This window comes from Oryx dammah, unplaced genomic scaffold (genome assembly GCF_014754425.2).
Source record: "Oryx dammah isolate SB20612 unplaced genomic scaffold, SCBI_Odam_1.1 HiC_scaffold_29, whole genome shotgun sequence".
In the NCBI taxonomy this organism is placed as follows: domain Eukaryota; kingdom Metazoa; phylum Chordata; class Mammalia; order Artiodactyla; family Bovidae; genus Oryx; species Oryx dammah.
The window spans coordinates 10,416,625-10,552,987 of NW_024070213.1; the positions used below are offsets into that span (position 1 = coordinate 10,416,625).

The following is a 136,363-nucleotide window of genomic DNA, read 5'->3' on the forward strand; positions in this document are numbered from 1 at the left end:
TGCCCCAGGAAAAAACTTAGCAGTCAGCCATGTTCTGGCCCCTCACGTTACTCAGTGGCCAAATCCTTTACATTCTCCTATTCAGTTAGTTTTGAAATGTGTCCATTTGTCTCCATCCCCAGATCTCCGCCATCTCTGATGAGAGTAATCGCACCTTTTCCTCTTTGGTCACCTGGCTCACTCACACTCTGCTGTCCATTCGTTGTCCTGCAGTCAGAGTGACTTTTGAAAATGCAAATCTGATCACATGGCTCCCGGGTTTAAAATCTTTAGTGGTTCCCCATGCCTCTCAGGGAAAAGTCTAACATCCCCACAAGGCTGGTGAGACCAGCTCTCCACCCCACTCTCCATCCTTGGCTTCTCTCCCTTCTCAAGTGTGCCTCCTACTTTCTGCCTCAGGGCCTTTGCACACACTGTTTCCCTCCTCTTCCCCCAGCTTCACTGGCCATGCCCTCATAGTCCTCACCAGGCAGCTAAAATATCATTCACTTGGAGTAACATTCCCCAATACCCTACCTTTTATCTTCATGCCACTTGCTGTTCCTTTACAACATTTATCTCAACCATCATGAACTATTTGCCTGATTACTTTGTCTCCATTTCTCTTGCTTGACTACAAACCTCATGAACCAGAAACTCTGTCTGTTCTATTTAGCACTGTTTCCCCAAATCTAGCATAATGCCTGACAAATTTTAAGCACCTCTTCAGGACTTCCCTGGCAGTACAGTGGTTAAGACTCCATGCTTTCACTGCAGGAGGCAAGGGTTTGATTCCTGGTCAGGGAACTAAGATCCCACATGCCATGTGGTACATCCATAAAATTTAAAAAGTAAAAGAAGAAAAAAAGCACCTCTTCAATACATGTGAACACACGGGATGGCCCAAGGTCTCATCTGGGAAGGGGTAGGACTGAGACTAGCAGTCAGATGTGTCTGAACCCAGGTTCCTGCTCCTGCTCCAAGTTTGCCATCCCCCCACCCACTGGGAGAAGGTCATCTGCAGGGGAGACGGACTCAGAGGGCTTTCAAGCATCTGCTTCCTGAACTTGAGGCTGAGGGCTGGGGAGCTATTTTTGGCAGTATCAGGACAGGTAGAAAAGAATCTCCCAGGTTTATTTTTCTGGTTGGGAAGATGGAAGAAAGGAAACTAGTGTGTACTGAATTAGCCACATGTGACTTGGGCTACGCAGGGCTGGATGCCCTGAGGGAAAGGATTTGTTGCCCCACTTTACCCATCAGGAGAGTGAAACCAGAGAGTGAATCCAATGACTCATGGTCACACAGCAGGTGAATGGCAAACTAGGACTGGAACTCTGGTCTGCCGGCTCCAAAGCTGAATAGCAACTCCCTTATAATGACCACTTCTCAGAGCCTAATGCTTGCATGGAGACGGCCACCAGGCTCGAGGGGCACTGGGAATAGCAGAGTCATTAGGAGGTCAGCATCAAGCACTCTTGAAGAGTCATGGCCCCATGCTTCTTATAACCCCAGGTTTACACAGACCAGGGCTGAGCCTAAAACTTCATCCATCACAGAGTGAGAAAATGCCTCCCCTTTCACTCCTCCAGTACCTTCAAGGAGAAAGCCCTCAGTGGATATGGGGTATCTATAATGCCTAACACCTACCAATCTCCCTTTTAACAGACAGACAGCAGGACCCAGGCTCAGAACCCCTTTTTTAAAAAAATTTTGGTCACCCTACTTGGCATGTGGGATCTTAGTTCCCTGACCAGAGATCAAACCAGCACCCTCTGCAGTGGAAGCACAGAGTCTTAACCACAAGACTGCTGGGGAAGTCCCAAGCTCAGAGCCTTTAGCCTATAACAATACTTCCTGGTTAGAATTTAATGGCATTTCTGACTTTCTTTTTCCTTTTCCTTTCTTTCCTTTTAACCTTCTATGTGAAGGACATGATCTTAGTTTTCTGTCTGTGGTGGTGATGTAAACTTTTGTTTTAGTACAAGTTTAAAAAAGGGCATGGATTTAAAGAATAATACAGCAAGTAATGGGCTTCCCAGGTAGCGTTAGTGGTAAAGAACACGCCTGCCGCAGGAGACATAAAAGACGCAGACTCGATTCCTGGGTCAGGAAGATCCCCTAGAGGAGAGCATGGCAACCCATTCCAGTATTCTTGCCTGGAAAATCCCCATGGACAGAAGAGCCTGGAGAGCTACAGTCCACAGAGTCGCAGAGTCAGACACAACTGAAGTGACAATACAGCAAGAAATAGCTTATCTGAGGCTTGGCAAAAAATGATAAGAGCAGGAGGAGAATGACTGGCATTCGGGAAACATGACCATGGTTCTACCGCCTCACTGTACAGACTGGGAAAACTGAGGTTCTGACCACAAGGAAGGTCAGTGTCTGGGTTCAGCTGCAAGTTAGTGGCCCGGCCAAGCACCCACATCATAGACTCCCTTGTCCCAAACCACCCCAACCACTCCGGGAAGCCTACCCACCTGGTGCCTTGCTCTCTGGGCCTCCTCAGGGTGGCAGCAGTCCTGACAGCAGCTCTGGGCCAGCACAGCAGCTTCAAAGTGTTCGTAGGGGGCATTTCCAGCCACCCCCTCCATATCAATTGAGTCAGGCCAAGGCAGCTCCTTCAGCCCGATGGTGCGGCCTGGGAAGAATGGCAGGGGGAGGCAAAGACCAGCTGACCTGAACTCCAGCCCTGGTTTAATCCCAGACAGCCAAGGACCAAGGAAATGAGGTTATCCATCAATTCTTTCATCTGTTCGCTTATTCACTCAACAAACACTCATTAAGCACCTCCTAAGCACCAGGCACTCTGCCAAGCATTTGACATGTGATTTCTACTCATTACTGCAGTGTTGCTCGAAGTGTATTTTGAGGACCCTGCGTTAGACTCAGCTGAGCTGCTTATAAAATGCATATTCCCAGTTCCTTCCCTGATCCACCCATTCAGAATCTCTGGAGATAAGACACACAAGGCATTTACACAATGCAATTTATACAAGTCTCCTAGGTGATTCCAATGCACCCCAAAGTTTCAGTGCCCTTGACTTACAGTTAACATGCATTGTAGATAAAATGAATGCCAATTTCAGATGAGGCAGCTAAGTCTCACAGAGATTCCATAACTCACTTGAAGTCCCAGTGGCTGAACTGGATTCAAACGCAGGCTGTGTGTCTCCCTGCACTCTCAGAGGTGGGCATGAGGGACACTGGATCACACTGTCCACTCACACAGATCCCCTGGGAGACCCTGGGAAGAGAGGCAAGTGGCCAGCCAGGTATTTTCAGAGTTGAGGACAAAATCAGGGATGAAAGTGAACAACATAAGGTCACACAGCAAGTCTGGAAGAGCTCAGCCAAAGAGAAACCCTGGAGTTGTGAGGAGCACCAGGCTTTCCCCGTTGGGCTCCACTGAGGGCTCCAACCCCATGCCCTGGCAGGGAGGCAGGGGAGCCCCACTAGAAGAGTGTGACTTGAAGATGCTCTTCTCACCCCCATCAAGGGGGGTGGAGTGAGAGTAATCCATATCCCCAAGCACACATGCACCTTACCGTGCCCTCAGGTCAGCAGCTCATACCTGTCAAGTTTCCACCAAAGTGTCCCAGGGGATCTGGCCTTAGTTGCCAATCTCAGCGGAGACCTGGGGGATTTCACATCCTCCCCTGGGGCAACCAGGGAGAAGATTCCTGGCTCCTTGACCATCAGACCTGGGGAAGTAGATGGGCACTGAGGGGGCTAGGGAGCACCCACTAGCCCTTGGTTAGCCCCGGGGTCTCTAATCCACCCAGGGCCGTTATCTCTCCTTGTCCTTCCCTGCTCCCAGTGGTGGAGGTGGGGAGTGGGGTGGGGGACGCATCGGTGTTGCCCAGTCTGGGCGGTTCCTTCCTGATCCCGCCACATAAAGGAGCCTCAGACGAGAACGCTGCATATTTCCCTGCGGGCGAGTGTGGGGTGCTCAACCACACGTGCCCTTCACCGATCCTGCGTCCTCCTCCCACCCCCAACCAATTAAGAACCCTTCTCTAAAATGCACTTTAGGTGTGGATACAATGAGAAACCTTCAGCGGACATGCATGCCCCACCCGGAGAATGGATCCCTGGACCTCTCTCCATCCAGCTAGTCAGACAGTCCCTCCCCGTGTCCCTCACTCCTCTACCTTTCCTCACTAGCCTCCCCTTCCTTCTCACCTTTCCGCTCGCGGTACTAACCTCGGCTCGGGTTTCCACACACAGTGGGTGCCGGGGTGGGGTGCCAAGGGTCACAGCCTCTCTATTTTAACAATGAATCAGAACGTTGCCCGGGAGGTGGGCGAAGACCACGCCTCTGCCGCTCTCGCATAGGTTCTCCCTAGGTGCTTCATTTACATGAAGAGTGTGGGATTGGACAACCCGAGGGCAAGGGGCGGGGCGGGGGCGGGGCGGAGGCGGGCGGAGCCCAGATGTCTCCGAGTGCGGGACCCGCCGCACGTTTAGCCTGAGCAGCCGCGTCAGGGTTCCCAGGGGGCTCTCGGGGCGGCTGGCACTGGCGAGCCTGGATCTTTCTAATCTCTTTCCCTTCGGTTCATTCCCGCCGCAGTTCCCTAGTCTGGCTTTAGCCCATACCTTGGGCTAGAGACTTAATCTCTCTGTGCCTCAGTTTTCTAATCTATAAAATGGAAGTAGTAACTGTTGAGGACGAAATGAAAAGCCCAGGAGTTTTCAACTATTTGCACATTCATTTGCACACTTCCGTTGATGTGGAGCTCACTCATAAAATGCCCAGCTCCTCCTTTTAAGAAAATATGCCTTCTTTTTAAAGCTGACACTCTGCACTGTGTGTCGGCTCCTATTCCAAAATCTTTACATCTGTGAGGATGTAGTAACCTGAAGGATTCAGTACCAAGGTCCTCATTTCACAGCAACTAGGATCAGAGAAATTAACTAACTCATCAGCGTAACCCAGCTAGTAAGTGGCAGAACCAAGACTAAAATCCTGGTGTGTCTGGACTCTGCTGGTTGCTACAGAGCATCTTCAGTCACTGATTTTTTCAGACACTTACAGGTACCTTGTACATGCCACGCCTGTGCTGGGCACCAGGGAAATGGTAACGTGAACAAAGTTTGGCTCCTTCTGAAAGGGCACACCCACTGACTAGTGAGAGAGACGGACATCTGAACAGGTCATCCTGGCTTGGGATGGAGTGAATGAAACCACATCTCATAACAAGGATAATGATCTTTCTGCTCAGCCCCAATCACTGTAAGCAAAACAGGGAGCAGTCGGCCTTTAGCACTTCTTGGCTGTGTGACCTTGAGACAGTTACTTGATCTCTCTGAGCTGGGGGTGAGGTGGGTGCTTGGTTTGAGTTTGAAGCTCAGATATGGCCCTCTACCCACCATCAAGCAGTAAAACCAGGAGCCAGCTCAGGGTGGCACTACTGACAGTTCAATTCATTCAATACTTACGGAGCCCCTGCGTTGTCAGTTGTATATGCTGAGGACTCATCAGTGCACAAAAGAGCTAATCTCCTGTTTTCAGGGCACTTACATTCTAGTGGAGACAAACAGACCTCAGACAAGATAAATAAGCAATATATGGAGTGTACTGGCTGGTGGTAGTGCTAAGGAGAAAAATGAAGCTGGGGTGGGGGTGGGGTTGGAAGTGGCTGGTGTGGGGAGGGAGTCACTTCTTTTTGGGGGGAAGGACTTTTATTTTTATCCTTTTTTTTTAACTGGAGGATAATTGCTTTATAGTGTTGTACTGGTTTCTGCCATACATCATGTCAGAGAAGGCAACGGCACCCCACTCCAGTACTCTTGCCTGGAGAATCCCATGGTCGGAGGAGCCTGGTGGGCTGCAGATCATGGGGCAGCGAAGAGTTGGAAACGACTGAGCAACTTCACTTTCACTTTTCATTTTCATGCATTGGAGAAGGAAATGGCAACCCACTCCAGTGTTCTTGCCTGGAGAATCCCAGGGATGGGGCAGCCTGGTGGGCTGCCATCCATGGGGTCTCACAGAGTTGGACACGACTGAAGCGACTTAGCAGCAGCAGCAATACATCATGAATCAGCCATAGATATACACATCTCCTTGCTCTTGAACTTCCCTCCCGCACAGGGCATCACTTCTTAGATAAGGTGGTCGTGGAAGGCCTCTCTGAGACGGTGACCTTTTACCTAAGACCTGGAGAAGACAAGCCCAAGTGAGCCTGCAGGTCCCAGGAAGAGTGTTTCAGGCTGAGGGGACAGAAGCAGTGAGCCTGGAGTGGAAAGAATAAGAGGGTGAGGGGGAGAATCAGTGGGCAGGGTTGGTGGGCTGTTCTGTATCTCTGGAGCCTGCCTGGTTGTACTTCTCCAAGGCAGGGGAAACCATGGGGGGTTGGGCAGCAGTCAGGGTCCTGAAGGAGGCAGGAGGAGGAGGCTGGGAAGCCAAGGGTGTGTTGGGAGGAGCGAAGGAGGCTGTTTGAGGAAGCCCCCTCCTGTAGGGGACAGTGGTAGTTTCAGCCCTGATATGGGAAGGCCAGCTACAGCCCCATTATATAGACAGGAAACTCAGACTCGGTTCCTCGATGACAGTGCCTGGTCTAAAAACATACTCTGAGTTCTGTGGGGTGGCTCAGGGCATGATGGTGGCAGCCAGGCAGCATCACCTCTTGTCACCATTTCGCCCAGTCTCCCATTCCTCTTTCAGATCCCTAAAGAGTCTGTGCCTGCTCGCCTCCACCCCTCTGTTCACACCATTCCCCTGGGCCCAGATAACCTCTTCAGAGATCTGGGGAAGCAGAACAATAAGTGACAGTTCTAACACCCTCTATCCTTCTGAGCCTCAGTTTCCTCACTATTCAAGCAGGAATGATCATCTCAGGCCTCCTGGTTCACCAGCCTGTTGGAGAATCATGTGGTCTCGGCAGGCAAGATAGTGATGAACGGGGCTGTGACCCAACTGAGCATGGGTAGGAAGGCATGAATCTCTGAAGGGGTCATCAGGGCAGGCTCCAACCCAAGACTACCCTGTGAAGTAGGTGGTGATTCAAAGCCACCAGGCTTGTTTTTACTGGAGAAGCTGAAAATCTGAACATTTAGATGAAACCTCAAATTTTTAAAATATGGCTAAGTCAAATTGCTTTTAAACACTGTGTGAGTAACCAAATGAATCCTCAGGACTTTTTCATGCAGTGTCTCTGGAATGGTAAATCACAGATTGTCATCCAATAGCAATGACTTGGGACTTCCCTGGTGTCTCAGCAGTAAAGATCCCCTGAACAGGTCATCCTGGCTCAGGATGGAGTGGGCAATGCGGGAGACGTGGGTTCAATTCCTGGGTTGGGAAGATCCCCTGGAGAAAGAAATGGCAACCCACTCCAATATTCTTGCCTGGGAAATCTCATGGACAGAGGAGCCTGGTGGGTTACAGTCCATGGGGTCTCAAACGAGTCGGACACGACCTAACAACTAAACAACAAGAAGTGATGATTTAAACGCCACCCCCTCCAGGACGCCCTCCCTGGTTACTGCATACCTGAGGGAGGGCTCCCTCTGCCAGGATCTTGGGCATGACGCCCGTTGTGCCTAGGATGTCTTTCACATTGTCGACCTCGTGAGTGGCGCCCCCTGGAGGCAAGATCCTGGATCTCCACTTTCCATTTCTCAGGCCTTCTTCAGCCAGTCTGGCAGTGTTAGTGTATGTATCTAGAGCATGACGTATGTGAGGAAGGACCCACGACTTGGGCATACTTATGTTCTGGGTCTTTCCCTGGAGATGTACATGTGCCCAGCCAGAGACCACCTACAGCTTAAATCCCAGCTCAAACAGAGAGACAGTGAATAGTTAGAATTCAGCTAAAGTCACGTCCTGGCACACATCAGGGTGGGGTGGGGGTCACCCCTGCCTCACCTGCAAAATGGGCTCAATGGAATTGCCTACCCTGTGGGGTTACCATGAGAACTCGGTGAGTTAAACCAGGTAAAGAGGGGCTGGTAAACAGTGAGTAGCTCAACGAATGTTTTCTCTCTCTTCAAGTCTCCTCCTCTCCATCCCCATAGAGACAGTTCAGGGAATGTAAGTCCCTGGAGGGCAGGGACCACCCTGTTCTGCTCAGTGCTGAGTGTGCAATAGTACTTTACTAAGCACTTCCTTAATGGTGCTCAGTAAATACTTGGTTCCAGTCTTCCTCACACCCTCCAGTGTTCCCTGACCATGCCATCAGGGAGATTTCTCTCAAATGAATCACTGACTTTGACTCTCCTCAGGCTAAACCCCCTCCCCAACTCAGGGACTCCTGCTGGGCACCAGATAAGGGTCCAGATCCTTAGCTCAGCATCTGAGACCCTTAAGGTTCTGGTCCCTTCAGGCCTCTGAAGATTTCTCCTCTCCTCTGACCACCCCTCTCCAACCTCTGCTACCCAAGGGCTCTCTGCCTGCCTGCCCATCCCCTCTCCCATCCACCTGGCCAAGCCATCTTTAAAGACTCATGTCAACGTCACCTCTTCACTGTTCTGTGCCCCACCCCCGGGCCTATACATCAAACCCTGACCTCCAGGGTGAACTCCATGTGTCTGTCTCTCCCATGAGATGTGAGGGTCATGTCTTATTAGTTCTAACAGGGTAATCTGAGACTCAGTCTTCTCATCTGTCAAATGGAGCTAGTACCATGTCACAATACTGTTGTGAGTTGATAATGTCACTAGCACATTGGAGGCGCTTGATAAATTTGTTTCCTATCCTCCTTCATCTGATTATTTGCCAGTCATGGTGACTAAGAGAAAGGGAGAGAGCAAAGTTCACTGGACAGGGAAGGTTTCAGCAAAGGCCTGAGGGAGATGATTGTGGTGAGGAGCAAAAACTAGATTTAGAAACTTGCAGACAGGCAAGCATGGCACTAGGGCCGAGAAAATTCTCAAAAAGATTATTTCAAGCATTATATGAGAACACTGGTGGGGAGGGGGACTGAGTTCAGTGTAATCCAGCCAGAACTGGATGAAAACCTAGGGGCTCCAGTCCTGTGCGGGGGTAGACACACAGAAATGACCAACACAAACTTCCCACTCTGCTCAGGGAACCCAGTTAGAACATGATCGGTGTTTAAAAGGAAGAAACACAAAGTATACCTGGAGCCCAGATGAAGAAATGACTAATTCCCAGGGGTCGGGGAAGGCTTCCCAGAGGAGGCAACTGAGAGCCAAGGAGAGCGGGACAGGCTGAGGGCAGCCTGTGAACACCTAAAGAAAGGGCTTCTATAGTGTCTGAAGGAGGCAGATGCTTGTTCAGAACAGGACTTTGCTAAGATGGATCTGCTCATGAGAGTAGGGAGTGAGCACCCTACACCAGGGTGAATTGGGAACCTCTCCCCAGAACCATCCACATAGCCAAAGGGAGGGCAACAGCTCAAGTCTAGGGAACATCAAGGTCAAGGGAATTTTTTTTTTTTCCATATTTATTTAGTTGGCTGCACAGGATTTTGGTTGCAGCATGCAGGATCTAGTTCCCTGACAAGGGATTGATTGGGGTCATGGAGCCTTAGCCACTGGACCGCCAGACAAGTCCCAGGATCCAGAGGATTTTGGAACAGGAAGCTAAGGCTTCCCTGACATCCAGTCCCTCTCCTCCTCAGTTCCAGACCCACAAGGCGGCTCCACCTGGCCTCCTCACCCTAAGCTCCCAGGGAGAATCAGGCCACCCCAAAACCAGAGCCTACTGCTGAGCTGAGGCCTGGCTCCTGGTAACTACGGCCATGGCTTTACTAGCACAGGCCTGACACATCAGGAAACTCCAGTGTAGCAACAGGAATGGATAAGCCTCTGCTATGGCTTTAGTTCCATGGTTGGATCCCCTCCAGACAGCCCTTTACATTTCTGGCTCCTGTAGGAGACTGCTGCTTGCACCCCAATACCAACCCCCTTTCAGCAACACAGTCCCCAATTCTTAGGTGGGTACATGGCCCTCCAGAACAAGCCACGCTCCTCAGCATTCCTGGCAGCTAGAAGTTCCTTCTTCCTTCTGTCCTAAAGCCTTTGCTGCCTGCCTAATAGCACAAGCACCATGTGTTTCTAAAAGGAGGGACCTGACTTTCATTCCTTCTTCCTTTCTGTAGCTGAGGCAGATATGATGGCTGAAGCTCAGGCAGCCATCTCAGACCACGAGGTAGAACCCGTGTGTTGAAAACGGCACAAAACCAAAAGCTAAAAGCCTGCCCTCTCAGCTTCAGGCTCACTGCCTTCCATTTCTGTTAACCTGAGAACTCTAGTTTTATATAAGCCAGTTATTTTTAAATCTTGTTTCACATTATATGTAGCTAAATCTAGTCTTTCCTGATTAAACTCCTAAAGGCCTCAAACCATAGGGCCTGACAGATCGACAGTGACAGGAAGATTTCAGGTAGAACATGCAAAGTTCTCCAGAGGGTTGTCACTCCACTTTCGATCTTAGGATTGACAAAGATCACAATGATTCAACTTCCTTGGTCTGCTGGATGAAAAACGGGCACAGGTGGGAGAGATGGATGAGAATTTAATACAGGTCAACGTTACAAATGTAGATTGTAAGCTGTGAAAAGACCCTATGGCACTAGGGACAGAGAGCAGGGTCAGGTGTCAGAAGCAGCTGTGCACACGGAAGGTGCACCCAGGAAGGTCAGGAGCCATAGAAGTGGTTCACGCACATGGTCTCACTTCAGCCTCTGGGCAGGCCTGCGAGATAGATGTCTTGTGACACTTTACATGTGGGCTAACAGTTCCAGGGAGGTCAGCAGCAGGGAGCTGACATAGTGGGCCAGCAATAGCACTAGGACTCAAACCCCAGCCCAGCTGTGTGCAAAGCCCCCGGGCTCGTCTCTGCTCCTGCTCATGAGGGCGTCAGGAGACTCACTGCCCTGGGTCAAGTACCAGAACCATCTAGATGGCCCAGTAACAGACCCTGCCCTCTGCCCTGGACAGAGGCAGCCGAGTGAGGAGGCAGCCAAGTGAGGCCAGTGGCCCCACCCTAAGTCACATGGGGAAGACAACAGGAAGGCAGCAGGGAAATCAGGTGGAAGGAGCCAGAGAAGCCAGGTCACAGGGCCTCCCAGCCATATGTTCCCACAGCCAGGTGTGGCCTTTGAACATGCACACCCAGCACCAGATGGTGTGTTTTTTTTGTCTTCACTGCTGAGCGGGCTTTTCAATTGCAGCAAGCAGGCTCTAGAGCAGGGGCTCAGTAGTTGTGGCACACAGGCTTAGCTGCTTTGTGGCATGTGTGATCTTCCCGGACCAGGAATCAAACATATGTCCCCAGCACTGCCAAGTGGATTCTTTACCCCTGAGCCACCAGGGAAGCCCGATGGTGGGTTTTGATGGTGATGGGAGAGTGCCTGCCCAATGCAGGGCCAAGACTGTGTCCAGCAGGCCCTCCGTGGTGAGTGAAGGGGAAGGCCTGCCCTACAGACCCCAGATCCCTGCCCCCTTTCCTCCAGGAGCCCCGAGTGCAGGGGCGGAACTTGCATTCCCTTCACACACACTCAATAGCTCACCAGCTTCACAGGGGCCGAGAGCTCACCCTTCAGCCCTCTGCAGTCCTGGTGTCAGGGCTGGGCACGGCTCCCTGAATCAGGGCAGCACCCAAAATTCCTGGGCGCTGGTCCAAAACCACAGGAACCAGTCAGCGCAGGCAGGGTCTGAATCTCCAGAACAGGTGCTCCGGCTGCCCACCCTCACACCACACCCACATGCAGCAGGCGGACCTACACCCTGCCACCAGCCCAGCTCCGTCACTAGAGCGGGGAGTGTGACACAGGTCACTCAACTGCTGCAACAAGGCTGGTTTCCATTGGCTCTGAAGCCACACCTGGAAGAAGTGTGAAGAATTGGCAGCCCTCACCGAGCACCCGCCAGCCACGCTTTCAGTGAGGAGAGAGAGATTTTCCTTACAAATGACTAATCACTCTTTTTTTGTTGGGCTGTCTGGGAGCTGCTGGAAACCTACGGAAGCTGTCCAAGTTTGGGGGTGAGAATATTCTAGGACTCCCCATCTCCACTCCTTTGATGTCAGCTGAGGAGACCAGCGAGGCCAAGGGGAGAGACAGGCCCAACGTCCCAGCTAGGAAAAGGCAGAGGCCATCCCTGCTCACCCACCAGCCGGAGTTCCAGGGCTGCAGGCAGACTCTGCATCTGCCAGGGGTGGCGCTGGGCTTCACCCCATCAGGGGGCCCAGGCCTAGCACCACTTTTGCACACCTATAGGGAGAACTGTTGGACAGCGAGGGTGATCCACGTCTAGTTTCCACCCCTCCAAACGCCTGCCCTTGGTGTGTGGCATCAGAGTCAGGGACAAACCAACTACACATGTGCTTAGTTTCACAAATCTGATGAAGGTCCAGGGAGGTTCACATTTGGGCAGATGCCCCAAACTTGGTCCCCGGAGGCTCCTCCTGGGGGAGGCCAGCTCTTAGCTGCCCACACCTTCTGGAGTCCAAACCCCAGGCTGGAGAGGTGCTGGCCTCCCAAGCTTGGGCTGTAGTCATTGCCTGGGTGCAGGCTGGGTTATGAGATAGCCCAGCTGAAACAGGACAGGTCCTTCCTGACAAGCCTGGTGCCTGGCCGGGGTCTCAGAGCTCACTCCCTGCTGTGCCGGGCTTTGCCTGTCAGCCGGCGGCGCTGTGTCTTGCTGGTACGAGTGGCGCTTGGGGGCTTCTTGGTGGTGTCCTGGGCCCGGCGAAGATGTTTCTTCTTGACCTTCTTGCGACTGTGTGCATGCAGTGAGGCCATGAGAGAGGAGATCCTATGGGAGGAAGGTTGGTGAGGCCTGGGCCTCGGTTTACCCTGGGGAATAAGGTATAGGCGGAAGGTTGGGTTGGGGGGTGCCTGACAGCCTAGCTCGTGCAGGGGAAGTCAGGACAGGCCCCAAATCCCATTCTAAAGGCAGCATGCTCTGTCCCAGAGGGCCTGCCAGCTCCTCAGCTCACAGCTACAAAGGTCCTTTACCCCAGGCACCTGCCCCACACCACCCACCATGGGCCAGCGGGAGGTGACTGTCACAATGCCAGCCATAGGAGCAGGCTCACAGGGGAGGACAGGCCAGGGCTCACCGCTGGGACAGCAGAGGGTCTCTGGACTTCCTGGGTAAGGCTCTGGTCGGCTTCTCCACGGATGACACCTCCTCCTCAGGCCCAGAGCCAGCCCCTTGCTAAAGAAGCACAGAACAGGAGTGACGGATCACAGGCCTGCACCTACCTCCTGAACAGTCACCACTGTGCTGCCTCCCACGCCTGCTCGGGGCTCAGAAGGCGGCTCTAGGTGGGGAAAGGCCACATGTGCCCTGAAGCAGGAATGACATGGGGCAGAGCTGGGTTCTGAAGTCCACCGCCATGGCCCACAGTGGGCACGCTCCAACACTCGCAAACGAAAGAATTCTAAAATGGAGACAAGACTGGTCTTTGCATCAGACCAGACAGAAGAAAGGGCTTCCCTGGTGGCTCAGACAGTAAAGAATCTGCCTGCAATGCGGGAGACCTGGGTTCAATTCCTGGGCGGGGAAGATCCCCTGGAGAAGGGAATGGCTACCCACTCCAATATTTTTGCCTAGAGAATCTCATGGACAGAGGAGCCTGGCAGGCTATAGTCCATGAGGTCTCAAAGAGTCAGACATAACTGAGCAACTTTCACACACAGGTAACAAACGGAAAAATAAGCATCAAACACAAACTAAGTGTGAGCTCAGAAAGGATATAATTAAAGCAGTGGCTCTAGAACTTAAAGACACTATAACCCACACAAGGGGATGTGGTTTACCTGGTAACTAACTATACATATGTGTGTGTGTTAGTCACTCAGTCATGTCCGACTCTCTTTGACTCCATGGGGTGTAGCCCGCCAGGCTCCTCCATCCACGTGATTTTCCAGGCAAGAATACTGGAGTGGGTTGCCATTTCCTTCTCCAAACTATACACATTCTTGCGCATAAATCCCTATACAACCCAGACACAAGCTTAACTGAAACATACTTTCATAAGACAACACCTGCTGGGATGCTTCCTGATACTTTTGATACTGTTTCCATTTTTTTTTTTTTAATGCTGGTTGGAACTTGCTATGACTCACACCCCACAGGTCAGAGCAGAGAGACGTGTCTTGCAGGGGTAGCAAGCACAATCAGCTGCTCTTGAGGGCTTCTAGTGGACTGACCACCCTTATCCTCACAGTGACCAGGCAAGGCAGCTGCTATCATCAGTGACCCCCAATGTACTGGTCAAAGGAAGAAGCAGGCGAGACAGAGAAACTTGCCCAAGCTCCCACAGCTGCTCATGGCAGAGCTGACCTCTGAAGCCCCAGGGTTCAGGGCTTTGGTCCAGGCCCTGGAGGGTTACCCAGAGGAAAGAGCCCCTTGTACTGGAATCCTTGACATGGACCAGCTCCTTGCCATGGACCAGCGCTTACTGACTCGCTTGATAAGCCAGGCTGACCCTGTGTCCCTTCTTCCCCCAGGCTAGGAGGGAGCCCTACCTCAGGCGTGGGCAGGCCGAGCAGCCGGGCCCCTGAGAGGTCCAGGTCGCTGATGGTGGTCACGGTGACTGTGTGGTTGGGGTGGTCGTACTGCACCGACTCCGTCTTTGCCGTCACCAGCCGGTCTAGCTCATCAGCCTCATCTGTGCAGGGTGGGTACAGGACCAGGCCTCAGCCCCAGGACACAAGCAAGCAGGCTCCAGCACACACCCCACCCCTGACTCCAGCCCTGGAATGTAACAGCCCCCTCTACTCTATAGAGTGGCACCCAGAAGTCACTGGCTCCAGAGCCTGGCCTGCAGACAAGTGCTGGAAATGACCCAACTCCTCCCTTCATGCTCCAGAGATACCCCAGACCACCTGGTCTCCACCTGGACCCCAGGAGCTGCTGCCACCCCCAGTCCCTCCAGGCCTCAGAAACTGGGCTTTCTGCTCAGGATCCGTTTGCGAAGAGGTCTGGGTCTCCTCCTGGTCTCTGATCCACTGACATTTAGAGGTACCTGAGGACACCCCTGGCTCCTAGGGCACCACCAAGATCCCTGAAGCTAGGGACGTCAGCTTCTCTGCAGTCCTTGTACCCCTTCCTTTCCACCCACCAAGGGATAAACTCAACCGACTGGCTATTCTCCAGGTCAGGTCAAGGACTGGACTTACCCAGAGCCTCTTCTCTCTCTGCCAGCATCTTCAAGTATTCCTGGTGGCGCTGAAACCGAAGGGAAGGCAATATGATGAGTATGGCCTCTCAACCCAGACACTGCTCCCCTCCAGGATGAGTAAGACCATGGCTTGGAGGGAAAGATCAAGGGATCTTACCCTGAACCTTCCCCACACCTGGACCATGGCATCTCTATCTGCATAAACTGTACCCCAGGCCTGCTCGTCCCCTCCCCTCAGCCCTGCAGGGGCCCCTATTCGGGCCATTGAGGCTGCAGGTCCCCTGGGAGTCAGAGACACTTTCCTGCCCTCTCCCTCTGCACCTCTTCCCGGAGCTTCTTCTGCTCCTCCTTCAGCCGCTGCTTGATCTCCTCAATGGCTGCCTTCTTCCGCTCCACCTTCCTCTTGTGGAAGCCTGTCAGGTACTCCCTATAGCAAAGAGGCAAGAGAGACAATCAGGACACAAGGAAAGAAGGGCTCACTCCAGGAAGGGTGGGGCGGGGGAGCTAATACGGCACTCACCATGTGCTAAGCACCATTCGAAAAATGTAAACGTATTAACTCATGTAATCTTAACAGCATGCATACTGGGTGGTTATTGTTGTTCAGTTGCTCAGTCACGTCTGACTCTTTGTGACCCCATGGACTGCAGCATGCCCTGTCCTTCACTATCTCCTGGAGTTTGCTCACGCTCAGCTCCATTGAGTCGACGATGTCATCCAACCATTTCATCCTGTCACCCCCTTTTCCTCCTGTCCTCAATCAGATACCCATTCCCAATTTACAGATGGGAGACACTGAGGCAGAGAAAGGTAAGATGACTTGTCCACGGGGGTCAGAGAGTGTAAGGTTAGGGAAAGAGAGGGAGGTGCTGCCTCTCTCCCCACTCGCTACCCTCCTGGGCTCTTAGTTGCCAGCAACAGGGCCAGGTGGTGGGCATAGGCTGAGAGCCTTTGAACCTAGAGCAGGTGAGGGTCCCTTCTTCACTGGCAAACTCTATTCCTCAGTGAATTAGGCCGCTTGAAGTGGGGCTTTCAAGGCCACCCTCACCCAGACCTCCACAAACTGTCCATTGGACCAACACCCATTTCCCCAGGACTCCGCCCCTCGACTCGTCTGTAGGTCTTGTTGATGCCTCCCTGAGTTTCCTGACGATGCCCCAGCACTTCCTTCCCCACGCTCCATCTTACCTCAGCCCCTCTCATCTTACTAGATCCGGCCGCACCATTCCTATCTGTTCTGGGGCCCAACACCAGGCTTTTCGCTGACCCACTACCATAGGTCCAGGTGGCACTCTGAGTGGGGCTAGACCAGACGCTAAGGCTTAGAGGATCGACTCAAAGGTGCGGAGGCCTTTGTTTCATTCGCTAATTATTCATCCAAAACAGCTGAGTCTACTGTGAGTCTATGGGATCGCAGAGTGTCCGACAGGACTGAGAGACTGAACACCACCAACTGCGAGCGAGACCGCCAGGCTGGGGAGGGTGAAGCCCGCCCTCGGGCCGCGGACACAGCATCACAAGGCAGCCTGGGGAGCAGAACAGCGACGCGAGGGCGGGGCGGGCGATTCCAGCCCTCCGGGCTGGGGGGGCCCAGAGCAGCGGCTTCCACCCGCCAGGGCCCCGCACCACGCCGAGAGGGCGGGACCGGAAGGGCCCTCCGCGTGAGCGTTGCGGACAGACCCAGCCTCGGCCTTGCCCGGCGGCCCGAACGGGATCCGCTCAGCCTTGGCACTCACCGCCGCTTCTCCTCGTCGAAGCTCAGGATGAGCCGCTGCCGCCTGTCATCGCCATCTCGCTTCTTCTTCTTGTTGCGGCCCATAGCAGGTACACTTCGGCGGCGCGGATTCCGCGAACCAAAGGCACTTCCGGTTGTAGGACGGCCAGCCTCCCGGAAGTGCTCCGCAGCGACGCTCGGCGGTTCCGCTCGCCGGACCCCGCCTTTTAAAGGGGCCGCCCTGCGTTCCTCCCGTCCCTCTCTTCTTGTATAACAGGCGGGATCTCTGCCCCCGCCCCTACGCTCCCCGCTCCCCGCAGCTGAACAACAGGGTGATGAACAACTGTCTCTCCGGCCCTGCACTGCCACTAGTGGCCGTGCCGCTTGCCATCCTTGGCACCCTACTGGGTAGAAGCATTGCCTTGGCTGCAGTGGTGCGCCCCGCCTTACCCCCAGCAAGATGCCCGGCGAGAGGCCTTCCTTGGAGACTCAGAGAGGGGAAATAACTTAAAGTCAGCTCGTTCTCAAGTGGTGTGCAGCGTCACCCCCGATTGCTGCCCTGTGTATGGAGTGCTTCTGCCCTCCTAGAACGTCCGGTCAGGTGCAGAGACTGGAACCGAGTAAGAAGACAGCTGCTCTGTGGTTTGTGCAGTCGGCCCTCGCAGCCCACCCAGCTGGAGCTGCCAGCCCACGAGGGGCTCAGGGAGGCCACATCTGCGAAAGTTCCCAGCGCAGAGTGAAGCACGCCACCTCGGGCAGGTGCTGTTGTTCCAAACTCTTCCCTGGGAGTTCCAGGTCCCCTTTACTCCAGGGAAATAGATGTGGGACTGGCAACCCCACCCAGACTCCAAAAGCTTGAGAGCCCTTTGCTGCAGTTAGCTCACAGTCTAACACACTTCCCTTTTGTATCACTTTCTCCTTGTAATTATTTTTATGTTCATTGAGCATATTTTTATGTTCAGGCACAGCAAGAGATGGCACATTTTCTTAATAGAAATGATGATGAAGGTGGTAAGCCAAAGAATTAACAGCAGCTGCCATTTAGTTCTTTGCACAATTATCTTTTTTTTTTGGTGTGGCTGTGCCACATAGCATGTGGGATCTTTAGCCCTCCAACCCGAGATGGAATCCATGTCCCCTAGAGTGAAAGTGTGGAGTCTTAACCACTGGACCGCCATGGTCCCTAAATGATTATCTTTTTTGAGATATGAGTACCATTATAATGAGGCTCAGTGAGGTGTGGTCACTTACCCAAGGTCACACAGACAAGAAGAGCAGGTGCTGAGGGTAGAGCCCTGTCATCTAAAGACAGAACTCTGCTTATTGTTTCTCTGGACCCAGTTTCATAGGCCCTTGGGACACACGGAGTCTGAAAAGAGGTGAAGGGAACCAATGTTTACAGAGCCCCTACTTTGTGCTAGGCACAATGCAGTTCTCCACATTATCTCAGCTAATCCTTGCAACAGTCACACAAGGTGGATACTAGTATTAATGCAATTTGATAGGGGAGGAACCAGGTTCAGAGAGGTTATGTAACTGGTCCAAGGGCACATAGTGATGGAACTGGGGTTTGAACACAGGTCTATTTGACTCCAAGCCCAGTTTCTTTCCTTCACAGTCAGTGATCTCTCTCCTAATCTGCCCCAGGAGCTTTCCTCTGCCTGATTGTAGTCCCAGTCCTGGTATATTGTGCGTTCAGCCAGTGTGGGGAGAGTAAAGTAAGGCGAGAAGGAGGCAGTCAAGGAGACACTTTCTCCAGTGTCCAGCAGAGGGCGCCCCACCCACAGCCAGACTTCCAAAGCTGTCTCTCTCTGGGTGGCCACTTGGGTGCCCCAGGAGAGCCTGGAGATTGGGTGTGGCTCAAGGCAGCTCCCAGCCTGTGTGCTCCATCCTCCGAGGTCCACATAGAAATGTGTCCTGCAGCAGACCCACTGAGATGGGAGTGATCCACCCAAAGGGGCCAGTTGAAAATAATAGCCTGCATTTTACAGGTGAGAAAACTAAGGCTGGGGGAAACAGACCTATCCAGTGTTTCACAGGTGATGCTAGCTGTTCTGGAGACTGAAATTAGCCAAGCTCCCACCCCACACACACCTCAGGAGGCTGTCCTGGGGTTTGGGGGTTGCCTGCTGAGGTTCTGATTCTAAGCCTTTTGGGAACACTGGCTCAGTCCCCAGGGGCTGTTTCCCAGGGAGGTAGGGGCCCTACAGGAGGGAGCAGAAAGGAAAGGGGGCAGAGGAGTGGTCAGTGTGCAGGGTTGCCCAGCAATCAGCTCATGTCCCATCCCTTGAGACAAATGAGCATGACGGAGCTGGGTGAAGCCTTGCCCTCCAGAGTAACACAGCATGGCTGGCCTTGGAAAGCACATCCTCTGGAAACGGGCAGAAGGGCTCATGGAGGCCTCATCACAAGCTGTGTGAGTCCCCTGCACTCCTCTGCTCTGCAGGGAAGAGGCTGTGTGTAGCAGGAGGCCTACCTGCCTCTATTTCTAGGCTCTCTGCAGGGGCTAGCATTCCTCTGCCCCCATTCCTCCTATCAGAAATGGGGCAGCAGGTGGTGCCAGGGCCATCGCCCAAGCCCATCTTCCCATTGTTGGGCTAAGGGTCCTGAGTTTCCAGACTGGCACCCTGGTTGCCCTTACACTCCAGCATTCAAGGGTGTGGCCAGGCACCACAAAGCTGGGGTGCTTGGGGAGCCTCAGAAGGCTCAGCTGGGCCTGGTACAGACCATGGAGTCACCACCCAGAGCCTGTTTCCTCCCCTTCAGATTCAGGGGATAAGATCTCAAGCGATAGTGGGGCAGGGACGGGTGTACTATCCACTGCGTGCTTGTCATGTGCCAGCCCTACGCTTGTCCTCCTTCACACTTCATATCATCCTCACAGCAATCCTGGGAGAGGCTCCGTGCTATCCTCCCCGTTATATACATGAATTAAACAGGCTCAGTGAGGTCAATTAAGGCCCAGAAGGGCACACAGCTGGTTTCCCCGCACTGTATTTCAGACGGCTTCTTAGTTCATGAAAACAAATGAGGGGGCCCCAGGTATTCTTCCCTCTACCTCCCTCTGTGCTGCTTCAGATACCATGGCATGAATCAGCCTGTTCTTGCCTCTCTCCCTGTTTTCATTTATTCAACACCTTTTGAGCATCTACTGTGTGCTGGGGTCCGCTGAGTTGGGAACTGTTTAAGGGTAATGACTGGGGCTTATTTAGTACTGAGCTCACTACTGGGTACTGAGCTTTCTGTTCAGCCCAGGGGACCCAGGGGAAGAAAATGTCTGTAGTCTGCCAGGTTCCTCTGTCCACGGGATTTTCCGCGCAAGAATACTGGAGTGGGTTGGAAGCCTACTTAAGAGGTATAACATCACGGGAGTTCCCTGGCAGGTCCAACGGTTAGATGCTTTCACTGCCATGGGCCTGGGTTCCATCCCTAGTCAGGGAACTGAAGATTCCATGAGCCACATAGCAGCGCAGCCCCACCTCCCCCAAAAAGGTATGCATCAAGGTAGTGAATGAAAGTGAAGGAAAGGGCAGAGACAGGGCTTGGGGGAGTTGGTGGAACCCTCCTCTTCCACATCCACACACACAGGAGGCTGGATCGGGGGAGCACAGGCAGCTGCCTTTATTGGGGGCCATGGGCTGGCTGGCCCATATGTCACTCAAAGGCCACACACTTGATCTTGAAGTCACCACCTGCAGCCAGGTAGTTGATGGCCTCCAGGTTGAGGCGGTTGGGGAACTTGAATTCGTATCCATCAGGCAGCTTGATGGTTAGGTCTGTGTGGTTGAAGGAGACGCATACCTAGGGGTGCAGAAGGGCAGTGAGCATGTGGACCCCACAGAGACCCTTGACTCCACGGCCACAGCTGCAGCATGCAGGTCCTAGGCCCTCCCAGGGCCCTTTCCTCACTCGGCCCTGACAACAGCCCTGCGTCATGGGTGAGGCCCTGAGGTTGGGAGAAGGGGATATTGCTCACTGAGGATCACACAACTGGTGAGGGAAGGGCAGGGAGCTGGGAAGGGAGAGGAAGGGGGACCGGGGTTGGAGGGTTGGGACCTAGGTCTCTAGCCACTCAACCCAGCTCTGCCCCAGCCCATCCAGTGCCCTGATCCCCCGCCGCCCCCAGGCCCCAGCCCACCTCCGCGACACTTCCAGGCTGGAAGGGGAAGGCAGATTCCCTCTGCTCGGCCCCCCAGGCCCCAGCGTCCTTGCTGTTACACACGATGGTGTTGATGTCCCCATGCGCTTCGAAACGAGGGTTGAAGTGCAGGCACAGATTGTTGTCATCTTTGCCCAGGTTCAGCGAGAAGCTAGGGGGTAACAGGTGGGCTTGAGGCCACCCCCACCGGCTACAGCCCCCTCAGACCCTCTCGTCTGTGCTACCCAGTCCGTGTGAATGCACCTCGCTGGGGAAACTCACTGAGCTGAGAAGCAGGAAACCTGGATTCTAGCTGTCTCCCTGCCTCCTCCTTGCTATGTGCCCCCGAGCAAGTCCCTGCCCCTCTCTGGATCTCAGTATCCATATCTACACAGCGGAGGCTGCACAAAGAGGATCTCTTAAGGGTCTCGCTATGCTGACAGCCAGGACTCTTGCAGACATGAATGTGTGTCCCAGCCCCTTTGATCAAGGTCAGAGACTCCCTCCAGATGGCGTCTTCTGGGAGAGCAACTGTCCTGTCCGTCTCGTCTATCTGTAGCCCTGGTGCCCAACACGATGCGTGACACACAGCAGGTAGGTGCTTAATAACTGCGGGGCTCATGAACATTTGCTGAGTGGAGCTAACAGCAACGCCTATCTCTGAGGGTTTGGAAAGAATGGCACAAGTGGTGCGCGTGAAACCTGCGGCTCTTTTATACGGTCAGCTGGTCATCATCGTCACCGAGAGATCCAGCATTGCACCTTCACACAGCAACCTCCCCCCTCCATGAACTAATTAACAAATAAGGCTCAAGGCGGTGGGTTGACTGATCCAAGGTCACAAGACTCCGGAGAAACTAGGCCAGCTGGCCGAATGAATGATGAGTTCAGGAAGAAGTGAAAGAAAAAAAAACGGATCTCGGAAGGCGGGCAGCAAGGGTGACGCCCTTTCATCCCTTCTCCCCGCCTCCCCAGGTCCCGCCCACAGCAAGGGGCGGGAGGAAGGCCAGCCGAGGTAGATGACGAGGCCGCAGCTGGTTCAGTTTAAGGGTGAGACAATGGTGGGGGCGTCCAGACCCCGCGGAGAAAGTGACTCATCCAGAAGACACTGCCTCAGCGGCCGCGGACCTGAAACCTGCCCCCGCCGGAGGGAGGGGCGGGCCCAGCCAGCCACGCCCCTGACCGGGCCCGGCTCCTCCCCCGAGCTGAGCCCCCGCCCCTGCCGCCCGCCGCCCCAGCCCTCGTCCCCCTCACCTCTTGGCGTCGGCGGCCACCTCGCCCCGCACTCTGAGGCACTCCCCAGGTTTGAGATTCAGGTTGCTGGCGACCAGACCCTGCTAGACGAGACCCCGCCCAGCCGGGTTAGAGGATGCAAAGGCGGGGGCGGGGGGTGTCTAGAGGGGTGGGTGGGGATGAAGGGGTGGGGTCGTCCCCTGTTTAGGGTGCTCTGACCAGGCCGACCTGAAGCCTGAGGAACCCGGCTGCAAGTTCTAGGCTCTCCTTCTTTGTGTGGTCCTGGGCAAGTCCCTACTCCCAGCTGGGTCAGTTTCTTGTCTGTAACATGACTGAGATTCTAAGAAGACAGGATCTAGAAGTTTCTGCCATTTAGCCTGGGTATCTTAGATGCAATGTCTAGCCTAGGAGGTGGAGTGCTGTCTGCTCCATTGTCTGCCTCGCTGAATAGATGGAGAGAGTCAGCCTCCACATGGTCTCTGCGAGTTAGGGGCAAAGGAAGGCAAGTGAGGCTCTCTGTACATCTGCTGGACAGGAAGAGGCCTGGAGCTGGGCGGTGTCCACCATCCCCTTCAAGCCCCTCTGTGCAGAGAGGGACAGGGGCTGGAGAGGAGTCCCCTAAGGCCTCTAAGAAGGGAGAATGGGCCCCGGGGTAGGAGCCTGCACCCTGGCTGGTTCAGGGTTAACAAATGCAAATGCAAAGCTTAACTGGTGTGAGTGGTTCCTCCTGCCAAAAACTTGAGTCCTGTCCCTCGGGGCCTGCAAAATATTCTAGCTTGCTCCTTGATATCCCTTATCACACCGACACACCCCTGCTAGCCTGGAGGAAAGGGTCGTAGGGCACTCTCCCCCAACCTTCGTCTGACCATCTGGACAGAATCACCCACTGCTGCGGGCTAACCTATGCAGGCTCCCCCCAGGGAGTGTGGCTCAGATCCTGGCCACTTTTCAGAGCTCTCTGGAGCACAGGGTGACTCTGCCCTGGCCCAGGGACTGGGGACAGCTGCAGGGGGGAAGGGAGAGGAGTTTCTATGCGGTGGAGGAGGGGGAAGGGAGAGTGTCCTGGGCACTAAGAGAATGCTCCCCCCGCTCTCATGTCCAGTCGGCCACACCCTTTCCACTCCCACTTCTCAAAAGAGCTGCAGAAAGTCAGACCTTGGCAGAAATAATTGTGCTATCAGACTCTGGAGGAATCCAGAAATTTCTTAAGCCAGAGAAGGCCTTGGGGGACTTTGGCCCTACCCTCATTTTACAGACACGGCCACTGAAGCCCAGAAAAGACTTGTTCAAGGCCGCACCACGGGAACTAGAACCCAGATCCTGATCTACCCTCGCTCTCCCCGGCTGAGCCCCCAGACCATCTCTGGGCCTTAGGGTGGGGGGGTCCCCATACTCACACAAGCCATGATTGCAGAAAGAAGGATGTTCCTGGAGCTTCGTCACCAGCTGTCTGAAGACTGCAGGAGAAATGGGCTTTGGGCCGCTCCCACCCGTTTAAGTGGACCAGACCCCGGTGAGTCCCGCCCCCTGGATGCTGAGCCAATTGTAAGGGGGGCCACAGGAGGCGGAGTTAATGGAATTTTGAAGCCAGTTCTGGAGCAGAGATGACCAATCAGAGTGGAGACCCCCCTCCCCCGCCATTCCTTCTTAGCCACTCCCACAAGGTCCAGGGTCCACCTCCCAATTCTCCTACCCCTTCCCAAAATTGTGCTGTGGCAAGGATTGGGGGAAGCCAGTGGAAAATAGTTTGAGGATGAATTAGGTCCAAGAGTTAGCGAGAAGAGGGCCAGGGCTAGCTGGCTGAGCTGGGGGGATACCCAGAGAAAACAGCTGAAGGGGTGCAGGGACCCTCGAGAATTAGATCTGGGGTTCAAGAGGCTCTTCCTTGGCAGGGGCCAGGGCGTGGCCCGCTCTGGGCGCCTCTGCAGAGGGCCTAGGACCCATTAACCACAAAGCCCTGCCTCCTCCGGAAACAGGGATTGCGGCTGCTGCTCTGCTCTTCACTAGCGTTAAAGAAAGGCTGGGCCGGTGCCAGGCTTGAGGCTGCCGCCCAGACTCGGGACTCAGGCCGCAGGCTTTGGCCCTCCCGAGGGCCCTGCTGCGGATCCTCCAGGAGCCTCTGCCTAACAGCTTCTGGCCTGTCCAAGAGGGTCAGGCCTGGAAGGAGGCCCAGGGTGAGCCAGGCCATAAAAAGTTGGGGTCCCGGGTCTGTGCCCCCGCCTCCATTCTTTCTCCCTCTGACGCCAGGCACAACTTCTTTTCCCCATCCGTTTAGCAGGTATTTTACCGAGCACCTATTATGTGCCTGGCCCTGAGCTGGCCTCAGAGGATTCAAAGATGAAGCCCTCAGTCCCTGCTCTCAAGTAGCTCTCTGTCGGGGGCAGAATTTGACTGTGAACCTAATTAGGAAGTAGCACGATGCTGGCTCTGGAAGAAGTCATGAGCAAGCACTGTGGTGGGGTGGTCCAGAATGGGAAGAATGTGGGTCTTTCCTTTTTTTGGCCACCCCACGTGGCATGCACGATCTTAGTTCCCTGACCAAGGATTGAACCCGTGCCAACTGCAGTGGAAGGGCAGAGTCTTAACCACTGGACTGCCAGGGAAGTCCCAGAAGGTCCGTCTTCAAGGATGGGTGAAGAAGCAGGGACTGGCATTCCAGCATGGGCACAGAAATGAGACAGCACACGTCTGGGGAACTGTGAGCATCTGGGCAACTGTGAGCATCTGGGCGTGGCTGGAGTTCAGAGGGTGCTAGGGAAAGATGGGGTTATGAGGCTGGGCGGCCAATGGTACTGGATCATGAAGGGCCTCACGGAGGGGTTTGGGTATTGTTTGATCTGAGGGTGCTGGGGAAGCCACAGAAAGTTATATGAAGATTGAGTAATGAGGCCAGATTTAGACTGCAGGGGAAATCACTGTAGTAACAGACTTGAAGGTGGGTTCAAGGGGCGCTCACCTCACGTTCAGAAACCAAGTAGAGAGAGGAGCATGGGGGGCCCTAGGTGGGTGGAGTGGGGGCTTGCTAAAAGAGGCGCCAACAGGACCTCCTTCACACCACTGTCCCCCTTCGGAAATCACCAGCACTCAAGAGCTCAGAGGATGTGGACCAGGGCTGACTCACATCTAGAGGCCCTGCCCCAAGCTCGCTGCCTCCCCAGCCCCCATCCTCCTCCAGAGACTGAGGCCCACATTGGCACAGGAGGAGAGGGGAGGGCAGCGGGCTGAGAGGCAGGCCCAGAGAGTGAGCCTCTCACTCCTCCTCCTAGACCAAGCCAACTGCCTCAGAAACCAACCAGCAAAAGTGCTTCCCTTTTTCCTCCAGGGCCTCCCTCCAAACCTCCGCATTAGGGAGGGGTGGGTGGTGCCCAGCTCCACTGCCTTTCCTCTGTGCTTCCCCTCTGAGGCCCACAGCCACCCTCTCTGCCTGGACAAGGAATGAGGGTATTTCAGAAGGAGCCCTGGACCAAAGCCAGAGAAGCTTCAGATGCAGTCCCTGCCGTGACAGCCATCAGGTGGACCTGGCTGGCTACTCCCCAGTGGTGGGGCTCTTAGGGCCTCAGGAGCTGCTCCTTCATTTTCTCCCCCATCCTGGAAGATGGGGTTCGGCATCAGGAAGTGTATGTTGTTGGATAAGGGCTGCTTTACTCTTCTGTGGCATTTGGCCTGCCGAGGACTGGTAGGGAGACGAAATGGGATGGTGACATGGGGTGGAGGGCCCCAGAAGGCCCCTCTGGGAGTCTGGAGACTCAGGTTCTGGTGCTAGCCCTGTCATGCCCTCCCAGGGCATCCCAGCAAGTTGCTTCTCCCTGCTTGCCTCGGTCTGCCTGTCTGTGAATTGGGCATGAGCAGCCCTGCTCTCTTGCACAAGGTTAGCGCAAGGTAGAGTTCAGGTCTGTTGTATATCCTTAATAAATGATTCTTTTGTTCATAGAGTCTCAGAAGGTTTTTGCCTTCTTCTTTTATCTTCTTCCAGACTGAGTTCACCTTCCTGGGTCAACATTTCTGGGAGGCCGCCCTCTCACCCCCATGTCATCCCTAGGTAGTCCCCCTATCCCCAGGCTCTGGTGGGGCGTCTCTACAGAGTCCAATGTCCCCTATAAAGAAGAGGGACTGTGTTTTTCTGGGGGTGGGGGGCAGGGACAAGCTGCTTTATACCCCCCCACCCACCCACAGTCTTCAGGCCTTCTGCTGGTGGCCTCCACTTACCTGTTAGACCCTGTGCCAGGTGCCTAGCTTTCATACATTATCTCATTTCATCTTTACCTCCGTCCTGAAGCAGCCACCTGGGTCGAACTGCTGCACAGGGAAGCTGCTCTGGGGCCCTGAAGCGAAGCTGACATCAGAATCAGAGAGGAGGGGCAAGTCCTGATTTGGGGGCTACCGGGCTGTAACTCCAGCCAAGGTCCTTGTCCTCCCTGAACCTGTATCCGGGCCTGGAAAGTGGGGATGTTACCCATCTGCCTGGAGGGTTATAGGAGTGATGTGAGGGGGGCTGAAAGTCAGCTCTCTCTCCTGCACTCTCCAAGGCCAAGCCCCTCCCCATGCAGAGACTCTCCTGTGCCTCACTGCAGTAGAGGCAGCCAGCTGTCTGGAATTCCTCCATCCTGCAGCCTGGCCCTACAGGCTGGACCTTGGCTGCTGCTGTGAGAGATGAGTGGAGCTTGTCCAGACAGGAGATCCAGGCAAGCATGGCTCTTCCCAGGCTGCCAGCTCCCACCCAGCCCCCAGGAAGGCTGTGGCTCCTCCAGCTGGCAGTGGTGGGGAGGGCTACCAGACCCCCTGAGATACCCTCTGCACCCCCAGGCAGCCTGGCCGGCCCAGCTGGGGAGGGTGGGCGTGGCCAGAGCCAGCTCCAGAGCTCCTTCATTTAATGATGTGGAGACCACCCAGAGAGGGTGGCCATTTGGCCAGGGTCACATGGGGAGCTTGGGCTGCAGTGCTTTCATCTGCTGAGCCAAGGGAAGAACAGTGTGATGCTGGGATTCTTGGACCTCAAAAGTGATCTTTTCCCCTTGTTCCATGAAGGGTCGGAAGGACTAGTTGGGGGATGCCCCCAACTTCAGATACTTTCCCAAGCAGATTGTGCTGAAGCCCACCTCCTCACTTGCCTGGTCATCCTTTCTCACCTCCCTGCCTTTGCTTGCGCTGCTCCACGTGCTCAGCCAGCCATCTCCCCAAACACAAGGGGCTCTGTCACTTTGCCTTCCCGCCTAGTGTTTGTCCCTCTCTGAACACAGGCCCCAGCTTGCCTTTGGAGAATCACCTCTCCTCTCATATGAGGTCTAGGTGAGGTCCAGACCCTGTCCTTCATTATCCTCCAGGGCTCAGGCATGAGTCTTTATTTTTTTTTAATGGTTCTTTGGTATGTGTGTGTGTATGTGGGCAGGGGGTGGGTGACATAATTATAGACTCAGAGGAAGCTAAGAGCTTTTTAAGAGCTTAGAAAATATTTGAGACTTGAAGGAAAAAAAAATGTGTTGGCCCCCAAATACTAAGACTGCAGAGCTGAAGCTAATAATGTTTACTTTGGTCAAACCTAACCCTTGCTAGTCATAAAAACTGTATTACCTTTGAAAACAATTTTGTGGGTGGAATTTTCTTCTTCAAAAGCATGTCCAAGCCTTCCTAGAGATTGGTCACTCTTACATTAGATCCCCATAGCCAAATAATGTCTAAAATGAAAGTATAAAAATCATTGGAGATATGTATAGTTCAGTTCAGTTCAGTTCAGTCGCTCAGTTGTATCCGACTCTTTGCAACCCCATGAATCGCAGCACGCCAGGCTTCCCTGTCCATCACCAACTCCCGGAGTTCACTCAGATTCACGTCCATCGAGTCCGTGATGCCATCCAGCCATCTCATCCTCTGTCGTCCCCTTCTCCTCCTGCCCCCAATCCCTCCCAGCATCAGAGTCTTTTCCAATGAGTCAACTCTTCGCATGAGGTGGCCAAAGTACTGGAGCTTTAGCTTTAGCATCATTCCTTCCAAAGAAATCCCAGGGTTGATCTCCTTCAGAATGGACTGGTTGGATCTCCTTGCAGTCCAAGGGACTCTCAAGAGTCTTCTCCAACACCACAGTTCAAAAGCATCAATTCTTCGGCACTCAGCCTTCTTCACAGTCCAACTCTCACATCCATACATGACCACAGGAAAAACCATAGCCTTGACTAGACGGACCTTAGTCGGCAAAGTAATGTCTCTGCTTTTGAATATACTATCTAGGTTGGTCATAACTTTTCTTCCAAGGAGTAAGCGTCTTTTAATTTCATGGCTGCAGTCACCATCTGCAGTGATTTTGGAGCCCCCCAAAATAAAGTCTGACACCGTTTCCACTGTTTCCCCATCTACTTCCCATGAAGTGATGGGACCGGATGCCATGATCTTAGTTTTCTGAATGTTGAACTTTAGGCCAACTTTTTCGCTCTCCTCTCACTTTCATCAAGAGGCTTTTTAGCTCCTCTTCACTTTCTGCCATAAGGGTGGTGTCATCTGCATATCTGAGGTTATTGACATTTCTCCCGGCAATCTTGATTCCAGCTTGTGTTTCTTCCAGTCCAGCGTTTCTCATGATGTACTCTGCATATAAGTTAAATAAGCAGGGTGACAATATACAGCCTTGACGTACTCCTTTCCTATTTGGATAAGTATAGTAACCCCCCCCATAAACATATTTAATGGGGGCTGTGGATGCATTTTAATGTTTTCTATAATATGCTTGGGACCTATGTATCAGGAGAGTTTGGGGCTGCAAGTAACAGAAAACTCAAGAAAAACTGCTTTAAAATTAAGAAAAATTCACATACCAAGCAGTCTGGAGCTAGGAGGTTTCCATAGCAGATTAATTCAGTGGCTCAATGAAATCATACAAGATCTGGGTTCCTGTATGATCATGGACTATGGCCATATAGAGAATCCTCACTCTTCTGCACAACCACAATCCACAGTTAGCCCCTGCTTTTAGGACTGCTGCTGCTGCTAAGTCGCTTCAGTCGTGTCCAACTCTGTGCGACCCCATAGACGGCAGCCCCCCAGGTTCCCCCGTCCCTGGGATTCTCCAGGCAAGAACACTGGAGTGGGTTGCCATTTCCTTCTCCAATCCATGAAAGTGAAAAGTGAAAGTGAAGTTGCTTAGTCGTGTCCGACTTAGTGACCCCACGGACTGCATCCTACCAGACTCCTCCGTCCATGGGATTTTCCAGGCAAGAGTACTGGAGTGGGGTGCCATTGCCTTCTCCGTGCTTTTAGGACAGACAATGTAAAAGATTTAAGATGAACTGTCTTCACACCTGTAACATACTCTCGAACAAGCCCGTTTAAAAATGTCAATATACATACAGAGCAACTAAGCAAATTGGACAAATAGAAAACAACTGGGAATGTAGATGAAGGGCATGAGTGTTCATTGTGCCATTCTTACACCTTTTCTAGGAGAGGGCAATGGCAACCCACTTCAATACTCTCGCCTGGAAAATCCCATGGACCGAGGAGCCTGGTAGGCTGCAGTCCATGGGGTCGTGAAGAGTTGGACACGACTGAGCGACTTCACTTTCACTTACACCTTTTCTATTGGTTTGAAACTTTTATAAATTAGGAACTTTCCTGGTGGTCCAGTGGCTAAGACTCTGCGCTCCCAATGCCGGCAGCCTGGGTTCTATCCCTGGTTGGGGAACTAGATCCCACATGCCACAACTAAGAGTTCACATGCTGCACTTAAGATCCTGCATGCCACAGGTAAGAGCTGGTGCAGTCAATAAATAAAATAATAAACAACTGAGGGAGTATGACATAGTAAGAAACTTGTATTTGGTTTATGACCCTGGTTCCTGACCTAGAGCTCCTAAATCCTGTGGAATTTCCTGGGTGATAGGAGCATTTTTTGTTCTAATGAGGTGACTCTTGGTGGGCACTTGGATGGCTTCAAGGTGGGGGCTGGTCACCAGAAAGATCAAGCAGTGTTCAGAAGCTTAGAACTTTCGGCTCTGCCACCCGTGTTCCAAGAAGGGGAGAAGAGCTAGAGACTAATGATCTATCATGCCAATGTGATAAACCCCCTCCATAGGAATCCCCAAGCTACACAGTTTGGAGATCATCCAGGTTGGTGGACACGCCCACATGTTGGCAAGGTGGCACACCCTAACCCCACTGGGACAGCAACTTTTCTCTTAGTACCCTCCAGGACTTCACCCTGTGTATGTCTTCATCTCGCTGTTCACTGGTATGCTTTGTCATATCCTTTATTATAGAATAAACCCATAATCATAGTTTCCCTGAGTTTTGTGAGCCATTGTAACAAATGATCAAACCTGAGAAGGGGGTTGTGGGAACCTCTGATTTATAGCCAGTTGATCAGAGTACAGGTAACAACCTGGCATTTGGGCCTGGCAATGAAGTAGGGGAAAGTCTAGGGGGGCTGAGCCCTTAACCTGTGGGGTCTACACTGACTCCAGGTCGTGTTGAAATTGAATTAGGTTGTAGGACACCCAGGTGGTATTCGCAGAAAACTGGAGAATTGCTTGATGTAGAAACCTCGCACATTTTGCTGTCAGAAGTACTGTATCCTGTGGGTAAACAGATTTCCCTTTCAGTTGGTGTCAGAGAAGTGGGATTTGCTACAAAGGCTCTGGCTCATAGAAATGTGTGTGGGTTGAAAAGAGAAAGTATGAAAGGGCAGGGGTGAGGAACCTTTGATTCCTAGGTGGTCACATGATCATCCATGCTCCAAGCAGCAGTGCAGCCTTGCCTCTAAAGTAAACCTAGGAGAATTCTCTGGCACTGCAGTGGTTAGGACTGGCAATTTCACGGCCCAGGGCCTAGATTCAGTCCCTGACTGGGTAACTAAGGTCCTGTAAGCCACGCAGCTTGGCAAAAAGCAAAAAAATTATGTGCCTTCTTAAAAATTTTTAACTAAATAAATAAAGGTAACTGTTACCAGTGGAATTTAGACATGGCTCCAAGTCCTGGGGAGTCAGCTAAATGGATGCATAAGGAATTGCGAAAAAAGTAAAATTTACAGACCTGTAGTTATGATTAACTTTAATAGATAAAATGAAATCAAAAGGGAGTGCTGTGTGGGACTCTGATGCTAGACTAAGCTCAGATTTATTTCAGCGAGTCTGAACTTTGGCCCCTAACTCAAAGCCACTCCCAAAGGGAAAAATTATGGCAGGAACAACAGAAGGTACCTCTCAGGCTTCTGTTCACCAAGAAAGTAGTCAACAGGCAGGGGTGGGGGTGGGGTGAGGCAAAACTGGGAAACTATTGAAACCAGGGGGTATAATGTGAAGGAGTTGTTTCAATTGGTGTCATTGGTTTCCTGAAATATTAGCTAGAAATCTAGTGAAGACCATATGGTATTCATTGTGCTGTTCTTAGACTTTTTCTGATGGTTTGCAACTTTTAGAGGTCTAGGGAAAATACCCCCAAGTGCTTCCCATTTTTCTGAAGCAGAGTCACAGAGCAGAGAAATATACCGGGCCATGCCTTGTGATCACATAATGGCTGCAACCGCTTCCACATCCAAAGCCCGTAAGAGTGAGAGGATGAGGGGATGCACCTGCAGGGTGTTGGACCACTTCACGGGGCAGCCAATAAACTCCTTTATGCCTTAACCAAAAGTCACCAGAAAAGCACATTGCTCCTGCCTCCTGATGCAGCCAGACTCAGTCCAGCACTCCATCTTCCCAAGAGGAACCACACTGAAGAGAATTTTCGAGACCTCGAAGTCCCATCCTTCACTTTACAGATGAGGAAACAGGCTGAGCAGGCAAGGGGCTTGTGCAAGCTCAAGTGACAAGTGTGTCAGTGACAGTCAGGCCTGCCCATCAACCAGCTTCTGGCTGGGCACCTGCTCTGCAGGAGGCCCTGGGGAAGCTCGAGGCCAGCAGGGCAGACAGTCACAGCAGCAGCCCCGGTGTGAAGGATGCCTGAATACCCGTGGAGGGGTGTGCACTGCATCTCCCCTGAGCTCCTGGAGGAGGGCGAGGACCTGTCTCCCCCTTCAGTCTCTACAGAGCGGGGCTGCAGCCTCTCAGAGTCAACACAAGTTTCGGCCCCACTCAGGTGGTCACACTTTCTAGGTGTGTGCTAACATCACCTTTTTGATCCTCGTTCCCCAAGGAGTAAAGTGGAATGAGTAATGCAGGCTTGCTGGATTTTCTGAAGGACTGAAACATATTGTTATATAAAGACTTAGTGAGGAGGACGCTCCCTGGTGGTCCAGTGGTTAAGACTCTGCACTTCCAGTGCAGGGGGCGGAGGTTCAACCCCTGGTCGGGGAACTAGATTCCACATGCCATGTGGCATGGCCAAAAATTTTTTTAAAGAATAAAAAGACTCAGTGAGGCATAAAGTGCTATTAAGCTAAGGTACCACTCTACACAGAGAACATGCTGGAACTGGGGTGGATCATTTCACAGAGGGAATGGGCCAGTTTTGGGGAGAACAGGCTCAGGCAGGGGCTCCTCCCCCCATCCCACCCTGGACACAGACTTGAACCCACACAGACACTCCCACTCGCACTTTATTAAGTACGGGAGGACTAGTTACAACAGGGGTGGAGGTGGCGGGGGAAGGCTCAGCCCCCACCCCCACCATCAGTGGCACACGATAATAAATAACTGGGGTGGGCACGGGAGAGAGGTGGCACAGCAAACACTGATAGCAAGGCGGGGGCACAAAAGCCCCACTCCCAAGCTGTGGCCACCATCAGCACTGGTCTGATACCATGAGCAGGGAGGGGTGGGGCCCTCACTACAGAAGCCTCCAGAGTCACTAAGGGCCCCCTTTGTGGAGGAGAGGTGTCTTCAGCACTTGGACCCTTCTTTATGAACAGAAATCTAGACCCCTGGCTGGTCCAGTCAGGCCCAGATAGTCGAGAGGCTACTGTCTCTCAGACTTCTAGATTGTTCTATTTAGGATCCAAGAGACGAATGGCTCATTACTACCTGGGGTCCTGATTGGTCTACCCAGGACCTAGGACCTGAGAGGGTCACTGTCACTTAGGCTTCCAACTGGTCCACTCAAGACCCAACAGCAGTGCATCACTATCACTTAGCCTTCTGATTGGTCCATTCAGGGCTCAGGGCAATAATGATTCCTGGTTACCTAGACCTCTGATTGGTCAACAGGCACCCCAGGCCAGGACCCAGGAAGAGCTCTAGAGGCCCCAAGGTGGAAGTGGGGAATTAGGTGCTCAGGGTTGGGGAGATCTTCACAAGGCAGCAGGGCCCAGACTGAAACAAGGGGAGGTCACAGGGCAGGATATAAGGCCACCTGGCTGGGTCAGGCCGGGGTGAACCAGTAAGAGGGGAGGGGGCAGCTTCTGGGATAGCAAAGAGTGCCCAGCCACTGCTGGGAGTGGGTGTGGGGACCTTGACTCCTTCCCTGGGTTCCAGTCCCACCCGGGTAGAAACTGGGGTGCAGGAGCCGGTAGCCCTTAGTGCAGCTCTTGGCCCATCACCTCCACCTACGGGAACAGGGTAAGGGAGGGTTGTGGCTGTGCTTGCGTCAGTGGGCTCAGTCCTCCAGCCCCTCCATCAAGTCCGCGATGCTCTCCACGTAGTAATGGGGCACGAGGTCGTGCTGGCCGGCCGCCAGGTAGGCCTGGGCCTCCTCCAGGCGGGAGACGCCCGTGAGCGTGAGCACGGTGGTCATGCCACAGCGGTGGCCGAAGAGGATGTCAGTCTCCAGGCGGTCGCCCACCATCAGCGTGCGGCTGGGGTCCACATTGAAGTGCTCTGTGATGCACTCGAACATGTAGGGGCTGGGCTTGCCCACCACCAGGGCCTGGCGGCCCGAGGCTGTCTCCACGGCGGCAGCCAAACTCCCGGTGCCTGCAGGGACACGGACACTTGGTCAGTGTGGGAGGCAGCGGGGAAGGCATCCATCCAGGCCTGGGAACTGGAATCCTCAGAGGCAGCTTGGCACGGGGGTTAAATCAGGCTGAAATGAATGGAAAGGCCGCCTGCTTCCCAGTCTTAGTGTGGGGGTTAAGGGCATAGATTCTGCAACCAGCTGCCTGCATTCACATCCCATCTCCACTTTTCTTGGGCAAGCTATTAACCTCCCTGTGCCTCAGTTTTCCCATCTCGAATATGGAGCCACTGAACATAACCAGGCCTGGCTCAGTCAGTCCTGCCTGTGGTTCGCTATTTCACCCTGGCAGCCATACATCTCTGGGCAAGCCAACCTCTCTGAGTTTCCTTGGACTCACTGGAAAGAGGGATCCAAGTGATGCCTGCCTTCAAAGAGGTGCTGTGGGCACCACAGGGGCAGGTGCTTTGGAAATGGAAAAGCATTTAACCAACAGCAGTTGTGGTTATTGCTACAAGAATGTGTTCTGGCATCAGAAATTGGCACCAGCTCTTTTGGAACACTGCAGGACACAGAAATGTTTGCACCTCTGACCCAATCTGCCTCCGCTGGGAGTGATCACAAGGCGAGAATTCAGACTGGAGACAAAAGCTACATGCTTGAAGATGTCCGTGGCTGCAGTAACTATAATAAGCAGAATTGTGGAACACACCCAAGTATTGAACAATAGGAGGGCTGTTGAGAAAAGGACGGTTCTGATTCTCAGCCCAGTACCATCCTCCCCCATACAATGAGTCCACTGTGCCCATCCCAGCAGTACGTCTTTGTGCCAGAATGTTCTACCTTTACACTAATGTCCTTGAACAAATGATGATGATAATCACGATTTACTAAGCACATTCTAAAGTGCCAGGGGCTGTGTGGGAGCTCGTGAATACCCATTTTACAGATGAGAAAGCTGATGTTCAGTGTTGTTAAGTAACTTGTCCAGGGTTCCACAGTTTAGTAAGTGGCAGATAAAGGATATGCATTCAGGTAAGTCTGACTCAGACAGATGAGGGCCGGCCTGTACTGGCTCCGGAATGCTGAATGTTTCCTTTTCAGGAGTTCTGTGAGCTGGTAGTTAAACAAAGCCACTGTTTAAAGTCAACTCATATGAACTTAAATAAAATAAAATGTTTAAAACAAAGGTAATAAATTCTCAAAACTCATCGCTGCCTAATTATTTTACCATTATCTATGCTCTTGAGGTTATTTACATCCGTAATGATGAAAATATTACAGAATATTGTGTACTTACTTTCCTTCCCAAGCCCATGATGGGAAGTGACCTCATGTTGGTAGGCTGAAATCGGCCACCGGGGGGAGTACAAACACCACAGAAACTGGCAAAAGTGTAAATAAAGGCTCTTCCGGTTCTTAAAGATTTATTAGTATACCACCGGTCTGACCCCAAACACTCTGGACCTCCTGTCTCCCTTCTCACAATGAATGACATTCAACGTGATTAAGCCAAAGGCACAGAAGGTGCACAAACAGCAAGTGTGATGAGGAGGAGGAACTTCCCCGGGCTCAAGGCAGCGGTGGCCCAGAGTGACCCTGTGGGGCAGGTCTCCTTGACTTCTGACCTAGAACTTGCCCACTCGGTTTCCTAAGAACTGAGTCAGAAGGAAAAGCCATTTGCCCTCTGGTTAGAAATTCCTTCCAGAATGGGAAGGGCTAAAGGGATTTTCTTGGCTCCAGGACCATTGCTCTGTTAGCGTCTTCCTTTCCTACCAGGTCTGAGCCTATCACTCAGCCCCTCGTGTCCCACCTCACTCAGCCAGTATTACTGAGGCCCAACTATGTGCCAGGCGCCAGGGACAGAGCAGTGAAGGAAACAGAAATCCGTATTCTGGGGCAGCAAACATCCCAGCAGGGGCGTCTGAACGCAACTCTGCCCTCAGACCATCACATCCCAGTCTTCTCCACATCCTGTCAGCCAAGAGTCCTGCATATTCTGCTGGTGATGTATTCCTAAGACAGCAGGACTTTCTATTTGCCGCCTCAAGTGGCTCAAATGGCTGCCACGTGGTAACAAGATAAACACACAATTAAGCAGACACATGGGGATGGGAGGGGGAACTGGGGTGAAATTCACATTATTTCATATTTTATGCATACTGGGGTCTTTATTTAAAATGTTATCCACTTACAAAGCTGCACGATTCAGTCGTGCTGAAACAGGACAGCAGTGGTGTATTTCCTGAGCTCTGTCTCCCCCTCTTGGCTGTGGGAATGACCAGCAGAGCTGGTGGGCACAGCCAAGTGGCTGCTGAGATTCAAGGGGCACACGTGGGCAGGGCCTGGTCTCTCCCCAGCACCATCCCTCCTGAGCCCTTGGGCGAGCTTCTGAACCCACAGCCTTCACCGGAGCTTTGAGGCCTTTGGAGAAACTCACTTTTCACAGCATGGCCTCAGGCAGGCAGGAGCCACTGGCAGCTGGGAGCCCTGAGCAGTGCTCTCCCCTTGGATTTATGGGGACACTGAAGTGGTCATGCAGCAAGTAGGTCTGCGGCAAAGCCAAGATAGGCCTAGAACTATTAAGATTCCCAGCTTGGAACTGATTCTGCCATGGCCCAAGCCCTGTTCCATTCCTGAGAGCTCTGTCCTGCAAGATGCCTCCTCCAGGAAGCCTTCCCAGGTCTCCTCAGCCCTAGGCCCTCCCTGCCACCCATCATAATACTCTATCTACTCCATCAATTTCACCCTGCCCTCCTAGGATCTGGAATCAATACAGTCAGTGGCCAGCAGGGAGAAAGGTTGTCCCTGCTGTCAGTTAGCCTTTGCTACCCTCTGCTCTTGTCTACTGTGAACCCTCCAAGATGTAGGAGCCTCCTTTGCTCCCGCCTCCTCTGCAGATGGGAAATTCCCAGAGGATAGCAGCGAAGAGTGCCCTGGATGCGGGGGTGTGGTCTAGAGGCTGGGGATAAGGTGGTCTCAATCGCCAAGTTCAGGTCTTCTTAATTTTGGGTAGCTCACGCCCCTTCTCTTAGCCTCAGTTGCTTTAACTTGGAACAATAACTTCCACCTCCAGAATAATTCTGAAACTAAATAACACACCAAGGTGCTTCATAAAGCTCTGTAACAGGAGAGGGCTCAGATACAATTTACATCATCTGAGCACCTATTACAGAGCAAGCGCTTGCCCTGATCACTCTCGCCTCAGCGAAACTAAAACTGACATGGTTAGGATTCCCATTTTACCCCCAGAGAGGAGATGCTCCACGGTTATGTAATTTAACAAGATTACAGAGCCCTGCAGCTGAGAACTCAGGTCAAACTCCATCCACCGCCCGTTCTCTCCGCACACCTGCCTTCAATCTGCCGCCAGAAACGCCTGTTCCAACCCTGGAGGGAGGGGGCAGGGGGGAGGGGGGCGGGGGGCGGGGAAGGGCAGGCTTTGTCCCCAACTCTCCCACCTCCGATGGCGGGTAGAGAAAATGACAGGAGTCATGGAGGCTGGTTCAGGAAGGCTAGGGTTGGGAATCGGGGTCCTGGATTGCACCTGTGACTCCCCGAGCCACAGTGTCCTCATCTGTCCAACCGGACCCCACTTCTGCCCCTCACAGGGTGGCAGCTGCAAGAAAGCTGCAATAAATACCAGATGTGGCCATGAAGACATGCTGGGCTGTTGCTGGGTGGGAACCGCCCGCACATCCCTCCAGTCCCCCTCCTATCGCCTGGAGACGCCCCTTCCCCAGCCCTCACCCCCAGGCATGGAGCTGAAAGCGCCGCGCCCCGCCCAGCTGTTTCCCCGCGCTCACCGGGGGTCCGGCTGCCGTCGCTGAGCGGGTGCCACGGGTCGCGGTCGGTGGCCACCAGCAGGCAGTCGGGGTCGCGCAAGTGCGCGCAGGCCTCGCTCAGCTTGGCGAAGGAGAAGTGCTCGTCGTAGCCCACAAGCACGGCGCGCACGCGCGGGGCCGCGCCCGGGTCCTCGCTGGGGTCCCCCGCCAGGCGCAGCCCGGCGGCGCGCAGCTCGGCCCGCAGCCCTTCACCGCCCAGCACGAACACCGCGCCCTGAGTGTCCGGAGGTCCGAGCAGGCGCTGGCGCAGCAAGCGCGCGGCGCACAGCGCGGAGCTGAAGAGCTGCTCGGAGCGCAGCCCCCCGAAGCCGAGACGTGCGAAGCGGAGGGCCAGCTCGGGCCGCGCGCGCCGGCTGTTGTTGCTCACGAAGAGCGCCGCCTTGCCAGCCTGAGCCAGTCTCTCCAGCAGCTCGGGGGCGCCCGGCACTGCGCACTCGCCGTTCCACAGCACCCCGTCGCAGTCGAACAGGACCCCCTGCGCCCGGCCCACCACGTCGCGCAGGGCCGCGCCGCGCAGCCGCTCGCAGCGCGCCATGCAGCCGGCTGGCTGCCCGCACACCGGAGCCGCGCCGCTCTCTTCCCGCGGGCACAGCGCGCTCGCCCGCAGAAGGCTTGTCGCGGGCACCCGCCAATCGGCGCGCCGGAAGGGCCAGGGGACGGGGCCACGACCTGACCTGCAGCCAATGGGAGGGAGAGTCTCGGAGAGAAGCGGCGGGGGGGCTGGGAGCTACAGGAGCCTGGCGAAAAGGGCGGAATCTCGAGCTCCACCAAGGGAAGGGGGACCAATGAAGACCTAGCCTGGTCCTTCGTCCCGCCTCTTAGCTCCTCTGGACCAGTAGCCGCAGAGCTTCAGTCCCGACTCTCCGCCTGCCCGGAGAGGGATTGACCTTTTTGACCAATAAGGAGTTACGAATGGGAAGATAAGGCCCGTTCCTCGTTCCCCAGCCAATCACAAGCTTAAGACAGATGGTTGCTAGGAGGAAAACAAATACTAAAGGAGATGTTATCTTTGGGTCAAATCTCACTGCCTTCCTAACCCTAGACGCTCCAGTTCCGAGCGAAGCCCTGGGAAGAAGTCCTAGGATGCAGTGTGGTTGTGACTGGGGAGAGGCACATGGTGTCCCCTCAGACGCTGGTGTCCTTGGCCTGGATCTTTGGTTTTCCACCCTGTCTGCTCAGTAGAGTTCCCAAGGAAACGTATTTTTTTTTAACATATAATTTACATACAATAAGATGTGTGGATCTTAAGTGTATAGTTCGATGCCTTTTGATAAACGTTTTATAAAACGTGTGATAGGACCCCAGAAATTCTGATTTTAATTCCTTTGGGTGAGCCCTGGCTTTTTTTGGTTTGTTTTTTAATCGCCCAGGGATTCTACTGTGAGGCCAGAATGCAGAGACACTGGGCTAGAGGCACCTTGGTCCCTACTTGGTGAGGAATGTGTCACAATTCTAAGGTTGTCTGCCAAACTCTGAGAAGACTCTGAAGACTGGTCTGATCCCCAGGAGCAACTGGAGCTTCAAAGACCCGAGAAAAGGCACACCGTCAGCCTCTGGGGCTTATATTTTGTTTCTCATTGCCCTGGCTTTTGCTCCTGACCTTTGCATAGGTGGTCTCCTTCACTTGGAATGTTCTTCCTTCTTCCTCTACCTGGCCAGCTTTGGAAAGACTGGCCCCTCCAATACTACCCCCTCCAGGAAGTGGGTTAAACGGCTTGCTCCTAAGTGGGCTCTCATGGGTTCCTGGTGCCATGACACTTAATTTTTTTTTTTTTTTTCCCTGTCACACAGCTTACAGGATCTTAGTTCCCCAATCAGGGATTGAACCTGCATCCTTGGCAGTGAAATCGGAGTCCTAATCACTGGACCAGGAAACTCCCATGATACATGATTCTAATCGTCAGTTCTCCTTCCCTTCCCCAGGAGCTCCCTGGGCATTGGGCTGAGTTGGGACCTCGCCTAGAGTCTGGCACAGAGCATGGTCAGGGAATGTTTGAGGACAGGTTCATCCTTGCTCCCTGGGAACAGAGACCACAGGTGGGGGAAAACAACGATGGCAGCCATCACTTGCAGGGCACTTCTGTGTGCAAGGGCAGTACTTCGGGCTTTACAAGTGTCTCATTTAATCCTCACAACATCTCCGTGGTGGAAGCTGTTAAAGTGATTTCACATTTGAAGAAAAGGAAACTCCAATTGCTCAGGATGTGAGGGACAGGCTCTGGAATCAAGCAGACCTGGGCCAGGTCCATGCCTCACTCGCCATGTGACCTTGGTCACTTTCTGAGTTTCAGTCTCCTCACCTGTTAAGAGGTAATGGGATTTACTTCCCCAAAAGAGGATTAAATGAACTCATGCGTAGAAAAGTACAATGTGTAGCAAAGAGTAAGCACTAAAAATGTTGGCTGTTACTATTTCAGACAAGAAAAAAGAAAGGAAGCAAAGAATAAGTAATTTTTTCCCCATTTATTAAAGTGGATTCTTTATTTCAAGGACAGAAAATAAAACTATCATTTGGGTAGCTGCTCCAGTTTTGTCCAAAATAATTTATTTGCCAGCCTTACAAAAAAAAAATGTTGGCAAGAGAAAAAAAAAAAAGTCCTGTGGGAGCAGGCAAGCCTCTGCTTCCTTCCGGCGGCTCCCCTGGGATCCTGCCAGAGAGCAGGGAGGTGGCTGAGGGGCCCCTGAGGCCCAGGGTGATCCAAGGAAAAGGTCTGGAAGTGGAGGACTGTCCTGAGTCCTTCTTGCCCTGGGGGCCGACCCAGCGGGCACCAAGGCACTTTAGGCAAAGGCTGGAGGCTCCCACCCCCTTGGGAGGGGTGAGGGCTGTGTCCTGGGAGGACGAGGTGGGAGGGAAGGGGTGCTGAGGGGTGTCGGGGAGGAGCTGTGGGCTCAGTTGGTCTCTGAGGCGAGGCTCCTGGGCCGGGCCTGAGGGGGGATGACTGGGGCAGTGGGGGCCCTGCCTGCAGCCTCAGGGCCCTCTCCTTCCTCAGTGGCCGCCCCCAGGTCCACATGTGCAGGTGAGCTCAGAGTGACTGGGCTGAGAGAGGCCGGACCTGGGGAGGCCGGGCTGGGGGACGCTGGTGAGTGCCGGCTCTGACGCCGGGCAGGCTGGGGGGCAACGGGGGGCAACGGGGGTGGCACCGTGGGGGCCCGGAGGCTGCTGCCAACCAGACGGCGGGGCAGAGCCCGAGGGGTCACAGGGCTGCCAGAGCCAGGGGGTGGCAGTGGTGCTGGAGGGGAGCTGCGAGTGCCGGAGACCTGGGGGGGCGGCATGGTAGGCCTGGCGGGTGCTGGGCGCTTGGCTGTGGAGGAAGGAAAGGGGTGGTTAGGTGTCTGTACTGCCTGGGGCAAACCCCCAAGCTTGATGCCACCACAAGAACTTTTATCTGCTGTCCCTTCTGCAGGGAACAGGGTCCACACTGGCTGCTCATCATTCAGGCCTCTGTCCACATCTGTCCTCAGCTCGAAGGCCCCTCCCTGACCCGGCCCCAGTTACTGTCATATCTTCCAGTCATAATTTCTTCATGGGGGACTTTGTCCTCTGGAATGATCTTGTCAGTTTTAATTTTGCTCTCTTACTTCTTGTCTCCCTGACTAGAACGCAAACTAAGTGAGGCCATCTTCTGTCCAGCTGGCTGGCACAGCACATGGGTGGCACAGAGTAGGCGCTCAGTACACATTTGTTGAATAAAGAAACGCCGCCTGTCCCACCAGCCAGCTGGGTCCTCCTCACCCCCCGCTTAGAAGCCCACAAGGGCTGCCCCACCTCAGAGTTGTCTGCACGGTCCAGCCTCGCAAGGCAGCCAAGGGGCTGGGTGGGGCCAGGACAGCTGGGCTCTGCTCCAAGCTCTGCCTCCACCCACTGGGGGACTTGCCCCCTGGAGCCTCAGCTGCTTCACCACTGAGATGGGGTGACGGCTTTGACTTCCCAGGGCTGCCGTGAGGATGAGCCCAGGTGACAGTCCTTTATCTTGTCCTCTGGTAAGCTAACATCCCATCTGTCCCCACCCCTTCTGGGAAAAGTGGCTAGATGGCCCCTCCTGTAAGAAGGTCCCTGTGCGACCTGCCAGCTCCAGCTGGTCCAGAGCTTTCTGCTCCATCCACTGCCATCCAGGTGGAAAACTCTAGCGCCTCCTGGGCTGGGCCTTTCAAGTGTCCTAGTCACCCTGGCAGATTCTCCACTTGAACCCCTGACCTTCTCACCTGCCTGACTTTAGGCCACTTCAACATGTAATTGTACCAGAGGCACAGAAGGAGACCACCTAACCACCACCACTGCCACCCCTTCATTCACTGTGCTTTGAAGACCCCACCTCCCTCTGTACTCTGTGATCCTGGGACTTCTTGAGGGACTGGACTCCACTGCCCTCAACACTCACAGTCACTGACTTTTATGGAGCATTTACTAGGTGCTGAGTATGGGCCAGGCAGCCCCATTTAATTCTCTAAACAGCTTCAAGGTAGGTGCGGTTATTGTCTCATTACACAGAGGAAGAAGCTGAGGCACAGACAGGTGAAGTCACCTGTCCAAGGTCACAGAGCTGGAATCTGATCCCAGAGTGTCAGGCAGCAAACCCAGGCCCTTAGCCCCTTGGATTCCATGCCTCCCCTGACTGTCTGAAAACATGGGGCAGTATGGGATTGTTGATCCCTCTCCCTGCCCACCCTCTGCCCCTTCTCCTCCCATGGTCAACTCACTCCTCCGAGCCATCTCCTCTGCTGGGGTGGCCGCCTCCGGGGGGCTCCGACTGACCTTGGGGGAGGTTGGTCTGTGGGATGCCTCGGACTCTGCCCTGCAAGGGAAGGAGAGGGTCAAGGTCAGCCATGGCATCTCCCAGAGGTCTCCAGGCATCCGGGGAGACTCCCAGCCAACAGGCTGAGTCTGGGTCCTCCTGGAGCTGTTCCCCACCACCTTGTGGCCGGGCCTGGGGTCTGACAAGATCCTCTAGCATTGGCCAGAGTTTGCGTCCACTGAGCCCTGGCTGCTGTGTGTTACTGTGACAGTGTCCATGGTCCCCCATGTGGCCAGGATGGGGGGCAGAAAGTCTCAGCTCTCAGCCTCCATGCGACCTGCTTTTAAAAGTAATTGATTTGGCTGGGTCGGATCTTAGCTGTGGCACTCGAGATCTTTCGTTGTGGTGCACGGACTCTCGAGTTGTGGCTCGCAGGCTCAGTCAACTCTGTGGCATGTGGGATCTTAGTTCCCCGACCAGGGATTGAACCCATGTCCCCTGCATTGCAAGGTAGATTCTTAACCACAGGACTACTAGGGAAGTCCCAGCCTCCATGTGATCTTTATGGGCTGTTTCGACCACTGGAAGCCACAGAGCGGATGAGAAGCAGAGGAGGAGGCCATGGCGGGCTCTGCTTTATTGGCTACTCCTTGGGGAGGCCCTTCCTGACCCCCACTTTCTTGATCCCTGTTCCCTACTCGACCATCCAGCCCTGTTCTACTGTTCTTCATAGCACACATCACTGGCTGACATTATATTGGTGTTCTGGTTGATTCTGTCTCCCACCCCGTGGAATGCAAGCCCTAAGGGCAGCACGTGTCTGTCTTCTTCATCTAAGGAAATTCATGTTCTAGGCCCCAGCAGTCTGATAACTGAACAATACCCACTGGCTAAGGAGACAGTACGGCACCACGTAGCCCTTCTTCCGGTTTAAAGGATCAAAGAGAAGACTGGAAAGTACGGTATTTACAAATTCCAAAATGCTCAGTTCCCTAAATCTCCAGGGCCTGAATCAGTGCCTGGCACAGAGTAGGTGCTCAGTAAAGAGCTATAGAACACAGCAGGGAACATATCAGAGGCTGAGAATAATATGCTTGAGTCCCACCCACTCCAAACTGAGAAACCTGGTATTTGGGAGGAAAATATAATAATGGTATTTCCTAAAATGCTCTTGGATGCCCTGAGAGATAGTGCCTCTGGCTGGGCATCTTGGGGCCAGGACGGGGCCCTTCATACCCATCAGTGCTTACCTTTCCTTGGTAGCCACTGAGGCCAGGGTAGGGGCCAGACCGAGAGCCGGCACAGTGGCTGGGGTAGGTGTGGGAATCGATGGAAGCTCCTCAGAAGCTGACCTGTCGCTCACCTTGTCCTGGGGGGCAGGCGCTGAGAACAGGCCCGACACGTTGAAGTTGATATCTGCAGACAGAGGGAGCAGGTATGAACTTTCAGAGCTTCCACCGGCCTCCCCACCTTGGCAGGTGTCAGGACCATTTTCCCTTTCTCCTGATGTTATCTAGACTTTGTTTCACCTTCCCACTCCCAGGTGGGCCTCACGGCAATCCCACAAAGCAGGCACAATCATCCCCGTTTTACAGATGAGAAACTGAGGCTAGAGGGGAGAAGCCACTTCCTCCAGGCCTCCTGGTGAGTTTGCGGGGCTGCCGGGGACTGAAACTGAGTCTGGAGGGCGCCAAGTTGGGTGGATCGTTCATAAAGACAGGAGTTTTACCTCCAGGAAAGAGGGTGTCAGTGTTCTGTATCAGAGCCTCGACCACGCCTACCACCTGGATGGATGAGACCGAGGCTGCATCCAACTGGGCCAGGTCCCTGGGACAAAAAGAGAGCCAAAGTGAGTTATCATTTAGCAAAGTCTAGTGATCCCAACTCTCTGGGCCTGTGCTGGGTGCTGGGGACACAAGGATTAATCCTTTTGTCGTCCGTGGCCAGGTGAGTTACAACCCCTCACGCATCACCGCATTTTACAGTTTATAACACATTTCTATTTATTATCTCATCAAATTCCCAAAGCAAAAATTCTCAATGTTTGTCTAGTTTCTCTCCAACTTACAAATAAAGAAATGAAGGTCCAGAGTGACTTTATAAGGTTCATCCCTGGAAGGTTGGAGGGGTGAGGCTGGAACCAGATCTCTGGCTCCTGCAACAGGCCACCAAGCACCCCATTAAAGGCATTACCCAGAATGTCTATCTCTGAAGCCCTGTGGGGTCCATGATCCCATGATCCTCACAGCAGCCTTGACAATAGAAGCTGCTCAACCCACTCCAAGGATGGAGAAACTGGCGCCCAGGGGGAAAATAAGCAGATGTTGAAATGGGGGGCAAGACTGCCACCTTCCCCCAACCCACAGCCCCTCACCCTTCTTTCTCAGGGGGCCACAGCAGGTTGGGCCCCAGGACAATGGCAATGTTGCTGGGTGTCATCTTGTTCACTTCCTGCTCCTCGGCCAGCTGCGCTAGGAACTTCATCAGATACCTGGGCGGGTGGGAAGGAGGCTTGAACCAGCGGCCGGATATCTTAGGCCTTGAATACCCATGGATGCCCCCAAGGCCTGAGACCTTCCCAGCCCAGGGTTTCCAAAGAGCAGCAAAGACACCATATGGGACATTTAAACATTTTTTTCACTAGTTACACTAGCTGACCTACTGAACACCACCTCCATGGCAGGCACTAAGCTGCGAACCCCCCAGCCGCCCTACAGAACTGGGACTGTCGTGTTCCATGTCTTCCACGTGAGGGCGCCAAGGCACAGAGTTAAATTGCTAGCCTGGGATAACAGTGGCAGAGGAGTGATCCAAAGCCACTGGGTGGGATGGCTTCAGGGTTCAAGCTATATATCCAGTTCAACGTCTAGTATTAAAAACACATGGCTAATACATCAAAGAGGTATTTTCAGAAATATTGCCTAGTACAAGGCGGGAGGACCTCAGCCCAGGGCCCTGAAGGGCCAGCTAGGCTTTGGCTGGGGAGGCCAGGGCAAAGGGGGTGGTGGGGGTGGCGGGGTGGGGGATAGGCTGGGTACTTACCTGAGGTTGCTGAGGTTCTCGTGGGGCAGACGGCTGCACACTTCCTGGAGGGCCTCCAGTCGGGCTCCTGGCTCCTTCAGGCTGGGGAGGAGGAAAGACCGGGTGAGCTGTCCTGGATGGCCTATCTGCAGCCTAGTCCTCCCCAACACATGCCCCTCATCCTCACCTGGCTGCCCTCATCCAATCGTCATAGAGGTCAAATGTCATCAGGGGCTCTGGCAGCTCCCGCAGGTAGGACTTAAGGGCACCTAGAGTGGTGGCAGGGACTTAGATTCAGCCCCCAAAGCCCCCACCTTTACCCCCCAGTGCCTGGCTCTCTCCATGTTAGGAACCTGTAGCTCTTGTTCATACTAACATGTCTAGGTCTAACCCTGATGCTGAAGCTGAAACTCCAATACTTTGGCCACCTGATGTGGAGAACTGACTCATTTGAAAAGACCCTGATGCTGGGAAAGATTGAAGGCAGGAGGAGAAGGGGACAACAGAGGATAGATGGCTGGATGGCATCACCGACTCAATGGACATGAGTTTGAGTAAATTCCGGGAGTTGGCAATGGATAGGGAGGCCTGGAGAAGGCAATGACAACCCACTCCAGTACTCTTGCCTGGAAAATTCCATGGGTGGAGGAGCCTGGTAGGCTGCAGTCCATGGGGTCATGAAGAGCTGGACACCACTGAGCAACTTCACTTTCAATTTTCACTTTCACACATTGGTGAAGGAAATGGCAACCCACTCCAGTGTTCTTGCCTGGAGAATCCCAGGGACGGGGGAGCCTGGTGGGCTGCTGTCTATAGGGTCGCACAGAGTCAGACACGACTGAAGCGACTTAGCAGCACCAGGGAGGCCTGGCATGCTGCAGGCTATGGGGTCGCAGGAATCAAACATGACTGAGTGACTGAACTGAACTGAACTGAACTGAATCGTTTCTTTGGGTCACAAGCTCTCAAGAAAACGATGAAGACTAGTGATCTTGTCCCCAGAAAAACGTACATGTGTTTCAGGGGGCTGACGATGGACTCCACGTTAAGGACCCCTATGCCTCCTCAGGTGTCTTCTTGGCAGAGTATCAGGCCTTAAGCTAAACTATTGTGGGTCCGTTTCAGGCAGCTTCACGGGAGGGCCCTGGGGGAAGGCTCTCCACCCAGGGCTCCTCGGTGCAGGTACCTGCCACAGCGTGGGGGTCAGAGCAGAACTCCTGCAGGCTGCGGGGGTCTGAGGCCATGGTCTGCTTGAGGCGCTTCAGCACCGACGCTCCAGCGGCCAGACGGAAGAGGCCCTGAGGGGCGAGAGGGGGCGAGTGGGGGTCAGAGAGGGGTCAGGGTGGGGGCAGGACCCCCTGCCTAGGAGACCCTGGCCCACTCACAGCCCAGGGGAAGGGGCCCTCGGGGGCCCCATGGGCTACTGGGCAGAGCGAACACTACGGTGTTCGTGGCTCCTCTCAACTCTCAAGGTCTAGGGTTCTGAGCAAAACGAGAAGCCTGGGGGGAGCTGGGAAAATCATGAGAAGACTGGAGTCTCGACAGGAGTGGAGGAGAGACAAGAGGCCCCACAGCACTGTCCTGAAGCCTAGGTCTGTCTCTGAAGCATGATCCACCTCCTGAAGGCCTGTCCTCAGGAAAGCAGCTGATGTGCTAGCAGGACCGAGGTGCACAGGATGGATGAGGGCAGCATGGGGCCGTGACTCACGTGGCTTCCCCGGCTTCTCCACCAACCTTCTCACCTGCCACTGGGCACGCCTACCCACTGGCCTCTGTCTACCTCTTGCAAAATGGAGCCAATTTTGCAAGAGGTAAGGCTTGCAAAAATGGAAGGCTTCCTGCAAGGTTTACTGAGGTAATGGAATGGAGCAAGGAGTGCAAAGGGTTGATAGCACAGGGCCTTGTCCATGTGAGCATCACTAAGGGGGAGGTGGCGTCAGTTCAACTGCAGGAGGCCACGCCTTCTCTTGGCACCTGGGCGCTAATGGTGGGATTACACCCCAGCACAGGCATGGGTGGGAGGGGTGGGACCGGATGAGGGGCCCGTGCTCCTTCCCCACCTGCCCCAGCGAGCCCCACCTCTTCCTTCATGCCCTCAGAGAGCAGCATCATGACGCAGGCCTCGATGGGCAGGGCAATGTCCCGGCCCAGCTCTCGCAGGTGGATTCCCAGAGGCACCCCATACACCCTGGAGAAGGGGGCGGCCGTCATCGAAGGGGAGGGGTCTGCAGGGACGAGACAGATCAGCGGCCCAGGGTCCTCCCACCTCTGAGCAGCCAGGTCAGGGGGCTTCCACCTCCCTCCTGACCACCCACAGGACACATCCTGAAACCATCCCACACATCTCTCCAAACCACCCACCTCCACTGCCTCCACCCCAGCCTGGGCCTCCGTTACTTCCTTTCTGCCTCTTAACAGGTCTCCATCCTGTCCCTTAATTCTATTCTGCATGCAGCCGCCAGAGCAATCTCTCCATCACAAATCTCATTGAGCCCTCCCATGGATAGAACTCATTCCGGGCTCCCCAGTGCCTTTTGGGATGGAGTGCAAGCTTCTTAACAGGCCCTGAGCAGAGTCAGGGACAGGGGTGGGGGTCAGGTCCCCACCTGTTTGGCTGTGGTTCTCCTTCAGCTCAGCCAGGGCTGTGTCCAGCGAGCTCAGAGACTTGCGATGGTAATCGGCCTGAATCTCCATGAGCTGTGGGGACAAGGGGGCACCCCCCACCCCGGCGGGGCGGTGGGGGGGGCAGTGAGGGAAGCTGAGTCTCCTCCAGGGGCCACAAATGCAGACCCTTCCCTCCCACCACCTTGCAGGGGATCTCAGTGGCCCCCGAACTCCGGGTGGCTGGAGCCTGGTCTTGGACTCACGTGGATGAAGTAGTTGGCATAGGTGTCCTCCTTAGTGGCAAAATGGTACAGGTCGGCCAAGTACTCGTCCTTGGGGACAAAGAGAGCAGGGCTTGTACCAGGGAGGCTGGGGTCTGCTGGGGAAGCTTGGAGCGGGTAGAGGTTTGCCCATGTTGTATGGGAGGGTCGGAGTGCACTCTACTCTTGCTCTGACAAGGTTTGCTCCTGGGCCAGCCCATGGGAACCCCTCCAAGCTCTTGAGGGGCTCTTCTGTTCCTCTCCTCTGTGTCCACATATCCTCACCACTCTTTCATTCACTCACCCTTCACTCACTCACTCAGCCAACACGCCAAGATTCTCCCCTCCTGCCCTCCTCCCCGTCCCCTCCTGCCCAGGTGTTATGGGTATGATACAGACAGAAGCAGCTACCAGGTAACGGCTGAGTACACAGACCCCAGAGCCTGGCAGCCCAGATTCAAATCCTGGCTCGGCTGCTTCCTAGCCACATGGCCGGTGCAGTGGGGACAGCGCGCACCCCGCCACCCCCATCCCCAGGAAGCTGCCAGTGCCCCTCACCTTGCACTGCTCCACCTTCCTCTTCAGCTCCTCCTCCTCCTCCTTCAGCGTCTCCACCTTGTTGGCTGTGGCGGTGTGGCTGCCTGGGCCGCCGCCCAGGCCCTGACCGCTGCCGGAGTTCTTAGCTGCCTGACTCAGCCTGAGGATCATCCCAAGGTGGGATGGTCACTGTCCCCACGGCACGTCCAGAGCCAAGTGCCCCTCCATCGGCCTGACCCCATAGGATTCTGGGGGCTGACAGACGCAAATCCCGGGGAGGCACAGGTCTGGGGTCTAGGCTCGGCGTGGGCAGTGCTTTGGGGCGCCCCCCTGGTGGCGGGCTCGGTGATCCTAGCCATCCACCTCCAGAGTGGAGGGGGGGGGCCCTCAAGGGTTCTTGGAGGGTTGTTGATGGCTCTCCCAGGTTTGAGGGTTACCTCCAGCTGGCACAAGTATGTGCAGAGAGGCCCCGTCGCATGCACCTAAATTACCATATGTCTTCCTAAGCCCCAGGTGTGTGCACAAGGAAACACACTGTACCCATAAGGACCCCGCAGCATCCTCCTAGTTGTTGGGGGGGGGTGATCTCAAAGCTCTGCGGCCACATCCATGGGCTGACCTAGGCGTGAACCACCCCCCTAGAGGCTGTGGCTCCCACCTGCTCTTAAGCGTGTTCCAGTCAGACACCAGCTTCTGCAGGCTTTTCTTGTGCTTGAGGATGGCTGGCAGCTCCTCCTGGGGGCAGGTGTGGGTAGGAGGTGGGGGTGGGGGTTCAGCAGGCTGCAGAGGTAGGGGCAGGGGGAGCTGGGGGAGCTGGGGGCAGAAAGTGGGGGGGTCACCTCGCTCAGCCGGTTGAGCGGTTGCAGTACGTCCCTCTCCAGGGTCATCTCAAACTCGGCCAGGATGCGGGCGAGCTGGTTCTGAATGGCACAGCTCATCTCCAAGGCCTTCCTGTGGACACAGCACCCAGTGGGCCCAGGCTCCCACAGCCCCTCACCCCCTCTCTGAAGAGACTGAGGGCCTCTTCCCTCCCTATCAGCTCCTGTCTCTTTTTTAAAAATTATTTTGATTATGTGCATGGCATGTGGGATCTTAGTTCTCAGACTAGGGATCAAACCTGCACTTCTTGCATGGGCTGTATGGAGTCTTAACCAGTGGACTATCAGGGAAGTCCCGGCCTCCTATCTGTTCTGTCTCTCCTTCATCTTCACCGAGCCCAATGCCCTCCCAGGCCTGGCTGCCCTCACTGACCTCTGGACACTGTTCCCAGCCCAGGCCTTCTTCCCACCCTGGTCAGCCTTCCACAGTGGGTGCCCTCTCTGATCGGGACCCTCTGCCAGCCCAGATCCCTCCTCGGCATCTCCAGGTCAGTGCTGAAGGCCCTGTCCACGCTCACCCCATGCTGGAATCGGGGTCCAATTCCTTGAAACTCTCGGCCATCGTGGTGGACAGAGCCATGAGGGGAAGCTTCTTCTGCAGGGAGGAGCAGGGGTGGCTGTGAGTGTGAGTGCGCATGCATGCCTGCTGGGCTTCCCTCAACCCTTCCCCACCCTCCCAGCCCCCACTCCACTGGTCTGAGCACATGGCAAGTCTCTTGGTGGTAGAACCCCATAAGGCCTTGGGCTTGGACACGACTGGCAGGAACCCAGGAGGGCCACAGTCACAGGTGAGAGTAGAAGAGAGATAATGACAAGGCACAGTGGAGGTGACATCTCCGCGTGACAATGCACAGAGCCTCGACCCATCTGAGGCCTCCTTGCCCCCTCCCAGAAGCCACTTGAATGGGCAAAAAGGAAAGACCGAGTCCCATCACTGAATGGAACACTAAAAACAGGGCGCATGGAGCTTGCCTGAGGTCCGTGCACAGTTAGGAGAGAGTGGGGAGCCAGGAAGACAGCCTTGGAGTAGACCCTTACCCCTGCTGCAGGGCCTCAGCTGACCCAGCTTCTGAGGAATTCAAACCCTCCATGGCTCCCTATTGCTCTGGCCATACTGAATGGCTGTCTGATTATAAAACATGCCTCCCATGTCCCTAGCTAGTGTTGCGGAGAGCACCAGTTTACATCAGGGAGACCAGAGTTCAAATTTCGGTTTTGCCACGTACTAGCTGTGTGACCTTGAACGAGTCACTCTACCTCTCCATCTCCATTTCCTCCTGCAGACAGTGCTAATAAAGGCAGCCTCCTCCCACGGCTGTTGTCAGCCTTCAGTGAGGCAAGGCATAGACATATCTTAGCAACAGACTAGCCATAATCAGTCCATAAATACTGGCTGCTGATTAATACTAGTGAGTAACACAAAATCCAGTTCAAATGCCGCTTCCTTCAGGAAGCCCTCCCAGGCTGCCAAGTTGAGAGCACCTGCTCTGGGTGCTGACTGGACAGAGACGTTCAGGTGGTCAGAGGCCTGGCTTTGGTGCAGAGGATTGGCGCTGAGGGGGCGGGGTCAAGACAGGGAGGGGAAGAAATAGGACCTCATGAGTGAGGGGCCAAAAGGGCCTTGGGACAGAGCAACCTCTACCCCCTTGGTGCCAGAGACTCAGACTAGCAGGGCGACCCCAGCCCCTACCTCACTGTCCCACTGGACCGAGATGTCCTGCCCAGGCCCCTCCTCCCTGGGACGCCCACTTACCACCCGTTTGTCCATGTCCGCCCCACTCTGGCCCTGAAGACAGGCCTGCAGCCGTTTGTGGACATTATGGGCTGCTCGCTTAGCTGGCTCCAGCCGCTGCTCCACCTGGGAGGGGGTCCGGGGGTTATAGATCATGGGGGGTTGTCATCCCCCGTGCCCCACTGCCCTCTTCTCCCCCAGAGCAGAAACTATCTTTCTCTCGCTCCTCCTGGGGACCCCATGGCCAACAGCGTGGGAATGACTCAACTCGGGGGCCCCCACTGGCACCCCCTCCTGGGCCTCCGCGGACAGCCTGTATGGACCTGCCCCGCCACCCGCTGCTGGCCCAGGCACGTACCTGCTGCAGGTCCTCACCCAGGAACTCTGCAGTCTCCGAGGTGCTGCGGTGGGGAGAGAGGTTCTGCTGAGCGGGCCCAAGTTAGGAAACCCCCTGCCTCCTCCCGCCCCCCTCCCCAATCAGGGCACCTGAACCCCTGTTCCTCCCAGTCAGGCCGCTCTGGGTGGCCCGCCCGCTCGATCCCAGTCGGAACACATTCCGTGGGGGCGGGAATGGGATACTGGGCTTTTTCCTCCTCCACCCAGGGCTGTGTCCTGAGACAGGGCGGACGAAACTGAAGCGGTGACTGGAGGAGTCTCTCTTCTGCTGACCCAGGGAGAGGAGGGTTGGGCTGGCCCCAAGAACGGGAAGTGTGCAAGCTCAGACTCCCAAGCTGCTGGTCACACAGGACTCTGGACTGTGGTGACCGGCAGGGGCCCAGGACATGGGTGGACACTGCGGCTCAGAGAAAGGTGGCCTAGCTGTCCCCGCTTGCACAGGCATCTGTGCGGGTCTGTGGACACCCAGACCCCTTCCCTGGGCCCAGTGCAGGGGTAAGAGGAGAGAAGGCAGGCTCTGGGAGCTCCCTATATTTCCGGCCTCCACCCCACCAGCCCAGAGGTTTGTGGACTTGGGGATGTTTCCACCTGAGGCTACGAAAAGCAGAAGCAAGACAGAGAAGCAGGAGGCCTTGGGGTTGGCGGTGGCAGGAAGAGGCGCAGGGCAGGACAAGGGCAAGCCCCTCCTTCCATCACTGCCTGGACCCGGTGTCTTCTGCTCCCCCTAGGTCTGGGTCCCTAAGCGACCATCACCTCCCCTAGGCAACCAGAGATGGTTAACATTCCCATTGTACAGAGGGGACAAGTGAGGTCAGGGAGGACCATCCACTCCAGGGCTCCTAGAGACAGAGAAGACCCAATATCCTTGATCCTCCACCCACCCTCCAACGAGAGCTGGGGGTTCCCCTGCCCCAAAGGCCAGGGCCTGCTCCTCCTGCTTTGGAGGTGGGGGTGGCTTTCGGGGGAAGGAGGAGAGGCGGCCAGTCATAAGGTGTCTGTCCAGCTGTCCTTGGCCTCCCCAGGGTCCTGCCAGGGTGAGGATGGGGCTGGGAGCAAAGAGTTGACACTCACCGTCCCAGGCTGCCCGTGTGGGCCAGCTGCCGCATGCGATGCAGCTGCCTCTTCATCATCTTGGGGGCAGGCTAGAGGCCACGGGGTCACGGTGGGGGTCGAGGGCCCGGCAGCCCCCGGCCCAGCCTGCCTCGGCCCGCGGCGCCTCTCTCGCCCCGGATGGGTGGGCGGTGCTCCTCGCTTCCTGGGCCAGCCGCGCTCTCGCTGCGGCTCGCTCTCTCCTCCCCCGCTGGCGACTCCGCCCCCGGCCCCCAGGTCACTCCTCTCTCCCAAGTTTGTTTTCTCGCTCTTTTCGCGTCTTCCGGGCCCCTCCAGGCCCCTCCTCGCCCCTCGCCGGTCCCGGCGAGTGTGGGTCCGCCGGCCGGCCGGCGATTCACAGGTTGTGTGCACGGCCCCTCCTCCCCTCTCCGCCCCGCCCAGCCCCGGTGGCGGGAAGCAGGTAAGCCCGTTCCAGCCGCCGCGCCTGCCCAGCTTGGCTTCCTGGGTTCCTGCCCCACCCACTGGCCTGCGGGCCAAGGTATAAATAACCTCAGCACCGTCTTAAAGGAGACACAGGGGTCCATGCTTAGGAGTCAAATGCGAAGAACAGGTCCATTCCGGCTTCCCAAAAGGATGCTGTCCGGCCACTCATTTCCTCAAAGGACCCCCTGGCCACCTGGAGCCAAAGGTCAGCCTCCTCGCCCCTGCTGGAAGATGATTGGCTGGCCACTTTGGCGTCCTGGGGCACCTGGCTGCCGTGTGCCTTGGGACAAGTCCCTGGAACTCTGGCCTCACTGCCTCTAATGGCCTGTGGGTCAGCTGTCCCGACCCTGGCCACCTGGCAGAGTGGACAAGATACCCCTGCCTGCTCCTGTAGCACCCGTTTCTGCTTGCATCTCCCTTTTCATGGGGGTACTCACCTTCCTTCAGCCACAGCAGACCCTCCCAGAGCAGCTCTCTACCACCCTGCTCTCTTCCGGCCCAACATGGAGCTTCCTCCATCTATGAAGCCCCTTCACTGGGAGGACTTCCTCGTCCCTGCCCTAACTTCTTGTGAGGCAGTGATGTGGCTGATGCTCTGACCTCCCCAAAGTCAGTAGTAGTTATTTCTTTGAGCCTCCACCCAAAACAGACTTGGACATACAGTAGATGCTCCATGCGTGCGTCACTTTTCAGTCGTGTCCAACTGTTTGTGACCCCATGGACTGTAGCCCACCAGCCTCCTCTGTCCATGGGATTCTCCAGGCAAGAGTACTGGAGTGGATTGCCATGGCCTTCTCCAGGGAGGTGCTCCATAACTGCTAGTAAACTCAAAATGAGAGCCTTTGGGCACCAGTAGGCTCTCTTTACTCTGAACCTCTGCACCCCTTGGGCATCAGGAGCTCTGAGAGTAGGGGGCGGGGGGCCTGAGGTAGAGTCCTGGTTCACTCACTGCTCTTTGCCTTGTTAGAGCTTCAGTTCACTTTCAGGGTTACTCGAGCACCTACTGTGTATGAGTGGGCAGAGTGGGGACTTCTGAGAGTAGAGCCTCTGATTTGGACATCTTGACACATTCCCAGTGCCCAGCATGGGCCCTGGCACACAGTTGGGCATGCGTTGGACACTGGCTGCCCCTCCACTCTTTAAAGGGAGAGCAGGCAGGCCCTAGCGGGGTGTGGAGGGGCTGCAAAGGGAAGCTGAATGTGGAATCCTGGCCGGAAGTTGGGAAGTTGTTGGATCAAAGGCTCAGGCCAGGATGAGGGGATCAATCCCAGGCTAGGTTTCCTTGCCCACTTCCCTTCTCCCAGCTGGAAGGCCCCCCAGGAGGGATTCTTGAGGAAGGCAGGGCTTGATGAATGCCTTGATGGAAAGAGACATCAGGGTCCAGTGTAGACTTGGCTTCTTAAGATGTGGGGCTGCTCTTTGCAATGTCTGGGTTCTAGTTCTAGCCACTCCACCTTCACCACTGGACTTCATGGTGACTCAGTTTCCCCTGTCTCTGCAGTTGTCACAACCAGCTGTGTGCAGAATTAGGAAACGGAAGACTCCCAAGGCAGCAACGTGACACCAGGTGCCACTGTCCTGGCATCTGGGAAACTTCCAGGCTATGTGGGGTCCCCACCCTGTTCCAGCCTTGCCTTTGGCCCAGACCATACTGGCCTGGACTTGATCACTTCCCCAGCTGTTCTGAAGGGACTTGAGGGCAAGTCCTGGCTTGTACCTCTGTCCTTCCCAGTTTTGCCTGAGCCTGAGCCCCCAGCTCCAGCTTAAGGAGGGTTCAGTCCATGTGGACTGTAGCAGCAGCTGCTGTGGAGACAACTGGGCCACATGATCAGGCCACCTGAACTCTGGGCCTCCCCTCTGGGCTTCAGACTCCCCTCCAGCCAAACCCAAGAGCTTTTGCAGGAAGGGCACCTGGCTCCTCTGTGTCCAGCCTGGGTGGCACTGCCATAACTTTTAGCTGGGTAAGGGGTATATTTTAGGATATAATTAAGCCTGAGCACACGCAGATCATCAACAATCATATAAAGGTTTGAAGCCCTTGTAGCTGGAGCATAAGCTGTTCCTTTGAAGGATGTTGTCATCAGAGACTTTCAGACACAGAGGTTTCAATCAGTGAATGTTGAGATCATAGTTTTAGAACTGCATATGCGGGACTGCAGAGGTCACCAGCCAATCACTTGCTGAGTGTCCTCCTGATGAGGGCCTGCGTGTTGTCTGGCTCACGCTGAATTCAGGGGCTGAACAACGTGCCACAGTCACAGGAGCTCAACAAACAGTTGACTTGAATGGCAAGTGAAGACATTGCATCAATGGACATTTATCTCCAGCCCAGAGACAGCAGGAACAGAGCTTACTGGTGTAGACAGAGCTGGCTAGCTGGGTTCAGCCTCTCACTAGCAGGGTGACCTGAACTGAGGCAGTTCACCTTCCTGAGCCTTTGCTCACTTGAGAATAATAGTAGCATCTACCTGATAGGGTGTTGTGTTAAATAAATTGGTATGTAAAATGCTTAAGACAGTGCCTGACTTTGTTTATTATTCAGCCTGCAAAGTCAGGAACGGAAAGATCGTTTAACCCCCATTCCTGCCTCAGTTGCCCCCTTGCCCTCTGTATCCTGCTACATGGGGACAATGGCACTTATTGTCAGATAGTCTAGCACCTTCTCCAGTGAGGTTGGGATCGTGGGGTTTTATAGGTGAGTAGATCCAGGCTCCTGGCCCACATCCCTGGGCAGCTAAATGGTAGAAGCCAAGTTAGGAAGCAAATCCGACAGGCTCCAAAACAGCCACGTGCTCTCCTGCTGCGCCAGATGGCACTGCCTGGAGACTCCAGAAATGCTGGTCCCTGCCCGCCCCTGCCTCCCGCCTTAATCCCCGTGGCTGCTTCAGGAGGCCCAGCAGCTTCAGTGCAGATTGTCTGCAAAAACCTGCAATGGCATGGGAAGCACCCATTGCTGAAGCTCCAGCAGGATGTGGGCAGGGAGGCCAGCGGCTGGCGTCAAGGTGGTGGTAGCAGGGGTCAGTGGTGGGGCCGCAGAACCGAGCAAAAACATCCCCTTTTAGACACTTGACAAAGTGTTTGTGGCTGGATTGGTGCTGCCCTCCATGTGGAGGCTTCTGCCTGAAGCAGCTATGCGGGTGGCAGTCATTTCTGTGGCTCCAAAAACGTCCTCAAGCCAAAAGGACTTCCCAGGAAATCCTGGGTGGAGCTAGGGCAGAGACACACCACAGTCCCGACAGCCCTGGAGAGCATGTGTCCTCAACCCTGGCCCTGGGGGACAGCACCTGCCGGGGGGTGAGGAGGGTGGTGATGTGCAGCCAGTGTGGTCACTTCCCAGGACTGCTGGTCACACTTGGGCCCTAACATGTGCCTGCAGGCACTGGATAAGCTCCCCAAGCCTCAAGTTTCTTACTTTTACGGGGCTGGAGGGAGGGGCTTCTTGCTCCAAGCCTTGTGCAGCACCAGGTTAGGCCAGCTCCCCTCTTATCTACCTTGCTGGCCTGGAACCCTGCCAGGAGGCCTGTGGAGGATGGGGGCAGCGGCATCAGGAAACAGCAGAGACAGGCTCTCTGGGTGAGTGGTGGCCTCTGTCTCTCTTGGCTGCTAAGAAGGGAAGAGCAGGGTCCTGTGCTTGCTCTTAGGAAAGCAGCAGCTGCCTCCAGCGGCACAAACAGAAGTGGAAGTGTGGCTTCGAGGCCTGGGAAGTCCCACTGCTCCTGGGGTGGAGGTGGGGGTCACCCTTGAGGAGGCAGAGAACACTTCCTGTGTCCCTCTCTCCCAGCCCGAGCGCTCCAGAGGCTCTGGACCTGTCTAGATTGACACCCTGTATTTGGGCATGATGCAACAGGTGGTGGAGGCAGAGGGTCCTCTCTTCTGATTAGAGCACCCCTGCTGGCCCCTCAGATGCAGGCTTGTGGAGCACCTCCCGTCCACCTCCAGCTTCTGGTGGCCATGCTCCTGGCTCAGGGGCCTGAGGACGGGGCTGTTCAGGAGGCACTTGGCGGGACGGACAGGCAGACAGCTGGATGGGTAGACTGGATCAAGGGTGGTCTAAAAGACTGAACAGATCTTCTTGCTCCTGTGGTCACTGCAAGTTGACAGCCAGGGGGCCCTTTGGCACAAGGATTCTTCAGAGGGGCCTTACAGCTCACTGGGTCCCTCCCACCTTTTCAAACAAGGAAACTGAGGGCCAGAGAAGGAAGCACCTTCTTCAAAGTGACACAGCCCGCCAGAGCTCCCAGGCCCCCAGCTGGCAGTCATGCTGGCGCCCAGGCCCACAACAACCCTTCCATGGCCTGTGGAACACATGCTCCGAGAGGGAGTTTCTGGGACCCTAGGGGCATGCTACAGGGAGCACGGTTTTGTCTCATGTAGAAGAATAACATTCTTCTTAGAAGAACATTCCAAGGAGAGATTATCTTTCTGAGGCATCATTTAAGTGTTTAGGCAGAGTCCGGCCCAGAGAGTAGGGAGGTGAACAGGAAGGAAGCCAGGAGCCTGAGGTCAGGGTGTCTGCAGGCCCAGATGTGGGATGGTGGTCACACCAGGCAGATCTGACAGGAGGCTCCTGATTGTGAGGAGCTGGAGATGCCGACTCAGAGGCCTTGCTCCCTCTCCTGTGCCCTCGACAGCACGCCCTCCCCGTTGAGAAGCACTTGCCCTGCGCATCCAGTGTTGGCTGGCACAGAGAAGAGCCCTCATTTGCTGGAGAAAAGAGCACACAGGCCGGACTGGCCTCCAGCCCTTCCCAACAGTATGTAAGGGACAGTGTTCAGCGCCCAAATTCAGACTTGGGAAACACTGGGTTAGACAAAAGTGAAAACTCGCATCTTCAAAGCAGAACTCCCACCATATTCTAGGAAAGAGAAGTGGCGGGCAGGCTTCCCCAGATGCCTGTGAGCAGAGCGCAGAGGGCACACAGAGCCGGCTCCCTGCCATGGGGCAGGCCTGCGGGGGAATGCCTTTCAATGGCTCTGCTGCACGTTGGTTGGCTCCCTCAGCTGCCAGTCTCTAAGCCACGCCCCAGGCCGGGACCCCAGCCTCCCAATGAAGAGAAACACCCGGAAAACCCAGGGGGAGTGTGCTGTCCCCGGGAATGGCAGGGGGCCCCTGCAGAAAGAGGCTGCGGTTGGTGGCGCCTGCGCCCTGGGAGCAGCCTCTGGAGAGAGGGAGAAGCTGAGGCAGGGGCCTCGGGTGGCGCTGCACTGCAGCTGTGCTTTCAGGGCTGAGCGCAGCAAGAGGAAGTCGTGAGTGGCCAGGGGCCTCCCCTTCAGTGTCTGCAGCAGCTGGGGCTCCTGGCAGGCCCAAGCAGGCACTCGCTGCCAGCTGGGATGGCTCTGGGCCCCCCACAGCCCCGCGGGTCCTCTCCGGTGACTCAGCGGTGGCCACAGGCCCCCAAGCAGGGCCTCTTCTGGTGCCGGGATCGGAGCGGTGAGGAGGGGAACCGTGGCCTGATTTCCCAGGAGAGGCAGAGGAGTCTGCGGGGCAGCCCCTGGGAACCTCGCACGCCTGGATCCTTCCTGACTCCCTCTCTCTCAGAAGGGCCACAAGAGCAGCTGGTCCAGGAAAAAGGACGTTTTATTTCCATAAATACTCCTGCTCTCACTCACGCACAGACCCCACTCCTGCACAGACCCCACTCCTGCCCATGGATAGATGGGTGAACAAAGCCCAGTGAATCAAAGAGACACGCAAGAACTCCAGTGTAGGCCCTCCCTTGGCCAGGAGCCCGGGAGCCCCCAGCTGGGGCCACCGCCTGGGGCATTACCTTGGGGCCAGCAGTCACATGACCCCCATAGTCCCCCCACCCAGAGGCCTGACAGCAAAGGGGCCAGGCAGGTGGAGTGAGATCCCGAGGAGGAGTGGGGGACAGGTGGGGGGTCTCCCCACACTGGCCCCAAGATGGTGACTCCAGGGCCACTCAGAGAGAAAAGCTAAGAGAATCAAACCACAAACCCGAGAGTGCAAAGGGCTGGGGGTGCAGGCGTCACCCCCCCAGTCACCTGATTCCTATGGAGGAGGCCTGAGCTGGTCCCGGCTCCAGCACGGCCCCGAGTTATGGCTGGGCCTTCCCATAAGGCATAAGAGACAGGCAGGGAGGACCCCTCCCCAGGCTGGGGTCTGGAGTAGGCCTCAGGCCCTGGCCCTTGCCCGATAGCCATGCTTCTCCCCTACGACCGCAAGTCCTTCCAGGGCCGTGTGGGCCTCCCTGCTCCAGGCTCCCACCTGTGATGACAGTCCCCACCAGTGCAAACCCAGGCCCAGCCTCCTGCTGGGTTTGGCTCCGTAGGGGAGGGGACAAGGATGGCGGGGGCTGCAGGGGTGAGGGGAGAAGCACCAGACCCAGGGGAATATGGCCGTGGGAACACACCCAGGCTGCCACGGCCTCCACCTAGGCTTGGCAGCAGCCAGTCCCGTGGCCCCTCCTCTCCCCAGCCTTCTCGGTTCTAGAGGCTCCCCCAGGTCTCTGGTGGGGGGAACTGGTCCACATCCCCCATCTCGTTGTAGGTCTGGTCACCCATGGTGAAGAGGAGCTTGTAGCGGAGGCGAACCTTCTCCTGAAGCAGAGATGGTGAAGGCAGAGGGTCAGAGCGGGAGAAGAGGCTGCCCCCACCCCACGGCCACGCCCTGTCAGAGCCGGGCCCCTCACTCACCTTCTGGGGGTTGGCAAGGAGCAGGACCTGCGTGATGGCTGAGGGGTGGACGATGGGGTTAAACGCTGGCAGCTCCGTGCCTGAGGGTGGCTGAAGCTTCACCTTCATGACCTGTGGAAGGTCAGAGGGCAGATTGGAGACAGCCAGCCCTGGCTTCTTATCCCCAGTCCCTCAGGAACAAAGCCAGCCTCCTGTCAGCTCCACCCTGAGGGCCCCAGGGCCCTGCCTTTGGGTTCCCTTCTACCCCCTGACTCCCTGAGAGAAACAGAGGCCCTACCCCCTGCCCCGGAGAGCTGACTCCACACCCAGCCCCAAATCACCCTGCTTTGAGGAGAGAGGCACACCCATGTCACCTTGGGGACAGCTGACTGGAAAACGATGTTGCGAATGGGCTGGGGGGCGGTGCTCAGCATGGAAACCACCACCACCAGCAGGTCGGAGCGCCCAGGCAGCGGGTCTCGTGCGAAGTGGAAGAGGACCCGGAAGCCATGCTGGTCATACACGGTCACCGGCAAGATGCTGCCTGGCAGAGGAGACGGGGAGAGTTTGATGGGGGCAGAGGGCGGAGGCGGGGTGCCAAGCCTGAGGCCAAGCACATCCGATCAGCCCCTCACACACGGCTGACCCCAGGTGCTCGCTGCTCTGCTGAGAATGAATGAAAAGACCCAGACCCAGCGTGCCGCCTTGACCCTGAGCAGCAGTGCAGTCAGGGGTATAGTCTGGGGCCAAGATGAGCAGGTAGACTTCTAATGTGATGGTGGAGGCAGGATGCCCACCCTGGAACTGAGTCCTAGTCGGGCTCACGCAGTGCCGTGTGGCCGCTCCTGGCATGCTGGAGTAGAAGGGCTATTCAGGAGCTGTGGGCATGCTCTCGTTGTGTGACCCAGGTACAGTCACTCTGTTTCTCTGAGTGCAGGGTTCTCCAGGCTGCTAAGACAGTGGCACCACTAACCAGCTCCCAAGGACTGCCCTTGTCATCGTGAGCTTAGGAGATGGACAGCGCTGAGAAGCCTGGCCAGTCTTCCTCTGTCTGGGTCACAGTCTGGTGCTGTAAGTGGCCCCTCTTTTGCTCCTGGGCAGAAGCACAGGCTCGGACCTCAGTCTTTATCCCTATGGTCTTGGGGAGATCCCCCCAGACCTCCCTGTGTCCTGGCCCTGCCCTTCCCAGGGAGCGATGCAGAGGCCACCCATGAGAAGTCCCCTGGAGTCACCCTGGAGTTTATTTATTCTTTTGGCCATGCTGCATGGCTGGTGGGATCTTAGATCAAACCTGGGCCCTTGGTAGTCAGAGTGCCAAGCCCTAACCACTGGACTGCCAAGGAATTCCCCATCCTAGAGTTTCGAATGCAGTTCTTTGACACTCCAGGACCGGTGAGGAAACTGACTCCTAGGAAGAGGAAGCGTCTTACCCAGAGCCCCCCACCGAGTTGGGCAGGGCTGGGAGGGGAGCCCATCTTCCCACCTGCTGCCCCCGATCTAGCTCCCAACAGCACAAGGTAGCGGGAGGAGGGATGCGCAGGCAGGGAGCTGCCCCAGCTGGGCCGGCCCCTGCCGTGCCGCTGCCCTACTCACTGGGTTTGATGGACTCCAGAGGCACAGTGATGTTGGCCAGAGAGAGCTCGGTGGGCGTGGGCTGCTGCGGAGGCCCGGGGGGCTCAGGGGACACGGTGTGGATCAGGCCGGTGGCACTGGAGCTGGGCAAGCTGCAGCTGCTTTTGTTCCGCAGGTCCCGGAGTGTGAGCCGGGGGGCTGGCTGCTGCTTCTCCCTTATTGGGGGGATGGTGCATTGAGAGGTGAATCTTCAGGGCCCAGAAGATGAGGGGCACGGGAATGGCTGGGGTCCTCGTGGTCCCTGACGGCTGGCTCAGACACCTCGTCTCTCTGGCCTTGGTCTCCTCGCCTTGGAGCAGGCACCTCGTGTCCCCCACCCATTTGGGTTCAGCGCCCTCCTTCCTGGCAGCTCTCTGGGTCTTTCTTAGGGGCCGGCAGGCCTGGGGGAGGGTATGTGGGTGGGGCATGGACCCATCTCTCATACGCTCCATGCCCTGCTGGACGGGCCCTGCGTCTGCCCTGGTCACTGCTGTGTCCCTCGAGCCCTGGGCAGCACTTGGCATGCGGTGGTGTTCTGGCCATGCCGTTCACTGAGCAAACCAGCACCGGGCCTCTTTCTGCTGGGCCCCGGGCAGGGGAGGGTCTGGGCAGGGCGGACCCTCACCACCGCACTTGCTGGGACTCCGGGGGCAGCGACTGCTGCAGGAGGGTCTTCCCCAAGAGGTCGAGGTCATCCAGACCACTGCTCACGGGCGGGGGTGTCTGCGCTGGGGGCCGACTGTCCACACTGGGGGCCGGAGTCAGGGCTGGGGCTTCCGTGGCATCAGACGACTGTCGGGTGTACAAAGGGTGCAGGGGGTGAGGCTGCGCTGAAAGGTGTCGGGCACCTGGCACTGCCCTGGGGCCCCCTCCCCTCCTGGCAGGTGGTATCTGGGGAAGCGGCAGCAGAGGTGCAGACGACATCCCCACAGGCCTGAGCCCCTGACTCCAGGGCCACTGGTGGCCAAGTCTGATCTGGGGTTCCACTCGAGAAAACATCCCATTTCAAGGACCTCAGAGTCACAAGAAAGGAACAGGGAGCCCCCAGCTTAACCCAAGGCTGAGACCTCAGGGAAAAGCGCTGAAAGTGAGGAGAGGCCCGCCCACCTCCCTCCATCCAGGGATGGGTGCCCCCCACCCCCACCACCCCTGCCCTGCGCCCTCCTGCCTACCTCTCCCATCCCTGCCCCCTCAGGCTGCCTGTCCCAGCTGCCCTGTCCCACCCCTCCTACCTGGAAGCTGTTCCACCCAGCACCATCCAAGCCAGAGAGGGGTGTGGGGTCGCTGAGGCCTACAAGGAAGTGAGACAGAGGTAAAGGAGCTGGATTTGTGAGCAGAGGCAAGAGAGCTGGGGGGACTCTGTGTCAGGTCAGGGTTTCCTGGCTTCCACCCTCCCCCTGCGCCACCTCTTCCAAGAGGCTCAGCTCAAAGGGGACAACCCCCCTCCCCATCTCAGCAGAGAGAAGCAGAAACTGAAGATCCCAAGGGCCTATTCCCTGGCCCAAACACGCTTCCTCTCTTGCCGCTCAGAGGCCAATTCAACCACTAAGGTCAGGGTTGAGGTCGCCTTCGTTTGACAGTGGGCAGGTGGGAGCTGGCGCGGGGGGTGGGAGACACTATGTGAGGTTTGTTTTCTCACAGATCCAGGCGGCAGGAGTCAGCATCCTGTGCCCGCCCAATGACTGACTTGATGGATACCCTCTGAGCATCAGAAGGGCGCTGGGCCCAGGCCTGACCTAGACTCTGAGCAACCCTGGGCTGGGCCGCAGGGGCCCTGAACACAGCGTGCAGATGGTGGCCAGGGCAGACATAAAAGGCCTCGTCTGCCCTGACATGTGCCAAAAGGTTGGCTGACGGGGGCAAAGAGGGCAGTGGTCCCTCTGGAAGGGCCTGCTCATTGCCTGCTGGTCAGTAGAGGGGGGTAGGTCACCAGGCAGTCTGACCTCTGTCTTGTTTGTAGCAAAGCCTGAATAAGAGTGAGGCCTGGCATGCTGCAGTCCAAGGGCAGTCACAGAGTTGGACACAACCGGGCTGACGTGCTACTTAACGGGCAGAGGTGAGGGAGGCTGCAACTGCGGGGCCTCCTCGTCTGGACACACCTGAGACCAAGGCCCACAATGGAGACTATCAGCTCCCACACCCCTGAGGCAGGCACTGCAGACACAGGCCTCAATCCTCAGGCGATCTTAAAAGGTGGGTGTGGGCTTCTCACGCCTCCCTTAGGGATGAGGAAGCAGGTGCTCAGAGGGGTTAAGCAACCTGCCCACGGTCACACCACTGGAAACCCCAGAGTGGACGTGAGCAGAGCAAGGCCCGAAGACTGGCGTTCAGACACAGCTCTGCCACTCAGCTGTGACCTCGGGCTGGTGACAACCTTCCTGCACCTCCGGAGACAACAGCAGCATCTGCCTCTGAGGACTGCTGTCGCTAATGAATTGGACAATTCAGACGCAGAGGCGCCAGGCGCCCTCCCGGAAGCCTGAGCTGCCCGCCCCACCCCCACCCCGCGCCCTTCCTGCCACAGAGAACTGCTCAGGAGGAGCCCCCTTTGTGGTCCCAGGCTTCCTCCACTGCCCCGAGCTGGGGGAGCTGGGCGGCTGCTGCCCTGCCATGTCGGGTTCTGGTTCCCACATTTTCTTCACTTTGAGCAGCAAGCAGAGGAAGCTGGAGGCTCAGGGCTCTGCTGAAGTGACAGGGGGGGACAGGAAGTGCCGAGCACACAGCCTTTCACAGGGAGGTGGCTTCGCCGCAGCCGCTGGCTGGGGTTGGGGTGGGGGCTGGGCTCACACGCCCGCTGCCAGGTCAGGTAGCTGCTGCCCAGCGTGGGCTCGGTTCTCTCGGAGTCTACCCCAGCTCCAAAGGCAAAGGGGGCGGGTGGTGGGATTCCAATGCAGGCCTCAGGACGCCCTGTGGTCAGAGCCTCCCAGGGAAGGAGTGCTGGCTGACTGGCCCACAGAGGGGACCTCGACCTGGTCTGCTGTCCCCCTCGTCCCCCTCCACACTCTACGTCCTCGCTTCCCTGTCCTGGCTGATGGCTGAGTCAGAGCAGCAGAGAGGTTCCTGGGGAGGCTTCAGAATCGGAGGGTCTTGCCCAAAGCCCGTGGCCCTTCGGGCAAGTGGCTCAGCTTTTGGAGCCTGGCTCTGGCATCTGTAAACCAGGGGTGCTGGCCTCACTGTGTCCTGGGCTGAGGGGAGCGGGGCTAAGATAGCAACATGGTGTGTCGGGGCGCCCCTGCTGGGACTCCAGCCCTCCGTCGCTTCTTGGAGTCTGTCAGGTGTGGGTTTTACCTCAGAACCAACTCGGGAGAACTCAGTCTGACTCGGCTTCCAACTCACTTTCCTAACATATCCTCTGAGGCACCTGTGACAGGGAAAGGTTTCCTGTGACAGAGCCCGACCACCTACCTCAATTTTGCCACAACTTCAGGGCCACCGTGAGGAGGTGGCTGCTAGGCTCTCATGCCTTGACGCTCTCAGATGGGGTGGCTGCCCCTGGAAGCTGGGAACTCGAAAACTGTGTGCCCGGCTGGGTGCCCTGCTCTGCCCCGGGGTGAGCCCGTTTCCCCGCCAGGCTCAGGAGCCCTGACCCGTCCCGTAGTGATTGCAGGGCTGGTCTGGGATCAGCGGGAGTCACAGAGCTCAGCTTCCCTGGAGCTTCTGGTGCTCAGAGCCTAGAGCTCCCCTCCTCTTCCTCTCAAGGGCAAGGAGATTGCTGATTTCTGCCTGGGTAGCTCCCAATTCTAGGCTCTAACCTGCTGTAAGGAAGTCCCTTTGTTTTCCCTTAGGCCACCAGAGCCTAGGTGCGGCTGGCTTATCAGAGGTGGGGCCAGCCTCACCCTTGACAGTAGGACCTGGCAGGATCTCCTTGCTTTCTCTGAGCCTCAGCCTCCTCAGCTACGAAATGGGCCTGATGCCCATCCCCCATCTTCCAGAGGACTCACAGGAGGAGGAAGAACAGGCTGACCTGACCACACTCTGAAAGCTGCCTTATGTGCCACGGGTATCACCCCCCACCTGCAGCTGACCCTCTGGGCCCGGCCCCAGCCCCTTCCTCACCCAGAGACATGAGCTCATCATCAAGCAGGGAAACTGAGGTGCTGGGCTGCTCTGGGCCGGCCTGGTCGCCAGGGCAGGTGGGCACAGCTGCGTAGGTGGTGCCTGTCGGAGGGAGATCCAGGCCTGAGAGGTCCAAAAGGGCTGAGGTGCTCCCTGGGGTGGGAAAGGAGAGTCAGGCCAGCCCTGGGCAGAGGACACGCAGAGTCCCTGGGGTCGGGGAGCAGCAAGCTCCCCGCCTGGCCACATCACCCTTGCCTGGGATCTGCTTGCCAGGCCCCTTCTTTGGCACGTGGTGTCCCTTCTGCACAGAACGTACTTCCTGCTTCCCTCGTACTTGGCGGATTGCCTCTAGTCCTTTAAGGCCCCTCTTAGACTCCACTCTTTCCAGGTAGTGTCCCCCCAACCTCTCCCAACAGGGCCCATTCTAGCCTCCCCTGGCTGTCGCTTTACCCGGAGTGGAGCTAAGCTGTAATGTTTATGTGTCAAGCCCTCCCTGTGCACTTCTGATAATTAAACTAAGCCTTGGGATGTCATCCAGGCCCGTACAACAGGCGTCAGATTTGTCAAATGAAAGGGAGGCCCTCTTTCTCCAGCCTGTCCTTGCCAGACCCTCAGCCCCCTCCCCTCCACCCCGCATCCAGACTTCCTCCCCTGCAGCTGCAGGCTTGGCACAGACTCCTCCCCCAGCTCACCCAGTGGGGGGTCCCCCATCTTAAGGGGCCACTGAGCTCTGGGACCAGCGCCCCACCCTGTATTCTGGCCGATGGGCCCCCCCAGCTCTCCGCCACCTCCTCACCGGGGATGGAGGCGGCGGTGGCATCGCCGTTGACCTCCTCGCCCCGCACCAGCTGCTTGTACAGGTTGATGACCTGGGTAAGGCTGTCGTTGGCTTGCAGGATCTCCGCTGGAACAGGCAGGAGGGGAGGGGCTGGGCTCAAGGACTGTGGGGGCCTCCAGGGGGGGGGGAGGGGCACCCCACATGCATCCCAGGCCTCGTGGGAGGGGCGGGGCTTGGGGGCAGCCCTTCCTGACTCCTCTGCCTCAGGTAGTTCGTGGCCCTCATCCAGTTCCCTGGCTGCCCCTGCCAGCCCCTCAACACAGACACGGGCCCTGGCCTCCAGGCCCACACACTGACCCTGCTGTCTGGAGACCCTGGATCTCCACAGGGCTTCACTCTTTCCTGCTTTCCAGTCTTTACCCACGTCACCTCAGGGAGGCCCTCCCTCACCCCCAGCCCCACACCCCAGGTCCTTCCCTGCTCTCCTCCATGCCCCTAACCGCCACCCAACAGACTGCCAGGCTCACAGCCTCAGTTCCTTGTCTCCTCTCATGGGTAAGAGCTCCTGGGGGATTTGGCTCTATTTACTTTGGTCACTGCCACAGCCCCGAGCCTAGAACAGTGTCTGGCGCAAACCAGGTCCTCCGGGGCCAGGGCTGACGGAGAGCTGAGGGGCGAGCCTCCTGGGTGCACCAGGAACTTGGCACGTGGGAGGCACTCAGGGAACTCCATGACTGGAGGCTGAGATGGTACCCAGACCACTGCTGGGGAGGCGTGGCTTGTGTAGTGGCATAGAACAAGGATGAGACCCTTACGTGTGGCCACGGGGGCCAGCTCTGGAGGGGCTCAGGCCTGAGGGACTTGCTCATGGTTTCAAGCTCACCCTTACCAGGAGGCAGCGTCTGGAGGGAGAGCCTCTGGTCCTCCCTGGCCCTGCCACCACTCTGCTCTCTGATCTGGACAGGCCACTTCCCTCCCTGAACCCCAGCTGTGAAAAAGGAACAATTCCCCCTGCTGTGCAGCTTACAGGCAGTAAACGAGATGTCTGCCAAGGAGGGGCTTGGCCCACAGTCTCTCAGGGTCAGCCCCTCAGCTTCGCTTCGTTCTTCCTCAAAGTGGAGAAACCCAAGATCACTGCTGGAGAAGGGGGGCCCCTAGTGGTAGCTCCTTCTAACTGCAGCTCACCTAAGGCCTCGTCATTGTCCTCCGTGTCACTGGCCAGTCGGAAAAGGGTGGGCCGCATGCGCTCACAGCGCTGGTATAATTCCTGGGGGCAGCAGGGAGAGCAGGTCAGGGCCGGCGGGAGCACTGGGGTGGGGGTGGGGAGCCGGGTGGGGGCGGGCGCACCTTCATGAGGTCCTCGCTGCTCCGGGCCGCCACGCCGCCCTGGCTGTGGTTCATCACCATCTCGGTCAGCAGCTTCACGTTGTTGTTCACCTCCTCGATGGCGCTCGCCCGCTTCGAGATCTTCTCCATTCGCTTCTGGTCCTGGGGAGGCATTGGCAAACAGCCCCGGAGAGCCCGGGTCAGGCCCGGATCTGAGCCAGGATGCTGCCCCCGACCACCCTGGAGGGCGCCCGCTGGGTGTGGGATCAGCCCCTGCAAAGAGCCCCTCGGACCCCAGACAGGGCACTCTGGTCCAAGAAGCCCTTAGCCAACCCTGTGTTCACTTTTTCTCTCCTCTCACCAACACCCTAGACGCACAAGCTCATCAGAATCTGCAGGGGTGGCCCAGGAATCTGTGAGTCCAACACATTTGCCAGGTGATGCTGGAGGCCCGGGGCCTAGATCCACACCTGTGGCTTTCCACGACCCTCCCACTCCTTGTGTCTGTCCCTTGAAAGGAGGTGCCTGTACTTGAGAGGGAAAGGGAACCTGAGTGGTCACCAACAGAGAAACTAGTGCCGGGACCCCGTGAGGCATCTGTCAGTGTGTGGCAAGTGGCAGGGAGCTCACGGCCTTGAAAGGCTGCTACAGAAGGGACCCTGCTATCCTGCACCCACTCTGCTCACCTTGCACGTTACTCCCTTGTGGAATGAAAGGCGGGCTTGTGCTGTGCTGTCTGACACAGTTGCCCTCCTTGAAAGGGGCTGCCCTGACTTTCCCTGGCTGGTGCGTTGTCAGAGCACACAGCTTACCCTAAGATAGCCCAGAACGTCTGCCTCTGTTATCTGGACTGCCTTCTTTTGATGACTTACCCTTATCAATAAAAAAGATTTCAGCATGCACCCCCAACACAGGTATACGTCCTTATGAAATACACGTATATTCTTCCTTCTCTGTATACATACTCTATCTTAAGTACAGTAAGAGCTGATTTCCTTCTAACTTTTATAGAAGAGGTAGTCAGTCTCACAGAAGCCAGCGCAGGTCAGCTCGGCTGCTGGGAAATGCTTTCTTCTGCGCTTACTGACCCTGGCTCTGCCCACAGGGTCCCCTGACTCGGTTAGCCCTTTCTGTGCTGTCACAGCCCTTTAGCTGGGTCACCACGGAGTTCCACACATATACACAGCTCCCCTCGGTGGCCCAGCTCAACATTGCCTCCCGCCACCTCCTTGAGCCCTGGGCTCAGCTATCACCTCCTGCACCATCTCCTTGATGAGTTTGTTGGCTGCTCGGAGGTCCTCGGGGTGGGAGCTCTTCAGCAGGCGGGCCAGCATCTGTGGAGACAGAGGGACACGCTGGGACGGCACTCTCTGGGGCTGGGGTCCTGTGCTGGCTCCTTTTCCTGGAGGCGGGACATGAATAAGTCACTAAGGTCTCCATGGGGTGGCAAGGATCTACCGAGAGTGGGGATGTCCCTGGCTGTCCAGGGATTAAGACTCCACTCTTCCACTGCATGGGGTGTGGGTTCGATCCCTGGTCAGGGAGCTAAGATGCCACATGCCGAGAGGCTGATGAAATAAAATAAATGAATCCTTTTTTTTTTTTTAAAAGAATCTACTGACATCTTAATCTTATGTGGCAGCCATGAACAAGTGACACACTGCAAATAAGTGCTTTCCACAGTGCCCAGCAGAAATAAGTTCTCCACAAATGGTGTGAAAAATTACATTAATATTGCTAGAGCATTCTTCTGGAAGGAAGTACAGGAAACTCAACAGCAGTTACCCTCTGGGACTATACTGGGTAGAGAGGAGCTTTTTTTTTATCTTACCTCTGGGCTGTTTTAAGTTCTTGCCCATGAGCACATGCTTCTTTAACAAAAAGCTAGCAAAATTACTGCTGAGAAAGTCACAGACATAAAGATAGGCAACCTGCTGATCAAGCTATGAAATGCCCTCAGACCAACCCCTGGGCCACCAGGCTCAGGCCTGTGTGTACCACGTGACGGCACCGCGCGGGCAGCATCAGCACGTGTAAGGGCTTAACACCTGGCGCCTGCACCCGCCACGCAGCTGCGCTCAGTGTGAGCCTCCGATCCAGGGACAGCGCCGCCAGAGGCTGGGATCCGCTGACCCTCAAGGGGCCTGGGGTCCTCCTCTGGCCCTCCCTGAAGCCTCACCTTGGATTTCTCCTCATCTTCAAAGATCACATTCTTCGGCCGTGGTGGAGGAACAGGAAAGGCGGCGTCATCTGGCAGCTTGGGGTCGGCCTTCACGATCCCTGCAGTAGAGGGCGGTGGGGAGACTGTCTCGAGGCTGGGGCGAGGCGGGGTATGGGGGGCAGGCAAGGGTAGGAGGGAGCGTGGAAGACAGGCTTTCTCCAGAGCGCTGGTGCTGCCTTTCAGGGCTCAAGACCTGCTCCTGAACCACCCTGCCAAAGGGCAGCTGGCAGAGGGCGTAGTTAGGGGCCTCTATTTTGAGACCATTCCATGGGGGGCCACTCTCTGAGGGGAAGGCTGACTCAAACCCATGTTCCCTCCAGCCCATCTGGCCTCAGGCAGAACCATAAAGACCACTGACTCTGTGGTCTTGAGCAGTTAAAGGGCACACCCATGATCTTGATGCCAGGGCCCTGAAGCTGCTGGAGCCCCAGGGCAGAGCAGAGGGGGCACTCACCCCCACCTCTGGGGCCTCACCCTGCTTCTTCAGCATCTGGTAGGCCTCTGAAATCTTCACCTCCTCAGGGAGGCCAACCGTCCAGCTGTAGAGAAGCTCCAGGATCTTGTTCTTCACCTTCTCTGATGTCCGAGAACCCAGGTACTTCAGGGATGGAGGGGAGAGGAGGCTTTCCATTGGCTGGCCTCACTCACTGCAGCCCCAACCCCAGCCCAAACCTGGCTGCCTCCCCAGGACTCCCTCTGAAACTTCAGCCTACAGGACCCTCATGTGCCACTCGACCAGCCTGGCAGAGCTCCAGGCCCTGCCGCTCCCAAGCTGAGCCGGCCCTGGGCGTCCCAGTCCCCCACCTGTTCAGTGAGGTGACAGCAATGGGATCACGCTGGGGATGCAGAGCTGAAAGGCCCAGAGCCCAGCATCTACTCACAGTCGGCTCAAGGAAGCCCTAACCTTGTGACCTCAGGAAGGAGGAGCCACCAGGCTCCTGGCTGACCAGGGAAGGAGCAGGCGTGGGACCATTTGGCCCCAGGCCCCATTCAGTTTCCTTCCCAGCAGTACACTCGGCTGAGGGAACTAGCTTTCACACTGATCAACTCCTGAGAACAGCTGCTGGGTCATTCAGCTGCTTGGGCCAAGGGATGGGCCTGAGTGAGGACGGGCGAAAGGGTTTGGCTCTCACCTACCCAACAAGGGGCACCAAACCTGTTCGTACCCTACGGGAGGACTCTGGGGCCTCAGATCCAAGGCCTCAGGAGGCCACTCTTGTAAGTGGGGACAGGGAGACCCTCCACTAGACACCTAGGTGGGGCACCAGGGCACCCCACCCTGGTGCCCAGACCTGCCATGGCTAGGTCTGCAGGGAGAGAGCTCAGACCTGAGCAGCCCACACTGGGGAAGCTGTCTTTCATTGCAGTCATTCCTCCCTAAGTGCCAAGCTGCTCCAGAGTCAGCCAGCCACCGGGCAGCCTGGAACATTCTTCCCAGAAGCCCAGCTGTCCTGAATTCAGCTGTGTGAAGACTCTCGAGAAAGGGTCTGTGTTTGTGCCAGGTCAGGAGGAGAGCAGTCACCCTCCTCTCTCGATCTGGGATCCTCGCTGCTCAACCCCCCCATGGCAGCACAGGTCTGAGCATATGATAGAGGCACCCACCTTGGGAGACACAACCTTGATGAGCTCGTTGAGGAAGCGGAACTTGCCCACCTCATCGTGGAACCTTTTGCCGCAGCTCTTCATGCATGTTTCCAGCACCTGGAGGGGAAGGTGTGAGGTACGGGGGCCCCCTGGGTGGGTCAGGGGAGGCAGCCTCTCTCCCACACCTCAGCCAGGGACCAGAAGTCCAGAGACCAGCCGTGAGAAGGGAGAAAATAACTTGAGGAAAAAAAGGGATTCTGAGGTTCAGAGACCCCTGAGATTGATCACCACCCCTGGAAGACAGGGCTGGGCCACTCTGAGAGCCTGGTGACACCCAACTCACATCACTAACTTAGTCCCTCCATGGCCTGGCCACATCTGAGTACCACTTGTAAATTACTTTCTTACTATTTTCCTTTGATGGTTTTTTTGAAACGTAAATAGGCACCATCAACCTCAGCCTCATCCTAAGCAATACATACGTGAAATCAGAGAACTAACACGTGAGGAGAGGAAATAAAACACCGAAACCCTAACATGTTAAAACAAACACCGAACTATTAAAAGGGTGCCTGGTGTTGCCCGTGTCTGGAGGCCATCGACAGGCTGGCCTTGTCGGGCCCCACAATGCATCCGGGAGCTCTATAAACACGAAGATTCCTGGATGCACATACTACAGGTGTGCTGGTCAGCAGGTCTGGAGTGGGGCCGTGATTCAGCCTCCAGAAGATCTGAGGGACAGCTGGAGCTGGGAATCCCCGGACCAGATGACCGAGGGCTTCCTCCCTGCAAGAGGCCTAACTGTGCAGGGTCTGGGATGGGAGGCCAGCCAGTTGGTTCACTGGTTGCCATGGGGTGCTCAAAGGCTGGCACACACCCTTATTTTAGGCCATCTTGGCACAATTCCCTTGGGCTCTAAAGAGGAGCCTGACGGGACCCCAGAAACCTCAGTCTCCTTCCCACCCCACCCCTGGTGCCATCCACATGGTCAGGGGACAGATGGCACTGTTTCTCCTTCTCCTCACCGTCAGGGCCTGGACTGCCTCCCACTCCTGCGGGGACTGGATCTTGTGGGCCAACAGCCGGGTGGCAAGTGGAGGCCTGGGGGAGAGGAAGAGCAAAGAGCCAGACTAGTCACAGAGCCCCAGGCACCCTGAGAGTGCTGCCTCTCTGCCCCCAAGACTTGTAGTCTGCAGAGGCTCCTGCAGGGCATGTGCAAAGGCCCAGCTCCCTCTTCAGATTGACTGGGGCCAGAGACTCTGGCACAACAGAGCAGGTCCTGGCAGGGCACGCAGGGCAGCAACCTCTGAAAGGCACGAGCTCAGCTCCTTGGCTGGCTGTACTGAGAACTATGACTTGCGTATCCTCGGGTGGCTATAGAGACAAGTACCGAAACAGGGGCCCAGCCAGGGCACAGAACGCGACAATGTGCCCAGAACATTCTGCTGGGAGAATGGTGACATCACCTACCAGATCCTAACACAGACATGCCCACGGTCTATAGGGGCCCAGCCAGGAAAAAGAACGTGACAATGTGCCCAGAACATTCTGCTGGGAGAATGGTGGCATCACCTACCAGATCCTAACTGTCACCAGTGACAGCAACAGCTAACACATACTGAGTGCTTCATGTGCAAGGCAACTCACCTCCATTTTCCTGCCTAAGCTCCTAAGAGCCCCCTGAGGCAGGTAGCACTATCACGCCCACTTTACAGTCACAGAGATGGAGGGTCAGAGGCATCCAGTACTCGCCCAGGCCACACCCTAACTGAAGGGATGGGATCGGGCCCGAGCAGCTGGTCTGGGGACCACGCACATCATGGTCCACACGGCATCCTGAGCGGAGCGCCTGCACTTATGGGGGGTGCAGCAGAGGTGAAGCATGCTGGGCTGTGCTCCTCCAACTTCAGCACTACCTGGGAGCCCGCTAACAACGTCCCCCTCAAGCTCCCTGCCGAGTGGTCTAGTCCAAGCCTGGACGCGCCACCAACGGACAGTTTTGACAAGTACACCGTGTAGGTTTCATGCAGGCAGTTCAGGCTCTGCCTTGAGCAGAGGGTACCCCAACTGGGGAGTTCTCTGGCAGGTCCTCCCCAAACAAGCCTGGGCACGAGTCAGGCAGCCTTGAGCCTCATCAGGTCTGTGAGACCTTAGGGCAACTGCTGAGTTCCCTGAGCCTCAGTTTCTTCACCTGTAAAATGGGTCCAGTAAGGCCTACCTCAGAGGGTGGTACAGAGTGCCTGCTGCCATCATTAATCTGGGAGCTCATTAAGAATGCAAACTGGGTCTCAACCCACCCGCATCTCTGCCCAAGGCCAGGTCTGGAGGGTGCATGGCAGGTGCTGAGCACATGAGCAAAGGACAGGGAAGTCACCTACCCCTCAAAGTCCTCGTTGAGCTGCTCACAGAAGCCGTTGATGCTGGCCCAGTTCAGCTCCTTGTTCAGGGGGTTTGTGGCTCTGTCTGGAAGAGAACAGAGGGCTAGTGTAACCTGGCGAAAGGATACCCCTGCCTCTTTCAGTTCCTGCCCTGGGGTACCTCTGAGCACACGGAAAGGCCTCTCCTTGACTCCCTACCCCAACGGCCCCAAGAACCCAGCACTGACGTCCATCAGGTCACAGCACAGAGGACCTGCTGGCCTCTGGCTTCCCCTCACAGCTTCTCCCCAAAGGGCCCCACGTCGAGAGAGAGTGCTCAGGGCCTGTTCCCTTACTGTCACTTCTGCTGTAAGCCTCTCCGCCTGTCTAACCACACCTCCTCTGATTCTGCTCCTAAAATGTCCCCATAATTCTCAAGGAATTCACTCTCAGAGGAGATCTAGAGGTATGGGAAAAACAGCCACAGTTCCAAACACAAGGAGTTTCGCAGCTGGGAAGTGGGCCAAGGGCAGCTAGGTTCTTAGTACAAGGTGACAGAGGGAGGCAAAAGGGTCATGGGAACTGGAAACCAGGGGAAGGGACTCAGGGGAGGCTGCCCGGAAGGGGCAGCACAAGAGGGAGTACCAGGCTGGGGATAACATGACTTGGAACAGCTCAAGGGCTGCATGTGAGAAGAGCCGTGGATAATAGCGCAGGGCAAGGCATGAGGGGCGTGATAAGGAGCACAGCTCAGGTATGCCTCCTCCTTAACTAAGGTCATACTGCCGGGGCAGCGTGCGCCTGTGTCCCCCCAGACCTGACCCTCGTTGCCGGCCCAAGTCTGCTACTGTGTCGCATCACAGCCGTTTACATACACATCGGTCTCCCCCCGGTAAATGAGTGAATGGACACGGGCTTGGCAGCAGGCTGGCAGGGAGAGGTTCCAGGGGAATTCAAATCCAGAGAGGGTAGTGGCTAGAAAAGGGCCAACAGGAAGGGGTGGTAAACAAGGCCAGACAGAACCGCCTGACCCCCCCCCCCCACCGCCCCAGTGTCGGTCAAACAACAATTAAAGATAAACAAGATCCTACTGTAGAGCACAGGAAAGCACATTCAATATCCTGGGAGAAACCATAATGAAAAGGAATATAAAAAAGAATGTATACATGTGTAGAACTGAGTCACTGTGCCGAACAGCAGAAATGATCACAACACTGTAAATCAACTATACTTCAATAAAATGAAAAAAAACACACACACAAAAACTGTTAAGTCAGTCAGAACTTTCCCGAACCTCCATTTCCCCATTTGTAAAGTTGCGGCAAAATAAGGAATGATTTGGGATGACAACATACTCTACCCAGGGGGAGCGGTGGGGGCAGCCAGAGCTGGATCTCTGTCACCTCCCAGCCTGTCCCGGTCAGTTCCGCCCCAGCCTGAGGACTGAGCGGAGGCTGTGGAGGGAACAGCCCAGGAGGTGGGACACAGGAGCTGTGGCCAGGGGCAGGTTGGGGACTCGGCGTGTGGCGCCTGCCTATTTGGGGTGGTGCTGTGGCGGGAGGCCTGGTGCCCTAGGGTCTCAGAGCCTGGCAACCAATCATTCAATTCATATTTATTCAATAAATATTTTGAGTGTGGGGCTGTGGCAGTGAACAAAACCCCCATCCTCCTGGAACTCAATGGCTCAGCATAGGAAACACTGACTGCTCAGACAAGCCACCACACAGGGTGCTGTACACTGCTGCAGGGTGCTGTTGAGAAAAACAGAGCATTAAAAAAAAAAAAAAGGAAAAGAAACTCAGAGCAGAGAGACGGTATAGACAGCATGTGTGAGTTTGTGGGGGTTGCTGCTCTCTGGGATGGCCCTCAGAGGTCCAGCTGAGCGGAGACCTGAATGAAGCATTTTCCCTGTGCACACGTCTCTGTTCTTGGAGCCCTGCAGAGCCCTGCAGTCCCTGGGAGAAACGAAGCCCCTGCTGACCACTCTGGAATGCCAGAGATAGCTGCCCTCTCCCCACCCCCCAGCCATCAACTCTGCCTCCCAGTCCTGCAACACGGACAGAGCCTGGGTAACATCAGTCTTCAGTTAGAAAGATAGCATGGGGCTGGATATTGCCTACTCAGTGACACTCAGCTGGGGGAACCTAAAACAGGAAGTCTCTTAAAGTGTCAAGAGACACGTGAGTCTGAGTGAGTTCCAGAGTCTGCTCCTAACCAGGGAGGATGAAGCAGTGGCATCACAGGACATCTTCTCTCCATCTGGTTCAGAGCAAGGGCCTCTGGGTCCAAGGACATCTGACCAACCTGTCTGGGCCTGGCCCTCAACTCCCAGCCCTCTTAGCTCTACCTGAGGGGAGCACTTCCCCCAGCAGGCCTCAGCGCAGAACACCCAGGGAAGGAGGTGTTTCACAACAGGGCGTGACTCCACTTTGTCACTTTACAGTGGTGACAATGTCATACTTTACCCAACAAAAGCTACTCTTCACCCCCAATCACTGCAAGGAAAGAGCTTACAATTTTGCCAGGGTACCAACAGGAAGAAAAAGAGAAAACACCCTCAGCTCCAGTCTAGCAGAGTCCAGCCTCCTGCTGAGACCAAACTCCCTGGCCTCTCAGAAAACGTCCACTGTTGCTAACCCTGACACCATACTGTATCACCCATGGCTCAAGGCCTGCCTCTGGTCAGATCTGTCAGTCAGAGCCCTGCCCATCCCCCACCCCCAAGTGACGGTGGAGACCTGGACACTTGTGGCATTCCAGAACCGTCTCGATCGCCGCTGAGTGCTTCCTTTCCATGCCCTCCCCCTCCACTGGCCAGACTGACTGTGAAACATCCCTGGAGACGCTGTGGTTCTGAGACCAACCTCCAGATTCAATGCTGCACAAGACTGGCTTAAAAGGGGTTGTCCCTAATCCCAAATCACCCTGTGTGGCTCCCTGGTGTGCCTGGGACCAAAAGGCTGAGCTGAGGGTGGACCCAGAGGCTTCCCTGCAGCCCTGGTGCAGATGTGAGTGGAAAGGAAGAGCTGTCACTAGTCCAGGGAGAAGCAAGCCGTGCTCTGAGAAGCCGAGTCCAGAGTGGGTTATGAGAGGCGAGGATCTTCTGCAGCATGAGACAGGGAGGTCAGGTGGACCATGCGGGGGGCCGGCACTCAGAAGCCGGAGTGGGAAGCTGGGTCTGAGGTGACCCAGGGAGGGATGCACGGGCCTTTGGAGGAAACTCGGCGAGAGGCAGAAAAAGAATCTGTGGTGGGGGTGCAGAAATCTGAGGGCCTGAACTGAGGGTAGTGATACAGAACTTGAAATTACTTCTGAGAGTTTGGGACGGGACCCTCCCAAGCCTGTGGAGTTCAGAGGTTTCTATGTGGCCAGAACTTGGGGGGGGGGGGTTCCATGGGTTAATGGGTCCTACCTTCCTGGGTGGGGAAACAACCGAATCTGAGTTGCAAGCTCAAGGAACAGATAGGAGGGAGTCCCATCAGGCACCGCCAGAAAGTGGAGGATTCGGGGCTTTAAGGGGAACAGGGTCCCTCCCTCCTGGGTGTGTGGTGCAGCCCTCGGGGACGCTCGCCTGCTCCCTCCAGGGGTCCAGGAAATGACTTGGGTGTCCGCTCCGCGGATAACTCTGGGCCCGAGGAGGTTGTACGCGGCGCTCTCCATCCCGGGAGTTCTGGGCGCTGAGCTGGGGGCAGCTCACTCGGCCCCGGGGGTCGAGGCCCAGGAATCGGAAGGATGGGTGGCACTTGCTCCCACTGCGGGTTCATGCATCTGGTGGGGGTTTCCCTTCTTCACCCCAGGGTCTGAGGTATGGGTTTTGGGACACCGCCCCTTACCGGGCCGGGGGCGGAGCGTGAGGAGGGGGCGCCCTGTACCCCGCCCCCGTCGGGAAGGGGACCGCCTAATGCCCCCGGTTCCGGTTCCGGTCCGGCCCGCGCCCCTCCCGGACACTCACTGATTCGCGCCTCCAGAGTCTCCGGCTCCATCGCGGGCTCCATCGGCCACAGGCCCCCAGCCTCGGCCCCGCCCCCGCCCCCCGCCGCTCTCGCGGGACCTCCTTGGCAACGCCCTCCGCCAATTAAAGGGGCAACGTCCGTCCCGACAAGCTGGAGCAGCGCGCAAGAGCATTCGGCACCATAGAGATGAAGACGGGCTTGCCTAGAGCGTCACCTGCTCTCCCAACCCCTCCATGCGGCGTCAACGTCGCGAGAGCGACTCGCCTCCTGCCTTGTTCAGTGCGCTCGGGAACGAGAGAAAGCCGAGGGACTCGGGACTGAGGGCTGCACCATGGAAACCCTGCGGGACGCTCTAAATCGCTGTGCGTCACGGAGATGCCTATGACCGCTTCCGGAAGAACGTTCTGGGGCCATGTTTCTGAGGGGCTCTGAGGTCACTTCCGGATCCCTGAGCGGATATTCCGCTTAGCTGCAAAAGTGGGGAAGGGGTCCTTAAAAGGGCAATGGCATCTTGGCCGCTGTGAAAATGACGTTTGCGTGCTTAAAGGTTCCAAGCACTGTTTTTAAGTACTGTTTAATGATTTGCTGTTTCTCATAACGTGAACCAGATAGTTTGTCTGAGATCACACAAGTGGCAGAGCCTGAACCCTGTACTATCTCCTGCATTCATTCTGCAGTCAGTGCATGCACTCTATTCGTCTTGCTCTGGGACAGGCGCTGAAACAGAAAGACAAGGCCAGATATTACACAACAAGATGGGGGAAGCCCAGGGATAATGGCAACACAAGAGGGACCCCCCTACCCCAAACTGGGGCGGGGATAGGGGATTGGGGGGTGTCTTGTCAGGAGGTTTCCACAGAGAAGGTGATATTTAGCTGAAAGACAGTCAGAATTCTCCCAGTAAACCTGGTGTGGAAAGGTACCCCAGGTGGGGGGAACCAAACATTTCAGGACTCACAGGATAGAAAGAGGATGATGAGGTCAGATAATTCAAAATAGTTTAATACGGCTCCAGAAGTTGTTGGCCTGGAAATAGTTTGGGGCAAGATCACGCAGATCCTGCGTTTAGCTTTTTTTCTTGTAAACCATGCTGGGGGTGTCGTTAAAGAGTTTCAACGAGTGGTGATGACAAAGTCAGGCTTTTGTTTTAGAGAGATCCAGGCGCAACAGTGAGAGAAAGACAGTGACGGGTGCTGGGCTGAAATCAAGGAGGGCGGAATGAACAGACTTCCTAGGCTCGGGGCCTTTTCTGCCGTTTCTCCATCACAGACCCTCTTCATCTGTTTTTTCCCACCCGCGGCCGAGGGAGCCTGGTTTCCAGGGTCACCCGGGTCCGTCGCCCCCTGGCGGCCCGTCGGGGAACTGACCCATGGTATCCACTCAAGCTTCCCCGTCTTCCGGAGGGTTAAAGCGGAGACCGAAACGGAATCTGGCGATTCCGGTTCTGCTTGGCCGTCGCCCTGGCAAGCGACCTCGATTCACCTTGCCGAACCACGGTGACCTCATCAGGGAGTTGCGAGGCATGTGCTGGGTCAGTTTTTCCCCTAAACTCAACCATTCAGCAGACTGGGATGTTTTTTAAGATTCTCCCCCTCAGGCCATTAAAATTGTACAGGAAAATGATACGTATGTTTACTGCATTCCTCAATAAAAGCTGTAACATAAAATGTGCTTAGAGCTCTTTTCCTTTGTTTCTTTTTTTTACTGAAATGAATTATTACAGAAATAAAATGCAACCGCACTTACCACATTGATTTAAGGGTATATATATATACACGCTGTCAAGACTCACTTTTTAAAGATGGCATAGATCTGACCAAGGTTCAAATTCTGACTTGATTGCTTTCTAAACTGTGTAACCTAGGACAAGTAACATAGACTCCCTAGATCTCAGGCTTCTCATCTGAAACTTGGCTGTGAGAATTCAATGGATGGGTGTCTGCAAAGTGAATCCCCAGTACATGCTCTCCAACCACTTTCTCTGCTGAACTTTTCTCCTTAGCACTTATTTCCACTATTTCCTTTTTCTCGTTGTGTTTTCTGTCTTTTTCCCCCACTGGAATGTAAGCTCTGTGAGGATGAGGAATCTCAGCTATGTGGTTCACCCGTGTATCCTCAAGGCTTGAAAGAGTAGCTGACACATAGGTGTTCAATCAACACCCATTGAATAAGTGAATGAGTTGAAACTATTATTTGTAAGCTTTATGGATGGAAGGGTGCAGGAATGTGCTCTACATTGCCCAGGGAGTGTGTGCTGTGTTGTGTGTGTGAGGGAAAACAGATCCTACCTTTAATGAAGGCTCTAGGCTTGCCTCACTAAGTCCCGGAGAGCAAAGATTGGCGAGGGAGACAGGAAGTGACTGTGAAGGTAAGGGCTGGGCCCAGACTTGGGGGAGGGGGAGTCAGCATAGAAGGTGTGGAAGGAAGGATCTGAGGATGGTGAAAGGAAGGAGGACCAACACAGGAAACAGGAAATGCAGGAACTGGGCCTTTGGCAGCTGTCCTCATCTTCGCCCGTTTGCAAATGTGTTCCTCTGAGTGACTTGGGGAACCCCTAGGAGTGGATGGACAAGTAGACCTGAGTTGTCTATGAAGCAGCTATAACTAACCCAAGTGTTGTTTTCCCTGAGGTAACTACCTGTGTCAAAATCCCCTGAGGAGCTAATGCAGAGTTCAGGCTCCTGGGCAGTTTAAGTAGGACTCTGGGTGTGTGGCCCAGGAATCTGCACTCCAAACTTAGCCTTATCATATGCTCAGTTCACCCCCTGTTCCCTGAACCCCCTTTGCCCGCTCTGGTTCCTCAAGGACCTTAGATCCAAGATGTGCCCTTCTAGGGTAACACAGACCCATCCCGATGGTCTGACTTTGCAGTGTGGACGATCAGCTGCAACTTAGTGAGACTACAGCCCCCTGCCCCAGCTCTCGGTAACATCAGCCTCTCCCAGCTCAGAGCTCAGATATACCAGGTAGGGTCACACTTGCTGTGTGACTGAGTTGTGTGCCAACAAGTATGGAGAATAAGGGACTGGGGACTGAAAGTCTGAGTAGCTCCATCCCCGCTCCCATCCCTCTAAACCCATACCCTTTACCAGCAGGTAGGAAGAACTGGTTTTTACAGGAGGGTGTGGAATGGGTGAATTTAACTCAAATGACCATTATATTTACTACTGTGGGCAAGAATCCCTTCGAAGAAATGGAGTAGCCATCATAGTCAACAAAAGAGTCTGAAATGCAGTACTTGGATGCAATCTCAAAAACAACAGAATGATCTCTATTCATTTCTAAGGCAAGTCTATGCCCCAACCAGTAATGAAAAGATATCCTTCTCATTATAGTGGACTGGAATGCAAAAGTAAGAAGTCAAGAAATACCTGGAATAATAGGCAAATTTGGCCTTGGAGTACAGAATGAAGCAGAGCAAAGGCTAATAGAGTTTTGCCAAGAGAACACACTGGTCAGAGTAAACACCCTCTTCCAACAACACAAGAGAAGACTCTACACATGGACATCACCAGGTGGTCAATACCAAAATAAGATTGATTATATTCTTTGCAGCCAAAGATGGAGAAGTTCTATACATTCAGCAAAAACAAGACCGGGAGCTGACTGTGGCTCAGATCATGAACTCTTTATTGCCAAATTCAGACTTACATTGAAGAAAGTAGGGAAAACCACTAGACCATTCAGGTATGACCTAAATCAAATCCCTTACGATTATGCAGTAGAAGTGACAAATAGATTCAAGGCATTAGATCTGATAGAGTGCCTGAAGAACTATGGACGGAGGTTTAAGACATTGTACAGGAGGCAAGGATCAGGATCATACCCAAGGAAAAGAAATGCAATAAAGCAAAATGGTTGTCTGAGGAGGCCTTAAAAATAGCTGTGAATAGAAGAGAAGTGAAAGGCAAAGGAGAGAAGATATTCCCATTTGAATGCAGAGTTCCAAAGAATAGCAAGGAGAGATAAGAAGCCTTCCTCAGTGATCAATGCAAAGAAATAGAGGAAAAAAATAGAATGGGAAAGTCTAGATATCTCTTCAAGAAAATTAGAGATAACTTGGGAAAATTTCAGGCATATATGGGCACAATAAAGGACAGAAATGGTATAGACCTAACAGAAGCAGAAGATATTAAGAAGAGGTGGCAAGAATACACAGAACTATACAAAAAAGATCTTCACAACCCAGATAATCACAATGGTGTGATCATCAGCCTAGAGCCAGACATCCTGGAGTGTGAAGTCAAGTGGGCCCTAGAAAGCATCACTACAAACAAAGCTCATGGAAGTGATGGAATTCCGGTTGAGCTATTTCAAATCGTAAAAGATGATGCTGTGAAAGTGCTGCACTCAGTATGCCAGCAAATTTGGAAAACTCAACAGTGGCCACAGGACTGGAAAAGGTCAGTTTTCATTCTAATCCCAAAGAAAGGCAATGCCAAAGAATGTTCAAACTACCACACAATTGCACTCATCCCACACACTAGTAAAGTAATGCTCAAAATTCTCCAAGCCAGGCTTCAACAGTATGTGAACCATGAACTTCCAGATGTCCAAGCTGGATTTAGAAAAGGCAGAGGAACCAGAGATCAAATTGCCAACATCCACTGGATCATCGAAAAAGCAAGAGAGTTCCAGAAAAACATCTACTTCTGCTTTACTGACTATGCTAAAGCCTTTGACTGTGTGGACCACAACAAACTGTGGAAAATTTTGAAAGAGATGGGAATACCAGACCACCTGACCTACCTCTTGAGAAATCTGTATGCAGGTCAGGAAGCAACAGTTAGAACTAGACGTGGAACAAAAGACTGGTTCCAAATAGGAAAAGGAGTACGTCAAGGCTGTATATTGTCACCCTGCTTATTTAACTTATATGCAGAGTACATCATGAGAAACACTGGGCTGGAAGAAGCACAAGCTGAAATCAAGATTGCCGGGAGGAATATCAATAACCTCAGATACGCAGATGACACCACCCTTATGGCAGAAAGTGAAGAGGAATTAAAAAGCCTCTTGCTAAAAGTGAAAGAGGAGAGTAAAAAAGTTGGCTTAAAGCTCAACATTCAGAAAAGGAAGATCATGGCATCTGGTCCCATCACTTTATGGCAGATAGATGGGGAAACAGTGGAAACAGTGGCTGACTTTATTTTGGGGGGCTCCAAAACCACTGCAGATGTTGATTCAGTTCAGTCGCTCAGTCGTGTCCGACACTTTGCGACCCCATGAATTGCAGCACGCCAGGCCTCCCTGTTCATCACCATCTCCCGGAGTTCACTCAGACTCATGTCCATCAAGTCCGTGATGCCATCCAGCCATCTCAGACTCGGTCGTCCCTTTCTCCTCCTGCCCCCAATCCCTCCCAGCATCAGACTCTTTTCCAATGAGTCAACTCTTCTCATGAGGTGGCCAAAGATGTTGATTGCAGCCATGAAATTAAAAGATGTTTACTCCTTGGAAGAAAAGTTGTGACCAACCTAGACAGCATATTAAAAAGCAGAAACATTACTTTGCCAACAAAGGTCTGTCTAGTCAAAGCTATGTTTTTTCCAGTAGTAATGTATGGATGAGAGTTGGACTATAAAGAAAGCTGAGCGCCGAAGAATGGATGCTTTTGAACTGTGGTGTTGGAGAAGACTCTTGAGAGTCCCTTGCACTGCAAAGAGATCCAACCAGTCCATCCTAAAGGAAATCAGTACTGAATATTTATTGGAAGAACTGATGCTGAAGCTGAAACTCCAATACTTTGGCCACCTGATGCGAAGAACTGACTCATTTGAAAAGACCCTGATGCTGGGAAAGATTGAAGGCGGGAGGAGAAGGGGACAACAGAGGACGAGATGGCTGGATGGCATCACCGGCTCAATGGACATGAGTTTGAGTAAACTCTGGGAGTTGGCGATGGACAGGGAAGCCTGGCGTATGGGGTCGCAACTGAACTGTGGCCACAGAGGCGGATATTATGACCCTCCCTCTACTGGCTGGAAGGAAACTAGGGACCGTGGATTTCACCAATAGGGAAGCAATATGCAAATATTGCCCTGCGTTAATTGATTGACGGACAGATGCGTACCATTCATTCTTGAGTTCTGAGACGCGGCTTGGAGCGCAGCCTTGAGGTAGAGGTTACACATGGAAGCAATTATTGAGCTCCCACCTTGTGCCAAGTCCTGAGTCAGGGAATACAGAGGCGAATAACAGGGGCAGGCGCCGCCCTTATGGCACTTGCATTCTAGTAAACTGATCTGTGTTAGTCGTTCAGTCCTGTCTGACTCTGTGACCCCACGGACGGTAACCCATCAAGCTCCTCTGTCATTAAGAATTCTCCAGGCAAGAATACTGGAGTGGGTTGCCATTTCCTCCTCCAGAGGATCTTCCCGACCCCGGGATCGAACCCGCGTCTCTTAGGTCTCCTGCATTGGCAGGCGGGTTCTTTACAGCTATTGCCACCTGGGAAGACTACATAGCATATACGTGCACTCAATAAATGCGGAAGAAAGTTCCGAGTGGTGACCGCTATTGTCATATTGGGAGAGTCCCTCAATTCTGTTCCCTAGATTTAGAATTTTGGTCCTACACCTCTATTCTCCCTTTTCCCCAAAGCTTATAGCTTCAGTCTTTCTGTCTGCCCTTCTCTCTCCCTTGGAGCTTTGCCCTCTGGCATTTTGACTCCCTGCCTCAGGGGACAAGGACTCCAAGTACAGCAGGAAAGACGTGGATAAACTCCAAGAAAGGAGTTCCTTGTCTTTCTGTCAGAGTTGCAGCTGCTGGGGGGAGGGAACTGGATATACTTCCCACTGATTTAGAAAATTCCAGAGCTGGAAGAAAGCTTCGAGATAACATATCAAGTCCAGAGCTTTTCAACCTTTTTTATTTGGGGAAAGGGGACAGAGATACAATGTAAGAAATGTGCTTAACACCACAACCAAGTGAACTCAAGTTTTGCAGAGGCTGCAGTTGGTAAAATTGGGGGACTTCTTAAAAATATATGTGTAAAATTTTGTAGGCAAAATCGGGTATTTATTTAGTGTTAGAAAATGAATTCCTATAAATTACAAACTTCAAAATCTGACAAGTACCATAATCATAAAGTCAGGACAACAAGAAATTTTTACTTAACTACCTGACATGTCACTTTAATACCTTTATTTGTAATTTTTAAGGTAATTTTAGGCTGCATGATTTTCAAACAGCAGTGACTTTCTTCTATTCTTTTCTATAAGGAGAAAGAAAAGTCAGCCTTCTAGCAGGTTTGATCAAAAATCTTTTTTATTTTGTTATTTTGGAAAAGTTTTTCTCAGCTTCACAATCTGTTATTGGCGATGTCATGTAAACCTGAAATGTTTAATTTTGTCAGATCTGCGAAAGACAAATTTTCTATATTGTTTCACCAGGAATGGCAGATTTTGTCAGAACAAAACGTGTTGTATGTGAGATAGAACCCCATGTGTCGTGATATATGAAATGTTCAAAGTTATACACAGATGTGCTTGCTATTTCAGTACTGTTGGGAGCTGGTGTCCTGCAACAGAGGTGTCTGGTCAGTTCTATTGCATGTGATCCCCAACACCCTCCAAAAACAGAAAATAGCATATGACGCATTTGTAATTAAGTATGCTGTGTCATTGATTGTATCCCCAATGGCATGGACATCTGCTGTAACTAGATCAGTGGGATTTAAATCTTCCACATGTAATTTTACACGTCTGAGGATTGGAGAGTTTTCCATAGTCGAGCTGCTGGCTCTATACAACGCGGATCTTGGTTCTCCTCCACTGCTCACATCTTCCCCTGCCGGGTGCCTGGGACCTATGTCACGGTGACATAGTGACTGACCTGTGTCCCTCCACCTGTAGGTCAGGGCACCAAGTAAATCGGCATGGTGAGTGGGTGTGGGTAATTGGTGTGTTGCTGGGAACCATTCCCTAACTAGGAGACTATCAATCATCTAAATATCCTAGAAGTTGACTGGGAACCTTGTAACCGTAACCCAGTAAGCTCAAACTAAATGGATGCCCAGGTCAGTTTCCCATTGCATCTCACACTAGTCAGACACAGCCTTTGGAAAGACAAAAATGTCTTACTGATGTGGAACAATCTCCCAGAAACATTAAGAGAATAAAACCAAGCTACAAGATGGTAAGTATAGCACACTTTTACCTGTGTGGTGTGTAGGGTATCTCTGAAAGGAAGCAGAAGAAGGGTATTTGCTTCTGAGTGGCTGTGGAGACTGGATTGGATGAGGAACTTGCTTTTCCCAGTAAAACCCTTTTGAACTTTATGAAGTGCTTTTTAAATCACATATGTGTCAAGTTTTCTCTTTCTTTTCTGAGATAAATGTTTATAGCAGTTGACAAGCTATTTTTCTTCCTAATTTAGACTATTCTCCTAGTGGCCAGCAGGAGGAGGCAAATGCTTTCTCTCTCTTGGGGAGAAGTTTCCTCTTCTACAATCTTCAGAAAATACCGTGTCCAAAACCATCACAATATTGCAGAGTTAATTATCCTCCCAAATTTAATTATCCTCCAATTAAAATTAAAAAATAAAATAAAAAAGGAAACACCGTGGCTGTGCCCTATGGCTGGAACCTAGACTCCAAGTGGAGTCTTAAAAGGAAAATAAGTGAAAATAAGTTGTCATTATGGACTCTAGGACCTTATGGAATCTTTGATTTTAAAATAGCTTTATTGGGACAGAATTAACATGCTGATCAGGAGCTGGGAGCCGGTGGGAATTCTCAGCTGGGGGTTGTAATACAGGTGTCAATTCCGTACCCCATGCATCTGCCTTATCAGCTGTGACCAGGCCATTAAGGCATCTGAGACCCCACTGTTCACAGGAAGATTGGGGTGTCCTGGACCCGGGAGGACCAACCAGGCTCAGGGCTGGGGTCTTCTTTCCCCCAGAAGGGTACTTGAGGACCATCCAAGTAACAGAAACAGCTTGCTGTATTGTTTCATTTCTAGAGAGATGTTCTCTATGGAAAAATGTTCCTCTTGCCACTTATAAGAGGTAGGACATCATGGTCTCTTATATCATCATTATAGGACATCATGGTCTCTTAAGTAAATAAACCCAGTACCCCATGTGCATAGGTGGGTGTGCCCCTGAGCCTCCCCAGTCCAAAGGGCTGGGGTAACATCCTGGGAGGGGCAGAGGGAAGAGGAAGTGAAGAGGCAATTCATCTCTGGATTGGAGCCCCTGAAAATACCCCCTTCTGAGCTCTGTGATGAGTGGTTCCAGCTGTTGCTCCATCATTCAACCACCCATCCATCCATCCATCTCTTCCCCACCCGGCCAACCACCTACTCACCTCGTCATCCTTCCGTTCACTCCGCCAGCCAGCCATCCATCTTTCTCTCCACCTTTTGAATTAAGGCCAACCTGAAAAGGTCCAGCCAAGAGCTGAGGAAGAGTTCTAGGTGGAGGGAAGAGCAAGGACATAGTGTTGAGGCTGGAATGAGCTTGGTGAATCCACAGGTCAGCCTGGCCAGGGAGCAGCTGGGATGAGATGAGGCTGCAAGGTGGATGGGACCAGATCAGGGGGACTTGGTCAGCCAACAGGGGATTTTGGATTTGTTCCAAGTGTGAGAAGTCACTGGAGGGTTTTGAGCAGGACAGTGGGGCGTTGTTATTTCCATTTCACCAAGACTGCAGTGAGTGTGAAAGGATTGTGGGGGCAGGAGCAGACAACAGGGGGGTAGCTAAGAGACAGCGACCCATCCCTTCCTCCCGCAAGGACCCTCCCTAATTCCAGGTAAGGTGAGGATGACCCAAGAGCTCCAGTGGACCTAGGCAGCCCTGGAACGATGTCCACTGAGTGCTGCCAGGTGTACCCGGCAGCTGGGGCTCAGGGTGAGGCCACAGAACCTGGCCATCAGGTTAGACAAGGAAGATCCCTGGACCAGACAAGGTAAGAGCTCTGTGGATGTCCCTTGAAGAGCAAGCAGTCAGCCGGTCAGAGACGGAGAAGCATGGTGGGACTGCCAAGCAGGCCTGATGATATTTTATAACAGCAAACATTTATGTATTAAGCACTGAACAGAGGTCAGCACTGTGCTTAACACTCCACATATTCTCCCTTAAAGCTCAGATCTACCCTATAAGCTGTGACAGTTACAGTTCCCATTTTGCCAATGGACGAGCTGAAGCCCAGAGAGGTTACGTGAAGCTATAGACAGACTTCCCTGTGCCTGAGACTAACCCACCTGGAAAAAAAAGAAACAAACTGTGGGAATAAGAGGGAGTTTTCTCTGGACAGAGACTGGAAATCACGAATCATGGGTTTCCAGTAGCAACAGGGCCCCTAACTTGCTGATGTGATAATTTGGCTCCTTGAGATGGTTCATCTGCCTGTCTCAGCATCTTCCTCACTCACCAGGCTCTGGTCTTGGGCTCCCTGGGCTCTGGGAGGACAGACACTGCCTTCTAGCCCTGTCCTCTGGGGCACAGAAAGGGATATGCTCACCAGCCTGGGTCCAAGCTGTTGGATGCTGCTCCTCAGACACGACTGAGCAACTTCACTTCACTTCTGCTGACTCCACTGCTCTGGATACTTGGCGTCATCGTCTCAGGTGAAACCTCTGCCCATTTAGGATCCTCCCTCAAAGCAAGGAAGGCAGGTATTTGCTTATTTATTTAATTATTTAGCATCTAATATGCATGCCACATGCTATATAGGTTCACTTCTTTAATTTAAAAAGATCTTTTAAAATTCTCACAATTGGGAATTCCCCCACGCTTCCACTGCAGAAGGCATGGGTTTGATCCCTGGTCAGGGAACTAAGATTCCCCCATGCTATGTGGTTCACCCAAACAAACAAACAAGCAAAACAACTTATAATCAGCTTGTGAAGAAGATATTATTAGTTCCCTTTCACAGGTGAAGAAATTGAGGTTTGAAGTGACTTGATGTGGCTCCTCAGCTTGTAGGTGACAGAGCTAGGATGTATCATTGTCCCATTTGACGCCCAAAATTCAGTGCTTACCATACGTCCGCACTTGGTGCACCTTTCCCTATCTGGGAAAGAGGATGCTAGGGAGGAAACGAGCAAGGAGAGGGCTGCAGAGAGATATCATTGATGAGTTGATTTGTTTGTTCTCTGGGAGGAGAAGGACAGGAGAGGAGATGAGCAGAGATACCACAGACCTCAGGACCAAAGTGCCCCAACAGCAGGAGGCCGATGGGTGATACTTACTGGAAGCCACCGGCCAAACTCTCCCTTAGGCGCAGCAGACACAGAGGCTCAGGCCCAGACACTCTAGGGGCCCACCAAAATGTTTTACTATCATGTAAAATCAGAAGAAAAAAGTGAATTTTTAGGTAGGTGAAAATATTTCAATATATAACATTAATCCTTTTATTCAATGCAGCCATGAAATTATAAATACGTGTAGTAATTATGTCTGTGCATATATAGTACAAATATACACATAGATATAATTCTGTTTCATAGCTGCATTGAATAAATGGATCGTTATATATTAAAACATGAATTAGAATTATATCTATGTGTAGTAATTATGTCTGTGTATATATAATATGAGGCTTCCTTGGCAGCTCAGTTGGTAAAGAGTCTGCCTGCAATGCAGGAGACCCAGATTCAATCCCTGGCTGGGGAAGGTCCCCTGGAGAAGGAAATGGCAACCCACTCCAGTATTCTTGCCTGGGAAATCCCATGGACAAGGAAACCTGGCAGGCTACAGCCAAAGGGCTGCAAAGAGTTGGACACTACTGAGCAACTAGCACATACATCATCTATGTTTTCTAATGGAGGCAGGGGCCCATGAGGACATCTGCACCTCAGGCTCACAGAAGTCACGATGGGGCCCTGGGAATTTGCAAGGAGAACTTCCTCACAAGCCTGGGGCTCAGACTCGGCCACCAGATGGGAGCGAGCGGCCTCCTTTCCAGCTGACACAGGTGGGGCACCGGGCTCCTGATAAAAACAACAAATATTTTCTGTTAACTATTAACGAAGTGCCAGGCTTTATCTCCCTAATTCTCACCACATTATTGCTCTCATTTTACAGAGGAGGAGACTGAACTCAGGTTAGAACTCAGATTTAGTGCTGTGCTGGCTTCAAAATGACATTCAAGAACCCTCCCTGGCCCCAGGAATCTGGGACTTTCTGAAGCTTTCCATTGGGGTGTCATTAATTATTTGTAGTCATTTCCTGTGCCCTAGCTTGTCTCTCTACGAGACTTGGCCTCATTTAAGGCCTGGCTTTATTTTGTACCTTTTTCTATGGAGGCCCTTGCTCCCGTGCATTTGAATCAAGCCCTTTGTGCTTGTGTCCCTTGGGGAGACCCTGTGTGGCCAGCCAAGCCTGTCCTCCTGGGGGCCTTGCTCCTCACTGCAGCCCCTCAGTGCAGCCTGGGGGCTGCTGTACAATTCAATGCAAGCAAATCAGTGAGGTCCCATCACAAAGTCCTGGGAACTCGCTTCTGTAGCTGCTTTATTCCCTTCACATTGTACCATGAGCAGGGAACCACAGCCATCAAAGGTCTCCCAAAAATGTGATTTTTTTTTTTCCAAAAAATGTGATTTTTGATGACTGCATAATAGTTCGTTTATATTTTGGGGGCACTGTAAACTTAGCCAATCCCATAGTATTGATGTTTCACGTTCCAGTTCTTCCCTAATGGTGATGATGACATTTGCTGTTCAGTCAGTCAATAAATACTTGTTGTTAAGGATGTACTAAGTGCTGAGAACAATTTTCTGATCATCTGGTTTGATTTAAGGGCAACATTTGGAGTACTGAGCAGAACTTCTGAAAACCTATGAGAATTGGTCAAAGTAGTAGGCAGAGGAAAATTTATAGCCTTAAATATATTTATTAATGAGAAATATATGTGTTCAGTCATGTAACATTTTTTGCAACTCCATGGACTGTAGCCTACCAGGCTCCTCTGTCCTTTGAATTTTCCAGGTGAGGATCCTGGAGTGGGTTGCCATTTCCTACTCCAGGGGATCTTCCTGATACAGGGATTAAACCCATGTCTCTTGTGTCAGCTGCATTGGCAGGTGGCTTCTTTATCACTATGCCACCTCAGAAGCCCCAGTTAATAAGAAGAAAAGATGCAAAGTCAATGAACTAAACATTTAACTCAGGAAGTTAGAAAAAGAGCAATAAAAATTAGCATAAAAGCAGAAAATAATAAAGGAAAAAAAAATGAGAGCTGGTTCTTTGAAAAGACCAAGGTAGTAGAAGGTCTAGGGACATGTGCAAACTGCAGCTTCTTTAGTCAGGAGACTTTCATGAATATTATTTCTCCCACCAAACTTCTGATAACAATAGCTTGGCAAAGTGTATTAGCTATCTATTGTGGTGTAACCAATTAACCAAAACCTAGGGGCCTAAAGTAAGAAAGACATTTCTTATAGCTCCTGGGGCCAGGAAACCAGATAGGATTGAGCTGGGTGCCTTTTGCAAAGCTCAGGGTCTCTTACAAGGCTTCAGTCAAGGTGTTGGCAACACCAGCCATCCCCAGGCTCAAAGGGGAGAAGATCCACTGCCAAGTTCACTCACATGGGTATCGGCGGGGCTCAGGCCTGCATCACTGGTTGGCTGGAGACATCAGTTCCCTGGCACATGCGCTTCTCCATAGGACTGCTGATTACATGGCTCACTTCTCCCAGAGCTAGAGGGGAAAGAGAGAGAGAGTGAGAGAGCACAATCTTTTTGTAACCTTTCTTTTTGTAAGTAGGCTTTTTGTAACCTAATCTACTAGTATTCTCTTCTAGAATTCTGTATGCTATTAGTTAAAATTGAGTCACTGGGTCCAGCCACAGTCAAGGGTAGCCAATTATACACGAGTATGAATACCAGGAGTAGGGATCACTGGGGGCCACCAAAGAAGGTGCCACCACACAAAGGGTTTAAGATCATATGCCTCCTGGAAGTCAAATATTCTTTTTGCTAAGTGACTGCCTTGGCAGTTATCTGAGGAATGGGTTAGTAGAAAAGGCAAGTTCGGCTACATGTTGGTTGTGTGAGGCCTGGGAACCTTTGTTCTCATCTGAAAAATGGGGTCATAATAAAGATCACCTTCAGAATTTATTGAGTTTATTGTGATGAGGGGTGGGTATAAAATACCCTTCAGAAGTTAGGCATTATTAAGAGAACAGTGTTGGAGATTCAAGTGTCTGTGATTTTTTTTTTCTCTTTCTTATTAGTATTTTTTAAATATTTCATTGATGTAAAACATACACACAGAAAAAATTCTCCAGGCCAGAATACTGGAGTGGATAGACTTTCCCTTCTCCAGGGGATCTTCCCAACCCAGGGATTGAACCCAGGCCTCCCACATTACAGGCAGGTTTTTTTTACCAGCTGAGCACCAAGGGAAGCCCAAGAATATTTGAGTGGGTAGCTGATTATCCCTTCTCCAGTGGACCTTCCTGACCCAGGAATCGAACCTGGGTCTCCTGTATTGCAGGAGGATTCTTTACCAACTGAGCTATCAGGGACACAGAAAAGTGCACAATTCATAAATGTGGTCATGATCCCCTGTGTTTAAGCGTTCTTCTAAACTAAGTGAGCTTTTAAGTTCTTTTTACTTTGTGCACTTTCCAAAACCTTCCACAGTGAGCTAGAATTACTACTATCATCATAAAAATGTCAACTCTGCAAGGTGTAGTTTCTGTTGATTAGAGAGTTTCCGTTGATAAAGCACTTGCAAAATCCTTATCTTGCTTGAGTTTTATAATGGCCATGGGAAAAAGATCAAGAAAGGATCAAGGATCAATTTCCTTATGGGTAAAATGAGGAAATCACTCTCCTCTAGGGGTGGGGATGAGGGAGGGAGCGGAACTGAAGGCGGTGTTTTCTGTGAGTGCTGGGCAGCAAGCCACCTGTCCGCTCCTGGCACGGAAAGGCCTTCAGCAGGCTGGTCCCCCAGCACCCCACCCAGAGTGGCCACCGTCAGCTCTAATGGAAAACCCTTCAGCTCGCCAAACCAAGGCTCTAGAAAAATTCTGCTTCTGGGAATCCGCCTTAAATAAGTTCTCATGATGGTGCCAAACTTTATGTGCAAATAATTGAATGCAGCAGCATTTTTAATAACAGACACTTAGAATTAATGTAAGTGTTCAGCAGAAGGAAATTAGTTGAATAAATTTAATCATTGAAAGGCAGACTATTTCACCGCCACTAAGGTATCATTCTGAAATATAGATTTATGGGCTTTGGAGTTTGCCGGATGAAGCAGAATCAACAATTGAGTAAGATAGAGGGGCGTCTATGATATAAATCCATTGAAAACCACATGGAAGGAAACGTGCCAATAAAGTAAGCAGATTCTATCCTGGAGCTGGGATTATGGGTGATTATTTTTCTTTTTTTTAACAGACATTTTAGGTGGTATATTTGCAACATAACTTTTAAATTCATTCCTTAATTTTTTGGGGGGAGCTGTTGTGCCAGGTCCTCACTGGTGCACAGGCTTTTCTCTAGTTGTGGCGAGCAGGGGCTACTCCCAAGTTGCGGTGCATGGGTTTCTCATCGTCGTGGCTTCTCTTGTTGCGGAGCACTGGCTCTAGGGAGCGGGGGCTTCGTCATGGTGGCACATGGGCTCCACAGCACAGGCTCGATAGTTGTGGTGCACGGGCTTAGCTGCTCTGGGACATATGGGATCTTCCCATATCAGGGATCGAACCTGTGTCTCCTGCGTTGGCAGGTAGATTCTTTACCGCTGAGCCACCAGGGAAGCCCTGTTTTTGTTTCTTTCTAAATTAATTGATTAATTATTTAATTTTTTGACTGTGCTAGACCTTCGTTGCTGCACCGGCTCTGCTCCAGCTGCAGCGAGCAGGGGCTCTTCTCCAGTTGCTGTGATCTGGCTTCTCCTTGCAGTGGCTTCTCCTGCTGTGGAACACAGGCTCTAGGTGCGTGGGCTTCAGTATTTTGTGGCATGAGGGCTCAGCAGTGGTGGTTCCTGGGTTTTAGAGCGCAGGCTTAACAGTTGTGCCCCACGGGCTTAGTTGCTCAGCAGCCTGTGGGATCTTCCTGGACCAGGGACCGAACCTGCGTCTCCTGCTTTGGCAGGCGGATTCTTTACCATGGATCCACCAAGGAAGCCCTCTGCTTTTCTTTTTATTTAATACCTCCCATTGCATATGGTAAGCATGTCAGTTATATAAGCGTAGAAGTAAAGAGCAAAGCACTGAAATTCCATTACCCACAGCACACCTCCAGCCCCTCTACTCCCTTCTTTATTTAGTTTGTTGTAGATATTTCTAGGTGTTTTCTTTAAATCCACCATGGATTGCTTTTAAAGCTTAGATGTACAAAAGAAATGTTTAACCCCCAAAAAACCTTACTTGTACAATCAGAAAAAGCATGGGGTGAGGAGAGAAAACAAAAGATTCTCAAAGTGAATCTGGACATCATAGAAGCATAGAGGTTTTTACAAAGCAAGTCTCTCTGTTTGACGATGAGAAAGTGGGGCTCAGGGTTGTTGGGTGGCTTGCCACGCTCACATGGTTTGTGCCAGCTCCTGGCGCCCAGTGCAGCGTTTCTTCCGGGGTCACATCCACTAGGGCTCAGGAAGGAGGAGGGAGGCTGAGCTGGAGAGAGGCCAGGAGGATGCTCTGGGCTGGGCAGGCTGGGCTGGAGCGATGAGCCTTCTGCCTGTTTTTTCTGGGTACCAGGAGGTGCGGGTGGAGAGACATCCTGGCAGGAAGGACCAAAGTCCCCATTTATGGCCGGGGGGGAGTTAATGTGTAATATTCTAGGATATCAGCTGGACTGCAAGGTGAGACCCTGAGCCCAGACCTCCAGGAGCAACCCAGAGCTGCTGTCCGGAGCTGCTACCATGTCGGTGAGAACGCTGGCTTGGAATCTTTACCTGAGTGGGGATGGGGTGGATGCTGGAGAAAAAGCATCGCTGCCCCTCCAGCCTCGGTTTCCTTATCTGTGTAGGGAGGAAGTTGGACAGATCGCCTCCACTGTCCTTTAGCATCAAGGCTCACTCTGTTCCCCCCACCACCATTCTGAGTCTGTCTCTTTCCCCCTCCAGCCTGATTTTCTCATCAGTAATTTATTTGTTTATTTTTTGCCTATCTCTTTCGGCTTACAGGATCTTATTTCCCCAACCAGGGATCAAACCTAGGCTCACTGCAGTGGAAGCACTGGAGTCCTAACCTCTGAACAGCCAGGGAATTTCCTCTCAGTAACATTAATCGCGGCAACAATGATAACTACTAACACCTGCTGAGCTTTAAAAGATGACGAAATTGAGACTGGAAGGTTCACTTGCCCCAGAGCAAAATCTATAAATTGCAGGGAGTCAATCTCCTTCAAGGTTTCTCCCCAATTCTCTGATTCCAAACTCTGCTCTGCTGTAGCCTGCTGTGTGGCCTTGGAGAAATCACTGCTCCTCTCTGAGCCTGTCTCCTGTATTTGGGGAACTGGGTTACAGACGGCATCTTCTGAGGCTGGTGTGTTGCTTTCCTGCCGCTGCCGTAACAAATTCAGTCTCTCACAGTTTTGGAGGCTTGAGGTCTGAAATCCAGGTGTTGGTGGGAATTTGCTCCCTCCGAAGGCTCTAGGGGAGGGTTCTTTCTTGCCTTCTCCAGCTTCTATTCGTTGCTGGCAATCTGCGGTATTCCTGGGCTTGCAGCTGTCTCCTTCCAACTCCTGCCTCTGCCTTCACACAGCTTCTCTGTGTGTCTGTGTTTCTGGGGTCCAAATTTCCTCTTCTTCTAAGGATGTCAGTCACATGGAGTTTGAGGTCCACCCTAAACCACTACGACCTCATCTCAACTTGGTCCTGTTTCCAAATAGGTCCCATTCACAGGCTCCAGGGGGGCATAGTTTTCTGGGAGAGTCAGCACAGGTGGGATGTGGGTGTGGATGTGACTAGACGGTCCAGCGAGGACAGCATGGTGCCCTCCCCACCCTCTGCCTCTCAGGGAGGGCCTTTGTGCCCAACTTCTCCTTCCCTTGATCTCACCCTCCCCTTTCTTTCCTCCTTCTTCAGAGACTTCCTAGTCCAAATCTCTTACACTAAAGAGAGAGGAGGGGGGCGCCCGTGGTGGACCAGGGGTTAAAACTCTGCTCTGCCAGTGCAGGGGGCCCATGTTCAAACCCTGGTCGGGGAACTAAAATCCTACATGCCATGAGGCGAGGTCAAAATATTAAAAAAAAAAAAAGATGGGGGAACCAGGGTCCAGAAAGGGGCACCGTTGGCCCCTAGTCACTCGAGGCCTGACCACTGACACCTGCCTCCACCCAGCTTTGCAGCCCCATCTCTCTCTGTGCTCCAGGCCTTACGGAGGGGGACAGGTTACTAGGCCTCCCCTCTCTCATGGGGACCCCTGTTTGCCCAGATGGACCCTGAGCCCGGCCGTCCTCTCGCCTCTGCCCTGCAGCAGCTCTGGGGGCTCAGATTCTTCTGGTTGAGCCAGGCAGCCTCCAGGAGCTATGGGGGCGGCGAGGGTGCTTCTCTCCTCCTCAGTCTCACCCTGACCATCCCAGGGAGGACACCGGAGACTCCTCATGACGCCTGGTGGGGACTGTGGGTGCTGCAGGGTGCACACCATGAAGGGCTGCTCATTGGCAGGACACCCATGCTCCTCTGGGAGGGACGGGATAACTTCTCCAGGGGGGCTGCTCTCTGTCCTTCTAAGAGAGGCTGAAGGAGGATTTTAATCCAGTTTGGCTGGTGATCCATGTGTTACATTCAGCACCCATCTGAGGGGTTAGGCCTCTAAACGCCACTTTCTCAGAGGCAGTGAAATGCCGCCTACCCTGGGGACATCTGGGCTTCCCTGCTGGCTCAGACGGTAAAGAATCCACCTGTCATGCAGGATACCTGGGTTCAATCCCTGGGTTGGGAAGATCCCCTGGAGGGGGAAATGGCACCCCACTCCAGTATCCTTGCCTGGAGAATCCCATGGACAGAGGAGCCTGGTGGGCTGCAGTCCATGGGATCGCAGAGTCAGACAGGAGTGAGTGACTAACACACAGAGGACATCTGGAGGCATTTTTGGTTGTCACTACTTGGGGGGAGGGTGCTACTGACATCCGGTGGTTAGAGACCCGGCCCGAGGCTCTACCTCCTACACACACAGGACAATCCCACAACAAAGAATGATTCAGTTGGAAAGTCCAGGGCGCTGAGCCTGGAAAAGTCTGCTCTGAAGCATCGTAGGGTCCGACGCGCCGTGATGCTCCACCCTCCTGGGCTTGGCATGGCCTCTTTCATGCCTTCCTTTTATTTATTTTATTTTTGGCCATGGCCTGCGGCAGGCAGAATCTTAGTTCCCCGACCAGGAATGGACACTGTGCCCCTGCATGGAAGCACAGAGTCCTAACCACTGGACCACCAGGGATGTCCCCAGGCCTCCTTTTAAAATGTACTGACTCCAGGAGAGGGCTTCTCTGCTGGCTCAGTCAATAAAGAATCCACCTGTGATGCAGGAGATGCAAAAGACCCAGGTTTCATCACTGGGTCGGGAAGATCCCCTGGAGAAGGGAATGGCAACCCACTCCAGTATTCTTGCCTGGAGAATCCCACGGACAGAGGAGCCTGGCAGACTACAATCCGTGGGGTCACAAGAGTCAGACACGACTGAGTGACTAAACCACCACCACCAAGAGAAATGGGCAACCGTACACCTGTGTAGGAACCCAAGGACTGTCTTCCCCCTTCGTGGAAAGGAGGCAGCTGCCAGCAGGGGAGTCCTAATCTACCCCTCATGGACAGTGCCCTTGACTTTCAGCAAAGCACTCCAGTCCCCGCAAGTTGTTTCAAGGCTTCCGAAGTGAGCTCCCTCCAGAAAAAAAAAAAAAAAATCAGTGAACAGAAATCCTATAATATAAATATGTTCCTCCATTAAGTGTTCTAAGTCTTTTGTGGCTGCTGAATCCTGTCTGGCCCAGCCTCACACCCTCCAATCATGGATAACTGGACATTTTCTCAGGATTGGATCATAAGGTTTGAAAACCCAGCTTTGAGAACCTCCCTTCTAACTAGAGCATAGAAATTCAGGCGCTGCCCAGGTCCTGTGGGAAAATAGGAAGCAGAAGGATAGCACAATAGCAATAAGTAAGCCTAATGACCACAGCCCCTCGATTTGCTTTTAGTCTGTGCCAAGTCCTATTTGAGGGGCTTCACAAATGGGAGGTCTCATCCTCCGAACCAGGGTGAAGAAGGTGCTGTTAACCTCAGGGCATCCGATAGCATCTGTGACAAGGGTGCTTGGGAACTGGGTTTGAATGAATAAATCAAACCAGCCCATTTTACAGATGAGGAGTGTGCGATTTAGAGAAGGACTTTGATGGACATCTTCAGACATGTGACTGATGGAGTTTTACAGATTCTCTGTTTGGGATGGTCTTAGACTTGCCTGTCATACAGTTATTTTCTTTTTTAAAAAAGTGAAAAAAAGATTTGTCTACAATGTGTCTTAATGGCGGTACATGGGATCTTAGTGTCAGCACAAGGAATCTTTTAGCTGGGGCTTTCGAACTCTTAGTTGCAGCATGTGGGATCTAGTTCCCTGATCAGGGATAGAACCTGGGCCCCCTGCATTGGGAATGTGGAGTCTTAGCCACTGGACCACTAGGGAAGTCCTAATACAGTCATTTTACTGACTCCCAAGTTTGTGTAAGAAATAAATGTACCCTTGTTTGTGGGATTTTGCCGAGGGCATTGTGCCTTATCACTTGAACACATTTGGGAACAGTGAGGTTGGCAGGGGTCACTCTACCCATTTTATAGATGGGCAAACTGAGGTTCCCTCAGCTGGGCCCTATGTCTCCAGATCCAGCTATTCTTCAGGCTGGGGTGGAAGAGAGTAAAGCAAAAAGGGCAAGAGGAGGCTCCAGGAATCTTTGATCTGAACTCTCTGGCTTTTTCCCTTCCTGGCTCCAAGGCCTCATGTGGGGAGAGGGAGAGGGGGGCCTGGGGCCTGGTTGGGATGGGAGGATTCTGGCGAGTGGGCTTTACCAGCAGAAGAGTGTGATTGATTTGTGTGGAATGTTTCTCTGTTGGCACAGGGGAAATTTGAGATTGCGAACATGGACATGAAGATGGGGTCAAGCCTGAAGATCAAGGGCAAGATCGCTGACGGGGCTAATGGGTGAGCCAGGGGGAGGGAGGGTGGGGCAGGATGGGGAGGGGGCGGCCACAGACCTGGCATGGGCTGGGAAGGTGGGGGCAGGCAAGGCAGCCTAGGGAGATGTTGGACAGTGAGAGTGACCTCTGTTCAGGGGGCCTTTTGTATGTTCTCACCCCTCTCGCACGCCTCCCTCGCCCTTGCTGGCTCCACGTGGGCTGCTTTCACATCTGAGGCCAGGTGCGGGGACCTGCAGAATTCACATGGGACGCCATGTGCTCAGTTCCTTGGCCCCAACAGACACAGAAGGGGCAAGTGAGAAATCCCCAAGTCTTTGCCCAGGCCTCTGCGAGTCAGATGCCTCTACTGAAGGCCCCAACCCCTGGGGACACTACCCTCTTGATACTGCTGAAGGACCAGGGACTGGCCTTTCACATGCATTAAACCAGGGATAGCTCAGTTGGTAAAGAATCCACATGTGATGCAGGAGACCAGGGTTCAGTCCCTGGGTCGGGAAGATCCCCTGGAGAAGGAAATGGCAACCCACTCCAGTATTCTTGACCAGGGAGCCTAGCCCTACAGTCCATGATGTCACAAAAGTCAGACTTAGCGACTACAACCAGCACCAAACCAGGGGCACCCACTAGGGGGCGCCTAGTGGTCTGGTTTGTATCCTCTCCATTGGAATCGGAGACCTTTCTCACCTCAGGGGCTACAGGTCAGCGTTAGGCTGTCCTGTGTGCAGGACAAGGGTCAGCATTTCTTGAGACTGACCTCAATCATATTTTGATTAGGGAGGGGCAAACAGAAGCATCGAGTAGGAGCCAAGAGAAAAATCACCTCTTTCTCCTACTTGGGTCCCTCAAGTTTGCAAAAATGTGGGATACCTCTGGCCTGAGTCCTCCCAATGGAGACAGCCCGTGACTCAGAATGTCCCATTCTCAGGGACCATGAAGGTCTAACCAAGGTCCCTGTTGTGATCTTTCTAAAAAATCACACAACTGATGGCATACTTCTAATGACAGGGAACTCACCACCTTAGGCATACAACTATTTTTGGCCACACTTAATGGGTCTTCAGAAATAGTTAAGAACAGCGGTTTTCCCCAAGGATAGACACCTTCATTCCCGGAAATGTCACTGTTAGTTAATTTGTCAGGAGCCTTAGTCTGTGCTCTAATGGAATGTGATACTCCAGTGCCAAGTCCAATCAAATTGTCACCTCCGTTGTTTTAAGGCACAAACCTCAATTAACACCACCTTTAGTGATTCTACCAATTTTATGGTCAAGACGCTGCCACCCAAGCTGTTATACCCAGGGCTGGCCCCTTATTCTCACTTCTTACTCCTTCTCTGGCAGCTTTGTGATTAATTTGGGCCAGGGGACAGATAAATTGAACCTGCATTTCAACCCACGCTTTGGTGAATCCATCATTGTCTGCAACTCACGTGATGGCAACAGCTGGGGGGCGGAGCAACGGGACAATCACATGTGCTTCAGCCCAGGGTCAGAAGTCAAGGTGAGGTCAAAGGGGAAAGGGGCCTGAAAACAGATCTCAAGGGGGGAGCCACAGATGGTGGGAGAACCCTGGCCTAGACATGTGCTGGGACTGTTTGAGCCACCAGGCATGGCCCTGGCCCATTTCCAGGGTGCCTCCTGCCTCCCTGATGCCGTCCCTCCCACTGCAGCTCATCGTGACCTTCGAGAACAATGAATTCAAGGTGAAGCTGCCAGATGGGCACCAGTTGACCTTTCCCAACAGGCTGGGCCACAGCCACCTGAGCTACCTGGGCGTGCAGAACTTCCTCGTCTCCTCCTTCAAGCTAGAGTGAGGCAGCACCTCACCAGAGAGCAGGATCCAGCCCTGCAGGCAGACTCCTGACCCAGAGCTGCTCTTCATGTGGGAGCAGCCACGCACCTACTGTTCCTAATCCTCCGCCCTCATCCCCCAAGGCTCAGAACCAACAAAAGAATCCACCTTTATAGTCTTTCCAACTGTGGTGTTTTCCATTATTTTGATGCTCCTAGTGTCCTCATGATACAGACAAGGAAACTGAGGCTGCCCAGTGGGGGATGAGCTCCAAACACCTCAAAGCCACTCGTCCTGCCTGCTAGCGCCCTTTTGTCACCAGGACAAGTGCCAAGTTGCTCTGTGGGATTACAGTCCCAGGCACCTGGGCCAGGGGCTGTTCCCGGAACTGTAGATAAGGGCTCCCACCTGGGCTTCTTATCTCAGGGCTATTCATTCCAGTCTGGTTACTCATTACCCCCTGCCTCGGTCCCTCCCCTCACTGGGGGCCCTGGTTGGGGAGGGGGATGTCCTTGGCTTTCCAAGCCCAGTGCTGAAGGTACTCGAGCAGGTGGCGCAGACACGGTCGTCCCAGGTCCTCAAGCATCTCGCGGGACACCTTTTATCAAAAAAAGCCTTTTTAATCAGGACCCAGAAGCAGGTCTGGGGTGCACGGGAAGGTGGGACCCTCCCCCCTCGCAGGGAGGTCACACCTGACTTTTCTGAGGCTTCTGGGACATGGGGCTGGTGGTGGGAATGGTGGGGAGGCAGCTGTGAGGGCTCTCAGACAGGCAGGAGGGACCCTGCTGGGGGCAACTCCAGGATGAGCTGGGGCCAAGGGTCTCTTCGGGAGGAGACAAAGGCTCTATGTGGTGGGCTCCCCACCCCCACCCAGCAAGGGCAGCTTTCCCAACACAAAGGCTGCACTGTGAGGGTGGGCCCTCCAGCGGGCTGGGGGCCTGGGGTGGAGGGTGGGCCCTCCAGCGGGCTGGGGGCCTGGGGTGGAGGGTGGGCCCAGGGAATGGCTACTGGGTCCGGAGGTCCAGAGTGGCAGTGGAGGGAGGCGGGGTGGCCGAGCAGGCCCAGGGGAGGGGAAGACCTGGGTCCCGGAACAAGCCTGGTCTGCCCTGGCCTCCCTCCCGTGTCTGTCCAGCAGAGGTGTGGAGGGGCCTGGGGACAACTTGGGTTCTCCCGTCTGTCGCTGGCAAGACCCAGCCGCCAGGGGCTGGGGCTGCATCTGGGCTCCTCGCAGGCAGGGCCCGGAGGCTGACCGGGGTTCTCAGCCTGTGCCCAGCCGATCACACCTTGACCTCATCGTCCTCCTCAGCATCGGCAAACTCGAAGGTGTTGGCCTGCACTGTGCTGGGCACCGGGGTCCTGCTGCCTGCCTGGGGTGCCCCCCACTCTTCATCCAGGCTCCCCCAGGAGGCCCGAGCCTGGGACAGCGCCCCCAACCCCTCATCCCGAGCATCCACCTCAGTGTAGTGGCGGCGGCTTTGGCTGCCACCCGAGGCAGCTCCCCAGTGCCTGCTGGGGCCCTCGTCAGCAGGCGCACGGGGGCCCTCTCCCACCGCACTGGCCCTCGCCTCGGCCACTGGGCCCAACCTGGTGGTTACCCCATTGGGGCAGCGTCCACGAGGTGAGGAGCTTGAGGCAGGGGCTGGGGGGTTTGCAACAGAGGCTGGGGGACATGCAGCAGGAGCCGGGGCGGGGGTCTCAGCTGCAGAGCCTTCTGAGAGGCTCATGGCCCCCAAGAGCTCAGTGAGGAGAGAGGGCCCAAGGTCGAGGTCCAGGCGGAAGGACAGGAGGGAGTCAGAGCGGCGAAGCTCAGGCTCAGCGGGGAAGGAGCTATCATGATCTCGGTCACGAGGCTTTTCTGGGCGAGGCAGGCGGGAAATGGTGCAGAACCCGGAGTCCAGGCCTAGAAGAGAAATAGGGACCAGGGTCAGAGCTGGGGGCCCTAACCAGGAACTGGGGAAGGCAGAGCCAGGACCGAGACCTGCTTGCTATGTGGCCTTTAGCAAGCCACCCCCCAGTCTGACTGCAGCTTCCTCCATCTTTCCAATACAGTGAACCCCATAGTCTCTTGAGTAATCTTCCTGTCAACCCTGGAAATTGACATAATCCTCATTCCCATTTACCAGATGAAGAAAGTGAGGCTGTTCGGGACAAGGGGAAAGGCTCGCCCAGGGCCACAAAGTCTGATGGGCTGGAGCTGAGCCTGGAGCTCAAACCTCCTGACTCTCAGGCCCAACACTGAACTTGAATGACCCCTGGTCCCCTGCCGTGAATCCACAGCACATGTACTGGTTTGCGGGCACAGGATAGAACTAGCAGCCAGTGTGACAACATAGAAATCAAGACCCAAACGACAGGCAAATGCCCTCTAAACGCCCTCTGTCTCAGACCCTGGCTCCAGGACTACCAGGCCTGAGAGATAGTGGTGGGACCGCGGACCAGTCCTCAGTGGGATTCTGAGCATCACCCCTGGACAGGGAGCACCAGAGGAAGCCTCTGGTGCTGGGCAAAGCTGCAGGGCAGGAAATGGTCACCAGGTGGCAGCAGGGGCCCCAGTTCTCAAGTGAGCTGTCCGGAGGAGCCCAGGCGACACCCACCCTGCCCCACGCTGGCAGGAAGGGCCTCTGGTGTCTGTCCATGTGAGGGGTTTTCCAAATCTGTCAAGTTACAGGAACCTCTGTTCAAATAACAACAGAGCAACAGCTCCTGTGTCCTGAGCGCCTGCTGTGTGCGAGATTCTAGGCCACAATCGAATATGTGTTATCATTTCACTGAATCTTAGCAGTGACCCTAAGTGCCCATTATATAGGTCAGGACTTGACTTCACAGAGGTCAATTTGCTCACTGAGAATCAGGGAGAACCAGGATTTGAATCCAGGGCCCTGGCTCTCCACCTCTCCACTGTATTGTTCTGACACAAGGGAGCTGCTTCCATTGAAGCAGGCAAGGGATAGGGGAAGGAGGGTGTTGGGCTGGTTTAGCCGAGGGCCCAGAGAAGGGGAGGCAGCTTAGGGGCAGGCAGAACTCAAACCCCACCTCCTCACGTCTCAACCTCAGTGTTTTGGGGAGTGAACTGGTTCCCACCCTCTGACCCACCCTTGCCATTCACAATCTCAGGTTTGGGTCTGACTTCCATGGAGACCAAACTACTGTGGAGAAGAACTCACTTGGAGGGTTGGCTGAACCATCAAACCCGCTGCACCTCAGCCCCTGAAAAATAGGCAGACAGCACAGGCCCTCACCGTAAGCGGAGTGCCCATCCGTGGAGCTGGCAGGGCTGCGGTCAAAGCTGAGCTTGCCCACCACAAGGCTGTCGTAGGCCGCCTGGTTGAGCTGAGGCAGGGAGATGGCATTCTTGATGATGGGGGAGATGGCTGGTGGAGCAGGCGAGGGTGCGGGCGGAGAAGCCATCCTCCGGGGCGGGGCCCCCACCCTCCGCACCAGCTGCAGCTTCTTGGCCAGGAAGCCCCGGGGCGAGCGGTGGGTGCTCCCTGAGCCGCCACCATGGTTGCTGAGGAAGGAGGTGTCACCGAAGACATCCCCACCGCGGCCCACGTGCATGGTGTGGCGGAAATCCCCAAGCGGGGGGCTGATCATGTCCGCAGTCAGCCGCTTCTTCCCCTGCGAGCTGGACACCCAGCCCACGGGTGAGAGCTTGCCCAGGTTCATGGCCGGGGCTCCTCCGGCCCCCTGGGGGCCCGGCATCGGCTCTGGCTGTTCACAGCTGCTGGTCCATGCTCACCGGGGCCTGGAGAGAGTGCTAGGCTATGTGAAGGGTCCACTTCTCAGCTCCCTCCTTCTTGGTGGGAGGGGGTGGAAGGAAGCTGCCCCTCTGTGCTAAGGTGCTGCCCCCACATGCTGAGGCTGTGGGGGGTCCATGGCTTGTCTGCCCCGAGGCCTGGCTCCCAGTCCCGTGGAAGGAGCTGCAGATGTTCTGGCCAAGGACGTAGATGGCACCAAACGTGCCTCAGACGTGGACAGTCCTCCTGCCCAGGAGTGGAGACCTAAGAGAAAGAAGGTAGTGGAGGGCCTGGGGGCATCTTGGTCCAATAATAACAGCTAAAGAGAATACATGAGGATCATGGAAAAAATGCTGAACAGACCCACAGAGGAGGGCACGTGGCATGATTCCACATCCAGGAAATTTAAGTGCAGGTGAAACAAAATCCCATGACAGAAGAGCCTGGCAGGCTACAGTCCATGGGGTCGGACAGGACTTAGCAACTAACAACAACAAAACAAAAAAATTCTTGGAGCTGTACTCTTCAACTGTATACTGGTTAAAACCTATGAATGGTCATTATATGGTCCCCACTGATGAAGCACCTACTGAGTGCCAATGGCTTATGTTCATCACTCATTTAACCTCGAGGGAGGCACTATAGGCTTCAGGGGAGACACGGAAGCCCAAAGAAATGAAGGGATTTGCCTGAGGCTACACAGTAGGCAATGGTGAAGCGGAGCCTCCAACCCCAGAGCCCTTGAGCCCCAAGCTACACTGCCTCCTTCTGGCAGGTGGAGTTAAGTCACCTCCCTTCTTGGTGGGTTAAACTGTCTTCCCCTCACAGAGGCTAGGAGGTGACAGGCAAAGGCTTTATGAACTGCTGTGTAACCAGCAGAACCCTTCGCTTTCTGAATGCTTCCTGGAAAAAAGATCTTGTGGTCAAAAGTGGTTTTTCCAGCTGCTTATTACATGTCTGAGCACATTCAAGGCTCTGAGAAGGCCCGCAGAAAGAACATTATATTTTTTTCAAACTGGTGTCAAAGCCTTGTTACCAGGGAACAAGTTTTGGAAAAAGCTCAGCTGGTGCCAAAAGCTGTTCTTTGCCTACTCCCTTCTGTTCTGATCTCTTCCTCACCCCCTCCCCCATCCCAATCTTCTCTAAGCTTCCCTTGGTTTGACATCACCCCTTCTAGTACCCTAGGAGTATACACTGGAGGACACCTATGAACCTATGGTCCCATATTTGGTTTTCCTGTGGCCCGGAGAGGCCAAGCTTCTTCAAGGTCACATCAAGAGAACGAGTAGAGATGTCATTTCAGAGCCTCTGACTCACGTGGCTTTTAGTGGCCCGTGGAGCCCTGTCTTGTCTCTCCAGATCGCAATACACTCTAAGGGTGGGGCCTGGATTTTCCTGCCTCCCTCCCTCCAGCACTCAGCTTGGGCTCTGCACATGGCCAAGTGCCCAATCAGTACCAGGAGTTCTCCGTCATACCTTCATGCCAAAGGCTCGCCCTTGCCACCGACCGAGTGAGGGCAGGTAGAGGATTTAGTGGCCTCACAGTGTGACCTTGGGCAAGTCATTTACCTGCCCAGACCTGGGACCCGAGCTGATAAAATTTGATAATGATAGGTTCTTAACACCTAGATCTGAGTGTCAACTTAAAAAAAAAAAAATTGCTGCCACCTCCAAGCATAAAAATCTCAATGCTGCCCTTCAAATGTTATTTGAAATTCAAAATAGGTTAAATAACAAGATAAAAACAAAGGAGGCAAGAAGACAAAGCTTGCTTTGTTTTCTGACTGCATTCTCTTTCCTTCCCACCATGGGATCCTCCCCCAACCCTGACTCCTCCCCACCCAGGGGGGGCGTATCTGAATCATTCCTTTCCCTGGCACCCCCGGCACCAAGATGTCCTCGTGGAATGTTTGCTGAAGTAATGAAGCACTCTGCAGTTGGCCAACCACTGCATGATGTCATCTGATTCTCCAACAGCTCCGAAGCTGGAGGGTTAGCCCATTTTACAGGAAGAGCCAAGGCTTGGAGAGAAGGAACTTGGCCAGGGTCACGTGGTAGGTACCTCGCCTGGGCCATTTCCTTGCTCTGGGGAAGACTGAATCTGGGGGCAGAGGGGAGGGAACTGGGGGCGGGGGGGAGTGTCATTCTGAAATGTCATGAGGAGAGGTCACTATGTCCGTCATGTGGCCACACCTACTTCTCCCCAGCCCCTCCTTTCTCAGCAAAAGGGGTCCTGGTCCCCACCCCACCACTGTGGCCACTTTGACTTGAGACACCAGCTTCTGCCCAAGTCTTGTGATAAGCCTATGTCTCAAATGCCTCTGGGCATCTCCAGAAGCTCTCCAGCCTGCCCACTGTTGTCGGGACACCCACGGCACTTTGCGGCCAAGGACAGAACACTGCTACGGGGACCTGTTTTCCCGTGTGCAAAACAAGGCTGGTCCTCTCCCAGGAGAGTTTTAAGAGTGGAAGGTGCTGTAATTAAACCCTTGGATCCTGAAGCAGGGCTGGGTTCAAAGCCAACATTCTTACACTAATAATGTCTCTCATTCTGGAGAGACAGAAGGAGAGGCTCCAACCTTGATGTAGCCTATTTGGCCCTTGAAGCTGATCATCAGGTATCGCTGGTGGTTAGGTGTGCCCCACCTGGCCCCGGAGTAAGCAGGGCTCTGGCTGTCCAGGTATGTGGCCTTTCTTTGCTCACCAACCCAAAAATACTACATGCTAATGCTCACAAACACCCATTTTACAGATGGAAAAAATGAGACATGGAAAGGAAACTGACTTGTTCCAGGTTGGAGAGCAAAAAGAGAGGCATAGCCAGGAATCTCCCCAGGATTCTACTGTTGTTAGTTGCTCAGCCTTGTCTGATTCTTTGTGGCCCCATGGACTGTAGTCCACCAGACTCCTTGGTCCATGGGATTTTCCAGGGAAGAAAAATGGAGTGAGTTGTCATTTCCTCCTCCAGAGGCTCTTCCCAAGGTAGGGATCAAACCTGCATCTCCTGGGTCTCCTGTGCTGCAGGTACATTCTTTACCTGTTGAGCCACTGGGGAAGTCAGGAGTCTACCAACCTCAACAGTGAATGCCAGGGGAGTGGGTGAAGGCTCCAGGAGTGCTGAGCAGATGCCCAGCCGCTGAGCACCGAAGGGCAGGCCAGGGAGGCAGGAGACCCAGCCCTGCAGGTTCAGTTTACCCTACAGATAGTCAGGCCCCGGTACTTGGGTAGGAGCTTACTCAATAGCAGTGGTGACCACAGGACAAGGTTTGGGGCCGGAAGTAGGGACCTCGAGGTTAGGAGAGGCCAACAGGGGCCGCTGTGGAAGTGCATGTGGTTGGAGGAGGCCAAGGGCTGTCTGACGGCTGTGGGGGAGGAGGCAGAGGCAAGGGTGAGGCGGGGGTGGGGTCGCGGCACCCTAGGGCTCACCTGGGAGTCACCCGCAGGCCCCTAGGGGGCACCACCTCTCATCCTGGAAGCCACTCCCTGCTCACAGCACCCCGCCCGCAAGGGTCCAGCTGGGTAGTAACACCATCCTTACCGCTGGACAGAGGGACCCTGTCTCCGTTAGGGCTGTTCTAGCCTCCCAGAATAAGGGGTTAACTCCCTGGGGGCTGCCTGCCTTTTCAAGCTCCTCAAAGTCCAGCCGCTTCAAGAGGCAGAAACTGAGGCTTGAGAAAAAGGATAGCACGTTGTCCACAGTGGCAACCGAGACCCTGTTCTCAGGCCGTCAAGGGAGACAGTAGGAGGGAGCACCATGGACCCCAAGTTAGAGCCGAATCAGCCTTTGACGCCGAGGCTGATTGGCCTAAGGGCAGGGTCTCCCCAAGTCCTGGGCTCCAGACCCTGCGCCGCGTTTTGCGCAGCTGTGGCCTCCGCGGGCCAGCCCTTTGGCCACTCTGGGCCTCAGTTTCCCGATCCAGAAAAGGGGCTTCAAACTTCGTGAGTCTCGGATGGCTTGGCGAGAACAGAACAGTCTCGAGGGCGGTGGGGATGGGAAGTCCCTGAAAGATTTTGGCCAGAAAACATTCCCTCTGGGAGAAACGAGGTTAGAATGTTGGAGGGTCGTCGCTCTGCGGGGAAGGGGGCAGCGGGCTGCTTTGGCCCGAGGGGAACCGGACGGGATGACCTCACCCGCTGCTCGGGCCTGGAATGCGGCGGTTGGGGAGGGGGCAGGGTGCCTGGACCATCTCCCCAGCGGTCCCCCCCACTTCCCGCTCTCCCCGCCGGCCTCGCCAAGGGGGCCGACATTCCGACACATGCCCCCCTCCCCGTTCCTTCCCTTCCTTTCCCAGGGCAGGAAAGAGCGTAGACCGCCTTCGGCTCGCCCCCTCCTCCCGCAGCCCGCTTTACCTTCCAATTCTCTGCCGCCCTCTACTCGCCGGGACCAGCGCGAAACCACCCGAGAACTTGGAGCGTCCCGGTGCCGCTCCCGCGGCCGGCGCTCCCGACCTGTCCCTTGGCACCCGGGGCGACTTTGGCAGACTGGCCCCCTCCCCCGCCCCGGTCCCAAGAACCTAAGGGGTGCCAAGATCTTTCGGCGCCGCGATCCCCCTGCCCGCGTCCACGCCCACCCTGGGCTCGACGACCAGCGGGCCAGCTCGCGGTTACCTTCTCTCCGCGCGTCCCGGCTCCCGGGGGTGAAGGGCGGACGCGGCGGCGGCGGCAGTGCGTCCCCGCGCGCAGCCCTGGCGAGTGGCTGGGCCGGTCTGCGCCGCCCTGGCCGCGGGCTCCGCGGGCTGGCTCCGGGGGCGGGGGCGGGGTGTGGGCGCGCTCCCTCCTCCCGCCTCTCTGTTCCAGGCCGCGGGCGGGGCGGGGCCCCCAGTCCCGGGCACCGATCCGGCGGCCCCGAGCGGCGACTGCGAAAGCTGGAGGGGGCGCCAGGTCAGGCTCTTGTAGGCTGCCCTGGGCAGGAGGAACCGGGAACGTGCGGGTTCCCCGGGAGAGGTGACTCGGGTCCCCAACTCCCAAACCCTCTCCCACCGTCTCCTCGCAGGGCCTTGGGGTGCCTGACCTGACGACTCCGCTTGCTGGGCTCTCCAGCCGCTCCCTGTAGGAGTCTGGGGAACCTGGAAGCCAGATCTCCGAGGCCCTGCGTGCCCGACTCCTGCTTAAACCTTAAGTTCTACAAGCTGGAATACCCGCTCCCTTTCTCCTAACCCCCCTTTCCTTTTTGCTCCAGTACCACTCTCCCACCCCCACCCCGCGGTTACCAGAACACAGACATGAGCCACACTGGGGCCAGGCCACTTGTAGAGTGGTGTGGTGTTGTGGTCAAGGCTGTGGACCCTGGAACCCAACAGCCTGGTTTCCTATCCTGTGCTGGTCGCTGTTTATCCTTTCCATGCCTTGGTTTTCCCAACTGTAAAATGGGATAATAACAGCAGGCATAAAATGTTATGTGGCTAAGTGTTCTCTGCTATGTCAGCACCTAGCAGACTTGCTGAACAATTAATTACATGAGGTCACATCTCAGATGGGTGGGTTCCCGAAGCTTCATTGAGCACTCCTCAGCTCCACCCATGAGGGTCAGGGAATCAGCCAGGCACAGGACTCTGTGCTGTCCTCAAGGAGGGGAGATGGATCTCTGATCCCCAGCTTATGCTGTTTCAACATTCCCTAAGAGTTGGACACAACTTAGAGACTAAACAACAGGACAATATTCCTCTTGGACTGTGAGCTTCCTGAGGGCAAGCGGGAAGATCTTGCACACAGCCCCATAACATAGTCTGCAGGAGAGGGGAGGGGTTCAGCAAGGTGTCCTGGAAGAGGTGTTACCTGAGTTAAGCTGTAAAGGACACACAGCAAAGGGAAGGGCAGTGGGAATGCACACACACCTGGCAAGAGACAGAACAAGCAAAGGCTTAGAACTAAGGATCCGCATGCAGGAGGCAGGTGTGGCTGGAGGAGGAGGGGCCGTATTTACACACACATGGAAAGAGGAGGTTTTTTGGCTGCACCTCCTTTATGTGCGTGCTCAGTGGCTTCAGTCGTGTCTTTTTGCGACCCCATGACTGTAGCCCTCCAGGCTCCTCTGTCCATGGGATTCTCCAGGCAAGAATACTGGAGTGGGGTGCCACTTCCTCCTCCGGGGATCTTTCCAACCCAGGGATGGAGTCTCTTATGCCTCCTGCCTTGGTGAAAGTGAAGTGAAAGTGAAAGTCGCTCAGTCCCGTCTGACTCTTTGCAAACCCATGGACTATACAGTCCATGGAATTCTCCAGGCCATAATCCTGGGGATCGAACCCAGATCTTCCACATTGCAGACAAATTCTTTACCAGCTGAGCCACAAGGGAAGCCCCCTGCCTTGCTAGGTAGATTCTTTACCACTAGTGCCACCTGGGCTCCCAGAATGCACATGCTAGCCACCAAGGGAGGAGGTTACTTCCCCAGCAGGACAAATGGGGAAACTGAGGTTTAGAAAATTCCAGCACTTGCTGAGGTAACAGTAGGACTGAGAGTCAGACATGACTTAGCAACTAAACAACAACATCAGTACAACAACCAGGCCCTGTCGCCCGTCACCTGCTTATCATTGGATCCATATGAAATCCCTGTAGGGACAATACTGCCATCATGTCCATTTTGCAGAGAAGCAAAATGACTTTCGCAAAGCCTCCAGCTGTGGCAAGTTGTCCATATCTCCTGGTTTGTCCAGGAGAGTCCTACATGATGCCCAATATCCCAGCATAATTATTAATAAGACTTCCTTTCACTCTCAAAGATGACCTGGTTGGACCATAAATTACACATCACTCTAGTCAGAAGATTGCCCAGAGCATCTGGCAAAGGAAGCAGTTTGGTGTGATGTCAGAGGCCCTCACTGAATTAAAAAAACTAAGATCATGGCATCAGGTCCCATCACTTCATGGCAAATAGAAGGGACAAAGTGGAAGCAGTGACAGATTTTGTTTTCTTGGTCTCTGAAATCACTGCTTATGGTGACTGCAGCCTTGAAATTAAAAGACACTTCCTCCTTGGAAGAAAAGCTATGATAAACCTAGACAGCATATTAAAAAGCAGAGACAGCATTTCACCGACAAAGGTCTGTATAGTCAAAGGTTTGGCTTTTCCAGTCGTTATATATGGATATGAGAGTTGGACCATAAGGAAGGCTGAATGCCAAAAAATGGACACTTTTGAATTGTGGTGCTGGAGAAGACTCTTGAGAGTCCCTTGGACTGCAAGGAGATCAAACCAGTCAATCTTAAAGGAAATTGACCCTGAATATTCATTAGAAGTACTGATGCTGAAGTGGAACCTCCAATACTTTGACCACCTGATGTGAAGGGCTGACTCATTAGAAAAGACCCTGATGCTGGGGAAGACTGAAGGCAAAAGGAGAAGAGGGTGGCAGAGGATGAGATGATTAGATAGCATCACCAACTCAATGCACATGAATTTGAGCGAACTGGGAGATAGTGAAAGACAGGGAAGCCTGGCGTGCTGCAATCTATGGGGTCACAAAGAGTTGGACACAACTTAGCGAACTTCCTACTTTGTGCCAGTCGTTTGTTTCTGCTAGCTCATTGTAAGGCACTGTGTGAGTCAGAAATTCTGCACCTCGTTTTACAGATAGGTAAACTGAGGCCAGAGGCACTCTCCTCTCTTTCTAAGCCTCCCTCCAGATAGAAGTACTTCTCTATGTAGGCTGCACTCCTGTTCCTGGCTCCACTCCTGATTGAAGGATCCAACTCAGTTTTTCTTTCTGGAAATGGGAGAAAGGGAGGAGTCTGGGCATCCTTGTGAAAGATGCAGGGATGTGCATTTCTCATGGTTTTCTCCTCTCTCAATTTCCTGTGGTCCCCTTCTTTCCCTTGTCAAGGGACTGTGCCCAGGAATGCAGGGGTTAACCCTGGCAGAGCTGTAATCACCGTGCAGAATGCAGAACAAATGCCTCCCAGCTGGGGACGGGGAGCTGCTAGGTGGGACTGGCTGCCTGGAGTTCAGGAGGCCCCCCTCTCCTCCCCTGTCCTGAGGAACCAGGCCCCTTGGACTCTAATCACAGAGCTCAGCTGCTCCCTCAGTTCACCCTGCAGGCTGGGTGGGCCGAGGCACGGGGCTTATGGGAAGGAGGCGGTCTCTGGGCAGGGAGTCCTCTCTGGCACTCTAGTGGAGGGGGCAGGGCACGGCTAACGGGGTCGCCTCCCCTTTGGGGACCCAGGGATGCCAGTGGCTGCCCACCAGGCTCCAGTGAGGTTTGGCGGGGGAGCCTTGGCCCCATCTTTCAGCCTGCATCCCAGCCGCTCCCTAGAGGGTGCATCCTTTCCGTCCCAGCCTGGCTTGGTTTTTGGTCAGCTTATGCATTTGCTCACTGACCGATTCGATTGGTCTTCTCAGTCTTCTGTCATTTTTTTTTCTTTGTTTGGAGACGCCATGCAGTATGTGGGATCTTAATTCTGCAACCAGATAGGGTTCTAACCCATGCCCCTGCAGTGGAAGCTCAAAGTCCTAACCACTGGACTGCCAGGGAATTCCCAGTGAGGACTGCCTTTTGAGTGTCCACTCATCTATCCACCACCCACACTCCACTCCATCCATCTACCCATCTGTTTAACCACCAATTTACCCATCCATCTGTTAACCTACCACTCACACCCATCCAGTCACCTGCTGCTAAGTCACTTCAGTCGTGTCCGACTCTGTGCGACCCCATAGACGGCAGCCCACCAGGCTCCCCTGTCCCTGGGATTCTCCAGGCAAGAACACTGGAGTGGGCTGCCATTTCCTTCATCCAGTCACCTAACTACTTACTAATCTTCAGTTGACCCACTGCCTACACCCTTACTCATTATCTATCTGCCCCCACCGATCCACCCACCTACCCGCCCGTGCCTCCTCCCACCCCTATCCATTTACCCACCCATATATCTTCCCCCACCTATCCACCCAGCATCTTTGTTCTACTGCCAACAACCCCCGCCGTCTACCTCTTGCCTGTCCCTCCATGGCCTCATGCACTCATTTGCCTCTCCATCCTATGATAACCTTATACCAACTCACACCTGGCCTCTGCTGACCAGCATGAGTTTCTGAGTATGTCCTTATTTTTCTCACAGGCGCACACCTCCCTCACCTTCATCAATGGGTCACCCTTAGGCAAAACATCCTTGAAAACTGCTTTGCAATATCACCTCCCTTATGGCCAGCATAAGAAGCAGGTCCTTCTCACCCCAACTGGTCTGCACCATCACGAGGGCAGGTACACCCCTCCTTGGACCTCTCCAGGAACACTCTCTATGGGCTGGACTCCTGGCAGGGGCTCAGACAGACCTGGGCATTGCAGGGAAGTGGGCGGCATTGTGTTCTCCAAGTGATCTGTGCTGTGGGTTAGTTCCCCAGCTTGGGGAGACTGGCAGTGGGGCCAAGGGTGCCATCCCCATGTTTCTCAGTTCTAGCATCCAGCATGCATTTCCAAATCAGACCAACCCAAGTTCAAATCCTGGCTTTGCCTCTCACTAGCACAGGGGTCCACAACCTCTGGGATCTAATCCCTGATAATCTGAGGTGGAGCTGATATAATAATAATAGAAATAAAGTGCACAATAAAGATAATGCACTTGAATCATTCTGAAACCACTCCCCACCCCAAATCCATGGAAAAATTGTCTTCCATGAAACTGGTCCCAAAAAGGTTGGGGACCGCTGCCATAGCAGAGTGACCTTGGACAAGCCACTTCCTTACCTGGGCCTCAGGTGTGATGAGCCGTCAAGTTCGCGACCTGACTTGTGGCTGATGGTCAAGGAAGGGTAGCTATAGTTTTACTATTGTTAGAATTTTCTTTCCCTAGGAGACAGTTTCACTTAACACACATTAAGTAAGTGCCTGCTGTGGGCCAGGCCACATGCACTCCTTGTTCTCAGCGATTTGTCTGGTCTGGTGGGAAAGATCAAGGCCAGGAATTGGTGGGGGCTGAAGGACCAAAGGAAATGGCAGCTCACTCCAGTGTTCTTGCCTGGAGAATCCCAGGGACGGGGGGAGCCTGGTTGCCTGCTGTCTATGGGGTCGCACAAAGTCGGACACGACTGTAGTGACTTAGCAGCAGAAGGGCCAAAACAGCAGTAGAAGGGTCCAGGGAAACTTCCTGGAGGAGGTGGCATTTGATCTGGACCTTGTGTTTTGGGGTAAGAGTGCCCACAGGTGAGCTTGGGAGAGAGTTGGTCTCACAAAGGGAGCAGATCAGCTGGAGATGGTCTGCTGTGGAGGATGGGAGAGAGGCCTTGAACACTGCGCTTGGCCCTCTGTGGTCTGGGCTGGGCTGGGCCTCTGCCCTTTCCCCTGCAGTGGCTGCCCTCAGGTGTCACAGACCCTGGGGAGTCTTGGGATCCTTCCCGGGCTTTGTCATTAGCAGGGGTCTGCAGCAAGCTGGCCCCATGGTTTTTTTTTTCCCCTGGCTGACGTTGAGGGTAGGACTGTGCTCTGAGGGAAGCCAGGGGACGGAGACCCTCCTGGAAGGACGCGTAAGCCCTTCCGTTCTAGTTCCTTCCTCCCACTCAGACCCCCAAGAGTCAACACTTGGTGGGAAGTTTCAGGGCCTCAGTGGACTTCTGAGGACGCTGAAGCCCAGAGACTTGCCAGGGCTGCACAGCGGAGTCCCCGGCCACCGCAGACCCCATGGCTGCCTTCAGCGTGAGGGAGTGTCTGCTGAGTTCGTACTGCATGCCGGCTCCCAGCCTAACAGGACGAAGCAGACAGGGTCACAGAGAGTAAGGCTCAGACAGAGCACACACTTGGCAGGGCTCCAGGAAGGCTGCCTGTAGGAGGTGGGACATGGCTCTACACAGACGTGTGAAGCTGTGCAAACCAGAAAGTGTGAGAGGCAGGCTGGGTACACCGAGTGTGTGTGTTTGGCATGGGTGTGTGTGCCATGAGGGTGTCAGCTGGAGTGATGACTGAGTGGCTGGGGCGCCAGGGACCGGCCTGGGGGCTGGGTGATGACAGATGAGTCCCTGGCTGTCCCTGCTGGGTTGCTTCTTGAAGTGATGCCTGGGTGTCAGTGGCTTCTTGGGAGCAGCAGGGTCAGGATGGGAGTTAATCCCAAGGGTATTTTAGAGGGCGGGACTGTGAGGCCTACAGGGAGAGCATGGCTCCCAGAAGCAGGCAGCTGTCAGGGCCGGAAACGCCTCTGGAATTCCAGGCTCTGGGAAAAGCACTGGCCGCATGGAAGAGTTTTCTCAGCCTGAGCCTTCCAGGCCAACTCAGCTCTGGTTCCTTATTCACCGCTCCGCAGGGAAATGGGGGAGGGGAAGCCCCCTCCCCCCACAGGCTCCCTTTCTCCTGGAGAACAGGACAAGAAGTTGGAGGAAGGGGGGAGCTAAGGAAGGATGTGGGGTCAGTTCCTCCAGCCCCACCCCTGAGGAAGACAGTCGGATGGATGGAGGGGGCCATGGGCATCTGAGGTGCCTGGAGCTGCAGGGGGCAGCGAGGGGATAGCAGAGGGGCCTGGGCCGGGTGCCCCTGTCATCTCAGGGGTGATGGGGTGGCTTCTTCAAAGCTCGGACAGGTGGCTGGAGACCTGGATGGAAGGGCAGTGTTGGGGTGGGGTGGGGTCCTCCGGGAGACCTTTGTTCTCAACATGAGGAGGGGTGGGTATGGAGAAAGGAGAGGGGGGCGGGGAGACAGGAAAAGTGTTTGAGGAGCAGAAACAATGGCCTATTCTCTGCTGCCCCGCCTGGCCTGAGAGATAGGCCGGTGGGCTGGAGGCCAGCCCTGCCTTGTCCTGACCATCTCCAGCATGGCCTCCTCCAGCCCAGCCCCGCCCTTGGGGCTGCACGTGGTCCTGCCTGGGTGGGGCAGGGGGCTCCTTCCTCACCCCCACAACTACGGACTCATTCCGGGATCCATGGGTCCATCCATTTTCTTCTAACAGAAGCCGGCCCACTTTGGTGGATGCAGGGCTTGTACAAACATGATCTCCTTTGCGTGATGGATGCAGAAATGGAGGAGGAAAGCCCTTCCCACTGGCCTGCGGCCCCTGCCTGTTGCCTGTAGAGCTGGAGTCGAACCCGGTACCCTGGGCACTGAATCCTGGGTTCATCCCGTGATCCCCTTCCCACAGTGCTTCTTAGCTCCTGGTTTCCTTCTCTCCTTCCTGCACGGATGATAAGAGAAGGATGATCAGAAGGGAGAGGAAGGCTATCCTGAAGGTGGCTCAGTGGTAAAGAATCTGCTTGCCAATGCAGGAGACACAAGTTCGATCTGGGAAGATCCCACGTGCCACGGAGCAACTAAGCCCGTGTGCCACAGCTGTTGAGCTTGGGCTCTAGAGCCCGGGAACCATAACTACTGAGCTCATGTACTGCAACAACTGAAACCCGCATGCCCTGGCGCCTGGGCCCCAAAAAGCCACCACGGTGAAAAGCCGGGGCACCACAGCTGGAGAGCAGCCCCCACTCACTGCAACTAGGGCAAAGCCTGCACAGCAACAAAGGACCAGCACAGCCAGAAACAAACAAATAAATAAAGCTCAGAATTGAAGGGAGTGGGAATTAAGCTCCCTGCTTAGGGCCAGATGCGAGCTTGAACTCTGGGCTTGGTGCTTTACTGGCATTGGCCTTAATCCTCACAACACCATTATACAGATAAGGAAACTGACGCCAAGGATATAACGTCACCTCCTCAACCTCTCATGGCTCGGAAGGAGCCCCACTGGATATGAGCCTCGGTCTGTGGCATCCACAGTTCCCTGCTGCCCATGAAGGGGGGCTGTCCTCCCAGTGTGAGGACGTGGGGAGGAACCCTACGTGTCGCACGCACATCCCCCTGGCGCTGGGTTGCTCAGAAGCCTCCCTGACTGATGGGTGTTGCCTCTACTTATATCTTTGGTGACTGGGAGGTCCCTCCTGAAATGGAGCAGAAATCAGCTCCCCATAAGCTCTGCTCACTGCTCCTCCCTCACCTCCGGGGGCTGCACCCAGATGCCCCCCGAAGTTCCCCTTTCCAAATGTCTGCCAGGAATCAGAAGACCTGGCTCCAACCAGTCCCAGCTGTGGATCTTGGGTAAATTCTTTGGCCTCGCTATGCCTCAGTTTTCTCACCTGTAATAACAGGTGAATAATAACACCTGTGATCAAAGAAGATGGCTGGGAAAGAAGCTTTACAAACACAGGTTGGGGGTGTGTCATAATGCTTGCAGATGTTTAGGCTGTTCGTATTGTTCTGGGATGTTTCATGAACTGAACTGTCACGTCATTGCAAGCACTCTTTAAGTGGCTCCTCAGCGCCTGGCAATAGGGCACAGCCATTTGCCTCTGGACTGAGGAATTTGCACCGCAGCTTGCAGAGGGGAGATGCAATGGCTTGTATAGTTTTATGTGCAGAGTGTGTGAGGATGTGCTCAGTCGCTTCAGTCATGTCTGACTCTCTGCAACCCCATTGACTCTAGCCTGCCAGGCTCCTCTGTCCATGGGATTCTCCAGGGAAGAATACTAGAGTGGGCTGCCATTTCCTTCTCCAGGGCATCTTCCCGACCCAGGGGTCTCTTGCATCTGCTGCATTGGCAGGCAGGTTCTTTACCACTAGTGCCACCTGGGAAGCCCTGTGCAGAGTTCAGTTCAGTTCAGTCGCTCAGTCGTGTCCGACTCTTTGCGACCCCATGGACTGCAGCACACCAGGCCTCCCTGTCCATCACCACCTCCCGGAACTTGCTCAAACTCATGTGCATCGAGTGATGCCATCCAACCATCTCATCCTCTGTCGTCCCCTTCTCTTCCTGCCTTCAATCTTTCCCATCATCAGGGTCTTGTGCAGAGTAATGTTTATTAGTTCATAAAGACACTGACACCATCCTCATGGGTAAGTAAATGATCTCACAGGTAAGGAAGTTGGCTCAGAGAGGTGAAGTAACCTACCCGAGGTCCCACAGCACCTTTCTGCAGGGTAAGTGATCAATTGATTCTCACCAGGCCATTTCCCTTGCCAGGCCTGCAGGGGTTAACAGGGCCAGCACGCAGCAGGAGGGAGGGTCTCACAGACAGTGAGGGGTGGGAGTGGGCCGTCCCCTCTAGGACCCTGACTCCACCTCAGTGGGCAGCTTGAGCCTCTGCCAGTCTCTTGTTGACTCAGCCGGCCTCTGTCCTGCCAAAGCCTGCTGACCAGAGATCCCACGGGGAGGGTCAGGCTGCATTCTTCTTGGGTTGGAGCCTGGGTTGGGGGGTGACTGGCACCTCCTGGTGGAGGCTGTGTGCTGGTCTATGGGTGCTGGGCCAGATGCTGGAGTGAGGCTGGAGTGTGGACCAGCCCAAGAACCTGCTTCTTGAGCATGTGTGTGGCTTAGCGTCACCATGACTGAGCTAGGTGATCTCAGCAAGCCGCTGCCGCCATCCTGTGTGCACCCCTGCCTCAGTTTCCCTGTCCATCGAATGGATGCAACAAAGATAAGCCTGGCCAGCCCTACCACACAGCTACTGGGAGGATCAAAGAAACAAACGAGTTTGGCCAGAGTGAACGCCCTTTGCAGCTCAAGGACCTGGGCACGTTGGCTGGCCAGCCGGCCGGGCATTCTTGAGGTGGAGTACACGAACAGGAAGCGATGCAGGGCAGCTCTCAGCTGGGGCCTGTCTGCCTGACATCCCTGTCTCCTCCCTGGTCCTGACATAATGACAGTCACAGGAGTGACCCCTCCTCCCAAGTGCACAGCCCTGCAGAGTTTACCGAGTCCTTCCATCCCACTCCCTCGGGTCCCCAGCCTCCTGCCTCAGGGCCTTTGCACTGCTGTGCCTTCTGCCCGGGACACTCTTCCCAGATGAGTGAGAATGGCTGGCTCCCTCTCAGCTCCAATGTCACCTCTGCAGGAGTCAATCAAACACTCATTTAAATTAACTTCTCCCTGACCCACTTGGGCTTCCTAGGTGGAGCTAGTGGTAAAGAACTTGCCTGCCAAAGCAGGAGACATGGGTTCCATCCCTGTGTCGGGAAGATCCCCTGGGGAAGGAAGTGGCAACCCACTCCAGTATCCTTGCGTGGAAAATCCCACGGACAGAGGAGCCTGGCGGGCTACCATCTACAGGGCTGCAAAGAGTCAGACACGACAGAGGCAACTTAGCACACACCAGCCCCTCACCCCCCAGCACCCCCCTTCCCCTCTGTGTCTTTCACAGCCACCGTGACCTTGTTCACATGGGGATCATCTTCCCCTGGACATCTGGCTCCATGAGGGCAGGGGCAGTGGACAGCCTTGTTCACGGCAGTATCAGGAAATAGACCACAGCCTTCCGTGGTGGCTATTACTGTCATTCTTTCAGGCGAGGCACCTGAGCCTCAGAGAGGTCAAATGGTGTGTCTCAGGTCACACAGCCTGGAAGAAATGGAGCTGGTCAGGGGGCTTTTTCCAGAACTGGCCCCACAACTGCACTGCCTGCCTCCTCCACATCGGTCACCCTCATGAGGTCCACCCCAGCCTCCATCCTTATGCACCGTGGGTACTGCGCACTTATTTGTTCGGTGGGATGTGGGGAAAGATTCTGAAGAGTCTGTAAAATCGAAGCTTTTGATTCTCTTTACGGAAGACTAAGCCACTGGTTTGTTTTTGCTGTTGTTTAGTTGCTAAGTCGTGTCGGATTCTTCCACCCCCTGGGCTGTAGCCCGCCAGGCTCCTCTGTCCGTGGAATTATCCAGGCAGGAGTACTGGAGTGGGTTGCCATTTCTTCCTCCAGGGGATCTTCCCGACCCAGGGATCCAACTCGCTTGGCTGGCGGGTTCTTTACCACTGAGCCACCTGGGAAGCCCAGGCCACTGGATGCAGCGTATACCTCTGGCTGCTCCCCTAGCAGGCCCCTGGGCTAACACCTTCGGGCCAGTGTCCGGGGCATGCCAGGGGCCTCCTTACCCGGAGCAGGCTGCCTGGCCAGCCGGCCTGGCCTCGTAGCCCTCCCAGAGCTGCAGCAGCAGCTGTGGGGTGGCCGGAAGCCCCGCCCCCGGCGCCTCTGGGCCCCAAGCCCAGGCCGCAGGCGGATCTGCGGCTGGCACTGCTCCTTCGGGCTGGGGTGGGAACACCGCAGGGATTTTAAAAATAAAGGGCCTTGAGACAGTGGCCTGGCCCAGCCAGCGGTGGGGCGGGGTGGGGGCCAGGCAGGGACAATGGGATGCCGATTCTCGTGGGCCGTCCACCCACAGGGAGCAGCCAGACCAGGGGAGCCCACTCTTCCCTGCCCTCACCCAGTACTGCCCTCCCAAGGACACTTCCTCCCGCCTATCCTGAACATCGTCCCAGATGTTGACTGAGCGCCTACCATGTGCCAGGCCTCAGGGACCGCGGGCTGAGACCCTCCAGCCTCTCTTTCTCCCAGCCGTGCCGCTCTCCCCGGCGCTACCCTCGCCTCCGTCTCCGACCTCAAGCCGGATGATTTATTGAGCGCCTACTATGTGCCAGGCCTGTCCTGGCCTCCTTCTTTTCAGCCTCTCTGGGCTCTTCTCCTCTGCGCTCACACTCTCCCAGGCCTCTCTCCCATCTCAGGCCATTTCTGTCTGCCTCTCTCTCCTCTGGCCAGGCTAACAGGAAGCAGCCGGAGAGGTCAAGGGCCACCGGGCCTCCAGAGCCCAGTGTCTGCATACACAGGGGCCTGTAGACAGGGAGGCGAGGGGGGGAGGTGGACTTCCTGTTTATGAGAATCCGAAGGACCCCCAGGGAGGTGCCTTGGACAGGCATCCCGGGCAGCCCCTCTAGTCTAGATCCCAAGTCTCTCCCTGCAGGGGCCCCCAAACAGCCAGCTCAGACCCAGGCACTGCCCTCCCCCCCTTGCTGGGGAGGGCCAGAGGAAGGAGGACTGCGTCTCTGGAATAGCCAGGAATGTGGGAGTCGAGTGTCCAGTGTCCACAGGAAGCATCGCTGGCTCCAGGACCCAGCCCCACTCCTCCCTGTCTGAATGCCCCACCCCATTCTCCTCCCCATCTCCAAGGCCCTCCCCTGTTTTGACGGTGGGAGGGCTTGAAAGAGCTGGGGAAGGAGGCTAGGTCTTATCCAGCCCCAGCGGGGTCACAAGGCTTCGGCTCTGGTTGGACCAGGCTCTGGTGGCCTCAGTGCCCGTCTCTGGGTGGGGGTGATGGGCCAGTAACTCCATCAGCTTCATCTTGCATGCACCATGTTTTCCCCTGAGTCCTCCATGTGGGGAGGATGGGGCAGGGCCCCCAGGGGGCTTGGGACCAGCCAGAGAAAAATGGGACCAAGATGTCACTTCACACCTTCAAGAGGTATCACCCTCAGTTCAAAGCCCAGGTCCGAGGAGCTGAAGGTGGGGGCAGACAGAGGTGGGGCCCGGCCAAAGTGTTCTGGGTGGGGAAGCAAATAACTCCTGCCCTCCTCACCTCCAGGCAGTCCCAGCCAATCCAACCTGTGGTTGCCCAATAGGAGGTACTGACCTAGGGCCTGAGGGTCATGGCCAGTGAAGAGGCTGGGGAGAGGGAGACCGACCTTGTCCTCTTCTCTCACCGAACCCAGAAGGAGGTCAATGACTCCTGTCCTCTATGTCGCCTCCCCCACATCCCACTCTCTAGCTCAGAGAATCTGGAGACAGACCTATAGGACACAACGTCCTTAGTGCTGGAGGCAGCCATCCCCTAGTGGGCAGTGGGGGCCCCAGGAGCCAGTTAACCCAGAGAAGGCAGTCAGGGAGGGCTTCCTGGAGGAGGCTACCCTCCCTACACGGAAGCCTAAAATTAGGAAGGATGTGCCTGGCCATGGAAACAGCTTGATCAAAGGCATAACATTTCCAGAGAAATGCTAGCCACATGCTGGACCTGGAAAAAGGTGCAGAAGAGTGAGCCAGGGGCGATTATGGGTGGGGTGGGGGATGAGATAAGTCTTCAGGGCCTCAAAGCCTGGACTTTCTGTAGCTCTGGAGCGCCCTCTTTTGCCCCAGGCCAGGAGGCGGAAGGGAGTCAGGCAAAGGAACCACTGAGATAGATTCAGTGTTGTTATGTGATGAGGGCAAAGGGCTGGGGCCTGGGGCAGGGACCCTGGCCTCAGCTCTGCAAAGCTGCCCTAAAAAGACGGAAGACTTTCCAGTTCCTGATAGACCTGCTCTGAGCCAGAGCATCTAGGCACTTGCCCACAGTGGTGACCTTGGGCAAGTTATTAACTTCCCTGGCCTCAGTTTTGGGTTCTATAAAATGGGGCTAAAGAGAGGACCTGCATCAGAGGGCTGTTGGTGAATGGAATTAATTTAGCATAGCTCCAAGGTGGTGCCAGTGGTAAAGAACCTGCCTGCCAATGCAGGAGACTTGAACCCTGGGTCGGAAAGATCCCCTGGAGAAGGAAATGCCAACCCACTCCAGTATTCTTGCCTGGAGAATCCCATGGACAGAAGAGCCTGGCGGGCTACAGTCCATGGGGTCGCAAAGAGTCAGACACGACTGAGCGTCACATACAGCACAGCACCTGGTAGTGTGTGTGCTGTGTGCTAAGTCGCTTCAGTTGTGTCCGACTCTCAGACCGCATGGACTATAGCCCGCCAGGCTCCTCTGTCCATGGGATTTTCCCTGCAAGAATACTGGAGTGGGTTGGCATTTCCTTCTCCAGGGGATCTTCCTGACCCAGGGATCAAACCCACACCTCTTATGTCTATTGCATTGGCAGGTGGGTTCTTTAAGCCCAACACAGGACCTGGCACTAGTTAATCTTTTTTTTTTAAACTAATTATTTGGTTGCATCAGGTCTTAGTTGCAGCATGCGGGCTCAGTATTTGCCCTGCAGCAAGCAGGATCTTAGTTCCTCAACTGGGGTTTGAACCTGAGTCCCCTGCATTGGAAGGTGGATTCTTTACCACTGAGCCACCAGGGAAGTCCCCCGTGAGTCTTTACTACCAGCTAAATATATTACTAGTTGGGAAAAAGAGAAAATTGGTTTTCCCCCAAGGACAAGATGACAGGTGGGTGGCAGCTGTTTTACCAGAAGAGTCTACAAAAAAAGAAAAAGACATGGTACTCAGCCCCTGGGATTCCCAGGCTTGCATGATCCAAGCAACCCCTTGGGGCTCTTATTTTAAAAACACTGGCTTCCCACCCCTAGTCTCTGACCTGCCAGGTCTGGGGTAACACAGGCCCTGGGGTTTGTAAGGAGGCCCCAGGCCTGGATCTTCTATCAGGCAGGTGTGGGGAACATTCCTCTCTGATGACAAGGATTCACTCCAAGTGCTTCCTCCTTGGGGAGACAGTTCCTTCAAAACACCCTTTAAAAAGACTGCTGTCTATTGAATATGCCTCACCTGTTCTAAGCCTTTTCTGTGTTAACTCAGACAATCCTCACAGCAATCCTGTGATGTGTAGGTACTCACAATTGTTCCCATGTTACTGATGGGGAAACTGAGGCCTACAGAAACTAGGAAACTTGTCCAAGGTTGCAGGAACTCTGTGACTTGTTAAGAGTCAGATTGGGACTTGAACCTAGACTTAAGCCCTTAACCATTGGTTTGTGGTTTCCCCACCTGCCTCCAGTCCCTGGGCCATTTGATAAGATTCCTCCAGGTGTCTTGGGTCAGAGCTGGGGGTTCATACTTTTTGCTCCTTTGTCCTCTAAGATAACAGTCTCTAACCTTTTTGGCGCCAGGGACTGGTTTTGGGGAAGACAGTTTTTCCACAGATGGGGTTTAAGAATGGGGATGGTTTGGAGATGATTCAAGCACATTACATTTATTGTACACTTTATTTCTGTGATTATTACATCAGCTCCACCTCAGATCATCAGGCATTAGATCCAGGAAGTTGGAAACCCCTGCTCTAAGGGTGTGACCTTTGAATCAAGAAATGGCCAGTCCTGCTTCAAACCACCTTGGGAAGCAGAAAACTGGGATTCAACTTCCTGTGCGCGGCTTACTTCCTCTGGGGGGTCTCTGGTGGTTCTCTCTCCCTGAGCTGGTTCTAGTACCTCTAAAGGGGGTTGCAGCACCTCCCTAGGTATCATCAAGTCAGGAGATCAAGGATGGGGAAGGGGTCTGTGAACTGTTGGGCTGTGGGTTCTTTTGGAGCTGGGAGTGGCCAAGGTGGGGGTGTGGGAGGAGTGGGGACAGTTTAGGAGTTGCTCAAGTCGCCTACCTCCAGGGCTAGCCCTTTCCTTTCCTTTCCTTTCTTCTTTCTATAAATCTTTTGGCTGCTCACGTGGCATGTGGGATGTTAGTTTCCCGACCAGGGATCAAACCCATGCCCCCGGCACCGGCACTGCAGAATCTTAGTCACTGGACCTCCAGGGAAGCCCCAGGGGTAGTCCTTTTCCAGCTAGTGTCACCAGGACTTCAGAGGTTGGGGGAGGCCACAGGGCAAGGGAGGCTGGTGGGTAGCCTGGCTTCTCCCTTCCCGCTTGGCACTCCAACATGCCCTGGCTGGCGGCGGCTCATGATTCATCAGCTTTAAGCCCTGGTTTCATCAGTAATCAGGAAACACACCACTAGAGAGCCTGGGGCATTTTCTGGAGAGCTCAATGCCCTCCCAGAAACTGGGGAGGGGGGCAGGAGGAGGGAGCAGGGGAGAGAGAAGGAAGAGGTCTGGCCTCAGAAACTTTGCATAATGTATTCTTTTCTTTGAGGAGGGTGAGAAAGCCTCAGGATCTGACATCCCTGGAAACCATTCACTCATTCATTCGAGTTTACTGAACCCCTTGCTCTGCGCCAGTTACCACTGGCCCAGAGAAATAAAGTGAAGTTATCCAGAAGCTTCCTGGTACAGAGATTACTGTATGATCAACTAATTCCTGCACAGCACAGTGAGGCGTGGGTTTACCAAATTCAGAATCCACAGAGGAGAGAGACATTAATCTGGGGGTGCGTGGTTGTGGCATGGATGGGATGGGGGTGGGGTGAGATATTGGCAGTTCTGAAGCCCACACTGGGGAAATGACAGTGTGGGCTGTGATTAAATCCTTCTGCCACTTCTGAATGGTTCCTCTCCCATCTGGGCCTCTGTTTTCCCATCTGTGACCTGGACACAGTGACGGAGCCTTTCTCTTGGGGCTGTTTTAAGAGTTAAAGAACTTAGAACAGCCCCTGGTGTGTGGTCAGCACGTGGTTCACAGAGTGCCTGGCAGACAGGGAGAGGGCTTTCTGGTGAAGCCCTTTGCTGTCTATGCAAAGGCTCAGGGGTGTGCTGCATGTGGTTGTGATGGACATCTCTTGGGTGGAGTGAGAGGTGGGAAGGATCATTGGAAGTACTGCCCTTCCCTGTGGACACCTTCCTTAGGGCAGCGGGGAGCTACAGACGGTTTTTGAGCAGAGGAGTGACACGGCAGATCTGAGCACTCCAGAGTGGTGATGGGCTGGAAGGCCAGACTGGGGCAGGGAGACCAGTGAGGAGGGGGCACCAGGGTCTTGGTGAGACATGGGGAAGCCTGAATGAACACAGTAGCTGTGCGGATGGAAAAACCTGGAGATGAGGACCAGTGTCAGGGGGACACAGAGCTGAACTGACGCAATGACATTGGGTTGACCAGAAAGTTCATTTGGGTTCTTCCGTGACATCTAACATTATCAATCTTCCCTGGTGGCTCAGATGGTAAGGAATCTGCCTGCAATGTGGGAGACCCACGTTCGATCTCCCTGGGTTGGGAAGATCCCCTGGAGAAGAAAGTGACAACCTACTTCAGTATTCTTGCCTGGGAGATCCCATGGACAGAGGAGCCTGGTGGGTTACAGTCTACAGGGTTGCAAAGAGTCAGACACGACTAAGCGAGTAACACATACATCATCAATACAATGAGTGAATAGACACTGTGGGCTGGGGGGAATGGAGGAGTCCAGGTGTGTTGGGAGCCACTGATCCAGAATATACTAATATACTTAGAAGAGGGTACCTAAGGAGGGCCTTGAAGGGTGCATAGGAGTTGTCCAGGGCACACATGAGGGAAGGGCTGCCTGGACAGATGGAACCAAAAGCAGAAGGTGTGAAAGCAGTGGGTTTGGGGAGGAAAGAGTGGGGTTCAGGAGTTGGGGGGCCTTGGGTGTCATCTGTAGGCCACTGGGGTTGGGGGAGAGCCAGAAGGCAGAGCGGTGGGAAGAGAATTTCAACATCTTTGTTAGCTCCTCATGGCTGTTGAAACAAATACCACAACCTGGGTGCCTTGAGTTACTCTGCTTTAAAACAGTAGTGTTTTATTCTCTCACTGCTGTGTTGGCAAGGCTGTGATCCCTCACAAGCCTTCTCCAGTGGCTCCAGGTGTTCCTTGCTTGTGGCTGCAAGAGTCCAAACTCTGCATCTGTTTCCACGTGACCTTCTCTGTGTCAGCATCTTTTCTTATGTGGACGCTGGTCATTTGATTCAGGGCCCACCTGGATAATCCAGGATAGTCTCACCTTATCTTAATTACATCTGCAAGGACTCTTTTTCCAAATAAATTCACCCGCAGGTTCCAGGTGGTCTTATCTTTTGGGGCGGGGTGGGGAGGTTACCATTCAACACACCACAAGGTCCTAAACTCTAATTCCAGTGCTTCCTCCCAGATGGAGAGTCTTTCCTCTTTCCCCTGCTTTGGGGCTCCCGATCCCTCTAGTCGTGCCTCCTGGATCAGGCAGGACGCCCCACTGTTTACCCTTCCATCCCCAGGGCCCAGAAGTGTACGGACACGTGTGCAGAAGTAGCTGCCTGCCCGCCTCACTTCTTCCAGCAGCCGACGCCCTCAGAGGTGGGGACCTGGCTGGACCTGTGGGAGGTGAGCGCCACTCTGTGTTCGTTTTGGAGCAGTGCAGACCGGGGCTCCAGCCCGGTCCCTGAACTGCGGACAAGTGGAGCGGTGCGGCCACTTACAGAGCTCTGGCTGAACCCCAGCTCCGCACACGTGGGTTCTGCTAGCCTCAGTGTGAAGTGGGGGACATAACCTCCATCCTCCAGACCAGCAGACCTCGGCTCAGAGAGGCTGTGACTTGCTGAGGTCTCACAATTTCCACTCCCGTCTGACTCTAAAGCTCCAATGCACAAACTAGCAAATGCACCGGGCTGGGGGCGGGACCTGTCCACCCCGGCGGCTGCGAGGCTTTTCAGGGTCTACTTTTGCCCAAATGTAAGAGGGGCGAGGATGCACTTGAGCCCCCCAGGCAGCCCCTTGCAGAGAAACCCGAAGAACTCAGCCTTTTGCTCAGATAGTCTGTGGACCTCGCTGCTGCTTCATACTTTCCAAACACTGGTCTTAAAAAACAAAGGAAAACAATTAGGTGTTTATTGTTTTTCTCTAAACATTTTCACATGTGTGAACTATTTAATAGTTTTAAAAATATACTTACTGGATTGAAAACTTAATGCAGGCTTCCAGTTCCCCTCTGAAAGGCAATAAGCTGGCAGCAGCTTCTTCTCCATGCTTTCAGGAATGACCCCTGCATATGCATATATATATATGTATGTCTACATACACATATACACGCCCTTGAATGTATATTCACACACTCCCATTAGGAAAAAAAAAAAAAACAGTGGCAAGCGATCAACATTCTGCATTTCTTTTCTCACTTAATGACACTTTCACATTTGATCCACAGGATTGTGTGTGTGTGTGTGTGTGTGTGAGTGAGTCATTCAGTCGTGTCCACCTCTTTGCCACCCCATGGACTGTAGCCTGCCAGGCTCCTTTATGCATGGAATTCACCAGGTAAGAACACTGGAGTGGGTATCCATTCCCTTCTCCAGGGGATCTTCCCGACCCAGGGGTTGAACCAGGATCTCCTGCATTGCAGGCAGATTCTTTACCATCTGAACCACCAGATAGCTGTATCTATATCATAAGTGTATACAGGGTGAGCACGACAGGCAGCTAGTGCCAAGATAAATATATAAACACACACACACACACAACACATGAACACAACCAACTCCCCATGCGTCTCCTCGGTGCCCCCTTCCGACTCCCTGCAACTAACTGTTCTGACCTCTGCGATTTTGATGTTTTTATTCTCTGTGTAAATGGCATCATGTCCTCTTTTGTCGGCAGCTCCTTTTACTCAACATTCTGTCTGTTGTTGCCTGTGTTGCCAATTACTTATCCTCCTGTCTGTGCAATGTTCCACTGTGTGACTACACCGCGCTTTATTTCATCCCTTCTCCTGTCGATGGACATTGGATAGTTTTCCGGTTTTGCCCATTACATATTGTGTGCTCTGAATATTCTAGTATTATGTGTCTTTTTGGTGAACGTGTTGGATCTACACCTAGAGGCAGAATTTCTAGGTCAAAGGTCTACATGTGTTCTGTTTTGACTTCCCTGGGGGGCTCAGTGGTAAAAGAATCCACCAGCAGATGCAGGAGACCCGAGAGACTTGAACCCGAGTTCTATCCCTGGGTCAGGAAAATCCCCTGGAGGGGGAAATGCAACCCCCTCCAGTATTCTTACTTGAAAAAAAAAACAAAACCCATGAACGGAGGAGCCTGGTGGGCTACAGTTCACGGGACAGCAAAGAGCTGGACATGACTGAGCGACGGAAGCGCACACCCATGCACCTTCTGTTTTAGCAGAAGCTGCCAAAAGGTTTTCCAAAGTGATGGTAACAGTTGAAGTTCCCACCAGTTCTGACTACTCCATATCTTCACTCACCCTTGATATTTCTGCCTTTTTCATTTTAGCCGTTCTGGTAGCTGTATAGTGCTATGGCACTGTGCTTTTAAATTGCGTTTCCCAGATTACTAATAAAGTTGAACACCTTTTCATGTATTTATTGGCCAATTGGGTATATCCTCTTTGATCTGTTCAAGTCTTTTGCCTATTTTTCTTTTTGAAAATTTTTGTTGGAGTATAGTTGATTTATTTTGCTATTAGGATGTCTTTTCACGTTGGGTGTTTTTGTATTGATTTGTAGGAGTTCTATGTATATTTCAAGCAGAAGTTTTTTTGCTGTATATGTTCATTAGAAATGTTCTCTTCCACTTTTGGGGTCATCTTTTAACTCAAAATTTATTTTTTGTTAAAGGAGAGTTCTTAATTCTGATACAGTCCAGTAAAAAATTATTAGCTCCTTTGTTTATTGTTTAAGAAGAGCCTGCCTGTTTCAAGGTCATGAAGATGTTCTCTTAATGCTTTCTTCTAAGTCTTTATTGTTTTACTCTTCCACATTTAGGTCTGGAATTTACTTCTGTATATGGTGTGAAGTAGGGGTCACATTAGACTGAAAAAACGGTCTCCCAACAACACACACCTCTTAATTCCTGGAACTGTTAGCTTCTACGTCAAAGTGTCTGCAGAGTGATTAAGGTAAAGGTCTTGAGCAAGAAAGATTATTCTGGATTATCTAGTTGGGTCCCAAATACAACCACTTGCATTCTTGTAGGAGGGAAGCAGAGGGCTATTTCACACACGGAAGCCCCTATGAGGATGGAGCAGACAGAGATAGATTGGAAGTTGCTTGCCTTGAGACTGGATTGATGTAGCCACAAACCAAGCCGTGCCAGCAGCTCCAGAGATGGAAAAAGGCAAACAACAGATTTTCTCTGATGGCCCCCAAGATGCTGGCTCTGCTAACACCTTGATTTTGGCCCAGTGATACTGATTCTGAACATCTGACCTCCAGGACTGTGAAGGTATAAAGTTCTGTGGTTTTAAGCGACAAGTTTCAGGTAATTTTTTACAGCAGCCACAGGAAGCCATGAGAGGGGTCAAGATGCATTTTCCCCACAATATTCTATCTAGCTGACCCAGCACCATTTCCTGAAAAGATCGTCCTTTAGTCTATTTGTCTGCTCTTGTACCAATGCCGCATTGTTTAACTTCCTGTTCCTACAATAGTTCTTGATGTCTGGTACAGTAAGTTCTGTGGTTTTGTTCTTTATTTTTTCTTTTTGTATCAATGGTTTTTCCTTTGCATCGCCATATACATTTTAGAATCAATTTGTTAATTTCAAGGGGAAAACTTCTGGGATTTTTGAATTGGGATTGTGTTGAATCTTGCAAATTAATTTGAGAAGAATTGAAATGTTTATAATATTGAGGCTTCTAATCCATGAAAATGATATAGCTCTCAGTTTATCTAGATCGTATTTAATTTCAAATAATGATGTTAATAAAAAATTAAAAATTGAGATATAATTCAAGTACCAAAAAATTCATTCATTTAAAATAGGGTGGGACTTCCCTGGTGGTCCAGTGGTTACGAATCTGCCTTCTGATGTAAGGGACATGGGTTCAATCCCTGGTCAGGGAATTAAGACCCCGCATGCAATGAAGAGCCCATATATTGCAACAAAGACCTAGTGTGGCCAAAGGGAAAAAAAAAAGGTGTACAAGGCATTCCCTGTTGGTCCTGTGGTTGGGATCATGCACTGTAACTGCTGAGGCCTTGGATTCAAGTCCCTGTTGGAGAACTAGGATCCCATGAGCCATGTAGTGTGGCAAATGAAAATGTGTACAACTCAGTGGGTGTTTTTTAAAGTATATTTACAAAATTGTACAATCATCACCACTGTCTAATTCCAGAATTTTTTTTATCACTCCCCAAAGAAACTCCATCCCCATTGGCAGTTATTCTCTACATGTTCCTTCCTTCAACTCGGCAACTGCTAATTTCTTTTTGTCTCTATGGATGTGCCTATTCTCGACTTTAAATATATAGAAGTGGAATCATAAAACATATGAGCTTTTGTGTATAGCTTCTTTCACTTCACATCATGTTCTCCAGGTTCATCCATGTTGAAGCATGTATCAGCACTTTCTCTCTTTCATGGCTGAATAATATTCCATTATTCAGGCAATACCAAAGGCAGTGCCAAAGAATATTCAATCTACTGCACAACTGCACTCATCTCACATGCTAGCAAAGTCATGCTCAAAATTTTCCAAGCCAGGCTTCAACAGTATGTGAATCATAAACTTCCAGATGTTCAAGCTGGATTGAGAAAAGGCCGAGGGACCAGAGACCACGTTGCCAACATCCATTGGATCATTAAAAAAGCAAAGAGTTCCAGAAAAACATCTACTTCTGCCTTATTGACTATGTCAAAGCCTTTGACTGTGTGGATCACAGCAAACTGTGGAAAATTCTTAAAGAGATGGGATCCAGACCATCTGATCTGCCTCCTGAGAAATCTGTATGCAGGTCAAGAAGCAACAGTTAGAACCGGACATGGAACAACAGACCGGTTCCAAATCGGGAAAGGAGTACCTCAGGGCTATATGTTGTCACCCTGCTTATTTAACTTATATGCAGAGTACATCATGCAAAATGCCGGGCTGGATGAAGCACAAGCTAGAATCAAGATTGCTGGGAGAACTATCAATAACCTCAGATATGCAGATGACACCACCCTTATGGCAGAAAGGGAAGAAGAAACTAAAGAGCCTCTTGATGAAAGTGAAAGAGGAGAGTGAAAAAGTTGGCTTAAAACTCAACGTTCAAAAAACTAAGATCATGGCATCTGGTCCCATCACTTCATGGCAAATAAATGGGGAAACAATGGAAACAGCGACTTTATTTTTTTGGGCTCCAAAATCACTGCAGATGGTGACTGTAGTCATGAAATTAAAAGATGCTTGCTCTTTGGAAGAAAAGCTACAACAAACCTAGACAGCATGTTAAAAAGCAGAGACATTATTTTGCCGACAAAGGTCCATCTATTCAAACCTATGGTTTTTCCAGTAGTCACGTATGGATGTGAGAGTTGGACTATATAAAGAAAGCTGAGCACCAAAGAATTGATGCTTTTAAACTGTGGTGTTGGAAAAGACTCTTGAGAGTCCCTTGGACTGCAAGGAGATCCAACTAGTCAATTCTAAAGTAAATCAGTCTTGAATATTCATTGGAAGGACTGATGCTGAAGCTGAAACTCCAATACTTTGGCCACCTGATGTGAAGAACTGACTCACTGGAAAAGACTCTGACGCTGGGAAAGATTGAGGACAGGAGCAGAAGGGGACGACAGAGGATGAGATGGTCGACTCAATGGACATGACTTTGGGTAAACTCCGGGAGTTGGTGATGGACAGGGAGGCCTGGCGTGCTGTGATTCATGGGGTCGCAAAGAGTCGGACACGACTGAGCGACTGAACTGACTGATATTTTCAATTCTCTTGGGTATCGTGTATCTAGGAGTGACATTTCTGGGTCATAGGGCACCTCTATATTTAACTTTTTGAGGAGCTGCTAAACTGTTTTCCAAAACAGCTGCACCATTTCATAATCCTACCAGGATTGTGACAGGGTTCTACTCTCTCCACATCCTGGCCAATACTGCTTACTGTTTGTCATCTTGATTACAGTCATCCTACTGGGTGTGAAATGGGACCTCATTTCATTTTCCTAATGACTAACACACAATAATAATTTGTCATTTTCAGTGTAGCATTCTTGCACACCTTTTGTTTGATTTCTTCCTAGGAAGTTGATATTTTTGATGCTCTTATAGATGGCTTCATTTTCTAAAAGTAGAGTTTTATTATTTTCCAGCAGTTTTAGGTTCACAGCAAAATTGAGAGGAAAGTACTGAGAATTCTCCTCTATTCCTTGCCTTCACATGTATAGCTTCCCCCAGTATCATCATCCCATTGTTTTAATCAATGAAACTATCATACATCATCACCCCAAATCTGTATTTTACATAAGGTTCACTCTTGATGTTTATGTTCTATAGGTTTTGACAAGTGCATGATGACATCCATCCATTATTATAGTGCCATGTAGAATAATCTCACTGCCCTAGAAATCCTCTGTGCTCCACCTGCCATCCTTCCTTCCCCTGAACCACTCATCATTTTGCTATTTCCGTAGTCTTGCCTTTTCTAGAATGTCTTATAGTTGGAATCACTCAGTATGTAGCATTTCCAGATTGGTTTCTTTCACTTAGTAATATGCTTTTAAGTTTCCTCCATGTCTTTTCATGGCTTGAGTGCTTGTTTCTTTTTGGCACTGAATAATATACCCTTGTCTGGGTGCACCGCAGTACATCTAAGTGGTCACCTCCTGAAGGACTTCTTGGTTGCTTCCAAATCTTGGCAGCTATGAATAAAGCTGCCATAAACATCCAGGTGCGAGTGTTTGTATGCACTTATAAAATTTTCAACACTTTTGGGTAAATATTAAGAAGTAAAGGACTGCTGAATCATATGGTATAAGAGTATGTTTAATTTATAAGAAACTGTTTTTATAAAAAAACGTCTCCCAAAGTGACTGTGCCCTTTTGCATTCTCACCAACCATGAATGAGAATTCCTGTTGCTCCACATCCTCACCAGCATCTGGTGTTTTCAGTGTTTTGGATTTTGGCCATTTTTGTTGTTTCAATTCTTAATTCCCTACTGACACATGAGGTTGAGCACCTTCATGTATACTTGTTTGCCATCTGTACATCTTTCCTGGAAGTGTCTGTTCAGTTGGTTAGCTTTGTCTTTTTTTTTTTAGTTAGGTTGTTCATCTTATTTTTTGTGTTTTAAGAGTTTTGTATATTTTGGGTAACAGTCCTTTACCAAATATGTCTTTTAGCATATTTTCTCCCTGTTCATGGCTTGTCTTCTCATTCTCTTAACAGTGTTTTTTCTTTTACAAGTTTTCAATTTTAATGAAGTCCCACTTATCAATGATTTCATCATTGATGTCTTTGATGTTGTATCAAAAAATTCACCACCTAACTCAAGGTCATCTAAATTTTCTCTGACATTATCTTTTAGGACTTCAACAGTTTCAGTTTTAAACTGTTTTATATTTGTGGCCAGTGGAGAGAAATATAGTTGATTTTGACCCTATTTCTAGTTTTGCTAAATTCACACAAATTGTTGAGAGATGTGTGTTGAAGTCTCCTACCACAATTACAGACATGTCTCTTCCTCCTATTAGTTCCATTAAGTTTTGCTTGTATTTTTTTTAACCACATACTCTTTTTTTTAAAATTAATTAGTTATTTGGCTGTACTAGGTCTTGGTCCCCTGCACTGGGGGCACAGAGTCTTAGCCACTGGACCACCAGGGGAAGTCCCTCCAGTACTGCTTCTTATCAAGTCCACTCTGTAACACTGGGAAAGCTATAGCAGATTTTTCTGGTTCTTGTCTGTGTGGTATATCTCTTTCTATATTTTCATCTTCAACCTTTCTGTGTTCTTATACTTAAATTATATCTCTTGTAAGTAGGATAGAGTTGAATTTGTTATTTTTATCTATCCTGACAATCTTTATCTTTCAGTTGGAATATTTGGAGTAATTTTTAAAGACTGTGTATTTTAATTTAATCATCATGTATCAGTTCTCTGAAATGAAAGATGAATTCGCTCTTTGACATTTTCTCTCACTCCCCTCCTGCCCATTTCCCAGTTATTATTGTTCGTATTCTTTTTGCTTTGTTGGAGTTTATAGCACTTAAATTCTGTTTTTTTCACTGTTACTTCTTCACACGCTTTTTTTTTTTTTTCCTACCCTGTGCTGCTTGTTGGATCTTAGTTCCCTAACTAGAGATTGAACCTGTGTTCTCGGCAGTGAAAGCACGGAGTCTTAGCCACTGGACCACCACTGAATTCCTCTTCACTTGGTTAATTATAATCCACTACCAAAGTGGATTCCATGCTCACCTCAGCTACTCCATTTCTGAGTTCATTCATTTATTTATTTATTTTTAAAATTTTACCTCTTGGCTGCACTGTGCAGCATGTAGGATCTTAGTTCCCAGACCAGGGATTGAACCTGGGCCCCTGACACTTAGAGCACAAAGTCTTAACCCCTGGACCACCAGGCAAATCCCAAGTTCCTTTGTTTAGCGTTGCCTCTTAGCTACTTGCCCGCCAGCAGAAAGGGCTTCATAGTTTTTTTTCAAGGGCACATATATGCTTCAAGTTTAAATTTAACAATACATAATCACCTCTAAAAGTATAAAATAAAGCAAAACCAACTAAAACAATAGCAAGATATCCTAGTAGACTCCCCCTTGTACATAGTGTTGGCTTCCACTGTGTCTCACCTTTGATCTTAGAAATGATGGCTTGTACTGAGATTTCACTCAGAAAACTGGTTTCCACTTCACCTCCGATAGACTGAGTAAAATGAAACCGCCTGCATCAAGTGTGGGGGAGCATGTGGGCCTCTCACACACCACCAGTGGGAGTGGAAAATGGTCAAACACGTGGCAGGACTGCTTGGCAGATCTACTGAGGCTGTACATATGCCAACCCCATGACCGAGCAAGCCGACTCTTGGCTGCAAATCCAACAGACGTGCGTAAACATGTTTATTAGAAGGGAGCATGAATATTCATAGCAGCAGTATCTGTAATAGCTCCCAGACAGGAACTACCCAGATGCCCATTACACAGTATTACAAAACAGAACGCTATTCAATGATGAGACTGGATAATCTACAAATACACGACAGTCTACAAATATACGTACCTACTACAAATATGGTGGTGTACCTATCACCTACTACAACTATACGTACCTACTATAGTTGGGTAGGTACTCCAATTGTGGTGGAGTACTCCAACTGTGGTGTTGGAGAAGACTCTTGAGAGTCCCTTGGACTGCAAGGAGATCAAGCCAGTCAATCCTAAAGGAAATCAGTCCTGAATATTCATTGGAAGTACTGATGCTGAAGTTGAATCTCCAATACTTTGGCCACCTGACATGAAGAGCCAATTCATTAGAAAAGACCCTGATGCTGGGGAAGACTGAGGGGAGGAGGAGAAGAGGACAGCAGAGGATGAGATGGTTAGATAGCATCACGGACTCAATGCACATGAATTTGAGCAAACCGGGAGATAGTGAAAGACAGGGAAGGCTGGCGTGCTACAATCCATGAAGTCAAAAAGAGCTGGACACGACTTAGGAAACTTCCTGCTCTGTG

The 136,363-nt window shown here is 53.5% G+C and overlaps 8 protein-coding genes and 1 long non-coding RNA gene across 17 annotated transcripts in view; 2 read left to right on the forward strand and 7 right to left on the reverse strand.

Moving 5' to 3' along the window:
• The window catches only part of LOC120857773 (TRIO and F-actin-binding protein-like), a 29,260-nt gene extending 25,758 nt beyond the window's left edge, over positions 1-3,502 (reverse strand). Inside the window, exons 1-2 of the mRNA XM_040233509.1 lie at positions 3,469-3,502; positions 2,460-2,620 (exon numbers count right to left, since the gene is read on the reverse strand). Of these exons, the coding sequence (XP_040089443.1) occupies positions 2,460-2,620; positions 3,469-3,502 (195 nt within the window). The remainder of the gene's footprint in view (positions 1-2,459; positions 2,621-3,468) is intronic.
• An 8,337-nt stretch (positions 3,503-11,839) lies between these two features.
• Positions 11,840-17,015, reverse strand: NOL12 (nucleolar protein 12). Of its 2 annotated transcripts, none has more exons than XM_040233348.1 (6): positions 16,822-17,015; positions 15,407-15,512; positions 15,084-15,132; positions 14,430-14,572; positions 13,016-13,113; positions 11,840-12,708 (listed from the first exon to the last, which is right to left on the reverse strand). In XM_040233348.1, the coding sequence occupies exons 1-6, from the start codon at positions 16,902-16,904 to the stop codon at positions 12,543-12,545; spliced, it is 645 nt and encodes a 214-aa protein (XP_040089282.1). In that variant the 5' UTR covers positions 16,905-17,015; the 3' UTR covers positions 11,840-12,542. The 2 variants fall into 2 exon arrangements, with proteins under 2 accessions (XP_040089282.1, XP_040089283.1); XM_040233349.1 differs by lacking the exon at positions 16,822-17,015 and adding an exon at positions 15,606-16,725.
• Positions 17,016-20,398: 3,383 nt separating this feature from the next.
• On the reverse strand, positions 20,399-24,181 carry LGALS1 (galectin 1). Of its 2 annotated transcripts, none has more exons than XM_040233354.1 (4): positions 23,568-24,181; positions 22,192-22,274; positions 20,938-21,109; positions 20,399-20,600 (listed from the first exon to the last, which is right to left on the reverse strand). In XM_040233354.1, the coding sequence occupies exons 1-4, from the start codon at positions 23,574-23,576 to the stop codon at positions 20,454-20,456; spliced, it is 411 nt and encodes a 136-aa protein (XP_040089288.1). In that variant the 5' UTR covers positions 23,577-24,181; the 3' UTR covers positions 20,399-20,453. The 2 variants fall into 2 exon arrangements, with proteins under 2 accessions (XP_040089288.1, XP_040089289.1); XM_040233355.1 differs by having other exon boundaries at positions 22,192-22,271; positions 23,568-24,139.
• Positions 24,182-33,513: 9,332 nt separating this feature from the next.
• On the reverse strand, positions 33,514-38,436 carry LOC120857669 (pyridoxal phosphatase). Its single transcript, XM_040233353.1, has 2 exons — positions 37,788-38,436; positions 33,514-34,001 (listed from the first exon to the last, which is right to left on the reverse strand). The coding sequence occupies exons 1-2, from the start codon at positions 38,359-38,361 to the stop codon at positions 33,685-33,687; spliced, it is 891 nt and encodes a 296-aa protein (XP_040089287.1). The 5' UTR covers positions 38,362-38,436; the 3' UTR covers positions 33,514-33,684.
• Positions 38,437-40,274: 1,838 nt separating this feature from the next.
• SH3BP1 (SH3 domain binding protein 1) lies at positions 40,275-53,433 on the reverse strand. 2 transcript variants are annotated; one of them, XM_040233351.1, is made up of 18 exons: positions 53,059-53,433; positions 51,950-51,992; positions 51,613-51,717; positions 50,378-50,454; positions 49,821-49,932; positions 49,640-49,716; positions 49,003-49,141; positions 48,448-48,516; positions 48,187-48,277; positions 47,660-47,805; positions 46,767-46,878; positions 45,768-45,849; positions 45,602-45,682; positions 44,934-45,050; positions 44,289-44,386; positions 43,810-43,975; positions 42,525-42,619; positions 40,275-41,128 (listed from the first exon to the last, which is right to left on the reverse strand). In XM_040233351.1, exons 1-18 carry the CDS (start codon positions 53,115-53,117, stop codon positions 40,716-40,718), a joined length of 2,082 nt encoding a protein of 693 aa, XP_040089285.1. In that variant the 5' UTR covers positions 53,118-53,433; the 3' UTR covers positions 40,275-40,715. The 2 variants fall into 2 exon arrangements, with proteins under 2 accessions (XP_040089285.1, XP_040089286.1); XM_040233352.1 differs by having other exon boundaries at positions 40,275-40,496; positions 42,521-42,619; positions 53,059-53,211.
• LOC120857671 lies at positions 53,344-56,033 on the forward strand. Its single transcript, XR_005719714.1, has 2 exons — positions 53,344-53,497; positions 55,022-56,033. It is a non-coding gene; the product is annotated as an uncharacterized LOC120857671 (long non-coding RNA).
• Positions 56,034-59,079: 3,046 nt separating this feature from the next.
• Positions 59,080-79,714, reverse strand: GGA1 (golgi associated, gamma adaptin ear containing, ARF binding protein 1). Its single transcript, XM_040234521.1, has 17 exons — positions 78,038-79,714; positions 74,107-74,191; positions 72,754-72,829; positions 71,747-71,845; positions 70,619-70,742; positions 70,103-70,203; positions 69,177-69,257; positions 67,945-68,085; positions 67,783-67,864; positions 66,616-66,723; positions 65,820-65,972; positions 62,996-63,054; positions 62,389-62,555; positions 61,746-61,939; positions 60,527-60,696; positions 60,174-60,284; positions 59,080-60,077 (listed from the first exon to the last, which is right to left on the reverse strand). The coding sequence occupies exons 1-17, from the start codon at positions 78,078-78,080 to the stop codon at positions 59,967-59,969; spliced, it is 1,905 nt and encodes a 634-aa protein (XP_040090455.1). The 5' UTR covers positions 78,081-79,714; the 3' UTR covers positions 59,080-59,966.
• A 577-nt stretch (positions 79,715-80,291) lies between these two features.
• On the forward strand, positions 80,292-101,105 carry LGALS2 (galectin 2). 4 transcript variants are annotated; one of them, XM_040233622.1, is made up of 5 exons: positions 80,293-80,406; positions 94,781-94,866; positions 99,051-99,133; positions 100,470-100,629; positions 100,799-101,105. In XM_040233622.1, the coding sequence occupies exons 2-5, from the start codon at positions 94,861-94,863 to the stop codon at positions 100,940-100,942; spliced, it is 393 nt and encodes a 130-aa protein (XP_040089556.1). In that variant the 5' UTR covers positions 80,293-80,406; positions 94,781-94,860; the 3' UTR covers positions 100,943-101,105. The 4 variants fall into 4 exon arrangements, with proteins under 4 accessions (XP_040089558.1, XP_040089556.1, XP_040089557.1 ...); XM_040233624.1 differs by lacking the exon at positions 94,781-94,866 and having other exon boundaries at positions 80,292-80,406; XM_040233623.1 differs by lacking the exon at positions 80,293-80,406 and having other exon boundaries at positions 94,725-94,866; positions 100,873-101,105.
• Positions 101,106-101,519: 414 nt separating this feature from the next.
• Positions 101,520-109,380, reverse strand: CDC42EP1 (CDC42 effector protein 1). Of its 3 annotated transcripts, none has more exons than XM_040233618.1 (3): positions 109,266-109,380; positions 104,160-104,921; positions 101,520-102,820 (listed from the first exon to the last, which is right to left on the reverse strand). In XM_040233618.1, exons 2-3 carry the CDS (start codon positions 104,620-104,622, stop codon positions 102,198-102,200), a joined length of 1,086 nt encoding a protein of 361 aa, XP_040089552.1. In that variant the 5' UTR covers positions 104,623-104,921; positions 109,266-109,380; the 3' UTR covers positions 101,520-102,197. The 3 variants fall into 3 exon arrangements, with proteins under 3 accessions (XP_040089552.1, XP_040089553.1, XP_040089554.1); XM_040233619.1 differs by lacking the exon at positions 109,266-109,380 and adding an exon at positions 109,008-109,205; XM_040233620.1 differs by lacking the exon at positions 109,266-109,380 and adding an exon at positions 108,084-108,992.
• Positions 109,381-136,363: the final 26,983 nt, after the last annotated feature.

What these genes read in the sequence shown, in the direction of transcription:
- NOL12 (XM_040233348.1), bottom strand. Translation starts at nt 16,904, where the DNA reads ATGGGCCGCAACAAGAAGAAGAAGCGAGATGGCGATGACAGGCGGCAG. An exon ending in TTCGACGAGGAGAAGCGGCG is followed by an intron (nt 15,513 to 16,821) that starts GTGAGTGCCAAG and finishes TCTTTGCTATAG; the next exon opens with GGAGTACCTGACAGGCTTCC. An exon ending in AGAGAGAGAAGAGGCTCTGG is followed by an intron (nt 14,573 to 15,083) that starts GTAAGTCCAGTC and finishes CACCCTGCACAG; the next exon opens with ATGAGGCTGATGAGCTAGAC.
- LGALS1 (XM_040233354.1), bottom strand. An exon ending in GTGGCCGCCGACGCCAAGAG is followed by an intron (nt 21,110 to 22,191) that starts GTGAGGGGGACG and finishes GTTACCCCCTAG; the next exon opens with CTTCTCGCTGAACCTGGGCA. An exon ending in AGCCTGGAAGTGTCGCGGAG is followed by an intron (nt 20,601 to 20,937) that starts GTGGGCTGGGGC and finishes CTGCACCCCTAG; the next exon opens with GTATGCGTCTCCTTCAACCA.
- LGALS2 (XM_040233622.1), top strand. An exon ending in ATCGCTGACGGGGCTAATGG is followed by an intron (nt 99,134 to 100,469) that starts GTGAGCCAGGGG and finishes CTTCTCTGGCAG; the next exon opens with CTTTGTGATTAATTTGGGCC. An exon ending in GCCCAGGGTCAGAAGTCAAG is followed by an intron (nt 100,630 to 100,798) that starts GTGAGGTCAAAG and finishes CTCCCACTGCAG; the next exon opens with CTCATCGTGACCTTCGAGAA.
- SH3BP1 (XM_040233351.1), bottom strand. Translation starts at nt 53,117, where the DNA reads ATGATGAAGAGGCAGCTGCATCGCATGCGGCAGCTGGCCCACACGGGC. An exon ending in GAGAACCTCAGCAACCTCAG is followed by an intron (nt 45,051 to 45,601) that starts GTAAGTACCCAG and finishes CCACCCGCCCAG; the next exon opens with GTATCTGATGAAGTTCCTAG. An exon ending in TCAGTGGCTACCAAGGAAAG is followed by an intron (nt 42,620 to 43,809) that starts GTAAGCACTGAT and finishes CTTCCCTTGCAG; the next exon opens with GGCAGAGTCCGAGGCATCCC.
- GGA1 (XM_040234521.1), bottom strand. Translation starts at nt 78,080, where the DNA reads ATGGAGCCCGCGATGGAGCCGGAGACTCTGGAGGCGCGAATCA. An exon ending in AAGATGAGGAGAAATCCAAG is followed by an intron (nt 69,258 to 70,102) that starts GTGAGGCTTCAG and finishes CTGTCTCCACAG; the next exon opens with ATGCTGGCCCGCCTGCTGAA. An exon ending in TCCAGTCAGCTGTCCCCAAG is followed by an intron (nt 60,285 to 60,526) that starts GTGACATGGGTG and finishes GACCTTCCACAG; the next exon opens with GTCATGAAGGTGAAGCTTCA.
- CDC42EP1 (XM_040233618.1), bottom strand. Translation starts at nt 104,622, where the DNA reads ATGCCGGGCCCCCAGGGGGCCGGAGGAGCCCCGGCCATGAACCTGGGC. An exon ending in GGATGGGCACTCCGCTTACG is followed by an intron (nt 102,821 to 104,159) that starts GTGAGGGCCTGT and finishes TTTCTCTTCTAG; the next exon opens with GCCTGGACTCCGGGTTCTGC.
- LOC120857669 (XM_040233353.1), bottom strand. Translation starts at nt 38,361, where the DNA reads ATGGCGCGCTGCGAGCGGCTGCGCGGCGCGGCCCTGCGCGACGTGGTG. An exon ending in CGACGGCAGCCGGACCCCCG is followed by an intron (nt 34,002 to 37,787) that starts GTGAGCGCGGGG and finishes GTGTCCCTGCAG; the next exon opens with GCACCGGGAGTTTGGCTGCC.